This window comes from Micromys minutus (assembly GCF_963924665.1).
Source record: "Micromys minutus genome assembly, chromosome: 25".
Taxonomy (NCBI): domain Eukaryota; kingdom Metazoa; phylum Chordata; class Mammalia; order Rodentia; family Muridae; genus Micromys; species Micromys minutus.
Window position 1 is genome coordinate 14,106,274 of NC_137960.1, and position 127,202 is coordinate 14,233,475.

At 45.7% G+C, this 127,202-nt stretch overlaps 2 protein-coding genes and 1 pseudogene across 5 annotated transcripts; 1 reads left to right on the forward strand and 2 right to left on the reverse strand.

Annotated features, from left to right (window-relative positions):
- Positions 1–29,515: 29,515 nt before the first annotated feature.
- LOC308436782 (coiled-coil domain-containing protein 137-like) lies at positions 29,516–30,227 on the reverse strand (annotated as a pseudogene). The gene has a single exon. The product of its transcript is annotated as a coiled-coil domain-containing protein 137-like (transcript).
- Positions 30,228–40,563: 10,336 nt separating this feature from the next.
- Positions 40,564–75,966, reverse strand: IPMK (inositol polyphosphate multikinase). Of its 3 annotated transcripts, none has more exons than XM_080938282.1 (6): positions 75,728–75,966; positions 61,547–61,632; positions 58,969–59,065; positions 52,742–52,914; positions 48,976–49,057; positions 40,564–45,173 (listed from the first exon to the last, which is right to left on the reverse strand). In XM_080938282.1, exons 1-6 carry the CDS (start codon positions 75,864–75,866, stop codon positions 44,560–44,562), a joined length of 1,191 nt encoding a protein of 396 aa, XP_080794408.1. In that variant the 5' UTR covers positions 75,867–75,966; the 3' UTR covers positions 40,564–44,559. The 3 variants fall into 3 exon arrangements, with proteins under 3 accessions (XP_080794408.1, XP_080794409.1, XP_080794407.1); XM_080938283.1 differs by having other exon boundaries at positions 52,796–52,917; XM_080938281.1 differs by having other exon boundaries at positions 52,742–52,917.
- Positions 75,967–78,548: 2,582 nt separating this feature from the next.
- Positions 78,549–91,810, forward strand: CISD1 (CDGSH iron sulfur domain 1). Its single transcript, XM_080938411.1, has 3 exons — positions 78,549–78,708; positions 86,711–86,916; positions 91,144–91,810. The coding sequence occupies exons 1-3, from the start codon at positions 78,678–78,680 to the stop codon at positions 91,231–91,233; spliced, it is 327 nt and encodes a 108-aa protein (XP_080794537.1). The 5' UTR covers positions 78,549–78,677; the 3' UTR covers positions 91,234–91,810.
- Positions 91,811–127,202: the final 35,392 nt, after the last annotated feature.

A 127,202-nucleotide genomic window follows, 5' to 3' on the forward strand; every position in this document is an offset into this window, starting at 1 on the left:
TTGACATCTGGACTCTTTCTTGGGTCACTTTCCAACTTATACGTCAGGATCTCCCAGTTGAACCCAGAGTTTACCCCCTCCGTGAGTCTTTTAAATGAGTCAGATTGACCTACGGATACCCATCTCTCTGCTTCCCAGGCACTGAGATTACAGACAGGCCACCGCATCCTCCTGCCATTCATGTGAGATCTGGCGAACCAAACTTGGGTCTTCATGATTGCACAGAAAGTGACTTACCCACTCAGTCAACACCTCTACCTCCCCCATCCCCACAGCCCCCACCTCCACCCCAGAAAGGACTTTACTCTTTCTGCAGCAAAATGAAAAAAAAAAGAAAAACCATCTGATAGTCACATTCATTTGTTAGGTTAAATGAAAACTTACAGAATTCAGGCATACAAGTCTTGGTTTCTTGGAGCACTATGAGGTAGGCAAGCCTGACTAATGTCCTAGAGTCATCCTTGGCTGGTATGTCACTTGGACTAATTACTGCCCTTCGAACTATCTTACAAATGAGAAGTTTAGTTATATACAAACCACACTACTCCTTTATAAGCCAAGTTCGGCAATACCTTAAAAGTGCCTACCACATAATAGTTGTTCAATAAAAGCTGCATAATATTATTTTTCCTATTTTTATATACACTTTGTGGGAATAGTAACCTGGCTTGGAGTGGCAGAGGAGGAGGGACAGGGAACTTGTATTACTGAGTCACCATTAGTGCAGGTGGCAGCGCCATTTTGTGTATATTATTCTATTATTGATTTAGCATGAGTTTTTGTATTTACTACAACTCAGTGGAGTAGATACAATTATTCTACAGATAATAACATTATTTTGTTTAAGTCCAGAACAGTTGATCATCTTGCTAAAAGCAACAAAAACTGGGCTGGAGAGGTGGCTCAGTGGATAAGAACACTGGCTGTTCTTCCAGAGGTTCTGAGTTCAGTTCCCAGCAACCACATGGTAGCTCATAACTATCTGTAGTGAGATCTGGTGCCCTCTTCTGGCCTGTATACTCTTTTAAAAAGCAAAAACAAAAGCAGATACTAGTAACTTTGTCCATCAATGTTCAGGCGACTTAATTGCAGGATCTATAGTCTTCACGGAGATCTAATAAATCTATGATGATATCAATAAAGTTAGAAATAGAAAGATGTCCTCCCAGCTAACATACAGAGGGATCTTAAAAAGTGTTCCAGGCAACATAAAAACCCTGAGGAGCGAAGCACTCATCCCAGCATTACAGAATCAGAGGCAGGGATGTAGCCAGTAGATCCAGGATTCATGTGTCTCTGACCTTCAAAATTCATTCTCCTCCTAAACATAAGGAATCTGCCATTCTGGATCCGCTTGGTCCTGTGCTTGGTCCTGCATGCGTGCGTGCATGCGTGCGTGCGTGCGTGCGTGAGTATAAGGTGTGAGAAAAAGCCAGTGAGTATAAGGCCTGTGTGAGAAAACGCCAGGTTATTTTTATCCCTTTGACTCCTTGAAGCTGGACACGAACGACAGGTCTGCCCTCTGCTGGAGAGAATTCTTTCTGTTTCTCTTTCAGTTCAGTCATCTTTCTCTTTTGAGACCTATTTTACCCAACCAGAGAGAAAAGTGACTGGGGGGGGGGGGGTAATCATTTCTTGGGGTTTCCAGAACCTCGTTCCCTTTAACCCATCCGTGCGAAGGTCCTCCAGCCCTTGCCATTGGCACGTGGCACGGAAGGATGAGAGTCACGGCTGGTGGGAAGGAAACAGGAGAGCCCACAGAAATGCACAGCCTCGGGGTCTCGCAAGAATCTTCTTACTAGAGTTTTACTTTACCTGGGTCGACCACATCCTATCCTAATTTAGTAAGGAATATATGACAGTTTGAGTGTGAAATGCCTCCCATAAGCTCTTGTATTTGAAAACCCCAACCCACCTCATCCCAAGCTGGTGGCCGGTTTTGTTATGTTTTGTTTGAGGCAGAGCATCCCTAAAGGAAGTAAGTAGATCGCCAGGAGTAGGGGGATGGGCCTTGGAGTTAAACAGTCGAGGCTCCACTTCCGGTTCCATATGGAGAGACTGCCTCAGTCCCACGCCCACAGCCATAAGCTGTTCCGGTGTTCAATCCCTTCCTCCTGAACTGCTTCTTGCCAAGTATGTGGTCAGGTATGCAGGGGGAAAAGACTCAAACAACAGATCGGGCAGATTGTAAAGTAGGTGACTACTGTTTCTAAACCTCAGAACCTACGTGTCCTCAGGATGTGCCAACATTAATTCTCCGTGTGATCCAATGGAGACTATGCTTCCTACAGTCCATTCTAGGACCAGAGCCAAAGAATGCCAGAGCCTGGCTTCCAGGGCTTTTCAATTAACGTATTTATTCCCTTCAGCGGCTCCACATGGTTGCTTGGAATAATACTCCTCGGTTTGGGGTCAACATCATCTCACCCTATATTCCTCCTAAGCTTAAGAATGCAGCTATTTTTCTAACTATAATTACACTCTCCCTCTTTCCCACGAGTTTTCTACATTAACTGAGCTGGAAATTATATCCTTGATAATTGTGACTTATGAAGTATCAGAAATATATTCTAAGTATCATTAAAAAAAAAAAAACAGTTCTAACGAGGAAAAAAATATGTACCAGAGTTTAGCCAAAACCACTGTATTTGTCATAAAAAAAATGCCACCATGGCTATATTGACCATTTAACCAACAAATACTGTATATTACCTATATTAAAGAAGACATTTGTAACTTTTATATTTCACTTAGCAGTCATGTATGTAATCATGTGTGTTCACATTCCTGTGCACACATGCCAGAGCATGCATGTGGATGCTAGAGGACAGCTTACAGGTCTCAGTCTTCTGTTTCTACCATGTGGATCCCAGGGATTAAACTCAGGTGGTTAGGCTTGGGTGCAAGCACCGTAACTCACTGAGTCATCTTGCCAACTCAGGCCAAAAAAGCTTTTTACACAACACTATAGGGAGAAAGAGGTTCGGAGTTGTATTATGAAGAAATAACTGTGGCCACAGGCAATGACTCTTAATTTCCTTTACCTGTTACAATTTCCTAACGTTTTAAAATATCATCTGAAGGGGCTGGAGCGAAAGCTCAGAGACAGAGAACACCAGCTGATCCTGAGGGGCCAGAGTTAGGTCCCAAGCACCCACAAAGCATCTCAAACCTCCAGTCCTGGGATACGATGACCTCTTTTGGCCTCCGGAGGTACTGCACTCACGTGGTGCACAGTCTGCATTCAGGCCAAACACGAAATATAAAGTAAATGAATATAACATTTTAAATGAAAGTGAAGGACAATCTGAAACAGACTTTTTCGGGTGAGGCAGATGTTACTTTGGTTCCTTGCTAAATGAGCCCCACGGGTGGCTCCAACACTCAGCCTATACTGAGACCGGGGTCTGAAAGCCGCGGGGCTTCAGTACCTTGGACAGCTAGCTGAACGTTGCCTGGGTAGAAGCCAGGAGAGGTGACAAAGAGAGACTTTCTCACTACAAGACATGAAAGTTGATGTAAAGGTTTGGAGTGTAAACCATGTGGAAGAAACAAAACCGTTTAAATGATATCTCAAGCTAAAATGAGCTTCGGAATCCATGTGGAGAAGCAGAAAGTGTTCGTAATAGGGATTTAAGTTGATTATTTTAAATATTTTTTTTTAAGATTCACTTATTTACTTTACGTATGTGAGTACATTGTTGCTGTCTTCAGACACACCAGAAGAGGGCATCAGATCCTATTACTGATGGTTGTGAGCCACCACGTGGTTGCTGGGAATTGCACTCGGGAACTCTGGAAGAGCAGTCAGTGCTCTAACCACTGAGCCATCTCTCCAGCCCCAGTTGATTTTTTTTTTAACCCCAGCATGCTCTGTGTGAATGAAACCCCTCCAGATGCACACACACACATGAAGATCAGGAAAGCCAGAACCTCCTCAGTTAAGGTTTTCCTTTACGTGTTTGATAGAAACTCTGAATAAGGCATAATAAACTGTCCCTTTTTATTCAGCTATGAAAATCAGCCCCAGCCACCCACATGGCAGCTCACAACTGTCTGTAACTCCAGTTTCAGGGCACCTAAAACTCACACATACAGGCAAAACACTAGTGCACATACTATAAAAATAAATGAATCTCGGGGTTGGAGAGATGGCTCAGTGGTTAAGAGCACCAACTGCTCTTCCAGAGGTCCTGAGTTCAATTCCCAGCAACCACATGGTGGCTCACAACCATCTGTAATGGGATCTAATGCCCTCTTCTGGGGTGTCTCATATGCAGTGTGCTTATATAAATAAAATAAATAAGTCTCTAAACAAATGGGAAAGTTGGAGGACAACAACAGGGAATGTATGCAGAACAATTTCCGTCTTTGTAACAACTTGCGGTGAGACAAAAATCAACAAAAATACTTTAAAAGACAAGAAACTTTCTGGCTCACTTCGGAATCAGGTTCAGAGTGAATTCTCCACCGTGTGCTGTGATGTATGAATCCGTTAAGGCAATGGAGACCCCCACTACTCCGCCTCCCATCTTCATACTTCCCAAACCACATTAGGTGGCTCCCATCTGCTGACAGGATCAGAGTCACTCAAACAATGCACACAACTGTCACATTAAGTCCCGATGAGTGGGGCTATCACGTGGCACCCAGGACGTTCCCCTGCCACCCCCATTACAACACACGCAAGCCGTCTCTTGGAAAACCAAATAAAGCGGCTCACATTTATCAGGGACCTCAATGGTACAGCGCCGAAGTCTCAGCCCTCCTGTCAAATGAGATGTTTTGGCCCATTTATCACTAAAAACACCTCTCATTAAAAAAGGAGCCTAAGTGTGGAGGCTGAAAGCCAAGAAACTCATCTTATCCCATCAATCACCGGAAAACACGATGTGGCTATGTTATCTAATTTGTTTATAACTGATTAGTTACTGAAAATCAAAACTAAAGGGAACTGAGGATGTGACTCAGCTGTTAAGGTGCTTGGTTTTCGTGCACAGGGACCTGAGCTCAAGTCCCCAGCACCTATCTAAGAGTCCGGTACTGTAGAGAATTCTGTAATCCCAGCATCGGAGAAGAGAGAGACAGGCCAGCCAGTCCTAGCAGATTCAATGAGCACCGGGTTCAGTGGGAGACTCTGTCTCAAAACAAAATCCAGTACAACAGAGGAGAAACTCAGCATCAGTCTCTGAAGCGCACACTCAAACATGTGCAAGGCGCACGTGCCTGCACCCGCCCAGACACACAAGTAAACAAGGAAAGGGGGAAGACGTTTGTTTTGTTCCTCACTGGGTAAGCAACGTAAAGTATGATTTTTCAAAAGGCAGGGCCTTCCTTGAGTTCATCTTACGAGTGACCCGTGCTCCCTGATGACTTTTGTTAGGGTTCAATCGCCAACATCAGAGCCAAGCCTCGCTTCCTCGCTCGCGGGAGCCAAACAGCATTGGGTAAAGCTCCTGGCAGAGAAAAGTGTGAGCGCTGAACAGGGCTTCTAGTAGCTTGGAAAAGGAAAGTCACAGAGCCACAGTGTCACAAATACTGACAGCTGTCAACAACCGTGCCTCTGTGCCAGTTACAGACACACGGCTAAATTCTAGAGGAATATTTATAAGGTTTCTCCCTTGAGGGGGAAAAAAAATTAGACTTTAACAACGTCTGCGATTTCTTCTGCTCTGGATAGGTACCAAGGTTGCCCCGGCAACCCCGGCCCATTTCCTATCAGGTATCCATCCATGCCTGTGGTCACCTGTAGGTCATCCAGGAAGATAAGCAGCACGAGAGAGGTGGAGATGAGGACCACTAGGGGCACAACGAAGGCGAAATCATTGCCCAGACGGCCTTCAGCTGCAACGCGTTGACCATGAGTAGCACAGTGTCCAGGGTGCTCTCCGCAACGCTCTTCTTCTTGGCATGATGGTTTACATGGACGGGCCGGTTCCTCAGAGCCCAGCGGGGTGCTGAGGCATCAGGGAACCCAGGGAAGTCCCGGGCACAGGTCGCCGTTGAGCTCATACTCCTCAGTGCCCGACTCCATGGTGCGGCCGCCCAGGCTGCCCAGCACATGGCCCGAGCGCGCCCGCACCTCTGCCACGGGCTATATGACTGTGTGCCTCCCGCCCCCCGCAATTTCTTTATAAAATCTTTGGGGAAACGTGTGCTTGTTTCTGGCTTCATGGAGCTTCTGGGTGTGTAATGCAGACGGCCCCGGAGCTCATTTCATCAGCCTGACCCTCCCTGGATGCAAAACACGCAAAAACGCGTCCAAGACTCGCGACTCTCTGAGGTTTGGTTTAGCTGTCCTAGGCAGAGGCCTCCAACCTAGGTCCTGCCTTTTTTCATTGTGGACCAATACATTAACTAACAATTAACTCGTTGTAGACGTATTGGTTAACAGCTGGAAGAAGATTGCTGTAAATATTGGAGTCGTATATTTCTGAGCTCGATTAAGCACATGGGCAGGCAGAGAGCTCAGAATGTGACAGGTTCACTGTTCATCCTACATTCTACATTCTACGCAGAATTCTATGTGTGCTTACCTGGCCTGGCCACTGGTTTACACACACACACACACACACACACACACACACACACACACACACACAACCCTGGCTGATTCAAATGGATACTTAAGAATTAATAGGTAATGAGCAGAAAGGCATTTTTTTCCAGTAGAAAAATCTGCCTTTTTATGGGTTTTTTATTGAAGTAAGATTCGCCTAACACAAATTCATCATTTTAAAGTGAATAATATAATGCCATCTTTTAGGTATTTTAAAGCCTGTACCGACTAACACACAGTACTCAACGTGAAAGCTATAATCAATCAAACTGTTTTCGCACTTTACTTTTGTATTTTATTTTTACTCAGCGCAAGGCTCAACTGGAATTTCCCTCCACGGCACTGACTAGTCTGGGGGGTGATTGCCTCAGATTGGGTGATCATTCACACTATGTTTTTAATCTCTTCTTGCAGCATCCTAGAGATGCCATTCAGCCTGACCTTCATGAAGAAGAGCCTCTGCTTTGCCAGGGACCTGGACAGTATCAATCCTCCTGCACAGTGTGCCTCTAACAATGACGGAGGGTGACTGACATCCTAATGTCCCACCCAGGATGAGTGGCACTGGACACTTAGTTCTTCCTTACTAAGCAGCAAGTCTAGGGCACTCTGGCAGGTTTGTAAAACACACTAGATGTCCTTTATGGACGTCCGAATCCTCTAATCATGTTCCTCCCTCTGCCGTGTCAGCCCTCCGTAGCCAGTGGACTTCCACGCCCCCACATACTGCAGCTCTCCCCTTCACAAGATGGAAGACCCTAAACTTCTGTGCGCACCACCCAGCCCAGTGCTTCATGCCCTATACTTTGTCGATTGCTTCTGGGAGTGGATTGCTTCATAAGCAACACAGAAGGATGCTGCTGACCTCTGAAGGTGACACACACACTCTAACCCTAACGGTGGGAAGAGGAGCCTGAGAAGAGGCAGATATGTCTTGCCAGTCTAAACAGAACCATGCACTTGGGGTGCTGAGTCCTTTGTGTGATCCTAAAGCCACGGCTGTAGGCTGCTATGCTACCCAGTTAAACTGAGACAGAGATAGATAATAGATAGATAGATAGATAGACAGATTATAGATATATAGATAGATAAATAGATTATAGATAGATAAAATAGATAATAGATCGAGATGATATATGATAGATAGGTGGCTATGAGATAGATATAATTGATAGATACATAGATATTTATAATAAATGATTCATAGATAGATAGATGTAATTGATAGATAGATATAATAAATTATTCATAGATAAATATATGTAATTGGTAGATATGGAGAAAAATATAATTGATAGATGATTGGTAGATATACTAGATAGATATATAGATAGATAGATAGATAGATAGATAATAGATAGAAATAATAGAAATAGATAGGTTTATGTGTATGCGTGTGTGTGTGTGTGTGTGTGTGTGTGTGTGTGTGTGTGTAAGAGTAGGACAGAGGTCCATGCTGAGTGTTTTTCATCTTCCTAAACTGTTTTCCTTTATAATGTAATCTATGTGACTGTGATTTAAAAAAAAAAAAAAAAATCCTCTGACCAAAAGCAACTTAGGGGAGGAAGGAGTTGTTTGGCTTACACTCCAAGACACAGTGCATCACTGAGGGAGCTCAGGGCAGGCACTCAGGCAGAAACTGTTTGCTGGCTAGCTCCCCGCTCACCATCACATAGCTTTCTTATAAACCCAGGATCATCTGCCTAGGAATGGTGCTTCCCAGAGGGGGCTGGAAGCTCCTCATCAATTAACAATCATGAACCATCATGACAACCTGAGTTACTGCTGACTAGGACATTCCCTGCCTTCTGTTTGAAAACAAGGTCTCTCGGTCGGAAGCACATCAATTAGGCTAGGCTGTCTGACCATTGAACTCCAAGAATATGCCTGCCTCTGCCTCCCAGCACTTCTGTTACATCAGGGCCCTAAATTCACATTTAATCTATTTCCAGCTCTTCACCACTGAGGAGCGAGAGGCCAAGATCCGGTGACTTTATTCCATTACTGAAATGAATTGAAAAACTACACGAAATCATCCCCAGCCAAACCATCAATAACGTGAAAACATGCTCCCTGGGGATGGAAAATAGATGAGTGCTTCAGTGTGAACATCCTGTGTGCGGAATATCTCTAATTAAAAGAGCCATCTTCCCGATCAGGAGGTGGCTGCAAACTTGCTCCCCAAATCTTAACAAGAGCATGCCTGCCACCTAGTGTCCAAAGCCTGAATAACACCCTCCAGCATTCAGAGGGCCGTTTCAATTTTCCCATTGCTAAAGGCCATGCAGGCTATGGGGACAATGAAGAGCGATGTTTCTGCTTAAAATCTATAAACACACAGTCACGCCATTATAATAAGTTAGTCATTTACTGAAGTCTGTGAGGAATGAATCTATCCAGGCATGGTGGTGCACAATTGTGGTCCCCAAACTTAGGGAGCTGAAGCACGAGGTTACTAAATTTGAGAGCAATCTAAAACAGTAAGATTCCGTCAACTCTGCAATGAAGGGTTAGTTACAGACGGGAGCTGCAGGCTTCAATCTAAACTCAAGTGTGTTCTAGGTGTTCTCCAGGAAGCTGCTTAGTGTCTTAGAAAATTAGTTTCTCATCTCCAAAAAAAATGGTATAATAATAATAATAATAATAATAATAATAATAATAATAATAATAATAATTTTGTCTCTGGTACTATAAGCCACCTTGTTTATACACAGTACAAAAAAGTAAAGGTTTTGCTGAATCCAGGTCAGCATATTTTAAACATTAGATGCATTTGCATTCATATCACTTAGTTTTTTAAAAAAGCATTTTCCTGATATAGACGCATGTGAGCAAGAACCCGACAGAGATTCTGTCCCCTTGTGGCAGGAAGTGAACATCCGTAAGATGCCAGTGGGGAGGCAGTAGGGGTGGGGTGACCAAAGTCATCCAACACCTTTCTCCACTTCAGCTAGCCTTGCAAACTCAATCCCTTCTGATTCTTGTGTTCACAAGTCTTCCTTCCAGATCCATCTGTCTACCTACTAGGAAAATCCCCTGGCCTGGGGACCAGAGAGATGCTCGTCAGAGAAAGGTGCTTGCCTCCAAGCATGATAGCCTAAGTTCCAAGAAACGTGGTGGAATGAGGGAACCAAGTTCCCCAAGCTGTCTTCAGACCTTCCAGGCACGAGACAGCACACATGCGCACACATGCGCACACATATTTTTGTTTCCAGTTCCCTGGCTTACAGCCCTTCGCTCCTTTACTTACTGGAGTCTTAGCCCCACAGGGATCTTGCCAACCCTCTCCGCTTATGCAATGCCCCCACAGTTTTGTAGCTTTAGTTTTGCCCTATCTGCTTCAGGGGAATTCCGTCACCATGTCACCATTGCCGGGAGACTCTGACCACAGAACTCCGGCCTGGATTAATGCTCAGTTTCACTTGAATGTTTGTTTACAAGTGGATGTGTGTGTGTGAACGTGTGTTTCCACTGTACTGGCGCTCCTTTAGGACATAATTATGCTCAACTCAGTATTAAGACACAATCATTGAGAATGTGTGCTGTGTTGATACAGTACCCCATGTTGCATCCTTTTTAACATCCGTGTTGAGCTTGAAGTCCTTGTTCAAGCATGCTTGTGCACAAAACTACTGAGACAAACACTATTCAAAGGAACTCCATGAGTCAAGCACTCTAGACCTTTCTACATGCAGTATCTGAACCAAAAAACCCATGAAGAAAGGTAAAAGTTCCTTTCTCCTTTTGAGTGCAGAAAACTTCTATCCTAAGACCCTAAACAAGTTTCCAAAGATCACCTAAAACATGGTCAAGTTCAAATGTGCTGGGTTGCAACATGTGATGGTTCTGGCCTAGAGAATGGCACTATTAGAAGATGGGGCCATGTTGGAGTAGGCATGGCCTTGTTGGAGTAGGTGTGTCACTGTGGGCATGGGCTTAAGACCCTCATCCTGGCTGCCTAGAAGCCAGTGTTCTGCTAGCAGCCTTCAGATGATGTAGAACTCTCAGCTCTGCCTGCACCATGCCTGCCTAGATGTTGACATGTTCCCACCTTGATGATAATGGACTGAACCTCTGAACCTGTGAGCCAGCCCCAGTTAAAGCCAGCCCCAATTACAAGAGTTGTCTTGGTCATGGTGTCTCTTCACAGCAATAAAATACTAACTAGACACAGCATTAGCCTTGTCTTTATTCCCAATAATATTCCCTGCTTATTTCCATAACAGCACGAGCTCTTCAGTGATGAGCAAAAGATCCCATGGGAGAAAATCTTTCCTCAGAAAATGCCAATTCACTAAGATCGCTTCTCCTATGGCCACCAAACTGGCTCTTAAAATTCACTGTGATCTGAGCACAACGTAAGAGCAACATGCAAACTTGCTGTGGTAATTTGAATGTAAGTTTTTAAGGGCATGGTAGTATGGAGAATTCTCTTCTAAAAATTAACTTCTAGAACTAGCAGTTTATAGAAAAATCTAGGGATCTTGGGACAAGCTAAGAAATGTCATTGTCTTGGTTAGGGTTTTACTACTGTAAACAGACACCATGACCAAGACAAGTCTTATAAAGGACAACATCTATTTGAGGCTAGTTTACAGGTTCAGAGGTTCAGTCCATTATCACCAAGGCAGGAGCATGGCAGCATCCAGGCAGGCATGGTGCAGGAAGAGCTGAGAGTTCTACATCTTCATCTAAAGGCTGCTAGTGGAAGACTGACTTCCAGGTAGCTAGGGTGAGAGTCTTAAGCTCATGCCCACAGTGACACACCTACTTCAGCAAGGCTACACCTTCTAATCCTGGGACAAGCACATACAAACCATCCCAGTCGTAGAGAATGATCAAACCACACACAGAATACTGATCATGTGATCTGACAAAAGGACCTTGTTTAAGCAATGCACCACCAGCCCAGCCATCAGCATTTAAGATAGAATGTTCAGCTCCACACTCTAGCCTCGGGCTCCATCCCAGCCTGCTGAGTTGCCCTGACAGTGTGACATCAGGGCTCTCCCTTGAGAGTCAGATTAGCCCAGACCTAATAGTAATCAACAAAAACTTATTGTACTCCATTTAAACTTAAACCAGAAAGCTAGCTGCACTCAATCTTATAAACAACCCACTTCTTGACCTGAATTATGAATACTCCCAACCACTGGTTCCAGAAAGCCTGGCCCACTGCAGCAGCAAGAGCAAAACCATGAAACCATCTTAGGACCACCTGCATGGGTGGGGCTAGAGCAGCTGCCACATCTCTGCCAGCACAGGCTGTACTGATGATTTACAGCCATGGGTCCACCAATGACCAAAGACAGTGACCACAATGTAAGAGAGAGCACATCTGGATGCTGGCTCCCACAGCTGCACTGTGGTCAAGCAATTTAAGGTGAGCTCATTAAAAAGTCAATCTAAACTGGTGATGAGTTTTCTCTGGTTTTCATCCTTGTACTGTTTTGTTGTTGTTGCTGTTAAATCTCATGGGTTCAACTGTTTTCCCCCAATCGACAGCAGCACAATTGTGCCAGGTGTAGGCATTGCAAGACCTCTAGGGAGATGACTCCAGGAGTCAGGTGAGACTTTCTCAGATTAACTGTGCCAACTTCCAGTTTTAAATGCACGGGCTTCATTTTAACTTATCCCTATCTGACTCGAGTGAGGCCCAAGAATTATTGTTTTTTAAAATATATATATATTTATTTTACATATATGAGTAGGCTGTCACTGTCTTCAGACATGCCAGAAGAGGGCAATGGATCCCATTACAGATGGTTGTGAGCCACCATGTGGTTGCTGGGAATCGAACTCAGGACCTCTGGAAGAGCAGTCAGTGCTCTTAACCACTGAGCCATCTCTCCAGTACCCCAAGAATTGTTTGATTTTTAACTCGTAGTCATCTTGATGGTCAGTCAGACTTTCTGCTTCAGAGACAGGAGACCTCCTTTTCCTTCCTCTCCGTGGTCACATTAACCTGTCAGCAACCTGTATTTGCATCTTGTACCTTTTCAAGGGGACCAGTCTATCAGCCACCTGCTCCCCTCCACCTGGTTCTGTGTGAAAGAAGGATGGCTTGGCCTGAATGGTAAGATGGGGGACCCCTTCAGCATAATGGTCCATCCTCTGCACGCCACTGTGGCTGGATGCCAAGCAGGACTGCTCCTCCCTGAGAGATGCTCTCCAGCATATGTCTGCTTGCATAGCTTACACGCCCGCCCACCTCTATAGGGCTCTGACTTCTAACCTCGCTCTTGGCCCTCTGACTCTTGTCTGTATCTAAACTAGGATTTTGAGCAGGCTGCAGTCTTTCCTTTGCTCCCTAAGAAACCAGCTTTCTATCTGACACCTCCCACATGCAGATCCCAAGAGTGTAAATAAATGATAGATAGATAGATAGATAGATAGATAGATAGATAGATAGATCCTTGAAATGACCTCAACTCTGTCCCCCAGGTTAATACATTTAAACTGAGTATCTAATGTGGGGAGGCTGTGGGTGGTTAAGCTGTAAGGGCAGAGACTTCCAGAGGAAGCCTCAATCTTCCAACCAGGAACACAGCAAGAAGCTGCTGCCTGTGCACCAAAATGCGGGCTCACCAGATACTAAACCTGCCAGATGCCAGAGCTTCGATCATGACCTCCAGCCCCTCCGTTGTGAGAAGTGGGTTGCTACTATTTCTAAGGCACCGGCTTCCTAGTATTTGTTACAGCACATGGAGTGGAAGTTTATGAGATCAATTTCCTCCCGGTATGGATGAAGGTGTACTTCAGTGACAGAGTATAACACGAAGCACCCCAGCCATGGTCCCCGGCACTGAGTAAATGTCCACTTACCAGCACTTTAAGTGTAAAAACGTAATACATTGATCAGTTCATTTCCATCAGGATCTTAAGCAGCTTGTCCAGTAGTTCCTCAAGAGCTCTTCACTGAGACCATCTACCCAGCCCTAAACTGAAACACAAAGTAAGAAGGTTCCTACTCGGTCCATCCTTCATGAGAAAGCAGCAGCCAACACAGCCCCCAAAGTGAAAGGAAGCTGGACCCTAGAATCGGGCAAGAGTCTTATAAAACCTGATCGGTATGGATGCTCCCCAACAAAGCTCTCTTGTGGCATCCGCGTTTTCGGGGATGAAGTAGAGGAAGGTGCATTGGTTAGGGAGACTAAATTAAAAGGTGCTTCAGGGAGCTGGACGAGAGGGCTTGTGTATCTTCTCGAGATGGAGTCTGAGCCCCTGGTCTTTAGTTAAGAGTGCTGAACATCCCGACGCTCCTCACGTGTGCACAACACATATGTAGAACCCTCTGGCTGCCTTTCCTGTGGGGCTGGGGATTGAACCTAGGGTCTCTTGCATGTTAGATGCTGGGAGAGCACGCCTCTACCGAGGTACAGCCAGAGTCCTCTTCTGAAACTTTTATAAGACTCTGTGGGGGAGGGGGTTGTGTGTGCGTGTGTACGTGCCTGCGTGCGCACTGATGTACTAGTGAAGGAGTCAGTTCATTCCCTCCACCATCTTCTTGGTCTAAGGAACTGAACTCAGGTCATCATGTTTGGAGACAAGTAATTTACCCTCAGAGCCTTCTTTCTCTCCATTTTGAGACAGAAACTTAATTCCTCATTAAGCTTCCCACGCTTGAACTTATCTATAATACAACCCCGACAGGCCTTGAGTTTACCATCCCCCCTGCCTCACCCTTCAGAGTAACCGGATTGCAAGCCAGCCGCCAGACCAGGATAAACCATGGCTTTTGAAGCCAGGTCAGGGCGCTCACGGGGCATGCCATTTTTGCTGAGTGTCTTTTTAAGTTATTATGGCGCAAAAGAGAAATAACTCTTCCAAATAGATGGCTATTTTTTTAACGCACCAATTTTCAATCCCCAACCTGTGTTCCGTATGCAAAGCCCATTTCACTACAGGTAGAAATAGGCAGGTAATTTTGATGTCATTTACAGAAAACTGCCCAGCTCTTTCTATTTTAAGGGCGCAGGTTCCTTTTCCGCCTGTCTGGGCTATTCGCTGGGTCTTTCTCGCTTTGAAACGCCACCCAGTCGCATGTCCTAGTGTTTCCTCCTGTTGTGGGACGAGGCTCTTTAAAGAGATCCTGGCCCCTGGAACACAAAGCCCAAACGACCGTGATTTCTCAGCATTTGCTCCTTCATTAAGTTGTCCAGGGTAATCATTTCATGAAAAACGCGGTGAGCATTAACTGTGGGTGTGACGATACCATCCTATATGCTGGAAGAAAAGACCTCATCAGAAAGCCCTCATGTTTTCCTGCGTGGACCAGCTTAAGCAGTAGTTCATTGACTGCACTGCGCCTACCACGCATGACCAGTTTAACTGGTGAAAGCAGAAGTGGGCAGTCTCTTAAGACTGAAAAGAACCTTGGATTTGAAAGCCAGACCTGACGTCAGTCTCACACAACAGAGACCCTGATTAATTCTTGAAGAAAATGGAAATCCCTTTCCTGTCAGAGGTTTAAGAAAAAGAAAAGACACATGACCTTTAAGTAACCAGGTAGGATTCCCAGAGAGAGGGGAATGTGTTTTTTTGTTGTTGTTGTTTGTTTGTTTGTTTGTTTGTTTTTTTGACGCTTTCCCGCTGGGGCGGGGAATGTGGCTCATTTGAGCCAGTGCTTGGCTGACAGACCTGAAGCCTGCATCGCATCGCATCCCCGGCGGCACCGCTAAACCAGGTGTAGTGCCACACAACCTTAACCTCAGCATTCTGGAAGTGAAGACAGGAAGATCTCAAGTTCAAAATTATCTCTAGCTGTATAATGAGCTGGAGGACCAGCCTGAAACAGGAAACTGTTTCAAAGAGGGGCGTGGCTTCAACCTAAATCTTGGTATCTTTGTATTACCGCGAGAGGGGAAAGAATAAATAAAAACAACTGAAGTGGAAACTTCTCGATTCTTTGGAGACTCGTTGTGTCCTGCCATTTCCTGGAAGCTCTCTTACGGAAGAGAATGTGATGCTTTGCTGGAGCAGACACTTGAGAGGGTGTGTGATGTTTAGAAAGAATGTAAATATAACCCCAGGGACAATGAGGGGACACTCTTGACATTGGTTTGCCTTACAAACGCTCTGTGGGTCCTCCCTGATGGTGCTCTTGTATTGGTATGCCTCACGGTGCTTTGCTGGTCTTCGCTTGTTGTGGCTTCGTAGAGAGAAAAGCACCAGAGAGTTTTCCTGGTATTCCAGCTGCTTCTTGCTGCTTTCCGAAGACTCCTTCAGATTTGGCCGAGCCTTGAGGTTTCCTCTGGATCCAGCAGCTGCTATGAATTCATGTTGGCACTTAGGACTGGAAGGCTGATGTCCTGACAGTGAAGATTGAGATCTCCCCAAAGAACTACTTCTAAACAGGTCCACACCCCCCATTTCCTATTAATATTTCTTCTCTCTGACATCAGGTAGGTGGGTTAGAAGGGAGGTGGAAAAGTTTAAGAACCCTTATTAAAGGTTTTGAAAAAACTAAGCCTGCAACCAACTGTTATACCAACAAATGACTTGTGAGCTGAAAGGCAGAACTCACAGCCTCCTGGGTTGTAAATTCTTTCCCAGCATGCCTCACTCTGCCAACCCAACCAATTATAACCAATATTGTTAAATCTTTTTTTTTTAATTTCATCAAAGAAAAAAACAGATATGAAGACAACCAATGACTTAACATACATAGGAGGACAACCCTTTAAAAAAATGTTCAAATGCTTTCTAGGGTTGTTTTGTTAAGAAATAATACTCATTTATGAGCAAACCCAAGGCTGGGTATGTATAGACCAATCCCTGGCACCACATAAACCCTGCATGGTTGCACACACCTGTAATCCAGGCAGGAAGACCAGAGTTTTGAGGTCATCCTGACTACATAGTGAGTTTGAGATTATCCCAGGATCCATGCCACCATAAGTCAAAACAGATATAATGGGGCTGGAGAGATGGCTCAGCAGGTAAGAGCCCTTGTTGCTTTCCCAAGGGACCCAGATTTGATTCCCAGCACCAACATAGCAGTGAAAGGATAGAAAAATAGAGCCTAACCCCTCCAAAGACCCCAAGCTACCTCACTCTGAAGGAGCCCTAACCCCCGTGCCTAAGAAGCCCTAAATACCTCAAATTCCAGACCCTGCTCTCTGCCAGTAAGTAGATATAACACACTCCTTGCTGTTTTGGAGCCTGCTTTCTTTATAAAACGGGGTGAAAGGACGTAGGACAGGCCCTTGGATACTCAAGCCGGGCCTAGTAAGTTAACAGGAGATAAGCTGACTAACCACTCATCTGGCTTCTGAAAACTGCTTGCACCATAGGAAACCCCCCGCCTAGTGACTTCTGACTGCCATTGTCACCCCCACCCAGGGAACCCCGCAAATACAGACCTCCGAGACTACAGGGAACTGATTGGCCCATGGAGCACGCGCTTAGATAGTTTAACATGATTGGTCCCTGGAGCGCAGGCTTAGATGGTTTACAATGATTGGCCTAGAAAGCACGGGCTTAGATAATTATAAATGATTGGTTTATGATTTGTGGGCTTTGCCATGATTGTTTTGTGATTCTCGGGCTTTGTTGCGAACCCTATAAAAGCTGTCCCAGTCCTGCACTCAGGGTCCAAAGTCCTCTACCCCTGCCTGGTGTATGACTGTAGGCCCCAGCACGCTTGGAATAAAAATCCTCTTGCAGTTTGCATCAAGACTGCTTCTCATGAGTGATTTGGGGTGTCGCTTTTCCTGGGACAGAGCATGGGGGTTTGAGGATCTTACAGCAGCTCACAACCTCCATAACTCCAGTCTCCAGAATCCAACATCCTCTTCTGGCCTCCTCAGGCACTGCTTGCATGTGGTAAACAGACATACAGGTATGCAAAAACACCCATCCAGATGAGGCAAAAACACTCACCAAGATTTAATTGTCTTCTGTCAGATGCATTGATATCCGTCCCCCTCAGGTATTGATATTTGTAAGTGGCAAGTGGTATCTCAAGGAACAAGCAATTTAATCAGAGAGTTGGAAAACATTCAATTTCAAGTAAGAGTGGGGGAAAGAGAACACAGCGGCTGGCAATGAAAACATATTTCCACCTATAAAAGTATTGATTTGCCCACACAAAAAGAAGAGGCTGGTTCACAGTTAGAATGTTACATTCAGGCCACTCATCCACTTTGTGATGGAATTTCCGACATTTAAATGTTAAATCCCTCCACCAAATTGCAAGTGTATTCTTCTCACATACCAGAAACACCATCCTCTGTGTGATAATTTTCCACTTTAACATGAATCATTTATGGCTGGGCACCTTTCTAAGACAGCAGGGAGCCTGCTCACCCCTGTGACAGCTTTAATCCAAAATGGGCTTGAATCCACAGGGAGTCAATATCGCATCTACACAGAGCAAACGTTAGATGTCTTGCTATTTTCTTCAGAAGATGTTGAAGAATAAACTGTGGTGGTTTGAATGAGTGTTACTCCCAACCCCTGTAAGACTCAGGCATTTAAACACTTGGTTTCCAGTTGTCCCCTGTCTAGGGATGTTTATGAAGGATACTCTTGCTCAAGGAAGTACCTTACCAGGGGGCCAGCTTTGAAAGTGTAAAACTTTCTTTCCATCCCAGTATCACTCTCTCTGATTCATGCGTGCGGTCGAGAATGAGTCCTTTCAGCTTTCTTCTTGCATGGCTGCTGCTGTGCCTCCTACCGTAATCAACTGTGCAACTGTATGCCAAATAAACACTTGCATGGCTGCTGCCGTGACTCCTACCGTATTCGACTGTACAACCGTATGCCAAATAAACACTTCCTTCTCGATGTTGTCTTGCTCAAGTGATCTTATCACAGCAACAGAAAAGGAGCTGACACATAAAGCCTGCCAAGTAACTTGTGCCCTTCACTATTAGCTGACTCTCAAGAGGGAGAGCCAGAAATTGACCAATAGCTGAGAAAAATATGGCTTATGGCCAAGCTTTCTGCACAGCAGGTCCAGAAGGGGAATAAGAAAAATCCTATCCCTTCACCACAAAGAATACAACCACTGCTTAGGTACCAACATCAGGCAGAAGGAGTCTTTTGGAGGAAATGAGTCGACACCTATTCTGCATCCAAGAAGTCTTCAACTTCATCACTGAGACAGCACCTTAGCATAGCAATAGTTGTGTTGTTTGAACCGCAGTGTCCACAGAGTGTCTAACTCGCATTTGTCCAATGGTCATTATGAGCATAGAGAAGGAAACCTTGTGTGTCGAGTGTAGATTAAGTAAGCCACAACTTGCATCGTTTAACACCACTCAGCTCACATTCTGCACTAAGTGATTCGTTCCTCAGCTGGACTGTGCTGGACTGTGCACCTTTAGCCCCAGCACTTGGAAGGAAGAGGGAGGTGAGGTCAGCCTGATCTGCAAAACAAGTCTCAGGACTGCCAGAGCTTCACAGAGAAACCCTGTCTTGAGAAACAAAAAAAGAAAACAAACCAACAACAAGGGTCAATTTCTCTGTGTATTCCTCTTTTGCAGTGGACAAACATACTAGCAATAACCCAAAAGGAAGAGGTTCTCTTACTGCTTCCTGTGACTTCGTGTTTAGTCATAAACATCGAGCATTTGGCCCCAGCTGTGTATTCAGAAGGCCCAGCCCTCATCCTGGAAGCCCTGACCTTGTCTTGCATAGTCATTGCCTAGATATAACCTTCTGAACACAGATGCTAGCCATAGCATGCAGTTAACTGTGTACAGCTGGTCCTAAGGAGCTGCTTGCCCAGAAACTGCCGACCATCTCCTACCCATGCAAAACCTCAAAAATTTCTGCCATTCATTGGCTGTGACCAGTCCTTTTCCCAGAAGAGCTGCCCCAGCTGCTTCCCAGCAGGACAGTGGAGAGGTAGGCAGGGAAAAGATTAAGAAAACAGAAGAGGAGGAGAGGAGGGGTAAATTCCAGGAGAAACAAAGATGAAGGCAGATGTGCATGTTTCTCTCAGCGTATCTCTTCATAAATAAGGTTGTTATAAAAGTTTTATAAGGGATGGAATTGTACAAGATCCTTTGACTCATCTAGGTTGGCAAATTGTATTATACCTATTAGATCAAGATAGTTTGGTGCGTCCTTTGATGTGACTACTTAATGAGTTCAAAGGGTGTAGTGGCAGAGCTCATAAAGACCACCACAGAGTTGGGATATGTGAGTCTAAGGCTTGGCAACATGGCAAGGGGAAATGAGTAAAAACAACATATCTACCCAGGACAGAAGCAGTAGGGGCAGTGGAGTGAACCGTGCCTGAGTTCTTAGAGGTGGCATGGAGCACCAGGTAAGAGATCCCCGTAGTGCCAGATGGCCCCACAGGAGCCGGCAAAGTTCAAGATAAAAGATTAAACCACTTTTTAATATTTACTGCAATGTGTGTGCAAGCTTCTTCTCAGCTCTGTGGCATCTGTAAAGTTTGCTTATATAATTATGTAGGTTGATGTCCAGGTGATACATGATTGGACAGTAGAGAGTAGGGTGGGACAAAGTTTTGTAAGGTGGGAGAGAGGAGGAAGGAGAAGAATCAAGAAGGAGACTTTGGAGGACAATGGTTCAGATCGATGTGAACTAGATTGATTTTATCTTGTCTAGGTGGGCCGTTTATATCCTTATTAATTGGTAGTGAATTTATTGTGTGTATGGACTGTGGGTTGAGAATTTAACATATAAATCTGTTTGATAAATTGATTGCTGAGTCATGATTTTTACCAGGCTGTGGAGAATGTGAGCAAACTTCTCCACTGGCAGGGAGATAGCTGGGAAAGTCAGAGAGAGGTGGGGCAGCGTGGAGCAGTATGGCACAGGAACCAGTCACAGTCTTTTGAATTTACCACAATGTAGTTACTTTTGGGGGTAGCTTCATAATTTTTATGTCATACATCTCCTGACCAAATAACTGATTGTGTAGTTTCCGTTTCCTCATTGGACCCAAACACCAGAGATGAAACCATAACCCAACCAAACTAAGTAATATCTCCGAGGACAAATAGAAATAAAAAGCTTCATTCTTCCGACATAGGAAGATGAGCCAAGTCACCTGAGAAACGTGGCCCCCATTTTCCTAACCCACAGGGATCCCATTGTGCTGGACAGAGTACACACGTTGAATGCAAAATGAGTTGTAAGCTGAGGACTTGCACGTGAATTGGCGATCTGTGGTCTAATAAGAGAAGAAAGCAGAAGTGAGAAAAAGATTAAGCATGGGTGTCTTAGTCAGGATTGCTCCTGCTGTGGTGAAACACCATGACCGGAAGCAAGCTGGGGAGGAAAGGGTTTATTAGACTTCCACATCACAGTCTGTCACTGAAGGGAGTCAGAGCAGGAACTCAAGAAGAACTTGTACTTAGAGGCAGGAGCTGATGCAGAGTTACACAGGTTATTCCTGGCTTGTTCCTCATGGCTTGCCTAGCATGCTTTCTTATAGATCCCAGGTCCAACTGTCTAGGGGTAGTGAAGAAATAAAGTAAAAACAAAGCTGTAAAGTCGGGGTTCTGGTAATAGAGAAACAGGGTGCTGGTGGTCAGAATGACCAGGCTTAGTTGAGACCAGCCAAAACAGGCATGACAATTCTCAGAAAAAGACTCACTACCCCTCCCTGTGATGAATTCTGAGAAAAACCACCAAGAGTCAGCCTGACTCTGCCCAACCACCCAAGTCCTTTCCCCCTCTTAGGGACTTTCCAAACTGGCCCTTTCCCAAGGTCAGGTGCAGGACTAGATGAGATGATGACCAACTAAGCCAAGAACAGCCCCTTGAGTAGGCTAGCCGATGCCTGTAAAGATTCTTTGTCCTGAGATCCACCAATGAAAATAAGACAGCTGGAGAAGGAGCAGGAACAGGAGGCCTGGAGAAGTTATAAGGGATCTCATAGGAGGGGAATAGAGAGTGTAGTGGTAAATCTGCCCAATAAAAGTGTGCAGCTTGTGTTCCAAAAAAAAAATAAAAATAAAATAAAACAATAAGACAGCTAACTCAATTGCTGGTTTGCCCACTGTAAAATATAAAAAATATGTGCTTTCTAAGTTTGTGGTTAACTCTCCCTGCGAGATTGAGCAGCCCCATATGTATAAAATTATTAAACCTCTTGCCATTACAGCGGCCTGTTGTCTAATTGTGTTCTATGGGTCACGATCCTGAGCTAAGACCTCCTCGGGTCTTACAACAGTAGCACCACTAATAATGGGCTGGACCCTTTTCCATCAAACACTAATTAAGAAAATGCCCTGCAGGCTTGCCTACAACTCATACTTATGGAGTCGTTGTAGTGACTATTCCTGGTTGTCAACTTGAATCTGGAATGAACTACAATCCAGAACTGGAAGGCTCGCCCGTGAACCTGATCTTGAGGCTGGGAGATACATGTTTCTGACCTGGATCTTGACATAAAGATCTTGAGACATATTGGCTATGAATCCCAGAAGAGTAAGGCAAGGAGATCTCTGAGCTCAAGGTCATCTTGGACAAAGCAAGTCCCAGATTCAGGTGTGGTGGTACATACCTTTAATATGAGCCACACCTTCTGTGGGAGACCTACATAAGGACATTGGAAGAAGGAAGACTCCCCCCTCCCCCCCCTCTCTTTGCCTGCTTGCCTTGTGGGGCTGAACAACCATTAGATCCTTGGGCTTTCATTCATAGCTGCTACTGACTATTGTTGGGGAGTTGGACTACAGACATCCACAAATTTCCTTACTATATAGAGACTATCCATAAGTTCTGTTGACAGCAATGAAGCCCTAAGACAGTTATTTTCTCAGTTGAGGTTCCTTCCTCTCCAGTGCCTCTAGCTTGTGTCAAGTTGACCTAGAACTAGCCAGCACCATCAGGAAGCTGGAGAAGTCAAGAGTATAACTTCAAATGCAGAATACATCTTTCATAGATGTTAGAACATTTGGCCTTATTAGTACAGGAAAAATCTGGGCACATTCAAACATGGAGTTGAGCTGATTTTAGCCTCAAAGTAAGCTCAGAGTTCAAAAGACTCTGCAGGAACCCAGATTGAATAATGGGGAATTCCACTCCCTTTGCTTAGGCCAGGTTTAATGCTCCAAGAGTCAAAAGGAGGAGTTTTAGAACTTAGGAAGGAATGGCACTGGTCTAGTAAGGTGGGGGTAGAGAATCAGACATAAAACTGAACTCTAAGAACCATGACCTCACTAGTATTCAGCTAGGTTCTAGTGTCAGGTATGATTTTCCTCCTGCTGAGTATGCCTTTAGTCCAACTGGAGAGCTGTTGGTTACTAGCAACATATGAACACCATTATTGTGCTTTTAGATGGTCACTGTTGTGGTCCATAGACATCACAGCTGGATAGGACTGCTGACTGCTTCCTTCCCTTGACAGCTTGCATAGCACCTTCTGGTACTATGAAAGTTAGACTTCAGAAGGGAAAATTTAAGGTCACACCCAGGTCAAATCCTCCAAGGCCTGTGTTTGATTATGTCTTTAACAATAGGCTAAAGACCTTAAACCTTACCTTAGATCTCCAGGAGGTAACCAAGAGCAACAGAAAAAACAAAACAACAACCAAAAAAAAAAAAAACCCACAACTGTTATTTGTGGGGGGGGGTCTCTTGGGCTCCCCTAACCAATAATTAAAAAAGGGGTTTCTTATGCCTGATTGTTGGTTTTTATTAAATAGTTTGTAGCTTTTGGGGAATAGAAATCTTCACCACATAAGTTTTAAATAAATATGATGCAAGACAAGCCAGAAGGAAAATGTTGGGTTTCGCTTTATAATTCCAACTTCTGGTTTCTTTGGAAAGTCAGTTATGTAAAAAGATGTTTTGCTGGGACGCACAGGAGAAAGGATGTTTTGCTACAGCAGACCCATGAAAAAATATGTGATGTTTAGAAGAAATGTAAATATGACCTCACAGATGGTGGGAACTGGAACACTGCTTTACTTTTCTCTGCCTCGCTAGTTCTCACTGACAACACACACATATTGGTTCACCTTACATTGCATTGTTGAGCTCCACTTGTGGTGGTTTCATAGAGAAATACTTGACAAAGAACTTTTCGTGAGGCTCCTGGGACTTCTTGCCACTTCCACACTCAGGCTGGTTGGAGGAGCCTTGTGGTTTCTTCTGGATTGAACAACGCTTGCTGACTCGTGTGTGGTGTCTGCCAAGTTGACTGGACTGCAGCTGCTGAATCGTGTGTGGTGTCTTCTGACTGGACTGATCTGCAGCTAGTGATTTGTGTTTGATGGTTTGCTAGTAGACTGAACTGCTGATATCCTGAGAATGAAGATTGGAATCATCCCCAAATAACTATTTCTAAACAGGTCTACTTCCTCCACATCCGAATAACTTTTCTTTTTCACTAGCTCAGGTGGGTGATGGTCTAGAGGAGAGGTGAACCCTTATTAAAGTAGGTTGTAAAAAATCATATGTCTACACAGAACATTAAGCAACCTTAATTCAAATTAGTTTTTCTGATGGCAAAAACCAACAGGAAATCTGGAATCTAGACTAGTAAACAGTGGCCATAGTAAAAGTGGAGCAGCCAGATGCTTCCAACACATCACCTGAGCATCCTTAAGACAATGCTAGATAATGATCAAGGTGGGAGCCAGGCAGCCAGAGATGTCAAACCCATCACACACATGGCTTTAGACACTCACCAGAGACATGTCTTGGAGAGTAATAATGATGGTGAAAATTTATCATTTTAGATCAGATCATGTTGCTATGGCAACTAGCAGTTTACATGACAAGGCAGAGACATTATTAAGCAACATGATCCCTGTGGTGTTGTTAGGAATCAACATCAAAGCTAAAATGACAAGGTCCTTACAAACTCTACCCATTGGACAGACTAAAAAGGAAAAGCCTTGTAGCTAAGACCCACAAGTATTGATCCTTTCCCAGATCTCCTGAAAGAATTCACAACCCTGTGTGAATACAGTGTATATTCACCCTCTCTGCACAATCTCTAAGCTTTTTAATAAATCCTCAGGTTTACATAGTGGAAAAACAACGGGCTCCATCTTAAACAGGGTGAAGGTGAGAACAGACACAGAGACTGTGCTCTCTGACCTCCACAAACACCTGCACTCACACACATGAAGAAGAATACATTGAGAAGGACATAGAAAACTCTCCCTTTTAAAGGGGTGACCGGAATGATGACATCACCACTGCACAGACCCTACTGAATAGAACTCAACCTTCATGATCACCAAGCTGAGTAACTAGGAAATGAACACCATCTAATGTGCCTCATATCTTCATGATGAAGAGGGGCTTCAGAAGAGACAGAGAGTGGCCTGTGTCCTTTAGTGAAGGATATACTAAAGTGATATACCCCGTGCTCCATTCTCAGAATCTGTGGAGGATTCAGGCCCTGTGAAATCCTCCAACAGATCACCTGAGATAAAAAGTCTATGCTGCTTAGAAGTCTGGACCTGAAAAATAGGTCAAAAGTAGACTTAGAAGGTTAAATAAAAGCCAAAAAAAAGTAGGATGCAAATCTTTCTTTATGAAATTAATGTTAACTATCTTTTTTTTTTTGTTAACTATCTTTTTAAAGATTTATTTATTATATGTAAGTACACTGTAGCTGTCTTCAGACACACCAGAAGAGGGCATCAGATCTCATTACAGATGGTTGTGAGCCACCATGTGGTTGGTGGGATTTGAACTCAAGACCATTGGAAGAGCAGTCAGTGCTCTTAACCACTGAGCCATCTCTCCAGCCCTCATGTCAACTATGTTTAGTCTATGTGTAATTACTCTGGGAGAAATTAAGAGGCCTTGTGGTGGGGGTTAGGGTTCTTGTACAAGACCAGAGAGCTTACTCTATGAAAACCTTCCTAGTCCTGTACTGCCTCCATCATGGTAAGGACACAAGGAGAGGCCATTTGCAATCCAAGAAGTGGGTCCTCAATAGAACCTGATCATGCTAACACCCATAATCTCACACCTGCAAACTTCTGGACTTTGAGAAAATACCTACCTCTTGTTTCAGCCACCTCATCTACAGTTCTTCATAATGACAGCTTGAGCTGAGACATAGGTACTGTCCTCCATCCTCTCAGGAGTGCACGTGACTCTGTCCTCATCCTCAGCGGCCTTGTTGCTTGGTCATGAATACCAACTACCGAGTGATTAGGTACAAATGTGAGTGATAGACACCACTAAGAGCTTCAACAAATACAAACTTCCTTCCCCCAAAACACACATGTATGCACACGTGCACGCACACACACACATGTTCATGTGTACACCAACGCATACATGCACATGTTCACATATACAGCCACACTCTTAAGTACATACATATTCATACACTCACACATATGTGCACGTGTGGACACACACACACCACAGCTCTGCAACATGCAAAATGTGCTTCTGAATGCAGTGTAAATCACTGTCCTAACTCCATGATTTCCAGCTTGTCAGAAATAAACTCATTGGTTCTCCTGTCCATCCTTCCTTCTCTCCCTTCTCTCCTTGTGTGTGTATTTGTGAGGATACATATGTATGTATGTGTGTATGTATGTATGCCTTCAACTACTTTTTTATTTTAATTTTTTATTAGATAAGTTCTGTTTTTACATTTGAAATGTTATCCCCTTCACCCACCCTGCTTCCATCGCCCCTCCCCCTCTACTTGTCTTCACAAAGGTGTACTAGCTCCCAATCATCCTCTCCAACTCAGTGCCTTGGCATTCCCCTACAGTGGGAAAATATACCCTCACTGGACCAAAGGCTTCTCACAATGATTCCAGACACTGCTGTCTTCTGCTACATATGCAACTGGAGCCATGGCCTCTCCACGTGTGCTGAGTAGTTGGTGTATGTATGCCTTCAACTACTTCTTTTTTTTTTAACAACTTTATTTTAAAGAACAAAGATAAATGTACAGATTTTAAGCATTTTTTGCATAAAAGTATATAACACATTTTTGCCAGTACTTGTTTGGTTTTTTTTTTTTTTGGTTTTTTTTTTTTTTTTTTTTTTTTTTTTTAAGGTCTGATAGTGTGATCAAGATCCCACCAGTTACAATGAGCAAAAAGCACATGCAAAACAAGATGCAACCTGGAAATAGACAAAGTTTTCTTGGTGTGTAAAGATTTTTTTTTTAACAATGAGCAGACAGTACATGTGATACAGGGTACAACCCGGAATTTGTCAATGTGTTCTTGGTGGGTAAGGATTGAGCATGACTATTTTTTTTGTTTGTTTTGTTTTCTTTTTTTCTTGGACTTCATACAGTCTGTGAGTTGTTTCTGGGGCAGTGCGAGCCTCTGGGGTTAGCTTCCCAATATCAGTGACTGCATATTATGTCTGTTCTTTTGTGACTGGGTTATCTCACTCAGGATGACATTTTCTAGATGCAGCCATTTTCTTAAGAATTTGGTTAAGTCATTGTTTCTGGTGGCTGAGTAGTATTCCATTGTGTAAATGTACCACAATTTTTGTATCCATTCATCTTCTGAAGGACATCTGGGTTCTTTCCAGCTTCTGGCTATTATAAATAGAGCTGCTATGAACATTGTGGTGCATATATCTTTGTTGTGTTCAGCAAAGTAGCTGGATACAAAATTAACTCAAACAAATCAGTAGCCTTCCTATACTCAAAGGACAAACATGTAGAGAAAGAAATTAGGGAAAAGGTACCCTTCACAATTGTCACAAAAACTATGAAATACCTTGGTGTGACTCTAACTAAGCAAGTGAAGGACCTGTATGACAAGAACTTCAAACCTCTAAAGAAGGAAATTGAGGATGATCTCAGAAAATGGAAAGATCTCCCATGCTCATGGATTGGAAAGATCAACATCTTAAAAATGGCCATCCTACCAAAAGCAATCTACAGATTCAATGCAATCCCCATCAAAATCCCAACCCAGTACTTCATTGAATTGGAAAGATCAATGTGAAATTTCATATGGAATAACAAAAGACCTAGAATAGTGAAATCCATCCTCAACAACAAGAAAACATCTGCGGGAATCACTATCCCTGACCTCAAGCTATATTACAAGGCAATTGTGCTGAAAACTGCATGGTACTGGTACAGTAATAGGCATGTAGATCAATGGAATAGAATAGAAGATCCAGAAATGAGCCCTCATGTATATGGTCACCTGATTTTTGACAAAGGAGCCATAAACATTCAATGGAAAAAGGACAGCCTATTCAACAAATGGTGCTGGTCCAACTGGCACTCAGCATGCAGAAGAATGAAAATAGACCCTTTCTTATCTCCTTGTAAAAAGCTCAAGTGTAAGTGGATCAAAGATCTCCACATTAAACCAGATACACTGAAACTATTAGATGAGAAAGTAGGGAAAACCTTAGAACACATAGGCACAGGAGAAAATTTCCTGAACAAAACACCAATGGCTCAAGCTCTAAGGTCAAAGATTAACAAATGGGACTTAATGAGATTGCAAAGTTTCTGTAAGGCTAAGGACATTGTCAAGAAAACAAAACGGCAACCAACAGAATGGGAAAAGATCTTTACCAACTCCACATCAGATAGAGGCCTAATATCCAAGGTATACAAAGAACTCAAAAAGCTAGACACCAGAGAATCAAACAACCCCATTAAAAAATGGGGTACAGAGCTAAACAAAACATTTTCAACTGAGGAATATCGAATGGCTGAGAAACATCTGAGGAAGTGCTCAACATCCTTACCCATCAGAGAAATGCAAATCAAAACAACCCTGAGATTCCACCTCACACCAGTCAGATTGGCCAAGATCCAAAACTCAGATGACAGCAGATGCTGGCGAGGTTTTGGAGAAAGAGGAACACTTCTCCACTGTTGGTGGGGTTGCAAACTAATACAACCACTCTGGAAATCAGTCTGGCGATACCTCAGAAAATTGGACATAATACTACCTGAAGACCCAGCTATTCCACTTCTGGGCATATACCCCAGAGACACTTTAATACACAACAAAGATATATGCGCCTTCAACTACTTCTAATTTCAGGTTTCCAACTGTCACTCCCTGATGGCCTCTGTGGTTTCAGCACCTTGGACAGCGCTTTGGGCAGCTATCCAGTAGCGGGTCCTTTTGTTGTTGGTTGGTTGGTTTTGTGCTTCAGATTCAAATATAATGACATAATTTTCCTCCCTCCACCACTTCCCACGTTCGTTCTCACTCTCTCTCAGACTCTTGGCTTCTGTTTCTTTAATTATTGTTTTATACACACATACACACACTCCTTCATATACTGTGTGTATGTATGTAAATTCTTAAACATATAAACACAATATGTTCAGTTCATATAATGTCACTATATGATATATGATATGTATTGTTACTCATAATGTATTTGTATTTCAGGGCTGGCTACTTGGTATTGAATAACGAACTGTGAGGCTCTTCCCCACCCCTGCTCTCTACATTACTTAATTGCCTCTAGTTCTTTGTCTAAAAAGGCCCCATGAGATTCCTCCTACCATCTCAGCATATTTACTAGTGTTTTCCTTGTTAGGTTCATCTTTATGCAACCATGTTGATGAGTCTTCATTGGTGTAGCTTCTCTGGCATTTCCAGGAAATGCCACCTCACAGCAAACTTCCTATTAATCTGGCTCTTACAACCTTCTCACCCCCTCTTTAGTAATGACCAGTGGTTTTTAGTTGTGTTGTTTGCATGTGTGTATATGTGTGTGTGTGTAGGGGCATATGTGTAAGTGTGTGTGTGTGTGTGTGTGCACATGCATTGGATTGCATGGTCATTTGTTCTGTGCATTTTGAGGAGTTGTGTTTTCTGCAATGGTGGTCTCTGCTTATTATAAGAAGTTTATTTGATGAAGAGTGGGACCTAGAAGGATACATATTTAGATTTGATGGTTGAGTATGCTGGTTTAGTAAAATGATGGTTCTATGTTCCCCAAGGCCCATGACTTCGTTAGCCCTGAGTAGTTAGCTGAACTTCCATAACAGACGTGGTTTCCCTCGTGTTGAGCAGGTCTTTAGTCCAATTAGACAGCTGTTGGCCACCGCTGGAGGACCAGTGAGGTGGCAGGAGCTGCAGACACACCACCAGGGCCCAAAAGCACCTTCAGCATCAGCGATTTCTTCCCAGGCTCATCTTTGATTGTGCTCCTCTTAGGCTGAACTGTCAGCTCCGGGGCTGTAACATAACATCTCCAAACTTCAGGGTATCTTTGAACATCTCCTGCTCCAAATCTGTCCACTGCTCTTGCTTCCCTTTTCTTCTGGGCCTTTTCAAGTCATTGCTTCTGGAACGCCTTCTTCCGCTCAGATTTTTTGGGAGCTGTCTGTACCTCTGGCTGCCGAGTGGCCTGGTTCTTGCTAAGAAACAGCACACGCTGGGCCTCCTGCTCCGTGTGCTGGATGTAGGACATGTCAGACTCCCCGTTTTCTTGAACTTGGGAACCGTGATGTCTGGCTCCTCTCTACCTTCGCTTCTTTTTTCAATGTCTTCTTGAAAGCTGCCTGGGCCTCCTTTTTTCCTCTTCTTGTTAGTCAGCGTCTTCTTTGTCTCCTGTCTCTCAGAGCCGGAAAGGGGATTTCTTGCACATCCTGGCTCACAGGCCTGTAATTCACTTTCTTCCTTTCTTCGCTGCACTGTCCTGAATGTGAGGCTGACCTCTGCTGCTGCCACCGAGCCTGCGGCTGTCCCGAGCCTCCAAGACCCACCGACCGCGCTACATGCCCAGGCTTGGTCATTACTAGCCCAGAGGAGACTTTCATGACAAAACCAGCTTAGATCCTCAGGGTCCTGTGTCTGAAGCACACAGTCTGGGAGGAAAAACAAAAGACAGGGGCAAAAGCTTGTGTTTTGGGAGTCTCTTGGAAAACCCTAACAACAACTCAGAGGAGTCCCCCCATGCCTGATGCTGGGGTTGTTAGATGCTCTTTGCTCTTGGAGGGAGTATCCTCAGCCAGATGAGGAAATTCATTTAAACTATATATTCTATTTGTACACAAACATACAGATACTATTGGACTCTTTTGGGTGGATAGTACGATTTCCTATGGCTTTTTCAGACCTGTCTTATTACTCTATCCTTCTCTCTCCTTCTCTGTCTCCCTTCCCCTCCCTAATTAAAATCTTCCTGTTTTCCCTTCTGCTCCTTCGAACCACTTGTACCCCGCTGACCCCTATCTTCTTGATGATACTCCCTGATCTTATTTCTCTCTTTACTTTCCTGGTCTCTGTAGTTACGCCAGAATAGGTACTCCTATCAGAACATGTGGAGAAAATACCTTGTTTATTGTATGGCTGTATTAAAAAATAAAATATGTCATCAAAAATTAAATAAAATAAATCAATGCTCTATGGCAAAAGTTAGAATAGAAGGTGGGACATCTGGTAGGCAGATTGAATTCTGGGATAGAGCCAACCTGGGGAAGAGTGACCAGGGACATGTGAGGAGAACACATGCATGGAACCCGACTTAGATCAGAATAAACGGGGTATTGGACTTATGATCTAGTTGGAAACCATGCCTAGGTATATAGTAGCCTTGGTATCTGGAAATACAAAATGAGCCTCAGAGCCATTAATCTGGAAACTTGGGGCCAGGAGGAAAAGAGCTCGTTCCAGGAACATTTGAAGCTCGGAGCTTTTGACGAGAGGGAACATGATGTTGCTGTTTACGGGTTAACTCATTCCATGTGATCTTTCCAGATCTGGTCACTGATCATGTCAGGTTCATGAATTTCTTTTTTCTTTATAGCTGAAGATTATCATTACATAGTTCGTATGTAGCACATTCTCATTATCCGCTCGCCCACCGAAGGACACATAGGTCGTTTCCGCTGCTTAGCTATCGTAACTAGAAGGACAATTAACATGGCTGAGCAAGTATCCATGGAGTAGGATTTCAAGTCCTCTGGGCGTCTGCCAAGGAGTGGTGCAGCTGAGGCTTATGGTGGATTTACTTTGGGAGTCCTTCCCATTGGTTTACAGAGTGGCCAGACCAGTTTGCAATCCCATCAACAGCAGATGGGGGTCCCCTTCCCCCAACACCTCCTGCAGCATTTATTGTTGCTTCTGCTGACCTCTGCCATCCAGACTGGGGTCAGAGGAAATCTCAGAGTTTTCACTGGCACTTCGTTTACAATTTGTAGTGTTTCTTAGTCATTTTTGTTTTTGTTCTTTTGGGTTTCACCCCCTCCCATTTCTTCTTTTGAGAACTCCTTGCTTAGATTCCAAGCCCATTTTTAAATGTTTTTCAAAGATGTAATTGTTTATTTAATGTATATGCATACACTTATAGCTGTCTTCAGACACACCAGAAGAGGACACTGGATCCCATTACAGATGGTTGTGAGACACCATGTGATTGGTGAGAATTGAACTCAGGACCTCTGGAAGAGCAGTCAGTGCTCCTAGCCACTGAGCAATCTCATCAGACCCCAAAGCCCATTTTTAAGATAGTTTGTTTTGGGGTTTTTTGTTTGTTTATTTGTTTGACTTTTTGTTGTTGTTGTTCATATAGTGCGTGTCTTAGTCAGGGTTCTACTGCTGTGAACAGACGCCATGACCAAGGCAACTCATAAAAAGAACAATTAATTAGGGCTGGTTTACAGGTTCAGAGGTTCAGTCCATTATCATCAAGGCAGAAGCATGGCAGCATCCAGGCAGACATGGTGAAGGAGGAGCTGAGAGTTCTACATCTTGTTCTAAAGGCAGCTTGGAGAAGACTGTCTTTCAGGAAGCAAGGACATAGGTCTTAAAGTCCATGCCCTCAGTGACACACCTACTTCAACAAGACCACACCTCCTAATAGTACCACTCCCTGGGCCAAGCATATTCAAACCTCCACAGTCAGATATCAATCCTGTCAGATGTACAGCTGGCAGAGATTTTCTACCATCCTGTAGGCTTCCTAGTCACTAAGTTGACCTTTCTTTAGCTTTTTAGCCTTATGAGGTCTCAACAAACAAAAAGTCCACCTGACTGTTCTCATCCAAAACTGCAGGAGTAATGGCATCAGATTGTCCCCATCTCCAGAGTCACAGTCAAGACAGATCTCACACACAAACAACTCTAAGAAAGTACCGTTGATAGCAAAACAAGATCCACAAGGTCTGGCATTTGCTGATCACTTAATCAATACCATAAATGTTCAGTTCATCCAGGTCCCACAACAATCCCACAACAAATATTTTTATTATCACTGGCGACAGGAACTAGCTGGCCCCATTCAGGAGGAAGTTAAATGGTTTGTTCCCATGTCACGTGGGCAGTAAGAATCAGAGGCAGGGGGCTGGAGAGTTGGCTCAGTGGTTGAAAACACATATTGTTTCTGCAGAGGACCCAAGTTCAGTAACCAGATCCACAGAGGGCAACCGCATGCGACTCCAGTTCTCTGAACACCAGTGCCCCCTTCTGGCCACAGCAGGTACCCGCACTCCTGCACACATACTCCCACACAGACACAGAAACGCATAGAACAAAAGGTAAAATAAACAAGTTCTTCTTTAAAAAATTGAGTCAGGACTGGGCTCTAGATTGAGCTACTGTGTATCATACATTCTTATTTTCATGACCCTATGAAAATTATTGTTTCTCTTGATGGTTTTTCTGCAATAAAGCGCTGCTTTTCCGGAATGTTGCAAGTATAAAACTCACTTTATGGCGCACTGATGAATCTTTGGATTTTGAGCTCCATGAAGCCAGACAGCTTGTGGAGTCTCCTGCAGAGAATCACAAAAGGCTGAGGCCAGACATCCCGGAGCCCTAGACTGCAGGAGTTACTGCCTGCGCTTAGAGGAGAGCAAGAAAGAGAAATGGTAGTCGTGGGAAGTCAGGGTTTTGGTTTGGTTTTGTTTTGTTTTTTTCAAGCACTTTTTAAAAGTATTTTGAAACTTTATGTTGACTTTTTAAAATCCAATTCATTATACTTTATCTTTTTTTTTAATATTTATTTATTGTATATAAGTACACTGTTGCTATCTTCAGACACACCAGAAGAGGGCATCAGATCTCATTACAGATGGTTATGAGCCACCATGTGGTTGCTGGGATTTGAACTCAGGACCTCTGGAAGAGCAGCCAGTGCTCTTAACCGCTGAGCCATCTCTCCAGCCCCGGGGTACTTTATCTTACAGTAGATACACACCCCTAAAAGGAAACCCCTTGTTGATTCTTCCAATACCCAAAGATAACCGGTGCTCTGTTTTCATGTATTGTTCCATTTTTATAAAGTCTCATCTCTGAGTCACTCATCTGTTGTTTCCCCAGCTGCTTTAAATGTAAACTGGTGTCATGAGTTGGAGCAAAGCATTCTATTTCATGAAGGTAGGCTAGATACCAAATTCTGGCATCCACCAGGAGTACCTAAGCATCCCGGGCTCCACATGAACTCTCCTATACAGGAAAAGTGTCGTTCTCAGGGAGGCAGGAGCAGAAGGACCTCTGTGAGTTCCAAGCTGGCCTGGTCTACAAAGCGAGTTCTGGGACAGCCAGGGCTACACAGAGAAACCCTGTCTCGAAAAACCAAACCAAAATTAATTGATTAAAACCACGACATCTCATCTAGAAATATTTATGTAGTAAGAGCCCTATACGAGCGTGTGAATAATATTTTAAGAGTGACTTTTAATAATAGTCCACAAATATTAGAAGCTGGTTGGCATCATCCTTGTGGTAGACCTTTTCAATCAGAGTATCAGCAACTCAACTTTCAGCTTGCAGTACACGAATTGGCCACTAGGTGTCACTAGGGATTTTTCAAGAGGAGGGAGGGAGCGCTGCTTTTACATTAAACAGGGCTTTACAAGGTTACATTAAATCGGAAATTTTAGGGCGACGGAAAGCTAAAACAAGATTTTGGACCTTTCACATTTAAATTTTAAAATTAACTAAAAATATCTTGAACTAATGTTAGTAAAGCTCTGGGGCTCCCATGTGGGAGATCACACACACACTTTCTATCCCTGGCGAATCTTGAGAGCTAACGTATGTGCTTATGTACAGGTTGATATTTTATATTTATATAATCTGGCCACACTCCCAGAATTCTACTTTTTTTCCTCTCAGGGCTGCCTGGCAACATCAGAAAACCGACATCATGTTGCAAATTAGCCAGTATAATTCGGCACACATTTAAAACGTCTGTGCCTGGATATGCAGTTCTCCCGAAAGGGACCAAGTCACCCCTCATTTCTTCACCTTGGCCATGCAGGGTACCTCCATGAATTCCAGGAGCCCAGAAACCCACAATTTTTCATGTATGTGCTATTTTCTGCATTTAATTCTGTTACAGATTTTCCTGCCACAGCAGCACACTAGACAGCATTTGTTTAATTTAATTAATTAATTAATTAATTAATTAAGAACCCCCCCCCCAAATAGCTCAGAGAGCTGAGATGAGCAAATTTTAAATCTAGCTTAAACTCATTCGGAGAAATGACCTGTTTGGCAGTTATATAAACTGAAATGTGTTAATAATAGTAATACATAAAAACAAATGCCTAACTTACTTTCTCATTCTGGCTGATTATTACTATTAACAGGACCTTAAACCATGGCGACCTCCTCCTGAATTCCTTTCCACTGTTGGATGGGGATACTGGATTGGTGAAGCATGCCTGTAGTTCAGCACTCTACTAGAGGCAGAAGAGTTAGGAGTTCAGGGTCATCCTTCCTGTGCAGAGTGAGTTTGGGGCCAGCCTCCAAAAGGCAAACCTGCCTTAGGGAGCTGTGATGACAACTAGAAATAACATGTGCATTATGACTCCAACCTCTGTCCAGCTTTGTGGTGCCAATCTGAGGGCTGTGCAGCCTTAGGGGGTGAGGCTCAGACTAAATTCAGAGGCATCAGGGGAAGAGATGAACACAGTAGGGAAGGGGTTATTTAACTTGAAAACGACCAATCAAGACAGAGAGTCATCCAAACTATATCCCTAGTAACCTAATTCTTCCTTCTCTTGAACCCCTAAAACAAAGCTCCAGAGACAGCAAAGAATGGCTCGGTGGGTAGGGATGCTTGCCACCAAGCCTGTGAGTTTACTCTCTGAAACCCACAGTACAGTGATTGTCAACCTTCCTAAAGCTGTGACCCTTAATGCAGTTCCTCGTGTTGTGGTCTCACACACACACACACACACACACACACACACACACACACACACACGACAAAATCCTTCCATTCCTGCTTCATAAAAGTAATGTTGCTACCATTATGAATTGTAATGTGAATGTCTGATGGCAGGATATCTGTGAGAGGGTAATTCATACCCCACACCCACCCCACACCCACCCCACACCCACCCCTCGAGTTGCGGCCCACAGTAGCAGCAAACTGTCCTCTGAATTTCACAGCCAAGCCCTTACCTACGCAACCACACTCACACACACCCATCTTACACACACACACATACACACACACACACACACACACACACACACACACTTACACATTGAGACTCCAGTCATAGTTTAATGGTAGAGTATGTGCTTAGCATGCGTAAGGATTTGAGTTCAATCCCTAACAGTGCTCACCCCCAAAGAAGGAAAAGTAAGAGAAAGAAGAGGGGAGGGGAGGGGAGGGGAGTGGAGAAGAAGGGAAGAGAGAGGAGGGAAGGGGAGTGAAGGGGAGTGAAGGGGAGGGGTGACCAAGAGCTAAAGCAAAACAGTAAACTAACCCATCTGTGATCGGGCTTGTACTCCCTGAAGTTATGGAGTGTGAGTTTTCCTTTCCTGAATCTGGATGATGAAGACATCCCTGGTTGTACCAGTCAGGGTTCTCTAGAATATACACATGGGATTTATTTGGATGACTGTCCACAAGGCTGGATGTTATCAACCCAACTTCAGTAGACATTTGTACCATCTTGTTTTCTGTCAACGTAACAAGTAAAAGTCATCTGAGAGGAGGGAGTCTCAACACACAGAATTTCTCGATGGCTGGGGGACGGTCATGATACCACTTTTAGTTTTATGACCGCCTTTGGAGAAGTTCCTGTTGTTCCATAAAGGAAAAGGAAGCAGAGCCAGCGGGGCACAAGGGGACTTGCTCCTGGGCTCTGAGTCTTCAGAACTTAGCAGGATGGAGGTCCAAACTTTGAGATACCATTTTCTGAGCCCCAGTAGAGCCCCAAAAGCAACCATGAACAACAAAATGGTGGCGTACTGATTTACACCCAACAGAAAGCGGCTTGCAGGGAGAACTTTTTTTTTTTTTTTTTTTTTAGCTCTCAGCTCCAGTCCATCACTGCAGGGGAAACTGAGACAGCGGAAGTTCAAGGCTGTTTGTCACATCACATCCACAGCCAAGGGCAGAGAGAGCAGGAACACACGCATGGCTAACATTTAGCTAGCTCTCTCCTGCACAGTCCTGGGAGCCAAACTGAACGGAGGAGCAGTGCCACACAGTTTCAGGCTTAATTTCCCCACATCAGTTAAAGCAACAAAAACCATGCCCCACAAACATTGCCATGGGACAACCCATTCCAAACAATTCCCGCTGTGATTCTCCTCCCAGATGACTCTAGGTTAGATGACTAGATGTCATTGACCAATAAAGGGAACAATCGCATCAAGTTCCTGAGGCCATAAATCAGAAACAGACAGTAACCTCCCCCCCCCCAGGCACCTGCTGGTTTTTGCTGGGCGGGGGATGGGGGGGGAACCTTCCTGACCGTGTGACACACTTGGAGCTTACAAAGCTCAGAGGGTGTGTGACAGTCAGACGCCATCCATGTCCCCTCTTGTCCCCCACGCCCCATGGCTGCACTAACAGAATTGCAGGTGCTGTGTCAGAAAGGTATCATATCTGATAGGAGTGGCAGGAAATGAGATAAGAGAATTAGTCACAGATGTGGGAATGGAAGATTCTGGAAGAGATACTGAGCATTTCAGATCCCACCCAAGTGAGAGAAGAAATTACTGTCGGACACTGAGCTCGAGAGTGGAAACACTTGGTTTGCATTTTAGAGGCTCTTCTTGCTGCTCTAGGATGAAACAATGGAGAACTCTGAAGTTGTCAGGGTTCTGCTGAGCAGCCTAGGGTGTAGCTGAGGAGGCAAGCTAGGGTTGGAGCCCCCAGAAACACCGAGGGGAAGGCAGAGGCTGGATGTGTGTGGAAGGTCAAACTCACCCAGATCCGCTAATAGAATCGATTTGGGGTGGTGCCTGAAAAAAAAAAAAAAAACCAAAGTAGCCTTCAAATTATATGCAAAACCAGATGGGAAAGGATGATTGAGTTAGGGATTACCAAGGATGAATCTTGAGTATTTTTATCTGAGTATTTTTGAAGCACTTGGTTCTTGCATAGCTGAATTATACTGTGAGTATTGCTCAGTCTTTCCTATACTGCCCAGGGATAGCACCCTCCCATATCAATCATGAATGAAGAAAAATGTTCCCAGACTTGCCTGAGGACCAAGCTTATGGTGGCATTTTCTCAACATAGGCTCCCTCCTCTCAGATGACTCTAACCAGCAAGCACATCATTCTTTCAAGAATTTCAGCAAAAAAAAAAAACAAAAACAAAAAAAACAAACAAACTCAGAAAGCACACAAGGCACGTGGTTCCACTGTGGAGGTGGTTTGGGTGCTAGAAGCCCAGCCCCCATGCAACCACGATGAAGGATGAAAGAACCATTCACAAGTGGAACCTAGAGGGTAGTGCGTAGGTCATGGGACCCCACTCTTGGTTGGAACAGACTAATTCTGACCTCCTGAGAGTTGATTGGTTCAGAGCAGAGATTATTAGAAAGACTGAACAAGACACCCATTCTTTTGCTTCCCACGTTCAACAAGATCGCTCTTTAGGAAGTTCCAACTGTTTGGTTTGGGACCCCAGGACAATGGGCTGAGGTGCATATTTTACATATCAAAGCAGACCAGGCCTCCAGGTTCTCCCAGCATCCATCAGTCCTGGCATAGGCTGCCCCAAAGCATGAGCTTTCTAGCCCAGGGCCTGTCTGTCCTTCGCCCAGAGGCTCCTCCCTATATAATCCAGATATTTTGGTTTCTCTCTTCGGTCTCTGAGCATACACCCTTTCTCTCCCTCCCCCTCCTCACGACCACACCCCTCCCATGGTGACTCTTCTGGCCTCAATTCTTGAGGCCAGTGAACTCACCCAAGAGCAGCTTCCCCATAAACCTTTGGTATATTCTAATCTGGTTTGAATTGGCTTACTTCACCAGTGGAAAAATAACCTGTCACCAAACACAAGCCCAGGCCCCAATGCAGGCAGAACACTACTTCTCCCTAAAGGATAAGCAACCACCTAATCTGCCTCCAACCGAAAGCCCAGTGAAAAGTGTACAAATTCCTAGACAAGATATTAGTGCTTACAACACAAAACAGTAATGCTTGTTTAAAAACAAATTTCTCTGGGGGAAATGCACGAGAAACACACTGGGTGGAATAATCGTTAGCTATTGGACATCCTTCCCAATGCTTATAAATTTACCTTCTGTGGTGGTTTGACTATGCTTGGACCATGGGAGGGGGCACTATTAGGAGGAAGTGTAGGACTTGTTGGAATGGGTGTGGCCTTGTTGGAGGAAGTGCGTCACTGTGTGGGCGGGCATTGGGGAGGTCTCCTAGTGCTCAAGCTCCGCCCAGTGAGGAAGAGAGTCCTCCTGGCTGCTGCCTTTGGATCAAGGTGTAGAATTCTCAGCCCCCCCCCCCCAGCAGCATATCTTCCTGTACCACTGCCATGCTTCCTGCCTTGACGATAACGGGCTGAACCTATGAAACTTTAAGCCAGCGCCAATGAAATGTTTTCTTTATAACAGTTGCCTCGGTCGTGGTTTCTCTTCACAACAGTTTTCTTTTTCCAGCTCTGGCCAGGTAGCCCACCTCGCATTGCCAACTCCACACCCGGAGGCTTTTCTCCGCTCACGTTGGCGTTTTGTCTCCGTACTTAGCTGTGTCAACTGAAAGCAACGATGCTCTGCTGTCTTCGGGACCTAGGCAGCCAGTTTTAACCAGTCAAAACAAAATCCCACACAATATTTGACAGGGCAGGTGTGAGCGCTGAGTATTGACTTGGTTCTGACTAGGAGGGGCCGTGCCCTCTATAAGCGGTCAGCCCAGATCCCCTCATAGTCCTGTGGAGCGACTTGGTCCAACCCCTTGCTTTTCCTCAGTTCCAGAGAGAACCAGAGTCTTGAGAAAGACTTACTGAACTGTTTTTAAAATCTCAATCTAGGTGTAAACCCAGCCCCGTGGAAGTGAAGGCAGGGAGATCAGCCATTTAAGGCCATCCTCATCAACAACGAAAGTTCAAGGCTAGCCTCATTTAAAAGCCAAGTGTGGGTAGGCAAGATAGCTTGATGTGCAATAAGATGCCACAGAAGCCTCCCAGATCTCAACATGGAAAGAGTTGACTCTCCAAAGTTGTCCTCTGCTGTTCAAGTCTATCACAGCACGAGCAGTTCACATGCGCCGTTTGGTTTCAGACCCCCAAGACAAGGGACTGATGTGCCTATTATACATAGCAAAGCAGACCAAGCCCCCAGGTTCTCCCAGCATTCCTCAGTCCTAGCTGGCATACCCCGCCCCCAACCTTGAGTTTTCCAGCCCTGGGGCTGGGCTGCCCTTCCCCCGTGGCTCCTCCCTACATGATCCAAACATTTGCCAACACCCTTTCTCTGGCTCTCTCCCCGCAACTCCTCCCCATGGGGACAACCCTAGTGTTGGAGCCCCGGAGCAGCTTCCCAATAAGCCTGCCTTTAGAAAATCCTAATCTGGCCTGGACTGGCTTGTTTCGTCGCCATGTGTATGCCACAGTGCCCAAACAGTTGTCTTTTTGTTGTTAATGATTCATTTTTATTTTATGTGCCCTGGCATTCTGCCTGCATGTCTGTGTATGTAAGGGGTGGGATCTCTTGGAGCTGAAGTTACAAGGGAAGAGTAGGGGGAACTGTCCTCTAAGGCAAACCGTATGTGAGCGGCCATGAAGGTGCTGGGAATTGAACCTGGGTCATCTGGAAGAAGAGCTGGTGCTCTTAACTATTGAGCCATCTCTCTAGCCCGGATATCTTTCACACCAGCCTTCATTTGTTCAGACGCGGTAATCAAACGGAAAAAACTCCAATGCAAAACATTTTAATAAGTTGTTGAATGTACAGTTATTAGAATTATCTAAATATCGCTTATAAAAATTGGTATATCACATTAGATGGTTCTAGAAACACAGTGATGAGCCTTGCACTCCAAGAATATCCCATCAATAGTACAAATTACAAACACTGAGAAAAGAAAAAAAGCCAGAGACATTTACACCAAAGTACAACAATACATTCATTCATCAAGTGAGGGGGACTGGCACTGCTGCCTGGATGCCACTTCAAACACAACGTGGGCGCAATTTCCCATCTTTCACCACAGATCCACAGCCTAGTGTCCGAGTATGCCTTTTCCCTGTCTACAGGGCACCAGAAACCCCACCTTCAATAATTAAACTTTTAAGCAGACACCAGGCCAAAGTTTAACCACACTTTTTTGTTTGTTTGTTTGTTTGAACTTGTCTCTCCGATTCACTGGCACAAACCATGGTAGCTTTTAACGGAAGCTATCCAAACAAGCAGGAAGACACAACGTTGACAGCAAAGATGCTGAATCTTTCTCAAGATACCAGTACTGGATGTGATAATAGAATCGCTCTGAAGTCAAGAAATACCTCCGTGTCCGCTGACAAAGTTGAGATCCCAGTGATTTGAAAATGTGAGGTCTAAAAAGGTCTGCACTAGTGAGGAGCTACCACGGTCACACTGTGCTATTATTGTAAAGGTGAAGGCTGAACGTACCTTTACGAACATGTCTTAAGAGCATCTTTTTAAGGTTGTTTTATGCGTAACTGTCACACAGCTGGAGAGCCAACTTGGGGGCAATTGTTCTGGGCTTCTAACCTCAGCTCACCTTCCCTCAATCTCCGCCCCCAAATTATCTTGCCTCGGTTGTAGCTCACTACTTAGCACTCAATCTTCACAAAACACTATCTTTAACAGCTTTCAATACGGGTGTCTGTGTATCTCTGCTTTAAAGACGTCCCTATGAGGCTCTCCACCTAGGCAGGGTGCCTGAAATGGTCAGTCCTGGCTGGTTCACAGATGCACACGTCAGGGAGAGTGGTTGAGAATGCTTGAGGTGGTCCAGGCTTGAGTCTGAGTGACCTGAGGGGCCAGACCCCCAGACTCCACCCTGAGGGTAACCAAACAGACCTTTCTTAAAAGGGACTTGATGTTTCTGGGTAAATGGACCATTTTAGGGGGCAAGACAAAGGGCAATGGAAGGTACGAATACACAAAATAAACCAGTCAAAGGTCTGAAAGAGAAGGACAGCTGTGTAAATGGCTGTTTCAGCAAGCCAGTTTAGACATCAGACCTCAAGGGGAGTGGTACTAACAGTCAGAGCCAGTCAGTTCACAGTTCAGCCCTTCCTCCCACCTACATATTACAAATTCTAAAATCAACACAAAGATTGCAACGGAAGTAATTATGGAAATTCATTTCCCCCCCAAATGTTATCAATTCGATAGTTCATAGGCCTGACAGCAAGGGCATCACTGTGAGATGGTGAAGATCCGCATCACAGGACACCGGCGTGTGCGAATTGGTACTCACTCTGCTAAGCAGCCTGCAGGGCCACAGTAGCAATCTGTATGTAGTGTGGACAGGCAGAGTGCCCAGGCCCCCTCCAAACACGCAAAACAAAGCATCCCATACTAGTTTAACACCACGGCCATCAAAGCCACTTACATACACTTTTCAAAACTCTCTTGTAAGACTTTAAATATTCAACAATTATAATTTATGCAACTTCTATCCATATTAAAATAATTAATGTAAATACTTTATTATAAAACTATTTTACAATTTAAGCTTTTTATTTGAGAAATGTATTCACACCCACAATTTCTTTAAAAGTCCTTTCCGCGACTGCATCCCATAAGGAACACACTAATGTTGGGGGTGGGGTTCAAACCGCCTCCTCATTTGCTTATTCCTTAATTATCTGTGTGTTCACATATGTGTGGCTAATGATAGATGCCTCTTCCCCAAAGTGGCAAATCTCAGCATCATTTTTTAAAGACAGGACAGACAGGAAAACGCCCGCCACAGGCTGCTGACGTCACGCTCGTGTTGATGATGTCACACATATGTCCATCATGTCAAAGAGCACAAAGTAACACAAGGTGGGCAGCAGGTAAAATGTAAACGAGAAGAACCGAATGCTAATCCCTTCCCTGAGAAGCAGGGATAAGAATCACTTCCTGTTTTATTCAGACAAAACTTAGTTGTGGGAAAGGCAGGATGCTGGCTTCCAAAATGTTTGAAACAGCTGTAGATCAAAGACTTAACTGAGCGGAAGTGCTCCCAAAGCTTCGAATACGGGTTTCCTAATACTTTGTGTATAGGCCGATGCCATCTCAAACTGCCTCTTAAGATTCAAAATAGTGTTCACCAGATAGGCTTGAGAGTTCCTGAATCACACCCGGATAACGAGTCAATATTGTAAGAAAAACGGTAAAACTCAAGTTTCGTAATAATTATCACTTGAAACTCACTCCCACAAAATGGGAGAAACAAAATTAGCCATAGTCAGTCCACACCTGGGCAGAGAATGTGACGTTCTTGCCGAGCACCTGCAGCCTCCTGGAGAAAACCCCCAAAAGGCACGTTAACCAGACCTACTCCGGTTAATGACCCATTCCTTCCTTCCGGGCTCCCGTTTGAGTGCGGGCATTTCCAACTACGTTTGAACTGAAAAAGTCCCTCCACATTACAGAAAATGGTTCTTGGATTTAGCAGTTTGATTTGTAATTCTCCAGGGAAAACCGGTTAAAAGGAGGGAAAAAAAATATGTCAGGTCATAACTCAAAGCTACTGTCCAGAAGGGACAAGCTGTTCGGTTATTTTATCACATCAGAGGGTCAAAGTGCAAGCAAGCCCAGCTCCACAGCAAAAGGATTTGCAAATTGAATCTCGGGTTTGAAAATGCTTTCACGATAAACTGTTACTTTGAAAACGGTGGAACTGGTAAAAACAGGCATGACACTTACAAATCTTCCCACCCTCTCCCCCCAAGGAAAAGTCAGGTGCCTGTTGCTCCCAGTGACATTAACTAGGATCTTTCTGTTAGGCACCACGGGGGTGAGACCTAAGCAGGATTCCTCCAGTGCACCGGGCACGGCGTTCTGTTGATGTCTAACCAATTCTGAGAAATGTTTATGCTAAGTAAATGGGGATACATTTTTTAATGGATTTTTAAAACGGAAAAGACTCTCAAAACTTGAAAGAAAAAAAAAAAACAAATTTCCCATCATTCCCCACTCCTAAGACTCCCACTGGTAATAAAGAGCATTTTCTGCTTCATGACAGCTCTCACAACATAGTTTATGAAGACTTTTCCATAAATGAGGTTCTTTAGAACAAAAAGAAAGAAAAAGGGTAATGTGTTCTTTACACATAATCTCTCTTGAGACTAATGAGGAAAATTTGCGCCCTAGCTGCCGCTGGCCACGTGACCCACGCCCTCTTCCCATGATGCTCAGCGCTGAGCACGGAAGGGGCTGGAGGGAGCCCTGCTGGTGGAGCACAGCGCGGCCATTTGAGCACCGTTCTTTCAAACGCCACACGCTCTGCCGTTAATAGAGAACCCACAGAGTCTCCTTTCTGTGTAAAATGTTCTCCAGTTTTAGGGACACTTTCTAGATCTTAGGATGGTAAGGTCATAGTTCAGAGTCGGCTCACCGGCAAGGCTGGGTGGACAGATTGCATGGTGACTGGCTACAGAAAGCTATGTGGCCTGCGTAGTGATTTCTGCAAGTGTTACAGCTGTTTGCTCCGTGTCCCACACGTTCCCTGCTCGACATTCCTGTTTCTTTATTCTTCATAGTTTTCTAATGAACAAATTAGTATTCCTGAGTAAGAATATAAAAAAGTTAAACACCTACCAAAAGTATAAAGACAAATAAAACGCTGACTCACAATACAAATTATTTTACAGAGCAGAACAGGTGCACGGCTAACGCCTGCAGCTCTCCGTGGTGATTGGCCCGCTCCTTCACAGACTGCAGCAAGACTCAACCGTCTAGAATACTCCGAAGCACGGCAATTAGATGCTTCAGACCGTAAACATACCCCTCATCTACTGTGTTGCTAGGGAACACATGAGCGAAGTCTATCATGCGCACTTCCACTTCCGCGATCTCCTGCCGACCCGCGGGAAGGTGGTAGAACACCTTTTCCAGTTGGGAGAGCACGTTGCCGTTCAAGTGTTCCTGGGACATGCTTTTCCACCCGTTGTCCTGCTCCAGAGTTTCAACTTTCAGGGAAGTCTGGCTCTGGTGCTTTTTTGCATACAACTTTCTGTGCCTTGAGTACGCCTTGGATAAGCTTTTGCCTACTGACGTCCCGTTGGCCTGGGAGCTGAAGAGGTGGAAATTGTTATTACACTCCACTACATCCGCATCCGACAGGGGTCCTTTGGAGAGAAACCTCCCCGCCAAAGTTCTATCATTTGATTTTGTAGTAGCTGGCTGAGATGAACCTTCATAAACAAACAGTAAAGAACTTGCATAAAAGTTAAGCTGCTTCTGGTTTTCAAACCACTGGAGAATCTTCTCGACCTTCTGAATACTGGCTGCAACCGCATCTTTTCTTAAACAGAAGCCATTGTGGAAAAACTTGGAGACACCTGTAGCGAAATACATCAGAGTCAGGGTTAAACTGTGCCGCCCCTGCACCTGTAGAGTGAGCTCACAGCAGATAAAATTCTTCACCTTGGCCAGGTGACGCTAGTTCACACCGTAATCCCAGCATTCGGGAGGCGGAGGCAGAGGCAGAGGCAGGTACATCTGACTTCTGAGGCCAGCCTGGTCTACAGAATAAGCTCCAGGATAGTCAGAGCTATACAGAGAAACCCTGTCTCAAAAACCCAAACCACCACCACCACCAATAATAATAATAGAGTAAATTACACCTTACTATTTAATCACACTTGGGAATGTACAGCTTAGGCAACTTGCTTGTATATAACTTGTTCCCACTAAGAGACAAACTTTTAAATAAACTCAACAGAAAAATGCAAGTCAAAACCGCCTTGAGATTTCATGGTACACCGGTCAGATGGCCAAAATCAATAAAACGAGTGGCAGCTCTCCTGATGCATCTCATCAGGAGAGGATGTGGAGTAAGGGCAACCCTCATCCATTACTGGTGGGAGTGCAAACTTGTACAGCCACTATAGAAATCAGTGGGGTGGTTCCTCAGGAAGCTGGGAATAGATCAACCTTAAGATCCAGCTAGATCACTTTTGGGCATCTACCCAAAGGATGCTTCAGCCTATTACAGAGACACTTGCTCACCCTCGTTCACTGCTGCTCTGTTCATAATAGCCAGAAATTGGGAACAACCTAGAGATATGTCAGCAGATGAATGAATAAAGGAAATGTGGTACATTTACAAAATTGAATATTACTCAGCTGTTTTAAAAAAAAAAGAAATTATAAAATTCACAGGTAACTGGATGGAGTTGGGGAAAAGAAAATCATCTCAGTGAGGATACCCAGACCCCAAAATAAACAAATACAGGGTGCATTCATTTATATGTGAATGACAGTCTTCAATAAACAGGCCACAGTACAGGTAATCACAGAGGTTACCCTGAGTAAGGGACCAATGAGAAGAGTTGATCACTCTAGGGAGGACAACTAGGGTTATTACTGGGGGCGGGTGTGTGTGTGGGTGGGTGTGGCCTCCACAGGCTCACAGATTTCAATGCTTGGTCACCAGGGAGCGGCAGTAATTGAAAGGATTAAGAGGTGTGACCTTGTGGAGTAGGGGTGGCCTAAGTGTGTCACCGGGGATAGGCTTTAAGGTTTCGAGAGTCCAAGCCAGGTACAGTGGCTCTCTCTTCATGTTGCCGTCAGATCCGGTAGAACTACCATGTCTGCCTGTACACTTCCATATTCCCACCATGAGTTAGCCCCAACGAAATGCTCTCCTTTATAAAGGTTGCCATGGCCACAGCAATAGATCACTGACTAAGACAGGGAGAGGCCATTCGAGAGGTTGTATGGAAACCTAATACAGAAGCTTCCTAAAACATATTCCTATTATGAAGGTGATCTAAAGTAAATTGCCAAATAATTGGGAGACAGAGCTCCAACTGGATATCTCTCACCACCAAGTGAGGCCTCCAGCTGAAGGAATGGGTTACATTTAATTGAGTTGTTGGCCAAAGAAACCCTGTGGGAACTCCCAAGCAACTCAGGCTATTGCCAAGCCTGTTGACTGCTATGCAGAAGCTGATAAGTAAGGCCCTACTGCTGAAATACCTGCACAACTTGCTGGACATGAAGTCGGGCTGATCCTATCTAGAGCCTTTACCCCTAATGACTAAAGGTTATGGTACCGCACGTGTTCTGCACACAACCCAGTTATGAACCCTTTGATATACAACGGTGGGACTAACCAACCAATGTCTGATTTGAGGTGAGGCTCACTCTGTGAGATGGAACCCATCCCCAGTACTGCTCAGGTGGCCAAGAACCAGAGACCAGATAGGCCAGGACCTAGGGGGACCAACAACTACTGATGACCTGGAATGACGCTGTGCTGTGCTCAGCATGGGTGTCACTAGAGAAGCTTCCTCCTGCGGGGCATGGGAACAAATACAGAGACCACAGCAGGACAATGTGCAGAAAGTGAGAGACTTGAAGCACTCAGTTCTCAATGAGAATCACTATCAAGTTCCTCCCCTCGTGTATCAGGGAACTCTGTGGAGGAGGGGTTAGGGGATGAAGAAGAGGAAGCAGCGTAAGAGCTGGTAAGGAAGATTCCAAGGAAACACGGCCTTCTGAACATAGCAGGACCACACATATGAACACCCAGAAACTTCCACACACAGAGCTGGCTTGGGTCTGGGCCTGCTGGGGTTCCAGCCCCGAGAGGGGAAGGGGACACAGGGTCCCCATCCCTGACACAGGAGCGCTCGCCAGTTGATAACTGCTCTCAGAAAATCCGTTTCCTCCAGTGGAGTTTCACTGGGTATACAAAGAACTCAAGACCAGCAGTAGATGGCCGACAACAAAGTTTGGTTTTTTTGGTTTCTTTTTTGAGACAGAATTTCTCTGTGTTGCCCTGGATGTCCTGGAATTACCTCTGTAGACCAAGCTGGCCTTGAACTCACTGAGATGCACCTACTGGGATTAAAGATGTGTCCCACCACTATGTGTGTGTGTCCATAGATAGACAGACAGACAGACAGACAGATATTTGTATCCCAATGAGAGAAAGGAAAGGTATGGATTTGGATAGGTAAAAGTGAAAACATCAGGGTGGAAGTGAGGGGAAGACGAAAGTGTAATCAGAATATAGTATTTTTTAACCTATTTTCAATGTTAAAAAAAAAAAAAGAAGAAGAAGAAGAAATTAAATCAGCCCAGGAAACCACAGCTCAGGAAGTAAAATCTGTATTTTTTAATAGTCAAATTAAGTACCAGTTTGCTTTAATCTAGTATGTCAAGACAGGAACAGAGCTCAAAACTACAAGAAGACATATTTTCTGTATCCAACACCAGTGCCCTCCGGAGAACTCCACAGGAGTTCGTTTCATAGAGCTGAAAATAACCTAACATAAGATAATTCTTAAAAGGCAGAATGCCCTGTTGTAATGTCTGGGTCACCAGAATTCTACCAAAGCACACATGTCAATGGGCTTATTAAGCAAATTACCTCCTGCCTGTTCACCAGTAGCTTTAGAAGCTCGAATGTCACCCAGCCACACAAAAGCAGCTTTTAAAACGCAGCCCACACGAAAACAGCACCTTAAAGCCTCTTGTGTAATGAGCAATTTAAATACCAGTTACAATTACTACATTTTATTAATTTATAGTTTAATCCCACCTGTGCTGGGATTACAGGCGTGTGTCGTGCCGGGCCAGCTGAGTGTGAATTTAAAGCTTTGGCATCGAACTGGACAACAGTGTTCAGCTCTTTGTACCTGAATGAGTGCACGAGGCTCCAGAACAGCTCTGAAATAGCTCCTGCGACCCCATGTTGAGTACGGGGCTGGGGCAGTTGTAGGATTTTGAGAGGCAGGGGTCATAAAGGGCTTCCTGGTCACCTGGGAACAGATTTGCTCCCCATGTCTGCTGCCTTGCTGTGTCCAAAGCAAAGGAGCTACCAGATACACTCTGAAACTGAACCAAAATAAAGGCTCCTTCATGGGTGGGTTGTCTTAGGGATTTTATCACAGGAGTAGGAAGCAAGTGTGCCAGCAGCCGTATTATAAGGCACTAGTGAGGGTGTAAGCGGAGGGCACTCACAACCCACACTTGGGTATATTAGGGTCCAGGGATAATGGTAAACACGCTTCTGTCTCTCTGCACTTCTAATTTAAAAGGTTATGCGCTGCCTCGTTAGTCCAAAGGAGAATTAAACGTGGCGAGCGCCATCTTGCTGACTGCAGCAGCCAGACCGGCTCCGGTGCTCACCTTCCTTCAGAGTCTCTTTCGTCAGTCCTCTTCCATAGTGCTGGTTTTGTGTCTCATAGCTGTCAGAGTGAAGATGGTAAACCTGTCAAAATAAAAGAACAGTGGACATTCAAACAGCAATATGGGGCGCCCGGGCCATGGGGCGTGGTTTCGCAGCTAGGTGCAAGATCCCAAAGACAGAGAATCAGCCACAGGAACACAGGCTGAAAGAGCACCTAGCATTCAGATGTCCCACTTCTGAAAAGCTGCTAGCACTAACAAAGATGTTTAGAATGATAGAACTATCTATCTCAAGCCATCAAGATTAACCCCGAATTTACATAGCCAAGAGGAAAGCATTTCCTAATATTTAAGTTTAGCTGAATTTACAGACACCTGCCTCGCTCAACACTTGGGGGAGTAGAAGTGGGTGAGGGGTTCAAGGTCATCCTTGGCTACATGGCAAGTTTAAAACAAAAAGTTACACAAAACTCTGCTACAGAAAGGGACGTTAAAGTGGAGAGGAGTGGGGGTGGGAGAAAATAACACAGTGGTATTTCAACCCGACCTGGGCTCACTCTTAGCACCAATAAAAGCAGGCGTGGCTGACACACCTGTATTACCAGCACCTGGTCTGAGTCAGAGGCAAAGAGATCAGAAGTTCAAGGTGAGCTCACCTACACAGCAAAGATACCAGGATGAGCTATAGGAGATGCTGTCTTCAAAAAAATAAAATAAAATAAAACAAAAGCAAAAGCTTCCATAAAGAGTGTTTTGGATACAATGTCTTTTGTCTTTCTTTCCATCTAAAATTATTCTAGAGTCCCCTGGGAGGCAGAGGCAGGTGGATCTCTGAGTTCAAGGCCAGCCTGGTATAGAATGAGTTCTTGGATAGTCAGGGATACACAAAGAAATCCTATCTTGAAAAACTAAAATGATAGATAGATAGATAGATAGATAGATAGATAGATAGGTAGGTAGGTAGGTAGACAGACAGATAATTCTGATCCTGTTAGTCATTAACAAATGCAATCAGATAAGAAAAAGAAACTACGAGCTACAGACATGATTCAGCCCTTATGAGCTTGTCCTGAAGCCCAGGTGTGGTGATGGATACCTTTGACCCCAGCACTTAGGAGGCAGAGGCAGGAAGAACTCTGTGACTTCACGGCCAGCCTAACAATGAGTTCCAGAGGCGGGGGTGGGAGGAGCCACGCTATATATAAAGACACTGTCTGAGAAAAGGGGGTGGGGGGCTATACTGCTCTTGCAGAGGACCCGTGTTCAATTCCCACCTGTAACTTCAGCTCTGAGGCCAGGCTCCTGCACCCATGTGCATCTTGCCTCCCTGACACACACACGGTTTGATTGGCTAGCAAGTACAAGACAGCCACAGATGGCATCCAGATGGCAATTACAGTCACCATGGTCATAAAATATCCCAAGTCATATCTCCAAACTAGCTTGATACCAAAATGTCAGCACCTACAGTAAAGGCAATTTATTACTGAAACACATCTACAGTACAGCCCCGCCATCTTAAACCATATAAACAACTCTCAAGTTCCTGAAGTGCCAGGTGCTGGGGTTTGTGCCTACGGTCCCAACCATAAAGGAGGCTCAGCATCAGGTTCGTTTCTGCTCGGGAATGTTCATACAGGAAAATAAGGAAGAACTGGAAAACCAAAGCCTTAAAAACGACCAACAGAAAGCACACTGTCTGATACTAAAGCACACTTGAGTCAAGTATGCGTGAGACTTTAGTATATAACAAAAACTTAGTTCAGTGAGAAAATATCCACCGCTCATTAAGTGGTGTCAGTCTATGCTACAATAAACCCAAAATAAAATAATGATACGTTTTCAAAGGCCACATTAGAATCCTTGAGGAACTGACCAATGCAGAAATCACCATGCCATACAGCACAGTGGTTCTGCCCTGAGGAAATCCAGTCTGAACGGATTGAGCATGTGTAGAACTAATTATTATTAATTATCTTGTCACTGGGTCGCTACCGCCCTAATCATCTGTGTTCCCAAATAAAAGACACATACACAGTCTTTATATTTCACAATGCCGTATTCAGCACAGTAGCTAGGACACTGCCTAACTTCCATGTGGTTAATCCCAATTATTTCTTACTAAACTCTATATTCTCCCATGGCCGCCCTGGACCCAGTTGGACAGCCTCTGGGCCGTGCTCTCCCGGCCCTCCACAGGGCGGACTCGCCTCTCTGTCCTGCACTCTTTTCAGGCACCTCTCCTCTCCCCAACACTCCCAAACCTCCCCTTCTCTCCTCCTGGTCCCAAGCCCAGGAATCCTAACTAAAATCTCGCCCCTGTCTGTCCTCCCCAGCTATTGGCTGTTGGCATCTTTATTTACCAATCAGAACCAATTGGGGGAAGGTGCCTAGATGCAACGTGCAGTTTTTTGGGGGAACATAGTTAGCATTTGTAATACAATCAGCTAGATTTCCCCCTTTTTGTCCAATTTGTTGGGCTCTTTTCTCTCACATATACACTGAACAGAGCTCTACAAACAAGTCCATGTTCCCACAGAGCTGGTTCCCTTTTCCTGCCTTTAAGTGAGTCCCAGGGAACAATCAACTTGCTCAGCTTTCACAGTCAGCCCTTTACCCAGTGAGCCAGCCTGCTACCCCCTTTGCCTTTTCATAAGTGCTTGCTCATGTTTAGTTTCCTAAGACAAAGATCTGCTTGAACGATCCTCCTACAGTATTGATCAAGAAATCGGGTCCAACGTCATAACTGTTTTGCTGATTATCACCGGCACGTTAGCAATCTCCCACAATACTTCCTGTTTAAGACTCAAAAGGAAGACCATCTGTCACTTGCCCATGCTTGCTCACTGGGTAATCATCCGGCTCATCTGGAAACAGCGCTACTGGTTTAGAGGATCACATGCCACATCATTTCCCAGCTGCGGGACGTTGGCGAAATAGCTTCAATAATTCTTCCTTCCCATCGTATTTGTTCTGGAATTTGTGTTGTGACACCTAGGTGAGGAGCAACCCTGTGCTAGCCCTCCAAGACGACAGCAAGTCATCTCTGCCTCTGTAGCTCCTGCTCTGTCCCCTCAGAAGTGACCCCAGGGTATACACACTGAAGCAGACCCCACCACCAGATGACACCAGCCCCCGACTAGCCTGAGGTGAACAGTATGTGTGCATATCAAAGCAGAAATACAAACTTCTTATGTATCAGTTAAGATTTAAAAAAAAAAAGGTTTAAGTGCTAACTCATAGAACTCTGTGCAAATAAAACTGTTTTAAATAAAAATATAAAATAATGTCGTTTTTTTTTCTCTACTTATAAAACAACTCATTTCCCCAGCACTGGGGAGGCAGACAGGTGAACCTCTGAGTTCAAGGACAGCCTGGTCTACAAAGCAATTTCCAGAACAGTCAGGGCCACACAGTGAGATTCTGTCTCAAAATGCCAAAAGCTATAAATAGCCCTTTTCTTACAGAAAAACTACGAAGAATATGTTTACTTTTAATCTTTATTGTACACCGGAACTTCGACCTTCTCTAACACAAAATTTCACATTACCGTCTTAGGGTCTGGCCACCGCGCATTAACACTAGTCCGTGTCAGGACCAGTGCTGCTGACCACACACCAGAGAGCAACAGATAAAACGCCCGTCCTAGTAGCTCACGTACATCGTGGTGACGCAACTCTACAGCACACCAGCTCTGACCCATCAGCATCCAGCTCCATGGTGTTGTGTAAGAGAAACATGCACACCTCCCGGAAACCGCTCTTACCCTCATGCCGAGCACCAGGAACCCGATCTCCTCCATCAGAGGGTACTTGCTGACCTGCTGCTGAATCTTCTCTGATGAGGCAAAGGGGTCGTAGCTCTTCCGCCCAATCTTCACATCCATTATACAGGGCTTGTTAAACTTATGAGTCACATCTTCCAGTTTTAGGTACACATCTGCTGTTAGAGGAAAACCTTAATTAATGACAGGCAACCCTACCATTCAAACAACCCCCCAGAGAGAAACAAGAAGAGGAGGTGCTAGAGAACAGAAGACTTTGGTAGATCTAGAGCCAACATAGTAACAAACACCAACATCGGACAAGCTCCTGCTACGTGTGACCAGACATCACTGGAGCGAAGGGAGTGTCCAGCATTACAAAGCTGCAGGCACACTCGCAGGCAGGCACACTCCCATGAATACAATACTGTCTGGCTCACACCAAGTTTTCTTAGTATTTTAAGGATTTTGTAAGTTTGTTTGACGTCAGTAAACCGGGGGCTGAATCCAAATGACCCCACCAACTTCTCTCTTGCTACTCTCACACACACCGTTGCTCTGTCACGGGCACATCTCAGCACCCTGCACACCATAGGAAACTTGCCACAAAAAAAAAAAAAAAAAAAAAAAACAAAAACAAAAACCTCACACTTCACCTTAAAAACGTGGATTTAGGTTTGAAGAGAACAGTTCTCCCTGTTCCTAAGGAAAACAATCCTGTCCAAATTCTCAATGAAATTATGGTTCATGTTTTAGTTCCTAAGTCTGGGGGTGGGGGATGGGTGGGCACGGTGCGGACAAGCACCAGGAGGAGTTAGCATCCCAGAACCCATGCAATCTGAGCCTCCTACAGAGAGAAGGGAGGCAGAGGGAAGAGCCTTCGGAACACACAGGCTGGCCATGTGGCCTCTGCAGCAGCCAATAGGAGATCCTGTCCCAAACACGGCGGAGTGATAGCCAACACCCAAGGCTGTCCTCTATCTAACTGCTACATGTGTGTCATTGCTCACACATGTGCATGCATGTGAAGCGTGAAGTTAGGAAAAGTGTATATTTCCTCTAACCCAGCTGGGTAAAAGGTGCCAGAGTGACAGGAGCCCTATGCACTAATGTCCCTCTTTCCCATCCTACCCAGACTGGCGCCATTTTGGAATGCCAACAGAGGTTTGTGTTGAACTGAATGAGAACAACTCAGGCCTTGAAAATGTAAGGCTCTCAGACTTAGCAGCGATAAATTTCCTGCCGAGGATGAAGGGATAAAGAAGTAAATGGTATCTTTCCATCAAGGCAGGTAGCACTGTAGTCAAGGGGAGGACAGCAGCCCGGAAGAGCAATACAAGCAGCCTAGGGGCCTGAACCTGAAAGCAGGCTGCCCAGGCACCTTGACAACAGGCCTGGTCACAGCAACTCCACACACATCCATAGCAAAGGACACAGGTGGACACAGCCAAGCTTCTGTCTTTGAAACGGCAGCCACAGAATGGAGAACCTGGGAAAGGTCAGCTCCACCATCACGACAGTGTGAAAGAGCTTCGATGGCCAGCCAGGCTTACATTCCAAGTAAAAATGATAGATCCCGGAGGCTCCATCGTTCACTCGGAGATGAGGCGTAGGAGTCATAGTGACGTAAGGCTGGATGTGAGAGTGTGCTGTCAGCTGGAGGCTCAGCACACACCTCAAGGGAAATCTATTTGTGTGTGTGTGTGTGTGTGTGTGTGTGTGTGTGTGTGTGAAATATGTGTGTCTTGATAATTTAGACAGGGCCCTGCAGATTTATTATCCTCCCATACAGTGAGCCCCTGCTAAACAAGGGTACCCCCTTTCCCACCTTTCCACTGCCCTGGACACTGTGGACCCAGTCCACTGCACTATAACAGACTAAGTCATTTCTTCAACAAGTAGCACCCAAACACACAGCTGTGTTTCCTTTCCTGCACATGCACTCTGGTGCTTTGATACAGCATCTCACTAGGCTGGCCTTGAACAAGCAGCCCTCCCAACTTCAGCCTTCCAAGTGCAGAGATCACAGGGGCGAAACACCATGCAGCTAAGATTCTCGTTTGTATCTTCCTTTCTAAACATCAAAACCGGCTTTCGGGATGTAGAATTCCAGGCCTCTGAGGACAGTCTGCTATCTCAGCACCCAGGAGGCTGAGGCAGAAGGACTTCGGACTGAAGACCGATCTGGGTAACACAGCCATCCGGCCAGGCTGGGGTACACAGCAAGAGCTTATCTCAACACATACACACACACAAAAGGAATGCACATGTACTCAGGAGAGAACTGGGGCTTGGGTGTGGAGGTCTTAGCAGAAGCTTCTGGAAAAGAGAACTAAGAAAGCGGGACGCAGCCTGCACGGCAGACTGTTAGGCTGACAGCTGCCATGCCTATAAAGCTGACCACTGACTCACTCTGAAGACTGGCTAGCAACTCTTTCAGTGACTTCAGCAGACCAAAGCTCGAGTCAAAGTAGGTCAGTCTTGAGACTCGGTTATGTAAAGATCAAAGGCACTTCGCAGCAGCACAGTCTCCGGAGGTAACTCTAGGCCAGTAACAAAACATGTCTTCTCAGCCAGGCCCCTCTGGGTCCAGAGCAGAGCAGTGCTTTTCCATGCGTGGGATGTGAACATCGGTGAACTGTGGACTGACTAGAAAGAGGAAGAGGCTCCAGGTATACAGGAAGTACTGATGAGGGCTCGTCTCCAGCAGAGACAGCCGAAGGTGTGTCGTGGTGCAATCCGTCTCCAGTGCTACCCACAAACCTCAGAAGTGTTCCTGTCACACAGGAACCAACTCCCAATCACAGCCATTGAGATGGAAAAATGTCTGACAGACAAGCTGCTTGTGACCACCCTCTGTCTGGATCTTCAGGTCACGGCACAACATGTGAAAAGTGAGTGATCCTTTTGGCGGACTAGGGGCATGTGCAGAAACAGTCCTGAGCTCCATTCCGGTCCCAGCGCGACTCAGCTACACACCCCTATGTCCTTATAATAAAATGTCCTTCTTGTTTAATTAAATGTGTTTGTTCAACTTACACTCACAGAATCCTAAACAAAAATGATAGCACTTAAAGCAATTTTTACAAGTACAGGAAACTAAGTTAAAATGTCAGTTCCACCATATGTTCTTATGCCATCCCAGCACGCCCTGTACCTCAGTGGCATACACAAAACGGGGCAGTGGCTCTCGGCCTTCCTAAGGCTGCGACCCTTGAATGTAGTTCCTCATGGTGTGGTGACCCCCGACCACAAAATCATTTTCATTACTACTTCATAACTGTGATCTTGCTACTGTTATGAATCATAATATAAATATCTGTGTTTGCTGATGGTCTTAGTCGACCCCCTCAAAGGGAGGGTGACCCACAGGTTGAGAACTGCTGGATCAGAGGCCCACCATGAAGCAGAGGCATTGTGGCCCACAGTGACAGGGATGTGTCAGTGCAGCTTTAAGAGAGCCTCACATGACAAGGCACTGCTCTGAGGCACACAGTCAATGACATGAAAGCCTTTACCAGAGCTGCCCATGAGGAACAGAAGTGACACTTTATTCAGCATGGAGTCTGGTGTCATATGCGGCTCACTGAGCCCTGGGATTGGCCTGGATGGATACATCAACTGCCAAACATGACCATGATGGACAGGCGTAAAAACCCATGCTAGGTCAGCATCAAGCAAGCTGAACACCAATATCCAGAATAAAGACAAATGCAGGCCCAGTGCCTGGAGCAAGCTCTGCCCCTTCCCAGTAAGACAAATACATCGCAGCAACCACAAAATTAAAGGGCACTTGTTAATAGAGACTTTCCACCCTGTAGCTAATCTTAAGCCTTGGCCCACAGTTAAACATTAACAAGAACATCTATTTATTACACATTGATTTTTATCTCAAGCCAAAAAGAGCTAAGACAGCGAAACGCAATCTGATTACCGGGCTCAAGCGGGCCTTGCACACGCCCGACCGCGGCACTGTATTTTCCAAGTCTCTCCTCTTCCCACACAGACACTCCTGTTCCCACTGTTGCCAGCTACACTAGTGTCTTCCTACTTTGCTTCTGCTAAAGAAAGCCTTATGGATTAGTTTCTATCATAGACAGAAAAAAATATATAGCAAGAGATATTCGAACTGCTTTTCTGATGCTGGAGTTTTTGTTTTGTTTTTATCTGCTGCGTCCATAGCAAAGAGATAATGGCAAAAGAGAAAATGACCAGGCGTGGTGGCACACACCTTTGATCCTAGCACTCTGGAGGCAGAGAGGGGTGGATCTCTGTGAGTTCTGGGCCACCAAGTCTGCATAGGTTCCAAGGCAGCCTAAATTATAGAGACCCAAAGAAAAAGAAAAGTGCTGGAGATATATATCTTATGTTCATGAATATCTAAGTCATAACTATTATCCCAAGCTTTCCAAAGGATCTTCTCAAAAAAACATTTTCTTTTTAAATTTTTTTAGAATTTTATGTGCATGACTGTTTTGTCTGCATATATGTATCTGCACCATGTGCAGATGATGTATGCAAAGCCAGAAGAGGGTATCGGATCCCTGCAGTTACAGGTGGTTATGAGCCACCTTCTGGGTACTGGGAACTGAACCTAAGACCACTGTAAGAGTAGCCAATGCTGTTAACCTGGGCCATCTCTCCGGTCCCTTCTAAGAACCTTGCTCAGCCGAGTATTTCGTCACCCAGATCTCCACTCACACGCTGTCTTCAGGACTGACTGTCCTGCATTCAGCAACAGTGATCAGCATAGCTCACTGCGACCAAGAGAGAGCCAAGCTGCTTTCTCTGGTCTTCATGGCAGTCCTGACAGGGACCACTCACAGCAAACGGGGAAGGTTAGATGCTACAATACAGAGTTCATCTACAAGCACGAGTTGGACAAACTACAGACAAGAATATGCCTTTAATGACATGACAGCATATGCCTTTAATGCCACCAGCCAGGCAGCAGAGGCAGGCCAACCAGGGCTACATATTGAGATCTTAGTTTCTAAAAAAATAAAAAGGAGTGAAGTTACAATGGTCTGTGGGGTAATTACTAAGAATACTATCCTCAGTCATAAATAAATATCTGCATGTGTTTGGTGCTAAGACCTTTAAGTCAGGGAGCAAGACAGACAAACTGGAAAAGAGAGGGGTGGATGAATCTAACACTGCTAATCCAAAAATCTGCAATCGCCCTGGTGCTGTTTGTATTTCGATGCTAATTCTGCTTCCCCAAGAGGGGCTGCCTGGGACTGAGGAGTGAATCCGAACTCAGGTGACTTCAAGGGAACCTTCTCCCCACTTAACTTGTAAAATAAAGGCGTGAGATCTGGTGATTGGGCAATGGGAGAGAGGTGGAGCCGACAGTTTTGGGGAAAGAAGGAGGGAGAGCGAGGGGAAGAAGGGGAGAAAGGAAGACTGGAGAGGAGGAGGTGGAAGGAAGATGGAGCAGAAGCCCATGGCCTGGAGAAACCGCAAGGATCTCATAGCTGGGGAACAGAGCAGTGCACTGGTGGATCTGCCCAATCTAGGCGTGTAGCTTGTGTTCATATTAATTGAGTCATGTTTTCCTTGCATGGGCTCATTTGGGTTGGAGATTTACCACAACAGACTGGAAACACGCCTGCCGAGTCCTGAGCTCTTCAGGTATGTGGCACACCCCTGAAGTCCACAGAGCCTCAGTCACTTGCTTTTTCTGAACTAGAGAAGTACAGGTGGCTCTGCCCCTGAGCAGCCCTAGACTGGCCGCTGTTCATCTAGGAATTCCCATGGGGAAGAGCCAAGAAGCCACAGTGGTAGCAAAGGTCAGACAGTGCCACAGGGTGGTTCTAGACCCACATCGGCAACGCCTGCAGCCCTGATTAAGTGACCTGATCACCAGACTCCAAGACAGACCCACACGCTCACATTTCTCCCCAGGGTTTCCCAAAACACTAAAAACTAAAGTTTGTGGGTTGGGAATAAGGCAGGAGACAGAAGCTGTGCAGGGAGGTACTTCTGCTTGGGTTCTTAAGGGTTTATTCTTTGCCTAAGAAACAGTCATTTGTAAATGAACACAGTTCTAAGATGTAAAAAACTGTAACAGATTTATCAGTGAATGTTTGATACAACCTTTAAGGAAATGGCGACAGTGTGTGCAAGTGGGTTTCATTTAGCAAAGCCCAACAGTTTTATGTTTTTTTCCAGCCTTCACAGAGTCAAGCTTGTGAACTGAGCCACTAGACACATAGAAGATGTATTACCGTTTGGTGCGGTGGGAGGGGACCAGACGCCATAGTATTTGGGCAGGTGTTTTCGAAGCTCCAGGAGAACAGCGTCGGCACAGTCGGCAGCGTAAACCTGAACGGAACAGAGGGACAGGGCTGGTCAGCTTTCCATAAAGCCTCAAGAAGACCAAGTGTATGTAACAGACTCATCTGCCGTGAGGTGCATGGGCAGTGAACCCCAAGTAAAGACAAGCAGCTACTTACCGCAGCACACTGTGCTCCGTGGGGAGGACTCTCCTGCTCGTCCTCCCTGTCAACATTATTCAAGTTTTTTTTTTTTTTTTTTTCTGCTGTGTGAGTTGTGTGTAACTGACACCAAATTCAAAATAATTCTCTCAACACAGGCAAGAAATTCTGGCTGGAGGGCAAAGGTTGGGGGGGGGTGTACCTTGGCTAACTCTTTGGGCCACTTTTATTTGTATATTTTTTACATTCATTCATTTTGTGTGTGGGGGGGAGAGATAGATCTGTGTATGTGTGTCCACCATCCAGATCCCAACCAAACCGGTTAGCAGCAAGCTCCCCTTTTGGCTGAGCCATCTTGCTGGCCCCATTGAACCATTTTTAACACTTACCTGGATTTTTCACTAAATAAATCTTTTACATATTTATTTTATCTCTATGAGAACAGTTTCATTTATTGTAAAATCTGAGGGACGGCTTTAATATACACATCTACATGGCACATTATTTTATGAGTAAGAACGCTACAAGAGTTAAATACACATCTACATGGCACATTATTTTATGAGTAAGAACGCTACAGGACAGAATTTCATTTACCAGAAGCTGAAACTCACATCTAAGAGGAAGGGAAAGAAAAGAAGTTGTTGTTTTTCTACCAGAAGTCTCCAAAGAAATGCCAACTACTATGTGAGCAAACCATGTTTGGCAGTGCATGGGGTTGTCGCACAATGCAGGTCATGGCTGATAGTCACACACACGCACGCACGCACACGCAAAACTGCTCAATGGTCTAACTGCAGTCTTCAGGTCCAGGACTTTGTCATTTCCCTCAGGAAGAGAAAAAACAAATCTTTAGTTCTCAAAAATCAGTCATTGTTACAGGGTGAGCTATGTGTGAGCCACCAAAGAGCCACACGGCCCAAGTCTAGAATGTGAGCACCTTTGGAGACGCTTGCAAGGAGATCATCATGGTGACAGCAAAGGCTCATGCTAAGGGTTGTCTCAGAAAGTGCACTAGGCTGTAAACCCACAGAAGAAAATCTGAGGAGACAGCCCCTGAGCAGGAGAGGGGGGGCGCCTTCAGAAGAAACCCCTGGCTGCAGCCAGACTAGAAGGTTAAGTGTGAAAAGCTTGATTTCTGTATTTCAGGCCAAACCAATGGTGTTACTTTGTCATGGCAGCCCTAGCCAGTGAGCACACTGCTCCTCTGAGCACTTCTGTTAGGGGGTCAGAACATGGAAGGGCTCTATCAGAGGGTCAGAGACAGCCCAGGATAGAAACGTGGGTACCGACAGAGGAAACAGGATCTCCTGGTGGGGTAGAGGTACCTTCATCCTCTCTTAATCAGGACAAGGAAAATCAATACAGGCCCAAACAAAACCAACCAAAGGGCTGGGTGTGGATGACTGCCGCGGGCTCCAGGCCACCCTGGGCTTCATAGCAAGTTTTCCAGGCTGGAGAATAAGACCTTTTCTCAAGACAGCAATGGGAAAGAGCAGATATAAGCTGGGTCTCACCAAAATCTGTGCCTTTGTGTCTAAAAGGACACAACCAAGACGGTGAAAAGCCAACTGCAGAGGGGGCAGGCACCACCTACGAGCGGGTTTGGGGGGGGGCTCATATCCAGTGCACTACTGTCAGGATGGAACCACACTTCATAGGGGTGCGGGGGGAGGGGGGGAGAGGGAGATCTGAACAAGCATCATCCTGGAGAAGACACACAGAAGCCAGCACGCTCATGGAAAGAAAGCCGATCTGTGGCTGGTGGGCAGGGAAGGCGGAGCCTCGTGGTTAAAATGTTTTGCAGTTAAGAAATAATTGGTGGTCACGGAACACTGTGAACACACTAAAAAGTGTCCTGAGTCATAGGATGAATTAGGCATCAGGAATGAGCCCTTCTCCCACAGTGCCGGGAAACACTGAACAAGAGGCAGGGGCACTGTGACACACGGTACCGGGGAGGCTGAGGCAGGGGCACCGGAGTCCCCTGCCAGCCTGCACCGTACAGAGACCCTGATTAATGACGCAAACCAGATTCTCAAAAGCTGTTTGTAAAAGAAACAAAAACAAAACAAAACCAAACACTTAGCGTCTCTGAGAGTGACAAACTCTCTGTTAAGTGTTTTTCAAATTGCGGGTCACGACCAGTTGACTGAAATCAATTTAGTGACTCAGAATAAGACTCTCTATGATTCGAAGCCGATCGGAAAGCACTAGGTTGCAGAAGAAACACGGGAAGATGAGCCTTGTTTGTGTGAAGCTTGTTTGTCACGAGGGGACCCGGAACGTGCTACCAAACTCACTTCTCACTGAGTGAAAGCAGAAAACTGAGAAGCACGTAGAACAACGCAGCATCTTCGTCACTTACCGTGGTATAAAATTCCAGCTCTCTGGGGCCCCGTGGCGGCGGCTGCAGCTGTTTCAGAACTGTACCATCTGGGTGTTGGAGTATACCTGCACAACAGAAATCGGGGGCAGTCAATGCTTTGGGGAAGGGACCCTGTTTCCCAGGATGTGTCTGCTCCAGGCAGTCAAGCACTTCCACAGGCGGAAAACTTTACTGGGACTTGTTTCAGAAGCTGCAACATTCAGCCAATTTTCTGGATACTTGTTACCAGGAGAGAGCGTCACACCCACAGGTCACACAGCTTTCTCATCCTTCAGTTCTCCCTCGGGGAGATTCTCTTATGGCCCCTGGATTTTCTAGAAACTTTTTGGTAATAAACTTTCTATTATGGAAAAACAAAAACCACGACAACATAGTAATACAGACCCAGTTCGTTTTTATAGACAACGAAAACCGTGTTTCCAGTAGCCACCAATGAGTTTCAGTTGACCATGTGCTATATAGTTCATCTTCCCAACTTGGATACCCTGTGCACAGCTGTGCTGGGTCCCAAGATGGAACGTCAAGGATGCCTGCCTCTCTGTGACCCGCCCATGCAATACAAAACTCCTTTTCCAAGTCACCATCTGCACACCAACACCTGCCTGATCCATGGAACTGGGAACAACCACTCACTGCAAACTGAAATTTTAATCGTTACGGATTGGGATTTTTCACAGTATTATGACAACTGGGACAAAATGTAGTTTATGAAATTAGAATTCTATCAAGTGTTCCACTTGAATCTATACTTCTTTTGGCAAGGGATATGAACTTTTTAACAGTGGCGAGAATGAAGAATTTAAAGAGTCAAAGCAGATGTCTCAGGTAAGTGTGTCTAAGATCTAGACATCAGCAGGCCAGAAGGAAGGGAGACAGAAAGCTTGGCTGGCCAGATTTGGGGGATGCCAGGATTAGTCTAACAAAGGACTGCCGGGAAACCTGTTTCTGAAGGCATACTTGAGGACCAGAGTGCCCTCTCCTCCTGCAGCCAGGAAGAACGCCGGCACAAGGACGCCTGGGCTGAATCCCAGAGGGGGACATTGAGGCATCAACAGCCAGGAAAGAAGCTCACCCATCTCCTTTTCCCTCACGGCAGGCTCCAGGCCTTCTCAGTCAGCTTCTCAGACTGTTCACAGGCAGGGATCATGCACTGCAAGCGGCTGTGTGAAGAAGCTGCTGACTGAATCGGAGACTACAACCCCACACAGACAGACCCGAGTCCTACAAAACAACCAAGTCTGCTGAGAATGCCGAACGTAGTAATCCCAGACCCAAGTGAATGAAGCCAAGACCCAGCTGAACTTCAGCATCTAAGACCAAAGACAAATCCCAGCCAGCCCAGCCAGTGAGCTCCATGCTCAGCTATTAACTAAGACATGGGCACGAGCTCCTGAGGAGACAGGCCCTTCAGAGGGAGAAGCATCCACTTTGCTGCTTTCCAGTGTGCTGTAAGCAGGATGTCCTGTGCTCAGCAGCAAGACCCACCGAAGAACAGGAAGAGTGCATAATCAACAGAGGCTGACGCAAGACGGTCACATGACTGTAATTAGGAAGCAAGCATGTTCACCAAAAATCCCATGTATGCTACAGAAATCAGAGGAAAGTGCAGAGGCTGAAAGAACCCAAGGAGATCCCGAAGCTGAAAAAACAAAAACAAACAAACAAACCAAAAAAAATCTAAAACCAAAGCATGTAGGATGAAGACGACTTGGGAGATGAGTCAAAAAATTATCACGGAAGAAAAGAGCAAATGGACCTTAAGAGATACCGATACCAAGGGCTATGGTACCCAGGAAAGCTGAGGAAGGACCATCACAAGTTCAAGGCCAGCCAGAGCTTGAAGACCTTGTCTCAGAATAAAGGAAAGTTGGATATGGCAGCACATGCCTTTAATCCTATCGCTTTGGAGGAGGGAGCAGCTGGATCTCTGAGTTTGAGGCTAGCCTGGTCTACACAGCAGGTTCCTGGACAGCCTGGGCTACAAAGGGGTTTCTAAACACACATAATAATAATAATAGTAATAATAATAAATGGAAAGGGCCAGGCACGCTGGCAAACGCCTTTAACCCTAGCTCTGAGTTCCGGGCCAGCAACAGCCCAGTATACCTACAGAAGAGGCACGGCAGGAGCATTCAAGGCTAAGTCAAACAGCGGAGAACAATCCTCTGGCAGGTCAGCCCCACTGGAACTAACACCCAAGGCCTGTTTCGAAGCCATTAGGAACCTGAAGGTGCTGTACCAAAATGCCTCAGAAAACACTGGAAACAAGCCAGTACTTGTTGATTCAGCTTACATGGAGCATCTAAAGTGTCCCAGCTCTTAGAAAGCAGAATGGTGGCTGGCAAAGGCTAGAGACAAGGAAGTATTCGGTGGGTATGGCGTTCTCAAAGCTGAAGGCATCCCAAGGTCTCAGTCTTGGGCAGGAGAGCGGCTCAGCAGCAAAGAGAGCCTGCAGCTCGGTTCAGCTCTCAGCTGCCTGCAACTCCAGCTCCAGCTGACCTGACACCCTCTTCTGCCTTCACACGCATCTGCACACACACTGAAAGAAACTCATGCAGGTGCACATAAAAACTCAGACACACATAGAGACAGTACATTAACAAACAGTACATTTTAACAGTGTGCAGACTGATGCTCTTGTATGTTCAGATGGTTACATTTGATGCTGAGTCTTTGACCACAATAATGTTGGAAGAACTCAGCATTCCAGTAAGCATTCGGAAGGATACTACTACAACCGTAAAGTTTCTGTGAAAGGTAGCCAGGTGTGGTGGCACATGCCTTTGATCCTAGGACTGGGAGACAAAGACAGGCACACTTTCAAGTTCAAGGCCAGCCTGGCAGAGCAAGCTCCAGGCTACAGAGTAAGACCCTTCTAGTCTCAAAAACAAACAAACAAATAAACAAAAAAACCAACAACAAATTAATGTAAAGAGTATTCTACATAATTTAAAATTTTAATTTATATGTTTTTCCTTCTAGAAATTATTATGATGAACATAATATGTACAAGCTAACATGAACTCCTCTTATTATTAGAAATAAAGCTGTGTCACAAAAAAGCATATAATAAAAACTGCATATTCTATTTAATGTAATTATTATAAATGATACTTAAAAACTAACGGAAGTGTTAAACAATGAGATCGTAGAACTATGACAAAACTAAAATGTTCTAGAATAAAGTGAATATTTTTTTTAATCTACGGGCAAAGACAACAGAAATCTTAATACATGGGAAAATACATACCCCCAGACACTTCAGACGAAGACACAGGTTGGTTGTTAAGTAAGAAAGACAGTGGGGTTCGAGACACACTTCATGGGTGCATGCTTGCCCGCACTGTTGAGGCCCTGGATTCAGCCTCCCTGTAGGAAGGGAGGGCTGGGGAGACAGGACTGGCAGGCTCCATCCTAAGGAAGATGACTACAGAACATCACATGGCCAGCTCCAGAACCCAGGTTTGGTTGGTTGGTCTGTTTGTTTACTTATAGGCTTCTCTGTGTAGCCCTGGCTGGACGTCTGGAACTTGCTGCATAGACTATGTTGGGCTTGAATTCACAAAGATCTGCCTGCCTCTGCTTCCTGAGTGCTGGGATTAAAGGCATTTGCTACCTTGCCTGACTAAGAGAAATTTTGATTTCAATCTTTAAATGGGTGGGGTGGGGGTGGTGCCTTAAGAGACCAGAGAAGGGCATCAGATCCTTTGAGCAGGAGCTACATCGGCTGCAAGCTAACTGACGTGGGTGAGGAAGGCAAGCCTAACCACTGAGCAGTCTCTCCAGCCCTAAGGAAGGAGAGATTTTAGTATTTAATAAAGACATTTCTTAATGACAAGGTTAGGTGATTCGGATACAAAATTACAGACCAAAATTACAGACAAGTAACAAAGCTTATAATAACATAGCTTCGAGATACAAGGAGCAAAAATAGACTTAGAACTACAGACAAACTCACAAAGATTTCCTGGTATTTGGTGGAGGAGGCACTGTCATGTCACACCAAGCCCCGACAGTGACGAATCGGGCAGCTTACATACAGCAGAGACCCTGTGTCCAGCACCTTGTCACTTCTGTCCCAGCTGAGGGAGAAAACCCTGCACACTTCAGGATCGTCTGGAGAAGGGGACAGGCGGGAAAACCGTCCAGCAGATCACACAAGCCCTTCAAGCAGAGCGCTCTGTTGACAAAGTTCCAAATCCTGCAGAGACTGGAATCCTGCAGAGGATGCCCTCAAACCACAGGAGTAACAGCAAGACCCGTGAAGAAATGCCATAGGGAAGTAACCGACACCACTGCAATTACATGGGGATCAAAACCCACAAGAGAAACGAGAAAGCTCTCCACGTGCTAAGCCAAAACAAAGTTTGCACAGTGCAGCTCACCATGAAATGTGTATCTTTCAATATGTCTGACAGCGGCCGCTGATGGAGGGCTCGGTGACAAGGGTGACTACTGCTAAACCTAAGGACCTAAGTTCAATCCCTGTAAGCCATGTGGGGGAAGGGAGACCCTTCCACAAGTTTTCTGTTGCCCTCCACATGGGCCCCCTGCCTATCTATCCCCTCCTACACCAAAGAAATAAATGTAAGAAGACATTAAATATTTCTGTCATTCAGGAAAAGGAACCTCACTTGCATCTGAGGAGGATGTATTAACTTTCAATACGTGCACATGAACAAAAAGCCAGTTCAATAGAAACTGGATGCTGGGCACGGCGAGCCCCGGGATGCCAAGGCGAGGAAGCAGGGTCAAGAGCTAAAGGCCAGCCGGGGGGATGCAGTGAGAACACGTCTCCATAAATAATCCTGTCAAAGATGGACAAACAGAAATCAATCACATCCAACGTGACTGACCAGGAAAACAGGTGAGCTTCTTACTAAACAGATCAAGGAAAAAGAAGATAGAAGATCATTATTAAGAATAAATGAACATTCAGAGGAGGGGGAGAGACAGGTTTCCCTTAGCAAATGCCACAAAGGCTAAGAAACAAATTCTCTTAAACACACAGTACTAAGACTGACACAGGAAGAAACAAACCTAGGGGGCAGGGGGCTGCTGACAAAGAGTTCCCCCCTGGCACGCATGCAGCCCTGGATTTAATCTTCAGCCTTGAAAAGAGAGCCGGTGGGGGCAGGGAGGAGAAGGCAATACATGCACAGCCAAAATGGCCTCCTAGTGACTGTTCCCAACGCGACCATATCAAACAAACAAAAATAGCAACAGTCATCTCATCAAATTTCTCAGGAAACAAGATGGTATCTTTCTCAACTCCTTTTTGTTTGTTTTGAAGGCAGTCTCAGAGGGTGATGGTGAGAGGCTGTTTACCCTGGAATGACTTAGAACTGGGGCCTCCTGTATCACCCTCCCAAGAGCTAGTCTCTACATCAAGGTGCTATGTGCATGCTTCTCAACCTGTGGGTCGTGACCCCCGTGAAACATCGCCTGCATATCGGATACTTACATTACAAATCCATAACGGTAGCAAAATTAGTTCTGAAGTAGGAATGAAATAATTTTATGATTAGGGGGTCACTCCAACATGAGGAACTGTATTAAAGGGTCGCAGCGTTAGGAAGGGTGAGAACCATTGCTCTATATAAGATAGTGTAAATGTGATTTCTAAAAGCCCCATCAAAGATGGCTATAAATCTCAAATAAACACCACTGCACGAGCTGGTAATAGTGACTGTCCAGTTGCTAGAGCCCCCGAGGTCAATCCCTGCATTGCAAAAGTTAGTGGTGACGGCACATACCTTTAATCCCAGTTTAAGGGGTCGGGAGACAAGAGTATCAGAGTTCAAGGTCACCTGACTTCAAAATGAGTTCAAAGCTAGCCTGGGTTATAAGACAATTCCATCTTTAAAAAATAACAAACATAATTCCAACTATATAAACATACACACACACAAACACGATAAAGGGACTAGAGAGATGGATCAGTGGTGAAGAGCATTTGCTACTCCGAAGGACCCAGGTTCGATTCCTAGCACCTACAACCAACATGATTCACAATAGTCTAGTCCGCAACTCCAGTTCCAGGGATCTGAAGCCATCTTTTCCATGAGCACCAAATGGCATGCAAGTTATCCACAGAAAAAGAGAAAAAAAAGCCAGGAGCGATGTTCTGCGCCTACAGGAGCTCTAGGTGAGCCTGAACTACACAGGAATTCCAAGCCAACCTAAGCCACCGGGTGAGGCCCTGTCTCAAACAACAAATAAAAGAAGGTAAGGCTAATACAGTAACACATACATATTCAGTTTTCCAGGGAGGAGAGTTTCATTTAGAATTTCAAAATGAGTACACACAATAATTTCTTTGAGAAGACGGAGCCCTCATTGAGATGGGAGATGAAGCCTTCAGATGCTGAGCTCAAAATAACAGGCCCGGGGAGACGACGCTCAAGCCTGTGCATAAGTGGCACCCTGCCTGAAGTCTCCAGGGCGTGCATTCATGCTCACACATGCACACTGCAAACACACGTAACCCCGATGCACGAAGGGTGTCTGCCCAAAGGACAAGCAGAGCCACACTCCTGGAATGCAGATTCGAAATGCCACTCCTTGCTAAAGGCTACAAACAGTTCCTTCTAGTTCCGGGTCCGGAACGAAGAAGGCACGAAACAACCCCGCATCATTGTTTTATGCCAGAAATGGAAAAGACACTTCAAAAGAAAAAAAAAAAAGAAACAGGAAATGTCAAAAAGACACAGGAGCAAAAGCCTCCAGGAGCTGCCACTGTCCAAATTTAGGAGAATGGCATTTGGGGGTATGATTAAAAGTAGCAGCCACGATATGGGTAATATCCGCTGACGGAGGCACAGGCAACCTAGTCCAACCTAGAAAAGAAGACTTGAGAGGTGTGTGCACAGTGCCAACTTCGGGAGAAAGGCAGGAGCACTTCCTGGTGTAGCCTTCAGTGATGCATGAGCTTGGCAGTTCTCCACGGATGAGAGAAAAGGGGTAAACAACACTCAAATATTCCTCCCAAGCTACTTAATTACAACGGCAAAAAGAGCTGGTGACTCCGTGGCCGGCACACTTAGCTACATAAGCAAAGGTCTGTCGAGAGCAACGCCGCTGATAACCTGCGCCTCGTGATCTATCACAGCAACCCTGTACAATCTGACTCTGGACAAACTCTGCGAAGGTATGTGACAGCCTCATGTCTCAGCGTTACAAACAGGTCGTGTCTATCTGGTGCAGCAGTGTGCGCCTATAATCCTCAACTTGGGAAGCGAAGGCAGGAGAATCAATTCGTCTTCAGCTACACAGTGAGATCCGGGTCAGGCCGGCCTACATGAGACTCCACTTCATACGTTAATAAATAAATCATTTTTAAAACATAAAACAAAGAGGGGATGGCTCGGTAGCACTTATCATGCGTGTGAGGCCCCACACGTGGATGCCCTGGACCCACGTACAGCCAAGAAAGCGTGGTCCACCGTGAGACCCTCCACTGATAAATACAATGGGGGCGGGGGGACAATAGAGAAAGACAACTGATATCAACTCAGGTCTGCACATGCCTGCACCACAGATGCATGTACATGTACACACACACACACACACACACACACGAACATGCAAACACAGATGCACATACACACAAATCAGAGAAAGTAGGCCGAGAAGATGAGTCAGTTGGTAAAACGCTGACTGGGCAATCATGAGGTTCTGCGTTGCCCCGGGGCCCACATAAAACACCAGCGAGGTTACCTACAATTCCCATAGGGGGAGACTAAAACAAGAAGGATCCTCGGGGCTTGCTAGCCAACTAGTCTAGAACTCACATTTCTTGCTCAGCCTCCAAAGCTAAGGTGGAGAAAACTCGACTGTGTGCGATCTGGTGGCTGAGGGAAACATGTGCCTGAGTTGCAGGCCACAGAGGTAGAAAAGGGTTAGAAACGTCCTCTCTGCTGGCTAGCCCTCAGTGGTGCAGAAGGCTATGCAGGCAGCTGCAGAGAACTGTCACCAGCACCAGAACTCGGCGGCGGGCTCTACGTGTAGCAATACCGACTGGTCAGCAAGACGTGCCAAGACCGGTAGTGACCGACCACTTTTCTTGGTGGATTGAAGGCCATCTCCTAAAAGGGAATTAACTTCTGGTACTATCAGCTCAGACTGAGGAGGCCCTGGCCCTAGTAGGGAAGGTACTGATGTTGCTTTACTACACAGGCATAGCGTGCCCTCCAACAGACCCTTTAAATAACCATATTTATGCCCACGGAGAGGGAATGGAATGAAAGCATGCAATATGGACAAAGGCACTCAACAGAAACCTCCGACTCCCAGGTACATGAACATGTGCTCACCACGTCTCTCTCACACACATATGCACATCATAATAAGCAAATACAATAAATGCATGGCTAAAAACAGTCAAGAGATCCGGGCATGTAATGCCAACTATATGCTTAGTTCCAAAGATTCTACGTCCAATTCTAAGCACTACTGAGAAAACAAAAAACAAAAAAAAAAAAAAACCCCAAAACCTGCTCCAAAGGACAGAACACTGGCACCCGTGATAACTGAACGGTCTACTCGGTGCTCTAAGAAGGAACAGCAACACAAAGGTCTCCCAACACAGCTGCTACGTCAGTCCCACACGTAAACCAGGTCTCATTGCAGAGACGGTAACTGCCAAACACTGTATTCTGAATTCCACCGTTTTATTTATCCTACGTAGGCAAAAAAGGGGTCTAATTTTCAGGAGATACATAATTATTAGTACAGAAGGTCACGACAGAACCTATCCTGAAACAGTTCTGCAAACCACCATCTCCACACACAGGGGCGACACCAGCTTAGCGACAGGGCATAGCTGGTTCACTGCCATTCTGTCTGTTTTATATATTTGAAAGTCCCCCCCCCAAAAAAAATATTTGTTTAAGCGTCAGAACAGTTAGGAGTAGCATTAAATAGTTTGGGAAGCCTAGTGGATTGACTCTGTGTATGACTGCTCCCTTATGACCACTAGCACTCACTGGCAGAGACCAGGAAAGGAGGAAGGGCAACTGGGAAATGCAAAAGCTCTGCCCAGCTAGACTTCCTCGGGTCTCCTACACCTGGTCACAAAGGGTCAGAAAACAGCAAGACAAGCCTCAAAGAGAAAGGATGGTTATTCAAGCATCCTGATGCCAACTACTCAGCACCGAGCAATGAGGCAGAGCAGACCCAAGACACCTGCTGAATAAACTGTGGTCCATACAACACCCCTGGGCACAGAGCCAGGAAGAGAAGCCGTGTAGGCTGACAGACAAGATGCTGATTTGTTTTTAAGTGACGGCGTGAGCTTTAAAGCCACCGGTGAAAACTTACCACGCTTTGTGCCAGGCAGAGGAGGAAAAACGTATCTTATTGAAGAAGCTCAGAAAGAATGCATGAGAAAATACTGAAATGTGTCCCCTACAAAGACTGCTGAGAAATGGGCTAGAATGGTTAGGTCTGGAACTTGCCATGTAGACCAGGCTGGCCTCCAATTCACAGAGATCTGCCTGCTTCCGCCTCTGGGATTTAAAGGAACGTATCACTGCACCCGACCCTTTCTACGGTGTTGACCTTGGGAACAAAATGGGAAAGGGAAAAATAAGTTTAGGCAGAAACAAATCAAACCAAGTAGATTTAAATAAAGGCTACTATAAAAGGGAGGGGAAAGAAATAACAAAAATGTAATCAAAAGAAAAAACCTTCTAAGCAGTTTCTAATCTCATAATGTCCATATGGGAAGTCTGACCCTGGGCCTGGAGCGAAGATTTAAAGGTTATAGCATTTACTGCTTCACGAAGAACCCAGGTTCAGTTCCCAGCACCTACATCAGGTGGTTCACAATCACCAGTAACTCCAATTTCAGGGGACTGACGTCCTCTGGCTTCCACAGGCACCTCACCAACAAGGTGGATCTAAACTCACACGGGCACACATACGCATACATGGAAATACAATACATGACCTGACCCAAGCTTATTTCCTGGGTCAGGGAAGTGGCTCTGTGGCCCTAAGTTCAATCAACGAACTGAAGTAAAAGGTTAAACAGAAACAGCATTTGCCTCTAAAGAGAGCCAGGGTTCCTTGCACAAAAGGCCAGTTCTCCAGCTGGGGATGGGTAATGTCGTTATTCTACAATAACGTGGAACAGAAACGAAGTCCCACTGGACAAAGGAAAAACCATTTCTGTGGTCAGGTCCGACACGCGAGTCCCAAAATGTTCATAAATAAGGATGCACATGCGCAGGGGTAAAGAGGGGTGATTTCTTAGAAATCAGATTGTTAATGGCAGTGGCAGAATTAAGGAGAAAATCATAATTTCACAACTGTCTGCTTCAGACAAGAATCATCACAAAATCTAATGGTGAGGTCCGACGATGGTCTAGACACTCACGGGACCTTCAGTGTCTCCTACAGATAACTCACTCATTCTGGGGGGGGGGGGGGGGATAGAAATACTAACTGCACGGTAAAATGTCAGACCCTACTTGAACCACAAATATAGGTCAGACAGCTACTGTGGGTCTCCAGATGAGTGTAATGTTCCGGTCAGAAATGTACACCCTGAGTCGCATCCTCTGGAGCCTTCATGAACTCAGACTGGAAAGCATTTGACAAAGTGTGTGGCGTGTATTCTTCAGTGGCAACACCTGATTAGAGAGAGGAAAGGCTGAGGCTTTGTCACAAGCTAAAGCAGGGAACTGAACTCGGTCAGTAAAGGATGGAGGGCTGTCCTGAGGAAGGCGGGTGTGGAAAAAACACATTATTCAAATGAGGCTCAATGAGGCTGAGATGATCGCCGCTACAGAACTGCAGCCCTTAAATCCTCACAAGGCATAAATACACTCTGGCTACAGGAGAGAGTGTGGATTTTCTTAGGAAATCCACACAGAAGTGTCACTATATAAATGGCAGGACATATGCAACCTACTTACAGGAAGTTCGGGGGAAAAAAACGTCCTGTGTGAACAGCTGAGCATAGAGACTGGGTAACATGGCTCCAGTCTTCCCTCTGCCATTCCTGCATCTCCTCCCTGCTCCCTACTACAGAACAAGCAGACCGATGACTTGAAACAGCATGAGGCTTCCTACCACCGGTGCCAGCTCAAACCACCCCGCCACAGACCACCACATTTCTGCACACCAAACATGGCCGAGGTACAAATTCAGGCTTTGAGCCACTTGTTTAAAATTTTCAGGGCTTTCAAGTGAAGTGATAGAATTCTAGGACAGGAAAAGAGAGTGTACACGAACACTGGAGAACACTGGGGATTTAGATTGATGCAGCCATTGCGTTCTAGCAGTATGACGTGCAAGAGGAGCTATGGCGTCCAGGAATGTCCTAGCGCATCTTCTGCTATGGCCAACACAAGCACATCTAGCCAGAGAGAAACAGGTAAGCAAATTCTGATGTGCACATTCTGTCCAAGACAACTGTTCAAAAAAGACTGAATCAGGGCGGAAGAGAAGCTCCCAGAGAGCCGCCAGGCAGCAGTGTGTTTGATGAGGGTCACTGTCCCATCACAGGCTAAGGAACATCTTCTACACATAAATAGAACATGGTTTAACCAACCCCAAGATGTGGCACAGGTCCAAAAACCAGCATCTGCCACTGTAGTGTCTGAACAAAGGTCCAGAATGCTGTCAGGTCGTATAGAAAGGGCCCCAAAACAATGGCCCAAGGGCACCCAGAACGCAGCTGGCAGTCACTGACCATAGGGCAGTCACAGAGAGGGGTGCCTCGATTTTCTCTTCCTGTCCTTGAGACAAGATCAACCCTAAAAAGAAAACTCCTGTTACACAGTGAGTAGCTGCAGTTAAAGATGATAAGAAATACAACCTCCTCGATGTGTTCCACAGCTTAGTGAGAAATAGGGCAGTGGACCCTTGGCAGTGCTGAGTAAACTCTAAACAGTGGTTTTCAACTTGGAGGCTGTGACCCTTTGGGGGTAAACTTTCACAGAAGTCACCTAAGACCGGAGGAAAACGTGGGTATTTACATTGCGATTCATAACGGTAGCAAAATTACAGATAGTTATGAAAGTAGTTTGATTGTTGGGGGGGGCGGGGTTTGGGGGGGTTACCAGAACATTCGGAACTGTATGAAGGGTCGCAGCACTGGGAAGACTGAGAACCCTGCCCTAAGCAACTTGACCCATCTGTGACAGTGGAGGGACAATAATGAACTGCTGAACTTTGAACTGCTGGCTACCTTGCTATCTATGTATGTGGCAGGGAAGATGACTACATATCCATACTGTAAACATCTGAGTATCCAGAGGAACAAACATCAGGCTGTTGGCACAACCTGGAGAATTCGTTCTCTCAGTCAAAAGAATCTAGTGATAGGAGTGGGGGGGCATCTTAATAGTAAAATTGGGACTACTTTCTCTGAAACCTCCATTATTCTCCATTATTCTCCCAAAAGGCAGTCTGGGTGAGAAATTAGTTCTTCCGGTGCTGTTTGTTTGTGAGTTTAAAGGCACAATCAGGGCATTCTGTAACCAGTCGCCGGTGATTCTAAACAGGTCGCTAGCATCTTAGGCTAGTCCCAGGTGCCAATCACCGACGATATACTCGGATCTGTTCTTTGCATAGTCTCCAGGACCTCCAGGAAAAAGATCACTTTCTTAGGCTTTTAGATTATAAGAATCCCATCATTAGGGGCAAGCAGACGCCAGATATGATGCACGGGAGGAAATATCTTAGCCAAGAACCTCAAGTGTGCCATTTCCTAACTCTGACGTAGTCTTTCGACATTTCCTGATCGCAGCTGGGCTCCAGTCTGTGTGCTTCCCACAAGCACAATATACAGTGAGTGTTGGTTTGGTTCTGGGACACCTTATCAGTGTGACGCTTTACCAGGCTAGTCTTAAAATGTATCACCTTTAGCAGGCTCATGCCTATACCCTCAGCCAAGCCGGAGGATCCCAAGTTCAAGGCCTGCCTAGGCTATCGTGAGTTCCAAGAGGTACTTAGGGAATCCCATCTTAAAAGAAAAAGAAGCCCTGGGGAATGTAGGTCAGTGGTAATGCTCTTACCTAGTCTAAGGTCTTAGAATCAATCCTCTACACCACTCAAGAAAAGAAATAAATGTATTACCTTACCAACCTAAACCTGAATCACTTGATCTGCAAAACACAAACCATCCCTAACGGTTGTTCCGGGTCAGATATCCACTATCCACACGGGTCCCAAGTTCATCCTACACTTGGTAGGTCCACTGCGCCCATATGCTCTGAGTAGCAGGTTGAATTACAGTCTCTGCCCTGGAGTAAACCCTATGGTGTTCTACAGATCTTGAACTCACAAAGCACATGACAAATGCCAGGGAACAGTCTATAAAAATGAATAAGGAAAGAATGCATATTTTATATGTGTACTGGTCTATGTAACAGCTGGGCGTGTAGCCTACCCAGGAGGCAAGGTTCTGCACCGCCTGAACCACGCCTCCCAGCGCAATCAAAGACACTGGAGAATCCTCCTCAAGGGACTGGGAGTGATCCGGGATGAGCCAAGGCAAGTTTAAAAACATATAGCAGTTTGTTGTTTCTTCCCCTCCAGCGATGGGTTAGCATCTTAAAAACGCCTGGGTCCCTCTAGCAATTACTATTCCTAGTAATAAACAGATCTGGAGCTCCAGGGAGAATTTACTTCCCGGTCCAGAAAAGAAAACCAAGTTCCTTATTTTTACGAACAACGCCTTCTCCAATCAACACTCGCCTTTCCTGGGGCGAAGGGGCACGCCTCTCCGAACCACTAGGAGCCTGTGGCTGCTCCTGGGGGCGCCCGGCTTCCTATCCCCCGGGACAGGGGAGGCTCAGGACAGCGGTAGCTGGTGACTCCAGGCTGCGGGACACCTGGGGCAGGGGAATGCCCGGTAGAGAACAGAAGAGTCGTGGACAGCTGTGACCGGGATGGGAGGCCAGGGACCGCCAGGGTGGGGACAGAAGAGCTGGGGACAGCTGAGACAGTGATCCCGAGGCCTGAGACTGCCAGGGTGGGGAGAGTGAAGACCAGTGACTGTAGGGGTGGCGAAGGCTAAGCCCACAGCACCGCCAAGGCTGGGGACAGCGGAGGCCGGGGACTGCCAGAGCAGGGCACGGCGGAGGCCGGGGACTGCCGGGACAGAGCACAGCGAGGACTGGAGAAGGAACCCGAGGCCGCACTCACCCACTTTGTCCTTGCCGTACATGTGGCCAGCCACCTGATGCGACAGCGGCACGCAGCCTCCGAGCAAGCGCTGCACCGGCGGGCTGTCTCCGGTACTTCCCGGCGGCCGCAGGCGCAGCGCTGGGGGCTCGGCGGCCATCGGGGCGGCGACACTCGGCGTCAGGCGTCAGGGAGGACCAGGCGGCATCCCCCGCGCAGGCCCAGCGCGCGGACCCATGCCGAGACCGCGCTGCCCGCTCCGCGGCCCGCACTCTGAACCCCGGCCGCCCGCGCCCGGGATAAGGGCGCCGCGCGGCCCCGCCTCTGCCCGCCCACTGCGCGCTCTGGCCGGGCGAGCACCACTCTGAGCATGCGCAACAGCTACTCACCGGGATCCAGCCCCGCCGCGCTGAGCATGCCCAGAGGCTACCCCATTGGAACCCGGCCAGCTCCACACTGATCATGCGCAGAAGCCACCGGACCAGACCTGTTCACCCCTTCCACTGAGCACGTCCAGAAGGTAGACCAGCGCCAAACTGAGCAGGTCTAGAGTCCGAGCCCTCTGCCAACCCACACTGAGCATGCTCAGAGGCCTCAGGATGGTACTTTTTCCCAACACCCACTGCTTGCATCATCACCGGCACGCACCTCAGAGCTTCCAGGGGGCGAACTGGTCCCGACGTGAAAAGCACATTAGGTCTGGGAGACCCGCAGCAGGGCTATCCAGAGAGGTAACTGGTTATAGGCAGACCTCCCACAACGTCCTGCCCCCAGATCAAAGAGACAGGAGCATCCGGAGTGAAGATATCTTTTCCCACACCTTCCAGTTGGCACCCAGCCCAACCACTACCTCAAAGTACTCATGACAAATTTATGTGTTAGACATTGACAGTCATCTTAATTCATTTTTTTTTCTAAGATTGTTAATTGTGCTCAGGGCAGCCAGAAGAGTGGGGTTTCTTGGAACTGGAATAACGGGCGTTGTGCACACACCGACGTGGGCGCTGGGACTCAAACGTGGATCCTATGCAAAAGATGTATATGTCTCAATCTCCAGGTACCAGCTCTGGTGGGAACAGAGTAACATGGTTCCTGCCCCTGGGACAGGACCCTGTTGTGAGCCTCCTGGAGTTGCTGAGCCCAGCATGGCAAATGTCCAGTGTCTTCTGTGGCTTGTTTGTATAATATACATTTTTTCACATCCCTCCAGGGAATGTCCTCTCACTGTTAATTAAAGCCAGGATAATCTGAGACAGCACGAGTTCAGGAGGCGAAGGTGTGGCTAATGTCTCTGCAAGATGGTAAACTTGGGGCCTTCAGGACAGCCCTTAAGGCTAGGAAAATAACTCTAAATATATAATTTCTCAACTATGTAAAAATATAAGGATGCAATGTGAATTATGAGGGGCTTCAGGAATCTAAAGGAACAAAGGCAGCGGCACTAATGAACCAGGCTTGTCAGAAAGGTACAAAGGCAGGCAGATTCCGGAGCTCAAGGTCAGCCTGGGACACAGCAAATCCAGGCCCAGGTAGAACTGGTCTTTTCAGTACAGATGCCACCCAGCTAGCGTTGCATCTGTGTGAAACAGAGTCAGGAAGATCTCTGAATTCTTTTGCTGTTAAAAGAAAATGTGTGTTGCTGTCTCCTAAGAATCAAAGGGCTGAGGGCTGGGGATGCCGATTCATAGGATAATCAAAAGGGAACCGGGAATAAATAATTGAACTGAGATGTAAACTAAAAAACTGGACTTTTGGTCTGAATGAGATGAGCTAGGAGAAAGCAATAGCAGCTCCTTAGAATTTCCTCTAGCTACCTGGAGGTCTCTGGAGAGCGACAACAGCTCTTCAAGAATATTTTCTTAAGAGGATTTCTGACATGGTTGGAAGATCCAATAATTTTTTACAGCAGCTTTCCTGATAGCTTTTTAGAATTTTTACTAGCAGAGAGAGCTATCTCAATCAGCTTTTAAAATAGCAAGAAAATCTGTCTAGATCAGAGAGACAGAGAGACAAAGACAGATGGAGGGAGGGAGGGACGGAGGGAGGAAGGGAGGGTCTGTAGGCAATCTGAAAAGCCATCTCAACAGAACCAAGGCCCCAGCTCCGGCCCATGACTTGACTTCAAGTCCTGTTTTCGCCACTCCCAGACACTCCTTCCCTCAGAACCCCTCTCCATGCCGAGGCTGGTCCTAGGCATCTAAACCTCTGCAGCCTTCTAAATCGTTTTTTCTAAGTGGACAATCTACTTATGTTTATTTATTCATGGCAATGCTGGGAACTGAAGGCAGAGCGTTGTGCATCTTGGGCAAACACTGTACCGTTGTGCAAGCAGAGAACCGCTGAGCTGCCTCGCCAGCCGGAGCAAGTTGTTTTTGTTTTCGTCTTTCTGGGACTCTCTTGGGTAGATGAGTGGCAAGGTCAGAGGCAGAAGGGATGGAGGCCCAATGTGGCTAGCGGAGGCGCTAGACTCAGCTCCTTCGATGCCCGTGTGCCTGCACTGGCATCCTATAGCAAAGTCTGTCTTTGCGGAACCCACAGTGGAGTTGGCCAGATTTGCAGGACCCACAGCGGAGCTGGCCACGCCTTGCGTTACTTATTACCAAAAGTTAAAGGATCAGCAGGCCATCGGGCGACAGACAGTCCTGCAGGTACTTGTCCTGAGTCACCTGAGACGCTCTCAATTGGACCACCTGTAAAACCCGGCCTGGATAGGCTCGCCCGAGCGGCGCAGACGCAGTCACCGCCTTGGTGCCCAGGGTTATCCCGCGGTTGTCAAATCCTCACCGGTCTGCCTGGTTGGGCCCGCTGCGCATGCGCGGCTCTACCGGCGCGCCGGCACACGCGCTCCCAGCTTGCCGCGGCGCCTGCGCAGTGGAAGTGAGTGGGCCCCGAAGCCGCGTCTTCCCCAGGTCTCCGCGGTCCCCAGCGCTCACCCGCGCGGTCCTGTCACGGCCTTCCCGCTGCCCGCGCCATGGGCCTCAGCTCCGACTCCGCTGTGCGAGGTGAGCCGCCCACTGCCGGTCCCCGACACCCTTATCCGGACTGTCACCTTGACCATCACAAGGGCAGGCAGAGGCCTGCCGGGAGCCGGCAAGATGCTGGTGTGGGCCGGCATCCCGACCCTGGACCACTTCCCCCGCCAGCCACGTTGTGAGCAACCAGGATAGCGGGGCGCAGTCCACCCCAAAACACTCCTGCCCTTCTTGAGACCCTGATGTCGGGAACTGGTCACGTCGTAGACGTTTTGCTGGCTTTGTAATTAGTTCTAGGTAAAGAAACCCAATCCAAGCTCTTCAGTTTCCAAGTTTCTTACGTACTTTGCATCGGGCCGCTGGTGACAGTGGTCTGAGAAACAATTGAAAATAGCTTTTTTCCCTAGCTTTGGGAACAGAAGTTGGTAGAAATCTGACTGGAACTGAGAGAATTTGTGAAACTTGGCTAGTGTAAAGTCCCTGGTAATCAACTGTTAAAATTGTCCACAACCTGTATGATATACAAATATAAAACGCCACACCCCAGGGTTTGATTACCTTTAACCTTTAGTTGAGTAAAAGTAAAAAAGTAGTTACAGTGAGCCCCACTGATTCATCCAGCAACTAAGGGATCTATACTGCTCGGTTCTGTAACCATCCCTAACGTGACCAGTCCTCGATGTCAGGGTGTCAGGAAGGGCAGGGGTGTTTGAGGGTGAACTCTGCCCCTCTAGCCTGGTTACCCACAGAGTGACTGACTGGGGAAGTGGGACCTTAATTTTGTAGTAGGTAGGTTGGTTCTAGATACTGGAAAGTTCTACTTAATGTCGATGAAACTGATTGGGCAGGTAGGAGAGAGAACAGTTGCTTTTTTTTTTTTTGTTTTTTTTTTTTTTTAACATTTGTTTGAGTGTATCTGTACCTGGTGCCACGGCTCTTGTGGAAGTGAAGGGATAAATCATAGAAGCCGATTCTTTCCCACCGTGTGAGTCCCAGGTATCAAACTCGGGTCATCAGGCTTGGCTGAAGGTATCCTTCCCCACTGAGCCATCATGCTAAAGGCCCATGCATATAGTTTTAAAGTACTAAAGACAAAAGAAAAAAAAAAAGGTAATTCTCTGAAAACTTTATTTTAAAGGCTAGCCAGTTGGGGACTCCTTTAAATACATGTACTTTGGTGAGTTTAGATTTTCTTTGTGGTTTTTTAAGATCTGTTTGTCTTGTCTTGTCTTTTTGAGACATGATCTTTATAGCCCAAGTTAGCCTTCAAATCCTCTTGTATCAATCTCTGCAGTGCTGAACCTATAGGCCTGACACCACACCTGGAAAAACAATGTTCTTGGCAATAAGACTATTGCATAAAAAACAAATACGTGACTTGTGGTACAGTTGATTTAATTTTGTAGGAACACTATTGCCGTGGGTGAGGTTGAACAAAAGATTGCAAGATGTGTTTTTGTGAAATCTGGGATCATGTTTGGTAAGCAGACACTAGATTCTGATGTAGGTAAGAAGTTATTGAAGATGGAGGAGGTGAACCCCCAAGAACTTGTCACAATTTGCAGGCTAGTCTTTCCTACAGCCAAAAGGTAAGGGTTTAGTTTGCCTTGATTTATGGGCACAGGGAAGCTCAAATGTGACTGTCCATTAGTCTGTTACTATCTAAGGAATATGAAACTTCTTGGTGAAGCCCCCAATTGGATTCAACTTGAAGTACTCACCTTTGTTGTGTTGGGTATTTCTTTTTAGTATGAAAAACATAGAGATCATTATGAAGACCATAGGGAGAGTCCCAAAGACTTTACAAGTCTCTTCTATAGCCTTTTCCACCACAGAGTGGGGACATAGAATGTCTTGCAAATTACCACTCCCCCACCTTTTTTAAAAAATGTTTTACTTACCTTTTTATGTATGGGTGTTCTGCCTGCTTGTATGTTGATGTGTCCTATACATGAAGTTTCCACAAAGGCCAGAAGGGGGTGTCAGTAACCCTGGAACTGGTGGTAGACATATGGATGCAGGGGGAGGGAAGAACCCTGGTCTTCTGGATAAAGCACCCCATGCTCCTTTAAGTGCACCTGTAATATACTTTTTTTAAAAAATTTGTTGTATGTTTATATACCTTTCAATGTTTGCCTGGTGTGTCCTGTAAAACGGTTGTGGTTTGTTCATCTGTCTTTCTTACGTAGAACCTCATGCAGCCCTGGCTACTCCTCACTTGCTGTGTAGCAGATCACTTTGAACTCCTGATCCTCCTGCCCCTGCCTCTCAGGTGGTGGGATTATACGCATGCAGTATCACACCCATTTTATCTGGGGCTGAGGATTGAACTCTGTGCTTTGTATCAACAAAGCCAGCAGTATGCCAGTTGAGCCACAGCCAGGACCCCCAGAGTTGCATGCCTACTCGTATTTATTTGAAAAACAAAGTATTGACTTACAGCCAGGTGTGGTTGCAAACACCTCCTCTCCCAGCCCTCTGGAGGCTGAGTCTGGAGAATCAAGAGTTTGAGGCCAGCTTGGGTTATGTAACAGGACTGTTAAAAGGAAAACAAAAAAGTTAAGGGGAGAAAGAATGTCTGTGTTTGCAGGATTCAGTGTACTGGGGAAGGAGAGCCTGGGCTGCAGAGGGAAGATGGTTAATAAGTGAGTTTGAGAGGGGCAGTGCAGAAGAGACCTTCGCCACGGTCAGCGCGGGCTGGTTTGGGAACGTACCAGTGAGCTCGAGGTGGTTTCTGGGAAGTGGCCTTCGCTGCCCACGTATGCAGTCTTGTGACTCTTGCCCAATAGATGGCCTTTCTGAACTCACTCTTCATACCCCTGCACTTCCCAGAGTCCACTGTCATTTCTAACCCTTCCATTTCCACTAGGCTGACTAATGCCTTCCCCCCTTGACAGCATTGTCTTGTGCTTCCTGGAGCTTTTGCCAATGCTTGTCTTTGTTTGTTTGGTTTTTTTTAGTTTTTTTTTTTTTTTTTTTTTTTGTTCCTTTGTTTCTTTGAGACAACCCCTGGCTGGGCTGGAACTCTGAGTAGTGTAGGCTAACCTCAACCTCACAGAGATCTGCCTCCCAGTGCTAGGTTAAACATGTGAGCTGTCACACCTCACTACTTGTAAAACAAGCTCCACTCTTGCAGCCAATATTAATCCTAATTCACCTTTTTACCCCTAAAGCCAAGAAGCCAGCTAAAGCAAATATCTGCCCTCCCCCCTGCATGCATGTGTGCATGCGTGTGTGTTCATACCAACAGAGGTCAACCTGTCATTCCTCAGATATCATTCACCTTTTTCTGAGCCACCAGCTTAGGGTTCACTGTTGAGGTTAGACTGCCTGGCCTACCCAAACCCAGAAGATTGATCCATCTGTCATCACACACACACACCAGTACATATTACTACACTCAGCATTTTTCCATAGGTGCTGGCTACGTGGTTCCTCGTGTTTCCGTGGCAAGCACTTTACCAACAGATAGTTTTCCAACCCCCTAAAGCAGTTCCTTTGTGTGTTCGTGTTTATGTCTACATTCACACGTGTGTGCTGTGCACGCCTTCTTTTATAACTGTCCACTGTACTAAGGCAGGGTCTTACAGGCAGCCACCGTACCTACCCAGGCTTTGCCGGTTCTGGGAATCCAGACCCCAGGGCTAGTGTTACACATCAGGTGCTATATTTGTATTCATTCGATGCCTGTCTCCCTCCAGAATGTATGTATGTGCATGCATGCATATACCCATGAAGTGGAGGGCTTGCATGCTGCCGAGCAGAGGTCCGGGACAGCTTTGTAGAGTACTCTTCAGTCATGAAGAATTTGGGTCATCTGGCCTTCCCAGCAAGGGTCTTTACTCACTGAGCTATCTTACCAGCCTCTTAGATTTTCTTGTCTGAGTTTAGGGGATGTGGGTCACAGCACCTCGGTGGAGATCAGAAGACAACTTGTGGGCGTTAGTCTCTCCTCCCACAGTGGGGGTCAGGGATCAAACTCAGGTAAGCAAACTTGGCAGCAAGCACCAGGTATCTGCTGATCCATTTCTCTTGCCTTAAGCCTGTCTCAAAGGTCCTGCCTTCTCTTGTAGCTTCTTTTTTTTTGGGGGGGGGGGGCCTGGCCACAGGTTGTAAAGAGGATTTATGTGTTTGCCTGTACTATCTTGTCTGTCCCAAACCTGGTTGTCACAGACACATCACCAATGCTGGCCAGCGTGTTCATAATCTTTATTTTATTATATATATATATATATATATATATATATATATATATATATATATATATATATATATATATATATATATATATCCATCCTTGTTTTCTTCAGACTCCTTTATATTTTTCCAGTTCTTTGTATCACAGTGTATTAGTTCGGTAAGTTTTTGAGTCTTGGAAAGTTATTTCATGGATTTTTTTTCCTGATTTAAAAAGAAATGCACAGGTCCCACCAAGAAACTAGTAAGCAGGCAGTGAGGCCAAGGATCGGGAGCTGTAGCTAGAATAAGCTGTTATCTGTGTGGACCTTCTCCCAACCGGTGCATCTCTGTGGGTGCCTGGGGCGCCCCACTGAGAAAGCCAATCTTACATAAGTCTAGAAAAGGCTCTTTGGTATAGGAGCATCAGGGCCATGAAAGAAACAGGTGAAAATGAAGGCGAATTGGTCACCCAGCACTACTTACTGCTACCTCGGTACTGACTGCCACTTGTGCCAAACCTTGAGGAAGACAACATAGTGCCCCTCCCCCTCTCCTGACCCAAGCACATTCTGGTTCTGTGGCAGTTGGTGGTAATGGGTAGGTGAAGGTCCCTTGGGCAGAAACTAGTGAATGGTGAGAGCAAAGTAGCCCTCAAAATAAAGCAGACCGGAGGGATCAGTTATCCAGAGGGCTGTGGACTTAGGAAAGCACATCCAAGAGAAAGCGGAGGCTGTAAAGCAGGCCTGATGCAGCATGAGGAAGCAGAGTGTGGCTGCCCTGTTGCCAGGTTCTGACCTTCCTTTAATGGTTTTCTGTAGAAGAAATGAGCTTTTATGGATCTACATGAAAAACCCATCCTTGAGAACTGTGTATAGCAAAGGAAAGAAGAGAGCTTCGGAGGAGGCAGGAAAGTGCTCACTGTTGGGGAGTCCCCATTCTGACCCATAGGCTGAAAGGTACCACGAGAGAGAAGTTACTGTCTCAGCCTCGAAAGAGTGCTGTGTTGCCTCTGACAGTTGTGAATTTAAGACTAACCCTGCGCTCAAGACTAACACTTGAGTGTTCCCAACCTGAAGAGGCTGGACCACAGGGAGCTTCTGATGGTAGATAGATGCAGGACCCCAGGCTAACAGTGGGTGTCACTAATCCTAAGAGAGAGACCTCTGCCACACTGTGGATGTTCCCAGCCTGAAGAGACTAGATCCACCAAGCACTGGGTATTTATTCTTTGCTTCTCCTGGGCTGGCTTTTGAATCAATTTTTATCCATCTCTTTTTCCCTTTCCGTGTTTACCCTAGAGTAGCCAGGGGTGTTTGGCACTTTTTGCCTGAAAGAACCTGATTGAGGCCACGGCAATGGATGATAAAATAGAAACATTTTTCTTCCCTCTGGAAACTAGCAGTTTGTCCCTGATGAGATTAGAAAATTAGAATTTGGGAAGAAAGAAGAATAGAACACACACACACAAAACCTTGTGTAGTTCTGTGAGGCTAAAGCACTCACTTGGCGTTAACCCGGTTCTGTTTCTCTGGCACACTGACAGTGCTGGGACACTTGTCAGGGTGGCCAATGCCCTTGCCAGATGTTTGGTTATAGAGCCTGTGTGTTGATCCCCATGATGTCCCTTATGTATCTAGGGTGTGTGTCTGCTGTGTCTACCATGGAATGGCTACTTTTCTGTCACTTCCTTTGTCATTTCTTCTCCACTCAAAAAATCTGAAGAAGGTAAACATTGATCTGGGATTTGTTTTATAATGTCATCCTATATATTAAATTGGTAATCTGAGAAAAGAAAATGGATTTAATACCTTAAAGCAAATTAATGCCAACCACTTGTTCTCCGAATCTCGGAGCATTTGAGGTTTGTAGGGATCATTAAAATAAACAGACGGTTTTTTTTCAGGAGGCAGAGGCTGGGCTCTGTTCCAACAAATAGGCATCAGGGGTGGGGTAATTAATAATTTACCTACAAAATAAGTTCCTACAAAAAAAAAAAAAAACCCTAAGATCACAACATTGAAGAAACTGAAGAAACTGTGCTATCTTAATTGAGGAGAGGAGTTGTAGCTGCTTTGTGAGCTTGTATTTACAATGTCAGCAAACACTGTGAAATTGAGTTTTTCATCTTTTGAAGTTTGATGTCTAAGTTTGGTCTCAAACTCTTCCATCCTAAATTGCCAGTGACTTCCTATTGGATCTTGCTGCTTCCAGGATTATTCGTTGAAAAGGAAGGCTGGGAGTGAGGCAGATCACAGTAGATTACAGCTGAGCGTGAACATTGACTACAAGATTCATTTACACTCAAAGCCTTGGGTCGGTTCCAAGGACTATAAAAAGAGAAATATTCCTGTTGAGGTGAAAGGTTTGAAGCTGTCAAGTGACCTCCCCTGGTCATATGGTACCTGAGAACAACAAAATAATAGTTAATGTTTATTTTAGGTGTCAGAGCACGAAGACATGGTCTGTAGAGTGCCCATGAGCAGCACTGGACGGGGGCTGTGAGAAGGCGACAGGACTGAGATGGAAGGGCTTGGCATGAGCACAGGGCCCTGAGGATTGAGCTCCAGTTTGGTTTGTGTGGCACCATTAGATCCATCCCACCTGTGAGGAGTCTGACTCAGGAGCCTGTAGAATCATCCCGGGGTTCCCAGTACTCTTGGATTAGGTTTGGCAATAAAATGTGGTTTTGTACTTACTCCCCAGGGCTTATTTGATAGTCTGGGAACTTAAACACCAAAGAGGCGACTGAGGAAGTGCTAGGAAGCAGTCCAGTTGTTTATCCAGACCCTGTTAGACATCTTCCTGCAGCCCCTCATGCTGGGACCAGGAAACTCTCCACCATGGCTGATGCCAGTCAGATAACACAGACCTTGGCTTCTGCTTGGAGTCAGGGTGGTCGCTAAGCTCCTGGGTTTCTAAGGAGTCTTTGGATGCAGAAGGAGCAAATGCATGGTCTGTTAGTCCAACAACTTCTTATTAGACAATAGAATAAGGCTTTGCTTAAAATGAAGTGTTAGGAAACCTAGAAAGAAATTAGAAATATAGAACTTATTGAATTACCTTGTGAGATGATTGTTGTCAACTTTATGTTTTAGAGAAGGCAATTTGCAAATCCTCCGTGACCTTTGAATGACTTCAGAGCTAGGGCCGGCCCTGCCAGGCAGATCCTGGGGATGCTCGGTGATGGGGAGGTGATCTTTGTGGTTCTCTGTGTTGAGGTAGAGTTGCATTGGGTTTGGGTAAAAGCGTCTCAATGCCACTGAAGGCTTTTGTTCTTTAAAACTCATTTTGCCTACGGCATCAACTCTCAACCTTTCTGTTTTCTTTATAACCTCAACCTTATTTTTCAGATTTTTTTTTCTTTAAGCAGTTGGTCCTTGCAGGTGCACATACTGCTGAAAAGGTTGATGAACTCGAGGTTTATCAGAGATTATCAAGCCTTTCTTTCCCTTTTCTGTCTTAGAGAAGGGAAAATAATCTTTGGTTTCCCCCTCTTTTATATTAACTTAGCTGTCCACTCAGTACTAAAAACACATCAGTATGGGTAAGAGCTGTGGAAAGCCTTAGGAATAGCTACTCCACGGTGTTGGGTTTGTTTATTGACACTGAAAAAAATCCTTATCAGACTGGCAAGATGGCCTAGCAGGCAAAGGTGCTTGCTACCAAGGTTGAAAACCTGAGTTAGATTTCCAGGGCCCATGTGATGCGAGAGAGAACCAACTCCCAGAAGTTGCCTTCTCACCTCAACACTTGAGCTATGAGCACACACAACCTACACGTAAATAAGACGTGGGAGTTTTAAGCCTCATATGCTTGTCAGGTTTCACAACAGCCCTGTCCTTGCTTGTTGCAGTTGAGTGGATCGCGGCCGTTACCTTTGCTGCTGGCACAGCCGCTCTGGGTTACCTGGCTTACAAAAAGTTCTACACTAAAGAGAATCGCACCAAAGCTATGGTGAATCTTCAGATCCAGAAAGACAACCCGAAGGTGGTGCACGCTTTTGACATGGAGGATCTGGGAGATAAGGCCGTGTACTGCCGATGCTGGAGGTCTAAAAAGGTAAGAGCCACACCACGTGACACTGAGAGCAGGGCTGGTAGAAAACCCTCTTCCTTCTTGTGGAGTCTGTTCCTCCCTGGGTCTCCCGTCCAGCTGTCTGTTTGTTTGAGACAAGGCCTTGCCAGGTAACTCAGGCTGGCCTCAGACTCACCTTCCTGCTGCCTCTGCTGGGATTGCCGGCTCATACCAGCACACACAGCTTTTCACACTTTTGTGGATTCTATTTTCTTAAATGTACAGCTGCCATGACATGAAAGCACATCATGCCCTCGCTGAATTCAACTGAGTAACTGTCTTCTTACTCTTTGACTGACTCTTGGGATTTCGTCCCCAAGGAGATCTCAGGAGGAAAGTTCGCAGCCTGGGCACAGTGAGAAACAGCCTGAACAAAGTGTGTGTGACAGACAGGATCTCGCTGTGCAGCCCGGGAGCCTACAGAGGGTCACTTTAGCTAGGCTGGCCTTGCACTGATGCCAGCTGTCCTAGTCAGGGTTTCTGTTCCTGCGCAAACATCACGACCAAGAAGCAAGTTGGGGAGGAAAGGGTTTATTCAGCTTACACTTCCATATCTCTGTTCATCACCAGAGGAAGTCAGGACTGGAACTCAGGCAGGTCAGGAAGCAGGAGCTGATGCAGAGGCCATGGAGGGATGTCACTTACTGGCTTGCTCAGCCGCTTTCTTATAGAACCCAGGTCTACCAGCCCAGGGATGGCACCACCCACAATGGACTGGGCCCTCCCCCCTTGATCATTAGTTGAGAAAATGCCTTACAGCTGGATCTCATGGAGGCATTTCCTCAACTGAGGCTCCTTTCTCTGTGATAACTCCAGCCTGTGTCAAGTTGACACAAAACCAGCCAGTGCACCAACCTTCCTGCTTTGCCCCTGAGTGTGGGTTATGGGTGTGCAGCACCTCCCTTGGCTTAGACCGCCGACTGCTAAATGTCCTAGGCATTCTTTTAACTGCGGTTCCTGCAGCTAATACCTGGCAGTAGTGAGGAGTTGTCTGTGCCACCTGCGGGCTCTAGACATGGACACCAGGATCCTCTCTCTAAACATCCTTACAGGGTGATGCGCTGGGCTACTTCAGAATTGCAGGTGTCCAGAAAGACCCAGTGCTAAAACTGAATTGCTGCTGTTCACATTTGTGGGAAACATTTCCAAAGCTTACGGGCCAAGGCCTGCAAGCTGGGAGTACAGGCAGAGGTAGGGAGCTTTCCGGAAGCTATGAGTCTGGTCTCTTGGTCTAAAGAGAGAAAGAGAGATTTTTCACTAAATCCCATTTTCTGAAGTTACAGTATGAGAGACTTACAAGTCACAGTGGGACGCAGTCAGGGGTCATGAGCATGGAAGGGGCTATCTCATACCTAGTAGACAGTGTGTTTAGGAGAGTATTTAATTATTTTTTAATTTAAAATTTTTAGGTAATATTGTATATGTGTGTGTGTGTTGTTATGTTCACCCGAACACAGGTACCTGTAGAGGCCAGAGGCCTCACATTCCCTGAGCTTGAGTTTTATAAGGTGCCCAACATGAGTGCTGAGGGCTGGATTCCACCTCAGGTCTTCTACAGGAGCAGTGTATGCACAGTTGCCTCCTGAGCCCTCTCTGCAGCTCTGGGGGAGGGGGGTCTGTATTTTAGCTTTAGTTAGCTAAGAAATGGGCTTCTGGGCCATGTTACGAGTCTGTGTCATCACAGTCAGTCTGTTCCTTGCCATCCCACACTGTCCTCCGTCACCTCTTCCTGATTCAGTTTCCAAGCCCTAAGAGTTCCCCGTTCGGCTGTCATGTCGTGTGGATCCTAGCGCCCTCTCCTGCTCTGCTTCCCATCCCTTCACTCCCTACCCTAGTCCTAGGAAGTGTAGATTAGTGCCATGTGGTCCTGAAACAGCTTAGGAGATGTCACTGTCCCTCTGTGTTCTGAGGATGGTTTGGAGTGTGAACCATGGGTTCCCGGACTACGAGGACATAGTCTCCCGGAGTTCTGTGACTAGACTTGCTATAAGAGCTGTGCCTACAGTAGGCTCCATTCTCGATGCTCCCTAAAGCAGAGGAAGTAAAACTGCAGTGATGTTAAATGTAAATTTCATAACTGTTTACATGCAAACGTCAGTGACCCAGGGAGCCCAGACTGGGTAGGTCTGGTGCTTTGATGAATGGGAGTGCTTATGCCATCGGGAGACACATGCAGAAGTGTATGCAAGTACTAGGAACGCTTTCTCAAGATGTGCAAGGAAGCAGTCGTGAGGAAAGTGGGTGGGGGAGGACTCAGGCCTTCCAGGGATGAGTCCATGAAGAAGCAGTATAAGAACTTTGCCTTACGGTTTGGACTGTAGGGCTTTCAGACTTAGATACAGTGGGATGCTGGCTGTGGACGTGGAGAGAAATAAACAGGACCATTAGAAAGCAGTGACTTCTTTAAAGACTTATTTTTTTTAATTAGTTTTAATTGTATGTATGTGTGTGAGTTTAGGTGCCCCTGGGGCTAGAGTGATAGACAGCTGTGGCCACCTGACGTGGATACTGGGAACCAAACTCAGTCCTCCAAGAGAGCAGCACACACTTAACCAAAGGCTGGCATGTCCCCAGCCCTGGCCATGACTAATCAGGCAGACTAGGGCAGAAACTATTGGATCTAAGTGTGTAGTTTAAAGGGAGCCAAACCTTCAGCAGAAACAAGCAACTCTGGGTGGGTGGAAAGCGGATGTCTCCTCAGCAGTGGGGTTGAGGTGACGGCTGAGTGGAGATGTGCGGCAGCAGAGGCTCTCACATCGTAGGGACACGGTGGCAGCAGCAGGCAGCGGAACTGGTGAGTCAAGGCGGATCCGGGAAGAATCAAGGAATGTTTTGCACTTGGACAGTGCAGAGTCCTGAGATGGGATAGGCCTGGGGGGAAAGTAGAGACAGGGCCAGAGTGGGAAGGAGGGGGGGATTGGCTTTGGTGCTGAGCCAGCCTAGCCGTATAGCCAGGTGAGTGGGCACTGATGGAGACACTCTTGGATTAAGTCATTAGCAGCTGACCTTTGCTGCCATTTAACAGAATAATTAAAACTCTGCGTCCAAGTCGGTGAAAGCCTGTGTTACCAAAAAACAAATGCCACAAGTCTGAGCTGCAATCGCTGAGAGGAGCCAGGGAAATGGGTTGCAGAGCTGGGAGGGAAGAAATGGCCTTACATTGACCTGTCCCATAAAGTAAATATGGACTTTGTTAAGATGTCAGCGTCTCAGGCGTAATCAAGAATAGGCACAACCTAGTGCCCTGCCTGTTCCCAAAGCCCTGTGGCAGCTCATGACTGTAGCTCCAGTTCTAGGAACCTGATGCCCTTTTCTGGCCTTCGTGGACACTGAACACACATGGGGCGCTGACACACGTGGAGACAAAGTAGACACACATAAAATTAAACTAGTTTTTTAAAAAGCCTGCCATGACTCAGGGGGTTCCCTGACTCATTAGCACAGCAAAAGGAAGCCTGTGTCCTGTACAAGTTACTCTAGAAAACACTGGCATAAATTAGCTTGTTCCTCTCTTCCACCAAAGACACAAAAATGTCATGGTGTGGAATTAGTAAAAATGAATGAACATTGAAAACCATATTTCAGAAGAAAATGTCTCCATGAACAGAAAAGTACTGGGGACGGAAGTAAGGTAGCAAATTGACTTTCTTTTTCTTATTTTCTGAAACAGATTTCATGTAGCCTAGGCTGGCCTTTAACTTTTTTTTTTTTAAACTTATTTGCTTTACATCCTCATATGTAACAGATGTACAGCTTGACCTTCATGTGGTCCTGAACAGCTAGAACAGGGGATATTCTAAAAGCTGCGGCCTTTGACTCTTGATCCTCCTGCCTCTGCCTCTGGAGTGTTGGCATTCCAGGTGTGTACCACCACACCTGACTACAAATTGATTTTAATACAATAAACTGAACTCTTGCAAATAGAGCCATGGCACAAAACCCTCAGCATACCATTATCATCATCATCATCATCACAATTATTAGGCAGTGGGCATAGATCACTAGAACTGTAGCCAGTAAGTGGTTAGCCTGTATCACCAGACATCAGAGGGAAGTTGAAACAGTGGGTTTTTCTTCCTGCCTGTTTGTTTCTCCTGCTCAGTGAAGTGCACGTGCTGGCCAAGAGAAACACAGCGCTGACGTGTGGGAGTCAGGTGTCACTGCTGCCAAGCACAGAGTGATGTGGCATCTCACAGTCTTTCTCTCTTCCAGTTCCCGTTCTGCGATGGGGCTCACATAAAGCACAACGAAGAGACTGGAGACAACGTGGGACCTCTGATCATCAAGAAGAAGGAAACTTAATAGACAGTTTCGAGGCTGCACCCCAGCGTGTTGTGATGTCACCTGATCATTTAATTAGAATGGCACCCGACCCACTGTCTGATTGGCCTCCCCGGGTTCTAGATGTGGTTGGTACTTGCAAATCGCAGCTTTCATATTCATGGCATCGGCCTTGCTACTGAAATATCGTGGTGCACATTTGTTGAAAGAAGCAGAGAAAGGCTAAGCCAACCTCATGCTATATGGGTTATTTTGGTCTTGTAAGGATCCGTTCCTTTAAAATAATGGTCTTAGGATGTAGTTGTATCTTGAGGTTAAAGTATTAAATTATTCCAAAATCATGTACATGTACATTGTACTTGTAAGTTTAAGGTGAAAAATCTTTCTTTCTTGCTAGTTCTTAACTTGAAACATAATAGGGTGTGATGGAGTTGCGTTGATTTCATACACCATGAGAGAACCCCGCCGTGACCGTGACTCTCCCAGTTGAGGCGATGGCATGGGTTCAGCTCGTGTGCTTTAATGTTTTCAGTCAGAATTAACCAGATGTTGTTCTCCTCAAACTTGCCCGGGTCACCAATAAAGGGGCAACAACTTCCTTTGTGTTCATCTCTGTGGATATGTGACTGATCCACTGTAGACACCACTAGCAGAAATCTAGGTCACAGTGATGTGGGTTAAGTAGTCACAAAGAGTGTTGGTGAGATTGATCTGGATAGAGTACCTACATAAAAGCCAGGCAGGTATGGTGGCTCGCCTGTAATCCAAGCACTTGGGAGACCAGAACAAGCTGACTACACCAGCCATAATTAATAAAGTGTGTTCAGCAAAGAGCCCTGACTCGGTAAATAAAATGGAGAGCTATAGAGGAAGACTGTTAGCAACCTCAGGCCCCCACTTGAGCACACACAAGCACGTGCACCTGTGAATATGACGGCACGTGCACCAGTGTTGAAGAGCAGGACATCAGACTGATGCCACCGACGAGGGTTAGACAGCTACCGTCAAGTATGGGGATCTCAAAGGCTCACTACCTTGCTGAGAGTGACAACTTCCCATCAGTCATAGGGAACTTTTACTTCCCACTCAGGATAATTGAGTGCTTGGCTTCAGCTAGCAAAGAAACTGTCTTTGAAGATAAGACAGATCCATCTTCTTTTCTTACAAAGGCTTGAAGGCATGTGTTAATTAATATGCAATAGCTGCTCTTCTGCCTGAGCGCCCAAGGCTCCAAGTATCTTCCACATTTGACAACCCGAGCCACTGGTACACCATCTTCTGTTCCATTCACTGACCTCAAGCAGGAGTGGGAATGCCCTGTGTTTGTATAGAGCATGTCCTCATGTAGATGCTGGAGGTCTCTCATCGATTTTGCCCAGGAAGGGGAAACTGCTGACAATGTGGACGTAACTTTCTGCATCAAGATCTTGAGTAGTGTCTCCAGTGTGAGGAGCCATGTTTAGAGATGCAGTGACATCTGTCCGACAGATAGCTGTGTCTACACCCCATAACTGAATATCACAGTTTGTGACACAACTTATAAGATGGGCTTTCAATTGTGGCACTGTTCAATAAGGGTTATATCATAAGTGATAACACTACCAAATAGGTAGAAGTTACCCATGATGGTGGCACTTGGCTTTAAGGTAAACACGGACGAGGGTCCCCAGTTGGTTGCAGGAGTGGTGTAGGCTCTCTTTGTACTGTTAGTTGTCAAGATCTATTAGAGAGTCTTACTGTGTAGTTCAGTAAGAGCACAGACCCGGCCTCAGCCTCTCACACGCTAGAGATGCAGGCCTAAAGCTGCCACAACACACTTCTCCCTGACAGACAGAACTGCTTCATGTCACACAGCTTTTTAAATAGATATGACTACGCTAAGTGACATATTTGTCCCCGGATTATGACTAAGGACAATCAGCTATCCAGGAAGGAGAAATAAGTTACCAGCATGAATTTATTATGACTCTATACCAACATCTGTGGTGCTGAAGTACCCCACAATGAAGTGTTGAAAGTATCAACTCCTTTAAGTATTTTTCTTGACAAAATAAGGTGGCAGCCATACATTGTCCCTATGAAGTCACAAAGTCTAAGATGCACTTAGCCAAGATCCCGTCTAAAGTTCTAGAATGTATTTGTTATGTCTACACACATGGATGCGTGACTAAACTTTAAGTCTGATAGTGAGCTCAGCACTTCGGGTTCATGGAGAATGAGCGTTAGCTTTGACTGCTTTATACCTCTGCTCCAATTACCACCATGAGCCATGAGTCCAAACCAAGGGCAGTGCTGCATGAGTAGGTGACAACCATACTGGTTTTTTTTTTTTTTTTTTTTTTTGTTGTTGTTGTTGTTTTTGGTTTTTTTTTTGAAGAAAAATTCCAAAAGATAAATTTCCAATATGCATCGGCCTTTCCTGAGCAAAGGGGCTTAAGAAGTCTGGGCTGGGGCTGGAGAGATGGCTCAGTGGTTAAGAACACTGACTGCTCTTCCAGAGAGGTCCCGAGTTCAATTCCCAGCAACCACATAGTGGCTCACAACCATCTGTAATGGGGTCTGATGTCCTCTTCTGGTGTGTCTGAAGACAGTTACAGTGTACTCATATATAATAAATAAATATTTTTAAAAAAAAGTTCCGTAGAGGGGTTGCTCACGTGAATAGTTTAGCTGAAATCACCAGCGTAGCTGTAGAGCAAAGATAAGATTTTTCATTTGTCAATAAGACTGTCGACTAGACGTGCTGCTTGCAGTGTGACCTATGTATCTTGAGTTAGTTGCTTTTCTCCTGTTAAGACAAAACTACACAGAAGTAACGTAAGGAAGGGTTTGCTGCCTCACAGTTTGGGGTTCGAGTCCATCGTGAGAAAGAAATGACGAAGCAGCGGCTCACGTGTATCCCACAGACGGGAAGCAGCAAATGGCTGCGGATGCTCAGCTCACGTTTTTAAAAACTCATCGGGGACCCTGTGCCATGGGTTGGTGCCACCCTGTGGAAGGATCTTGCCATCTAGAACCTCGCTCACAACACAGTTCCAGAGGTTTCCCTTAGGCAGTCCTCAATCCTGTCAGGTTGACAGTCATTATTAACTACCATATCCCTGCACACCAAAAGCCATTCCACATCGCACGTGCTGGGAGAACACCAGGCCAGATGACAGTTCCTGTTGGTACCTCTGTGTCGGTGGTGACAGAATAGTCACGCTTCCGACCCATCCCAACAGCAGGACAACCAGAATGTCTTTACAAAAGCCTTAGGTTAGTCTGCATTGTTGTGTAGATTTCCCAGATTGTCATGCATTATTCCTCAGTGTGAATGGTGTGTGTGGCACGTGGAGGTTCGATCCTTCGCTTGGGTCTGGGGACCTTACACAGTCAGCGCTTGGCGTCAGACAGGCTCGGTACCTGCTGTGCCGTCTCACTGGCTCCTGGTTTTTTCATCGAGAAGGATTTTTATCATCACTTGCCTGCTTATGGCTTGGAGATAAACTGTTATCAACTTATCGCGACCATCACAAGCCCGGATTGTCTCTGTAAAATACAATCTCTTACGCCATCTGTCTCTTTGAACAATCTTTTTTTTTTTTTTTCTGGGTTTATTTAGGTTTGTTTTCTTTCTTTTTAAAGATTTGTTTATTTTATTTATATGAGCACACTGTAGCTGTCTTCAGACACACCAGAAGAGGGCATCAGACCCTATTACAGATGGTTGTGAGCCACCATGTGGTTGCTGGGATTTGAACTCAGGACCTCTGGAAGAGCAGTCAGTGCTCTTAACCACTGAGCCATCTCTCCGGCCCTTGTTTTCTTATTTTGTTTGTTTTCTTTTGTGTTTCCTATTTGAGCCAGGATCTCCCTATGTAGTAGCCCTGGCCTTGAACTCCCAATCCTTTTGCCTCAACTTTGCATACACACATATACACACACACACAACCAACCCTGCCCAGTATCCTTATTCTTCCGTCTTTATTGACACAATCTGGCTACATGACAGCTCATTATTGTGTCTTCATATTTCTCCGTTGTCATGTTTCCAACACACCATCCCTACTGTGAACTCTTCTGAGAATGTTCATTTTTATCCCTCAGAACCCTAAAATCAGATGATTTCATGATCCCTCTTGGCTCTGAGCGCCACCTAGTGTACACACTCTGCTACTGACAACACCAAACCCTAACTTAAAGACCACTCAGCTGGTTGGGTACTGATGTCACTGAGCTTGTGTTTTCCACCACCCCCAACCCCCACCATCACCCCTACCCATCACCACCACCCCCGCCCCCCACCGCCAACACCAGCACCACCACCACCACCCCCAACCCCCACCAGCACCCCTCACCATCACCCCCAAACCCCACCATCACCCCCATCCATCACCACCGCCCCCAACCACCACCACCACTACCACCCACCAAAGCGGGGTCACTTTGAGCAATGGACGTTTGTGACTTTCCTGTGGTTTGGACATCTGATTTGGGTAATCACCTGTAGTATCCTTAATCCCTGGGGGGAAAGTTTGAAACCTTTGGTCATTAATGTTTAGTTCCTAGAGCAGCAGCAGTCAGTAAATACTTTTCAGTAAATACTTTTCAAGTTAACACCTGAGAAGGAGTGCGGCTTTAGCGGCTGCAAAGATAATTGCCAGAAGCCAATGTCCCTGTCTCCTCTCCAAACCTGAAAATCCATGTTGCTTATTTTGTTTGTGTGTGTGTGTTGTTTGTTTTGTTTTCTTGCTTTTTACTTGTTTTCTGGATTCTGATTCACCTTGTCTGTTATGCTAAACTTGGGTTGTTTTTTTTTTTTTTTTTTTTTCTTCTCCAACCTTGAAAACAAGTCGAATAACCTGCCCTGACAGGTTTGGCTGTAATGTATCCAATCAGCACTAAAACTGTGGCTCAGCTGGCAGAAACACACACACACACAACAACAACAACAACAACAACAACATTTCTATGCATTTGTCTCTGTGCTCACCTAGTGTGCCTTACCCCAGGACTGCAAAGGTAAGAGCCATACACTTCTGTCCAGGCCGTTCTAAACCAGCTCAGGGTGCAGCAGGAGGAGGTGCTGTGCCCTGAGATGCAGCAGGTCCCTCATACAGCCCATCACCCCAACACAAAGTCACCTGTTTCATTTGTCCCCACCCCCCTCTTTTGAGGGCAGAAGACGTGGCTTAGAGATTAGGAGTGTATTGTAGCTTTTTCTCAAACCTTATTTTTAATGGCAGTTCTTAAACGCTTTAACCTCCCTCTTAGCCCACCATCTACCAGTAGTGAAAAAGAAAAGGTAGAGGTGTGGTACAGTGGACCTGTTTAGAAAGTTTCTTTGGAGCAATTCCCATCTGTGTTGTCTGGAAATTGGCGGTTCAGTTCACAGGTCAGCAGCGGAAGCTCAATCCGCTTGCAAACACTTCCCAGATACACCAGCTGTCCAATCCGGGAGAGTTGGGATAGCCAACATGAATCAGCAATGGTGGCCCTACCAGGCAGAGACATCCAGGCCTCACTCAGTCGTGGCTCAAAGCAGCAGAAAGGACCAACAGGACACCAGGAGAAGTTCTTGGCTGTGCCTCTCTCTCAGCAAAGCAGAGATCAGGGAAGACTGGAGACCCACACGAGTTACACAGTTAGCTGTGCCAACAAGCCAAGCTCTCTCTCTGTCACTCTGGAGTCCTATTTATACCCTCCAAACATCATGTGTTCTCCACGTGCCTTGACTCAGCACAGGCATCCAATCAGCCCGGGTCCTTGGAGTCCTGACAAATGCAGCTCAACTACGCAGTGTAAGACAGACCAATACGTGTGTGTTGTTAGTAGAGTTCATCACGTGTCCTTTCACGTGTTTCCTTTAGCAGATCATCTCTCCTGAGTCTGCTTCAGTGAAACATTCCTACATGAGCTGGCCTTAGTCTTTCCCATGTCCACTTCAGGAAAACACTCCGTGTTTGTCCCAACAAAACACCATCCAACACAACTGACTGGCCAAAGAACCCTCACAGTTTCCACTTCAGTATATAGTTAGTGCTCCCCCAGAGGACCCAGTTTGTGTTCGCAGCATCCACATTGGGCAGCTCACAACCACCTGTAACTCCAACTCCAGGAGATGGGACACCTACACACATGTTCATGGACCCACTACAGACACAAATGCATACGCATAATGATGTTTCTATTTTTAACATGTGTATGCGTTTGCCTTCTTGTCTGTATGTGTTACATGAGTGAGCACAGGTGCCCAGCCAGAGAAGTCAGAAGAAGGCATCAAATCCCCCTGAAGTTGGAGTTGGCAGTTGTGAGCCGTCTGGCATGGGTACTGGGACCTAAGTCCTCAGCAAGAGCGCCAAGTGCTCATAATGGCTGAGCCATTTCTCTAGGAAGTCCCCCACCCACTCTTTAGGGTCGCCTCTCAGTGGTGGAGCTCACTGACCACTGTTTACAGTGGTGCTCAGACAACCACTCCTACTAAAAAGTGATAGTCAGCCCCTTGACAGCCATGGTCTCCCATTCCAGTGACGACTCTTAACCCTCGTCACAGCTTCCAATGCTGTCTCCAGTCACACGACACCAGCGGCTGCTGCCATAATTGGGGTATAAGGCTCTGGAGCTGAGACAGGCTATATTTGGATCCTAGGAACCCTTTGAAGCAACATACCTTCTACCCCAGTCTGGGCTTTGTCCCTTTGGAAGCCAGAGATTCTTGTCTATTTGGCCTTTCTCATCCTCTTGGACATGTGAGAGAGTCTCTCCACCTCCCAATTGCTCTGTCTCCCTTTTGTCCTGTATGCATGGTTACCTCTGTGTCCCTGACAAGTCTGAGCAAAGTGGTTGGCCCAGAAGGAAGGACAAATATGTACCTTATTAACTGTAAGCAAAAACAAAACTCTTCCAAGCAAGCTTGAGGTTGCTGGCATTGGTCTGCTAAGCCTGCTAACCACCTCCCCGGGACAGCTTGGATCTGTGCAGAGATTCTTGAGATTACTCTCTTCCGTGGTTAGCTTTATGTGTCGGCAGGGTAGGACACGGGGCACCCAGTCGATAACTGCTGGAGGCGGTGTTTTCTGTGAGTGTTTTAGAGTGAGATGAAGCTACATCCGCAGATTAAATAAGAAGGATTGTGTCAGCAAAGCACCACAGAGGGTCAGGAAGGCTGGACTACGGACAGTCCAGTTCCGGACTGAGTTCAGTCCTCAGCCTGGGTGAACACGGGCCCCTCTCCTGGTTGCTGTGGGTGAACACTGGAACCAAAAAGATAAAGCAAGATGACAAGTTTGGGACCAGCCGAGGCTGTACTGTAAATGAGATGTGTATTTCCCTGCCTTGGGAAGTACAATCTGAGTTTCCGTCGTCATCCCTGATCCGAGAGCATAGAAGACCCACGGCTCATGCTTTGGTGTTATCATTACCCAGTGAGATGCTCAAGCCAGCTGTTTCCTGACCTCTCTACAGTGTTGGCTTTTATTTTTTTTAATTCATTAAATGAAAATTTTAACTGACGTAAGGCTATAACAACAGAAAAACCAGTTTGCGTTGGTGGGGGTAGCCCAGTGGGAGAGCGCTTGCTTGTCTTGCATATGGACAGCCCTGGGTTCAACAGACTACCACGTGGGATGGGGGTACATATGTTCGTCGTATAGTGGGATAGCGTTTAAATCAGTGCAGACATCAAAATCTTCAAACGCTTGTCATTTTGCCATGGTGAAAGCATTCAAAACCTTTTTTGTTCATCTGTCCATCTGTCCATTTGTTTGTTTAGATACACAAAGTGACTGCGCTCCTTGATACCCTCCTGTGAAACAGCACACACAGCTTCTTGCTCTTCAGCTATAGCTGAGCACCCATCCCTCCACTCCTTACTGTTCCCAGCCTCCAGTGGCCATGGGTTCAGCTTCTCTGAACAAAGAAAGCCTTTTCAGAACCCATCTATGAGTGAAACTACAAGACGCCTGCGTCCCTTCACCCGGTTTATTTTGCTTAACGCGTTGTCGAGTTCTATCTATGTTGTGGCAAATGGCAGGATCCACGGCGCAGCTACAGGTACCACATCAGCTTTGTTTGTCAGTAAAGTAATAGACACTGCAGTTGTCTGGCCCATGCTGCTGTAAACACAAATGTCTGTTGTAAATTAAGCTATGCCAAGTGTAATTTCAAAGGGGTGGGGGGTGTTAATTTATCATAAGAATGGAACTAGAGCACCCATTGACCCTCCTGAACCCTTACAACTCCGGGACTAAATAAGACCATCTCGGAGACAGTAAAACATTGGCCATCCACTTGTCAAAAGGAAGACTTCCTGCCGAATCGGTTACAGTTCTAATGGCCTTTGTTGGAGGTTCGAGAAACTGAAGCAGCCTCCGATTTTACAAAATAGGACAAGGGCTCTCACTGGGTGGGAATAAAAGTGTTATTGCAATAACAGTTCAAGACTATGGAAATTAAGATGAAGCAGATCCTGACAGCTCTGGGGACAAGACCTCAGACATGCTAGGTAACCACTAAACCACTAACTACACCACACCCTTGCACTTCTTGCACTTCCGTAACAATTGAAGCAAACGCCAGCTCGGCTCCTACTTCAGCTCACTTGTAGATTTATGTTAAGTCAATACATGATTGGACAGGGAGAGGAAGTGGGGGAAAAAAGGAGAGGAAACGGAAGAGGAGGAGTCAGGGAGAAAAAACCGGAAGAGGAGGGTCAGAGGGGGAGAAGGAGGAGGGGGAACAGGAGGCCTGGAGAAAACGACACGTTATAAGGGATCTCCTAGGAGAGGAATAGAGAGTGTAGTGGTAAATCTGCCCAATATAGATGCGTGCAGCTTGTGTTCCTAATTACTAGTTGTGTTTTCATTGAATGGGTTTATTTAGGTTGAAGAGGATATCGCAACAAAATAGCGATTTGGATTGAAGAGGCTATGCCACACTCACTCAGCCCGGACTCTGGGTTTTCAGAAGATCTGGCCCATCTGGTGCCATTTGGTTAGGAGTCATTTAGTATCTCCATTCTGACTTTGCACTTTTAGAGCCCGCAGCAGGAGCTTTCCCTGAACAATGGCATCCCATCATTTTTGCCGAGCATCTGCTAAGTGCTCTTCTAGTCACTGTCACTTGACATTGGATGCCACCAGGCCTTACGGACACCGACCGCTTCCTATCTGAGAGGCTGTTTTCTGGACTATAATCTGCAGCTTAATCCTAATCATAATGACCAACTTCTTCTTCCTACAGGACTAGGTTGCTTTGTACTGCCCTTGTGCCATCAAAACTCCCTAGGAGGAAACTGGAGATGGACAAGAAGAATGAACACCCACCCACCTGAGGAGAGGACACTGGAAATGAATGAGAAGCAATAGGAACAGCCCCGCTAGCCCATTGCCACCCATCCCCCACCCCGACCTTTCTTGGTGCACCCCTGCCTGGTGCCTCAGGAGAATGCCCACTCTCCGGACTTCTTGCTAGCAGGTGGCCATTAGACCAACCACATGGCGCTGTGAACCAGTCTTCCAAATTCCTCACTGATAACTTCATCAAAACCTGAAAGATTTCAGCACCCGTAGACTTCAAAGAGGCAGCTCCAACCAGCCAAGCATCTAAGGAAACCTTTGGGTGGGATCAAACAGCAGACAGTAACTGATCAAAGCAACTCTATCAGGAAAAAAAGAAGAAGAAGAAGAAGAAAGAAAACAAGGGGACTTCAGATGTCCTTCCAGGAAAAGACAGAGAAGAACATATGCTCAGGGTTAAAGTCGAGGCACACGCTCACAGCTAAGAGCTTTAAGAACACCGAATGCGTAATTCTTCTGTCCCCCACTGCTCTCAGCCTTTCCTTCAAGGTTCTTCTCCACTCTTTTGTGACACACGGTCAATTTCGACCAGGCACTCAGAGCCACCACACTAGGCTGGGGCCCAGATGAGAGCACCGCTCAACCCTCACCATCAAAGAAGCTTCTCATGGAGAATGGGAACTGACAAGAGGCCCCATGACTAGACACCGTGCAGACAATGAGAGACTTCAGAACAAGACAGGCTGACTCCATGACAGGCTTCAAATTGGCAGTTCAGGCCTAAGTCTGTCTGCGAGAACCGGGCAAGTCCAGGCCTCAGAAGCTGCCCTGCCATCTGGCTTGAGGCAAAGACAATGGGCTCAGCAACAGTTTCCAGCCCCCACACCTCCTCATGGAATGTCCCTAGAGATGGAGTTAGATAAAGGTTGCCTACCCCCCCCCCACATCTCCTAATGTGCTTTAAACCAGGCCTGTGAGCTCACTTGGTTGTCTATCTTGATAATGTGAGACCCCAGCATGCTGGACTTCCGCAGAATAAGACAATCTTAGCCTTTACACACTATTGTGAGTCCCGGGTATCATTCTTTGGGGAGTCATGGACCCTTACAGGAACACTCAGTCTTAGCCCGGATGTCTTTATCAAACCTCCCTCTCAGACTCAGGGGGCTCGCTCTGCGGAAGAGGAGCCAGAAAGGGGATGGAGGACTTCCAGACACAACATGGCTGATACACGTACAAACTCAGAAACAGTGGCGACACATGCACAACTTTCTCAGATGTAAAACCAGACAAACTCCCAGCACAGAGGAAGAAGCAGTGGGCGCAAAATCCCAATCCCTAACCACAAAGCACTTTCTGGGAAAGGTAAAATTAGTTGAGTGTCACTGAGGAGATCAACCACACTCCTGGGCAGACCATACCCAAGAGTAGTTGCCCAACGCAAAGCAGGCTGTGTCAGTGCTCTTAACGGCTGAGCCATCTCCAGCCCAGGGCCCTTCTTTACACAAATGGTACTTATCATTTCCTCTGCCATCCATGTCTCCTCACCTGCCTGGCATTTGACCCTCTTGTTAGTTTCCCCACTTGTCTCTGTATTCCAGCCTCCACGCTTGCTCAGATTCCATCTGTATGGTGTGTCCTACCTCTCTCTTGTCTCATGATGCTGGATAGTAAACTTGGAGCTGTGCACATGCTAGGCAAGCTCAGCTAGACCTCCAGTCCAGAATGACTTTCCTTTCATACGGATTTTCTCAGAGTCTTTCTGCTCTTACACTCGTTTTCTGAGTAGTTTTAATTGGCTGTGCTCTGTGTATGAAACACATGTGTATGTCCTATAAATACAACTTGTGGCAGGACTTGGTTAGAGTACCAGTACCCCAGAAGCAGAGGTAAGAAGATCACTCTGAGTTCAAAGCCAGCCTTCATAGCAAGTTCCAGGCTAGCCTCAGCTACGCAGTAAGACATGATCTCAGATATCAGATAGATAGATAGATAGATAGATAGATAGATAGATAGATAGATGGATGGATGGATAGATAGATGGATAGATAAATAGAAAGATAGAAATGTTATTACTTATAATCCAATTGGTCTTCCTTTTACTATATCTTACTGTGTTTGGACTGGCACCAGACAAGTCTATGTTCCATAAATTTAAATTAATTCTTATTTTTAGCTTCTTTTAAAAAGCGATGCTTTGTTCTATGTGTCATGCTCATTTCAGGTTGGTTGGTGAGTTTCTTTTGTTGAATTTAAAAGCTTGTAACTTCTGTTTTTTTTTTTTCCCTTTATGGCAAAGTATATCTAACCCTGTATGTGTTTGGTAGCATCTACCCTCTGTAGATTAACACACAGCAGGAGATGGCTGAATGTAGAAAGGGAGAAAAAGAGAACAGATTGTTGCAGCAAGGCTTTTGAAGGAAGTACAATACTGAGATGCTGCAGAAAAAGCAGAGCTATTATTAACCTCAAACCCGCAAAGCGGAGAGTTACACCTATGATTAAACTTCAGTGACAAATGAGATGTGAGAAACAGAGTGGAGAATTAAAAAACACAATGGGGGAACCTAGAAAGGACCTTAATTCAAAGAGAATTTAGCATAAAAGTCATTTCAAGCCTTCAAAGGAAAGAACGATTGAAGTGGAAATTTCTGGTTGTGTCATGTGATCCAGACTCAGGTGATGTTTTGCTGAGGCAAGACCTGAGGAGGACATGTGATGGGGATTTGGATCCAGGCCCTCGTGCATGCTGGGAAAATATCCTACCAGTGAGCTGCACCCCAAACTTCTGTTTTTCTGACACAGGTTTCAGAATGCCCTTGAACTCACTGAATAATCTACAGCACAGTTTTGTCTATACCCACTGAGCTCTGGGGTGACAGGCTTGGACCACCACACCAGCTACTTTTTAAAAAATGATTTATTTATCTATTTATTTTATGTGTATGAATGAGTACACTGTAGCTGTTGTCAGACGTACCAGAAGAGGGCATAAAAACAACAACAACGAAAAATGTTGACATACACAAAGGGCCCTAAAGTATACCCACCCATCACTTCAAACTGAGACCAAAGAGCCAAAGTCTGCAGACTTCTGAGGTAACCATCCAATATGGAAACAAGAAGCAAACAAACAACAGAGAGAAGCAATTTGAAGATTTTTAGCTTCAGTCCAAGTATTGTGACAGGGAGCCTGGGCAACGTAGCCCAGTGGGAGATCAGTACTCAGGTACCTCTAGAAGAGCAACCAGTGCTCTTAACCTCTGACCCATCTCTCCAGTCCTGAGGTTAATGATTTAATGACTTCGGTGAGGTAAGTGTTATCACCACAGGAGGCTACTCTTTGCTTATTTGTCTGGTGCTGGGTTCCTTGAGAGTATTTGAATTGTAGGTGTCCAAAGGGTGCAACCTCATACACGGAGGTGTGAGGCAGAGCACCGGAAACAGGAGAGTTGAATCTTTGCCTAGACCACAGTAGACCCCTCTCCTGAGTTCAATTCCCAGCAACCACATGGCGGCTCACAACCATCTGTATTCACGTACATAAAATAGCTAAATAAAATTATTAGCCTCGGTCTTTACAAAAAAAACTGGAGAGCTGAGAAAGGACAGCCATTTTTGTGCTTACAAACATGTAGTATTATCTGATGATTAAAACTGGACACAGACAAATTCTGGAGCTCTTAGTCTTGTGTGTGTGCACTCACAGAGGGGGATGAGGCTCACAAATGGGGTTTTAATCTATGGTGACCCAGCTCTGTTGCTTCAGGCCTATGACAGCATGGTGCATACATCTTGCTTGGAGCTCGTGGCAAAAGAAGTGTGCTCATATCGGGCTGGTTGGGGAGCAGAAAGAAAGAGGAGGGGACCTGGGTCTCAGCATCATCAATAACACACCTCCAATGACCTAGTTCTCTCCAGCTAAGTATTGTTCTGAAGGAGTCTGCCATCTCCCAATAGCTCCACTGGTTGGGCATCAAGCACATGAGTCTTAGGAGGTGGTAGCTGGGAACTGAACTCAGAACCTCTGGAAGAGCAGTCAGTGCTCTGAACAGCTGAGCCATCTCTCCAGCCCGTTTTTGTTCTTTTCAAGACAGTGTTTCTTTGTGCAGCCCTGGCTGTCCTGGAACTTGCTCCGTAGACCAGTCTGGCTTCGAACTCACAGAGATCGGCCCATCTCTTCCTCCCAAGCTCTGGGATTAAAGGTGTGTGCCACCTCTGCCTGCCCAGTTAAACTCTGGAACTGTGGATGTAGGCAGCAGCGGCAGCAATCTTAGATAATAATTGAATCCAAGAGACCAAACTAAAATTTCAGGGCATAAGTATTATAGAAGATACACAGAGTTAAAGAATCAGCTAAAAAATAAAAAACAAGCAAACAGGGGTCAGGGAGATGAGGTGAGCCAGCCATTACAAACATGAGGGAGGGCTCTGGAGCTCCAACACCCATGGGGAAAACCAGAACAGGTGATGTGCATCTAGAACACCCTCATTCTTGCTCAGTCAACACAGCCAAATAGGTGAGCTCCAGTTCAGAGAGAAACCCTCAAAAAATAAGGTGGCAAGAGACTGAGGGTGGCACCCAGCATCAACCTCTGGCAGCCATAAACACTCATACATATGTGCACATATACCAGCATGTGCATGTGCACATTCCCATGTGAACATATATATACCACATAGACACATACACACACAAGCAGGCAAACACATACAAGGACAGGTATAGATGGAGCAGCCAGCATATAAACCACTCAGGATTCCTGCATTAGCAAAGTCAGTGTTTCCCCAGAGCATTTAACACAATCACAACCAAATCCCCATGGTTTCTCTGCACTTTGACAGGCTGAGCTTCAAATTCATAGAAAACAATAAAAGAACACTTTCATTCTAGTAGTTCACAGTCGAAATCTCAACCCCAGACAGTTGAGACTGAAGATGGAGTTGGAGGCTAACCTGGGCTAAGTAGTGAGCTCCGAGCTAGCCTAAACTACACTGTGAGACCCTGTCTCGAAGAAATAGAGAATAAGCTGAGTACAACTCATTAAAAGCCAAAGCAATTGAAATGGTATGATTCAATGTGTTATAATAACACCAGAGACACAGTATAGCATGAAGTAACATGAAATAGCATGATTCAATGTGTTATAATAACACCAGAGACACAGTATAGCATGAAGTAACATGAAATAGCATGATTCAATGTGTTATAATAACACCAGAGACACAGTATAGCATGAAGTAACATGAAATAGCATGATTCAATGTGTTATAATAACACCAGAGACAGCTTAAACAGTGGCAGGACACACTGTCCACCACAGGGAAGATGACAGACTAGGTTCATGGAATAGTCCACATACATCCCCAGTTAAAATTCAAGAAGAAAACACAAACCGTAAAGTGCTTAGAAAAGCTAGGTAGGTTTGGTGACCTATGCCTATAACTACACTGTAACCCAGCATTCAATGGTTGAAGGCAGGGACAGCCAGATTTATAGGCCAACCTGGAACTCAACCAAAAACAAGGTTTTAAAGAAAACAAAAACAAAAATAAAAAGCAAAACAAGCTAGCAAACAACCAAACAAAACTCAGAACATTGGTTTTTTTTGTTTTGTTTTTTTTTTTTTTTGTTTTTTTTTTTTTTGTGTGTATATGAGTACACTGTAGCTGTCTTCAGACACATCAGAAGAAAGCATTGGATCCCATTACAGATGGTTGTGAGCCACCATGTGGTTGCTGGGAATTGAACTCAGGACCTCTGGAAGAGCAGCCAGTGCTCTTAACCACTGAGCCATCTCTCCAGCTCCCAGAATATCTTAGTAACCTTGAGATAAGAAGAGAATTCTTAAACAAGGCTCCGGAAAAAAACACAAACTCAGAAGAGAGGGAGCTGATTGTGTAGATCCCTTGGGAACCTGATTACATAAATATTTAACACTTGCATCTAATATGCAGAATGTATAAAGAAGAATAAAGGTTTTTTTTTTTTTTTTTTTTAAAGAAAGGCCAGCAAGATGGCTCAGCGGGTGAAGGGGCTTGCAACCAAGTCTGACAACCTGAGTGTAATCCCCCTGATCCACGTGGTGGAAGGAGAAAACCCGCTCTTTGGAGCTCCACGAACGTGGCATTTTAATCAGTGAAAGATGTGCAAATGTATTGTGCATGCAGGAACCTGAACAGTAGAAGATGCTTCACCCCCTAACTGACCAGGGAACAGCTGGTTTAAAAATAACAGTCAGATGCCACTGAATGTGCATCTGATTATCAGAACAATGTAATCACACTGAGTTTTGTTTTCTTTTTAATTTATTTATTTATTACATACAACTCTCTGTAACTCCAGCTCCAGAGTGTCTGACGTCCTCTTCTGGCCTTCCAGAGCAACCTGTACTTACACATACAACCAGTGCACATTTATACACACGATATATAAATTTATAATATATAAATAAAATTTATATATTTATTCACTTTACATCTCGGTCGCAGCCCCCCTTCTCTCCTCCAGTCCCACCCTCACAAATCACAAATCCCTCTTCCCATTATCCCCTCCCCTTGGAGAAGGGGAAACCTCCCTTGGGAACCAACTCCTCCTGGGACATCAAGTCGCAGCAGGACTAAATAATACGTTATAAGTAATAATTTTTTAAGGGGGTCACACAAAACCGCGGTGTTACACAGGGACCTACACGTCTTCCTGAAAGTCCCTGCTCCCGGTTGGCTTTGATTAGTGAGTAAAAGTTGCTGGCGGCTGGTGGCTAGGGAGACAGAGGCAGGACGTTAGATTCCCTGGGCCAGAAAGATCATGCCTGAGAAGCAGAAAGATCAGGTCTGAGACTTGGAGAAACAACGAAAGAGCCTGGGAGGAGTGGCCCCAGGCCCTCCCCCGACTGGGTCTGGGGCAGCAAAGATGGAATATAGACTTTAGTAATAGCTCATGAGTATCCGGGGGAGAGGTATTAGCAACGTGGAAGTTTAGGAGTGACCCAGCCACTGCGCTGCTTAGGGCTTATTAAAAATAAGGCAGCGTGTGTGTTTCTTTCTTTCGATAATCCAGAGCATTTTGGCGGGAGGCGAGGGATGCATGCTGCCGCAGGAGGGGTAAGAGTAATCTGAGTAGCATTCATAATTAATACGACACTCTGGCACAGGAACAATCTCTTTAGAAACAAGTATACTGAGTATAGCTTTATCTGCTCATTCAATACTGCATGCATATAAAACACATAATATGACATACATACATACACACACACACACACACACACACACACACAAACGTTAAATATAGGTGGTGTGCATACAATTGGGGTGCATAATGTCTACATTTTCCAAATGTCTAATATGTCATAATTTAAGGAGAGAGAGAGAAGTATGTAACCTTAATCTCATGCCCAGGCCTTAGGCATCACGGAAGGAATTTTAAATAACATACACTGTTTCCTTTTTTACTTTTTTTTTTTTTTTTTTTTTTTGCAGTTTCCCCGCCCCCGCTGCGCGCGCGCGCACGCACACACACATGCACACCAGTGTTTCCTTTTTTTAAATGAACTGTAACAGACAGGAAATAAAGCACACATTAACGGTGTGGCAAGTGTTGGATACATGTGCACATCTTGTGATTTTATGTAAATTTTTAATCAGGTTACACATCCTCTCCATCAGTTATTTTTCATGGTAAAAAAAAAATCATACTTCTCTGTTCAGGCTTTTTGAGGTCCTCAGACTATAGCTTCCATTCGTGGTCACTCTTCCTCAGACGGCACACCAGGACGTCTCCCTCCTGCCTTAACTCTGGGATTTTGTTTCTTGTTTGTAGTTTTGGCTAAAGTAGGGTTTCCTGGATGAGCTTAGTCCTGTTGCGACTCGCTGTCCCAGTGCCAGGGCAGGGTGGTACCCAAGGGGCGCTTCCCGTTCTCCAAGGCGGGGAGGGTCATGGGAAGACGGATCTGAGGGTGGGCCTGGGACAAGAGGAGGGGGAGGCTGCTATTGGGATGTGTGGGAGGTACATTGAGTAAGTAAATAAATAGACAGGCAGGCAGACAGGCAGACAGGCAGGCAGACAGACAGACAGGCAAACAGGTAGACAGACAGGCAGGCAGGTAGACAAGCAGACAGCCACTCAGACAAAAAGAAAGTGGCTCAGACTGGCTCTGGACTCGGGACTGTCCTGCCCTCTAGTGCTGAGTTATGGGAATGCATCGTTGTAAAGTGGAATCGGCTGACCTGCCCTTCTGCTTAGCTTGCCTTCCACTTCCGGTTCCTATGAGAACCGTTTTTGATTCTACATCCGAATGTCTTTCTGTACTTGGATGTGCTGAAGAGATTACTGATCCGTACAATATTTTGGTTTTTAATCTTTTGAGGAAAACATTTATGTTACGTATAATGTCTATACTAATTTACATTTTCACCTGCCAGTGATCAAGAATCTTCCCATCATCCTTCTTCTTCTTCTTCTTCTTCTTCTTCTTCTTCTTCTTCTTCTTCTTCTTCTTCTTCTTCTTCTCCTCCTCCTCCTCCAACTCACAGGTGCTTGCGCGCGCAAACACACACACACACACAGACACATACACACACACACACACACACAGACACATACACACACACACACAGAGAGAGACACATATACACACTCGCATATACGCGAGTGCTCACACACACACTGACACACACACACACACACACACACACACACACTGTGAGAGTAGAGGGGGCTTTATGAGGGGGAGGAAGAAGTCTAAAAGGAAAGTGTAGGGGTACAAGAAAGGCAATGGAAGTATAAAAAGAGAAAATCTAGCATTTTGTATGCAGAATCTAGATTTACCTCTACGATGAGACAGAAGAGGGGGCTATTTGTGGGGGTGGGTTATGGAGCCAGAGGAGAGAGGTAGAGAGGAAGACAGTGTGGCTTACCAGTAAAACCTTTTTACTGGGGAGAGATTCCCAAGGCCCACCCTCCTGGAGGCTCTGGAGGCAGTTAGTGGTGCTAGAGAGAGAGATGTTCCTGACACATGTCCTGGAAACAATGAAACTGAGTCATAAAAAGGTGAAGAAAAGATGTCATGAGAGTACAGGGAAGACTAGTTAGGGACAGGAAGAAAGTTAGAAGGAGGGAGAAAGAAACTAGAGTCAGTAATGGATATACATACATACATACATACATACATACATACACACACACATACATACATATATATGTATGTATATCACCATAATGAAATCTGTTATTGTGAATAATTAGTAAATGTTAACCAAACGTACTTACATAATGAAGTCATTGCTGTAAAAAGTACTTTAATGGCACAGGAAGGAGCGATGTGAACCGTCCTTTCTCAGAGGAAAACAGAAATCAGAACCATTTAAGCAGCGCAGTCAGGGAACTGAATTACAAATCCAGAGAACATAATGAATATTCATAAATCTAAATGAAGAAAGTTGTCCTTTCTGCAGCGTGAGTCCCTTAGCACCTTTACCAGAAATAAGTTGACACTCAGGTACAGTGACACACACAACCCTTGGGAAGTGGAGGCAGGAGGATCAGGCGTTCAAGGCCAGCCTCAGCTACAGAGTGAGTTCAAGATCACCCTGAGCCTCATGAGAGCCTGTCTAAAAAAAAAAAAAAAAAAAAAAAAGCCCTCAGTTGACACTACTATCTTATTAGGATTGCTATGACTTTGTTGTAACATGTTCTCAAGACAGGGACTGGCTTTTATCCCCATAACGATGACAACTATTATTCCCAGTTCTGTGGAGAATTTATCTCACCAAGTCTGTAGCTCGGTGAATGTTTTAATATCGTCAATGATCTCATTCTACAAAACATGTTTTTTGATGTGTGTGTATGCTTGTATGTGTCTATATCTATGTGTGTATGTACGCGTGCATGTATGTGTATATGTGTGTATACACAGAAATATATTTGCATATACATGTGTGTGTGTATATGGGTGAGTGTGTATGTCTCTGTGTGTATGTATACGTGTGTGTATGTATATGTGTCTGTAAGTGTGAATGATGTAGGTGTGTAAATCTGTGTATGCATGTGTGAAATCTCTCGCCTCTTTGGTTAAATATAGTTCCTAGGCACTTGGTTTCCTTGTGCCTACTGTAAGCAGTTTGCATTCTTGATTTTCAGATAGTTCACTATTAAACAGAAATGCTGGCAGAACCACTGCTGCGGCGGGTTTGATTTTATACTTGGCTACTACTCACTTGTCAGTGCTAATGGCTCTAAAGTGGCATCTTTGGCGTTTCTATGTATAAGATGATGACACGTGATGCTTCTACTCAGCTTTGCACTGAGCCAAGCCTCCACCCTCACCAAGAGCTAATGCCCACAGTTCGCTGTGGAGATCTGGCAGCTAAGAGAAGGAAATCCTACAACTGTGAACTGCGAATAAAGTCTCTGAGTTCTAGAAGGCAGAGCCATACAAGGCTTGGTAGGACACATCTTTCCTTGTAACTTTTTTTTTTGATCGATAAGACTGTGAAATCGAAGGAGCCCTGAACAAGGAGACAGGCAGGCACCTTCCAGTGGGTGGAGCTGTGCAGGCTGTAAGCTAAATCTACAGAGAAAGGTTGGTTTTCTTTGTGGTACTCCCAGCAGGAGTGTTCAGTGGCTGGCATTGCCTAAGAGGCTGTTAGCTCTCACCCAGCGCAATACAGCACATACTCCTTGTATACCCACCAAACAGTGACCTTCGGGGAAGCTAAGTAACGGATTCAGTCTCCCCAGCTGCTTCGGAGACAGATTGGGAGTCAAACTCAGTTCTCTCTGACTCCAAAATTTGAACTTCTTAGAGTTCCTTTTTTCACTCAGTGCTACACAAAGATGAATGCCGGAGGAAAGAAAGCATCTTCGGATGAGGCGGGCTTGTAAGAGACCCAAGAGCAAACAGGGAAGGAAGGAAGACTGAAGCAGTGGGGGGGAGGGGGGATGGAAAAGGAAGTGTTGGAAGGGGACTTCGTTTAAGGTCTTCTTTTTGCTTTTAAGTTCTGAGTTCAAATCCCAGCAACCACATGGTGGCTCACAACCATCTGTAATGGGGTCTGATAGCTTCTTCTGGTGTGTCTGAAGACAGCTACAGTGTGCTCATGTACATAAAATAAATAATTCCTTTCAAAAAGAATCGCTTAAGTTCTTGTGCACATATAGAGGTACCTATGTGTATGTGTGCAGGTGCGCAAGTATTCCTGTGAAATTGAAGGCTGACACCAGGTGTCTTCCTTTATTTCTTCCACTTAGTTATTTTTATTTATGTGTGGGATTTTTTTTTTTGTTTTTTGTTTTTTCAGTTAATTATATGTATATGGGTGTTTGCCTGCATGTATGCCTGTGAACCATGTGTGTGCCTGGTACCTGCGGAGGCCAGGGCAAAGTGTCCAATCCCCTGGGACTAACTGGAATTACAGATAGTTGTGAGCCACCATGTGGCTGCAGGGAGTTGGATCTGGGTTCTCTGGAAGAGCCAGGTCTTAACCACTGAGCCATCCCTCCAGCACCAGCCGACCTACCATAGTTTTAGAGGCTGCAAACCCAGAGCTCGCCAGCTGGCTAATCTGATTGGCCAGCAAGTTCCATGGATGCACCTGTCTCTGCCTCCTCAGTGTAAGGGGTTCGGCCACCCACTACCACACCCAGAGCTCAGGTTCTCTTGTTTGTGGTGCAGACACTTTGCCAGTGGAGGAGTTCCCTTCGCCTTGTTTGGTGGTGGGGATTTGAATCCAGGCCCTCGTGCATGCTGGGAAAATATCCTACCAGTGAGCTGCACCCCAAACTTCTGTTTTTCTGACACAGGTTTCGGGATGCCCTTGAACTCACTGAATAGTCTACAGCACCATTTTGTCTATACCCCCTGAGCTCTGGGGTGACAGGCTTGGGCCACCACACCAGCTACTTTTTAAAAAGTGATTTATTTATCTATTTATTTTATGTGTATGAATGAGTACACTGAAGCTGTCGTCAGGCGTACCAGAAGAGGGCATCGGATCCCATTACAGATGGTTATGAGTTGTGGTTGCTGGGAATTGAACTCAGGACCTCTGAAAGAGTAGTCAGTGTTTTTAACCACTGAGCCATCTCTCCAGTCCACACACCAGCTGCTTATTTATATATCAATATTGCCCGAAATATAGCAGCGTCAAATATCCTTAATCATTACCTCATAATTTTCATCAGCCAGGAATCCAGCATGGCATCATTCCAAGATACCTCTATAATCGAGATGTTGGTCCAGCCTGTGGTTTCCCGGCAAGACTATTTGTGGGAGGATCTACTTCACTCCTTGGGGGCCTGTGGTTTGTTGTTGTTCTCACTTCCCTGTTGGTTTTGTAGCTCAAGGTCTTCCTTGGCTCCTGACAACACAGACCTCACCAACCAGTCCCTTCAAGAGTGTAAATAAAGACTGGAGAGATGGCTCAGTGGTTAAGAGCAGTGGTTGCTCTTCCAGAGGTCCTGAGTTCAATTCCCAGCAACCACATGGTGGCTCACAACCGTCTGTAAAGCATAGCAAACAGGCTCATTCTGAGGAGGAGGGTAAGAATCTTGCTCCCCTCTCTTCAGATGATCTTCCCTGCGCATGCTAGTCGTCCGGGAAGTTTCATGTCAGTTAGAGTCTGAGACCATGTGATCTGTGACATACTTTCCTACTTTTGTTTTTACGGCTTCAGGAAGCTCCCTGGCTTCTGCCTCTGTTGGGCACCTCTCCTGACTGTTTCAGTTTTTTTTTTTCTAAGCTCAAAAGACACGATGTAACAGAAAAATCCCAGTGCTTTGTTTCAGCAAAGCAAATGTTCTCTTGCATCCAAGGGGCAACCCACCCTCTGTGAAAGAATGTGGAAACTGTCAGTCCAAGTATGACGAACCCGCAGAGAGATAATGACAGGAAAGAGGTCGTGGTGAACTCCTTCAACAGCGTCCTTACTCTAAGCCGCTTTCCTTGCCACAAGCTTCCTCCCCTTTCACCACGATGTCCAAACCCCATGCCCTTTCTGCTCTGCCAGAGCTCTGTCCTCTCTGACACACAGCACAGCCATCATCTCAAATGTTTACCAAAAGTTTGACCACTGTTCTTGGGTTCCCAGCACCGCTTAACAAAAGAATGGGCAAGACCGCACTCCCCAGGGGCTGGAGAGATGGCTCAGCGGTTAAGAGTACTGACTGCTCTTCCAGAGGTGCTGAGTTCAATTCCCAACAACCACATGGTGGCTCACAGCCATCTGTAATGAAATCTGATGCCCTCTCTTCTGGTGCATCTGAAGAGAGTTACAGTTTACTAACATATATAAAATAAATACATCTTTTTAAAAAAAGAATTAATATTAGAGGTTTTCAGATGTCTCAAATGTTTGCTTCTAATGCTATTTGTATTTCCCCAAATTACACCGGAACCCAAACTTCTGCCTGTAAAGTTCCTGCCCCCAGTTGGCTTTGATTGGTGAATGAAAGTTGCCAGCGGCCAATGGCTGGGCAGAGAGACAGAGGCGGGACTTTGGATTTTCCAGGCAAGGGAACCGTGAGGAGAACTTTTTAGAATCACCATGTTGGGGAAGCAGAAAGATGAGGCTTGAAAGCTGGAGAAACAAGAGCATACAGCCAGGTAAGAGACACAGCCCGGGAACGGCAGCCCCAAGGCCCCTCTCCCAAATGGGACTGGGGTAGCAACGATGAAATGTAGGTTTTAGTAAGTAATAATTCAGGAGTATTGGAGGGGAGGCGTTAGCAACATGGAAGCTTGGAAGTGGCCCAGCCTTTGAGCTGCTTAGGGCATATTAAAAATAAGGCCGTGTGTGTGTGTGTGTGTGTGTGTGTGTGTGTTGGCTGGTTTTGTGTGTAAACATGACACAAGCTGAAGTTATCGAAGAGAAAGGAGCCTCAGTTGAGGAAATGCCTCCATGAGATCCAGCTGTAAGGCATTTTCTCAACTAGTGATCAAGGAGGGAGGGCCCAACCCATTGTGAGTGGTGCCATCCCTGGGCTGGTAGTCCTGAGTTCTATAAGAAAGCAGGCTGAGCAAGCCAGTGGAAGCAAGCCAGTAAGTAACATCCCTCCATGGCCTCTGCATCAGCTCCTGCTTCCTGACCTGCTTGAGTTCCAGTCCTGACTTCCTTTGGTGATGAACAGCAATGTGGAAGTGTAAGCTGAATAAACCCTTTCCTCCTCAACTTGCTTCTTGGTTGTGATGTTTTGTGCAGGAATAGAAACCCTGACTAAGACTCTGTGTGTGTGTGTGTGTGTGTGTGTGTGTGTGTGCGTGCGTGTGCCTGACATTCACGAATCCAGAGCATGGGTACAGTAGTGAAGCTTTCACGCTCACACACACACACACACACACACACACATCCACTGGGGATTAACTCGATGCTATGACATTCAAAGAAGAGCTGGGGTGTGACTTACTGATGAGAGTGCTTGCTTAGGCCAGATGCGGCTGGAGTTTGATCCTAGCACTGAGAGAGAGGGAGAGATAGATAGATAGATAGATAGATAGATAGATAGATAGATAGATGAAATTGATAGATGATAGATTAATAGATAAATTACAGATAGATAATAGATAGATGGTAGATTCATAAATGATAGATAATACATAAATGATAAATAAATGATAGACTGATAAATGATTGATAGATTATAGATAGAGAGAAAATAGTTTTCTCACATCTTTTTGTTTGTTTATTTTGGATCTGTTCTTAAAGACATTATTAATACACGGCAGGAGGTAGAAGCAAAGCCTGCCCAGAGACTCAGCTCAAGGCTTCCTGGATCTCAACTGTTGTGTCTTACTATCCACAGAACTAAAAGCCTCCCAGGTAAGATCCAGCACAAAGCTGGTCAAAGATTATGGGGGGGGGTGCTAATTAGAAGCTTCCTATTCTCTGGCTTCCCTTCCTTTGTTCCTTATGTTTATTTTCCTTTTGCGAGATGAGGTCTGAGTGTTTCCCCAGCTGTACTTGAGGTTTTACCTTCCTTGTCCTAGCATTCTGAGTTCTGGATACAAATACACACCACCAGAATTGGTAAAATGTGGGCTCTTAACCTAACTGAGCTCCCACACACTATCAAAAACATGGAATATAAGTTGATAAAAAAAAACTTGGAAGGTTAAAAATCACCAAGTATAAACGTACATAGCTCTCTTACTTTTCATATTAACATACTGTTCCATTTTTCTACCATTAATAAACCATAGAACTCTATTCAAAAGGTGTTTGCCCTTAATAATCACAAATAAACTTCATGTAAACCTATTATGACCAAGGCTTTAAACATTTCTAAACCTAAAAAAAAAAAAGTGTTTAAAACAGAAGTTGTGAGAATGATTTATTTTTACAATTCTACTCTTCTATAACAGACACAATTTCTCTATGCAGTTTTATGCTTTTTGTGTCCTATCATGACAATTTTAATAACCTTTGCGAGGGTTAAAAATCAGTTGTCTGGGTTCCTCATTGCAGTTCCCTTAGGTGGTCCTTCTCTTTCTCCTTCTTGTTCTTGTTCTTCTTGTTCTTCTTGTTCTTCTTGTTCTTGTTCTTGTTCTTGTTCTTGTTCTTGTTCTTGTTCTTCTTCTTCTTCTTCTTCTTCTTCTTCTTCTTCTTCTTCTAGATTTATTTATTTAGTATGTATACAGCATTCTGCCTGCATATATGATTGCAGGCCAGAAGAAGGAACCAGATCTCATAATAGATGGTTATCAGCCACCATGTGGTTGCTGGGAATTAAACTCGGGATCTCTGGAAGAGCAGTCGGTGCTTTTAACCACTGAGCCACCTCTCCAGCCTCCCCACCCCTACTCTTTAGGTTCTAATACATTTTTTTTTAATTAAAAAAAAAAAAAGGCTTCGGCGAGTCTTTTTCTTTCACTTTTAATCCAGGCAGCACAGGAACCACAGGTTACTGTGCAGACATGGCCAAGTTCAAGAACCACATCACATACAACCAGTTCTGAAAACAGCACAGAAATGGCATCAAGAAATCCTGGTCACAAAGATACAAATCTCTTAACAGGGTGGACCTCCAGGTTCCTGGGGAACACATGCTTTGCCAAGAAGGACAACAAGAAAGGTCTGAAGAAGCAGGCCAACAGTGCAAAGGCAGTGAGCGCACGCGCAGAGGCCATCAAGCCCAAGATGCCAAAGGGCCCCAGCCGCAGACTCTCTGACACCTGGCTTTCATGGCTCACCCCAAGCTTGGGAAGCCAATTGGAAACTACATGGCCAAGGGTTGTAGGCTCTGCCAACCAAAGCCCAAGGTTCAAACCAAGGCAGAGGCCTCAGCTCCAGCTAAGGCCCAGGCTTCAGCTCCAGCTCAGGCTCCCAAAGGTGCCCAAGCCTCTGAGAAGGCCCCATAGAAAAGGCTCCTGCTATTGTGAAGACAGACAGACAGACTGCTGTGATACCCACCTACACACTATGACCAGTGTCCTGTGCTGTTTTTATTTACAAATGAACTTGGGACCAAAAAAAGTTTCTACTTGTATTACTAAAATTCAGTCGGCGAAACTGGGTTTACACCTCTATAAACATAAATGCTAGGGAAACAAAGCAACATTCATAGAGTTGTAAAATCCACAGAGTTGCAGTGGACACTGTGTACTTTATTATTATTATTTTTTTATTTCTGACATCTTTTGAAAGACTGGAGTGTCTGCCATTTTTTTTTAGTATTGCCTGGTATTCTTTGGCTCTCTGCAGTGAGCCCTCCCTAGTTGGCATCTGCTTGCCCACCTTGGCTCATCTACAGTCACATCCCACAGTGTGTGATCATGGTTGTGGCCGAGTTCTACTTAAGGCTCTAAACCCAGGACTCATGTGCCCCCCCCCACCCCGTGTTACAGCGGCCTAGATATGAAACCACAAGGTTCCAGGGGGCCCTGAGAGCTGCTGGGAGGTGATATGTCTGGTGTCCTGAGGGTGGAGGGAAGGTGACTAAAAGCTTGGTTGTAGAGGATGGTCAGGGAGAGAGAAGGGAAGAGTGTGCTCCTTGTATTGGGGAGTAAAGATACAGACAGAAGCACAGTAAGCTACTGGGGTGGGGTGGTAGCAAGATGGGGGGGAGCGTCTCCTGGGGCTGGAGGGATTGCTCAGTGGTTAGAGCACTGGCTGCTCTTCCAGAGGTCCTGAGTTCAATTCCCAGCAACCACATGGTGGCTCACAACCATCTATAATGGACATCCGATGCCCTCTTCTGGTGTGTCTGAGGACAGTGACATTGTACTCACATACAGAAAAAAAGAATAAAATCAAACAAAATAAAATAATAAATCCTTTTAAAAAAAAGTGTTGCCTGCCATGCCTGAAGACCTGGATTCAGTTCCCAGAAGCCACGTGATGGAGGGAGGAAACCTGATCCCAAAACTTGTCCTCTGAGATCCATCATGCATCATAGAACCTTGTTATGTGCACACACATGCACATACATTTGTGCTCACCAAATAAACAAGTAAGTTAAATACTTTAAAGGATGACACCAGGGTATATATTTTGAAGTATATTTTCCTGGCTAAGTCTAACAAACCTATATCCCTTTGCACAGAGAAGCACAGGCACTCCCCTGCCTTTTTGTGACCATCCTGGTAGGTAGGTGGTTCCTAGAGTCTTTGTCTCTCTTAATTGATGGCAAAATCAGTTCTGGGTCTATTGCCTATAATTAGATCCTGCTCAGCTTTGCAGTAAACACAGCCAGCTATGTCTCAGGGTTCTCGGAAGTGGGTTTGTTTGCTAATGGGCTGTGTGGCCTAGACTTGTTCAACAACTCTCACAAAATTAACACGTTTATTACGGCTTATACTGGGGCTGAGATTATGAATATCCCTCTCTCCCTCTGTAAATTGCAATATACGGTCCTACATAACGCTAAAGAATGAGCAATGCAGTGAAATAAATCTTGGCACCAAAGATGATGTGGATTTGGGTTAAGGTTTGTATTATGTTAATTGGGTTCCAAAGATTGCATGAGAATCCTGTGTGTAAGCCCCTGAGGGTTCCTATCCCCAGTTGGTTCTGATTGGTGAATAAAATTGCTGGCGGCCAATGGCTGGGCAGAAAGACAGAGGTGAGGCTTTAGGATTCCCGAGCAAGGGGACTAGGAGAAAGAAGATTTAGAACTGCCACGACAGGAAAGCAGAACTATCAGGCCTGAGACATGCAGGAAAGAGAGACAGCCAACATGTAAGAGTTGGGGATCGGGGCTGGAGAGACGGCTCAGTGGTTAGGAGCACTGGCTGCTCTTCCAGAGGTCCTGAGTTCAATTCCCAGTAACCACGTGGTGGCTCACAACCATCTGTGATGGGATTCAATGCCCTTTTCTGGTGTGTCTGAAGATAGTGGCAGTGTACCCACATACATGAAATAAATAAGTATTTGAAAACAAAAAAAGAGTTGGGGATCATGACCCAGGAGTTCTGCAGGCCTGGGCTAGGGGTGCCCAAGAGTTAGCAAGGAACTCACCTGCTGCCGTTGGCAATTAGAGCAGATTAATCACCTCCAGCAACAAAAGACTTATTTATTTGATAGCTGTGCGTGATTCTACGGAGGGAATGATCTCAGAGTCACCCTGTGTCAGGGTCAGGTTGAGAGTCTCTGATGGGAGGGTTTATACCATAACCCAACACAAAGATCCACACCAAAGAAGAAAGAGACTACAGTTCTGAAAATTCCTGTGGCAGTCACAAGACTTCTTAGGTACTGGAGAAATAATTTAATTACTAGAATTGGAAAAAAAAAAAAATTCCTTTCCACAAGGACTGTGGGCCAAGTCAGCAGTTTCCAAATTTGTTTAAGTATTAGAAGTGCCTCCCACCCCTACTCGATCGCTCTGTCTGTCTGTCTCTGTATGTGTGGGGTTACACGCGTGTAGAAGCCAAAAGCCAGATCTCAGGTCTCCTACACTCACAAGACACCTTATTTCTTGACAGATTCTCTTGCTGGCCTAGAACTCTTAAGTAGGTTAGGCTAACTGGTCAGCAAGCCCCGGGGATCTGCTGAGATAACAAGTGTGCACCACCACTCCCAGCCTTTTTAATGTGACTTTTGTGGGTTAAACTCAGGGCCCCGTCCTTGTGAGTGAGCCCAGAAGGCCGTTCTTTCTAACCAGCTCTCCTACAAGCTTCGTAACAATGTCTTTTGAAAAAGCGCCAGACTCTCCACACTGCGGGATGAACTCAGTTACCGCCTCTCACTGTCAGACACACTCAGGCTTTCTCCACCCTTACCACCCAGTCCGCAGTCCAGGTCTTCACATCCTGGCTCCGTCTCACGGTACTTCCTGCTTCAGCGTGGACTGCCAAGGAGCCTGTCTACTGGATGTTGCGCCTAAGATGGGTGAGACCCTGGCTCTGTTGGAGAAGGTCTACTTAAGACGGATCCCTCTTCCCCTCTCTCTCTCCTCCCCCTTCCTTCTTCTCTTTGTTCATTTTCGAGACCGGGACTCATCCAGCCGAGGCTTGCCCTTAACAATGCAGTGAAGGGTAGCCTAGAACTCCCGGCTCTCTTGCCTTTGTCTCTGCCCTGTCCAGCTCATAGGCGTGCACCACCACACCTGGCCAGTGACAACTTTCTTATAATGAATTACAGTTAAGGCCACTGATAGATTGTACCTCTTCAGAGTTCATCAGTTAAAATAAAAAAATCATAGATATATACAAACAAAAAAACAAAAACAAAAACAAAAGACAACAAAAATATTTAAGCATGCGTTTGCTGGCTATTCATTGCTCAATACTGTTTATTTGGGGGGGGGGTGTTTGCTTGTTTATTTAGTTGTCTTTTTTTTTTTAACATTAGAAAGGTAAGAAATGGCCACAAACGGGGACAGCCTTGAGAGACTGTAAGGAACACGGAACAGAAAGAAGCGTGTCAGGAGGAAGCTCATTGCTCCTGAGAAGGTTCCAGTTCGCTCCACCTCCATTACGCTTCTGTACCAATTTCAAACGGGGCCTCAGTCGACACGGGGCCCTATAAAGACAGCAGAGGGCCCCTACCGAAGGATGTAACCCCAAAGTCTTCTGGCCTGCCGCTGACAGTGTGGGATTCAGGAGCCAGCACCCCAGACAGCTGTTGGGAACATAGGAACGATGAGTGATGCTTGTACGTGTGCGAGCCAAACACCTGTTGCCAGCCATTCCCAGCTCTCCGGCTAAAGCCCCGCCTCCTGGGGATTCTGGTTTTACTGCTCTGGGACCTCTAAATCACAAGCAGGAAAAGGTTCTGCTGTGTATGAAGGCCCGGGTGGCCTAGAAGCCAAGAGCTGACGTAGGACCGACGGGAGCTCCCGACAGCCCTTGGGGGAAGACAATTTTTGGGTAGCCTGCTCCAGGTCAGTGTCTGGGTAGTACAGCCTCTGAGAGGACTCACAGAGCTGTTTAGGCATTTGCAAAGAAAGAGACAGAGATCAGACAGAGGAAGTGCAACATCCTCAGAGAGGAGCTGGTGGCAGTCCCGGCAGCCCCGCCTCCCTCAGCTGGCCTCCCCTAGCCCTGGATGTACAACCTGGATTCCCGGCTGACGTCCTCCCAATCACTACAGTCCCTTGGATATTTGACTCAGTCACCGTGCCATCTCCTTCAAGGTCCTTGAGAATTACCCACATGCCATGGGCTCCATTAAGTAGATGTATCATTGTGGGAACTCCCTGCTTGGTTTCAGGATCCTCTTTGGACATCTCTTCCACCCAATCAGCAGTCCTCTTTGAAGGTTTCTCTGTATGTTTTAATTTCCTCCATTCAATTTCTGAACCATGACATTTATCCATCAAGATCCTGCATCCAGGGATGGGGAGATGGTTCAGTCTAGCTAACATTAGAACCCGAGTGTGAGCTGGGGACCCCAGCGCTAGGGGGGCAAAGACAGACTGTTTCCTGGAGGAGTGCATTGGCCATCTAGTCTAGCCAAATGGACCAGTTCCAGCCAAAAGTGGGAAACCCTGTTTCAGACAAGTTACCGAAGGACTGGAGAAGAGACACAAGTTTGACCCATGTGTGCACACGTGCAAATATATACACACACACAGAGAGAGAGAGAGAGAGAGAGAGAGAAGCACACACATAAAGACCCAGTATTTACTCTGTTCTGGGGCTGATTAAAGGTCTTAGGCTGAGGGAACTGATGCCATTGGACCACACGTAGCTGAGTTGCTGTGAGCACCCTGTGACTGGGCTGTCCTCTAGCCCTGCAGGTGTGGGTACCCCTCTCCCATCCCTCAGACTCTGAACCTCAACTGGGGTTTCTCAAATATAACCACAGAGTTTCCAGTCGGGGATCTTCTTGCTTTTCAGATGCTGGTTGAGGTAGGGGGTTGTGGACTCTTAGTTCTTTTCTTGCTTAGATGAAAACACAAAACCACACTCTTTGAGGTAGGGTCGGCCCTGGGAAGAATCTAGGAGACAGAGGGACAGCAATGACAACTTTTCAAGTCTGATCATGGTGCCTAGAACATCCTTCCTTGTATCAGTTCTGTTGGGATGCAATTATGCATCCTGAAGATCAAGCTCGAAATAAAATGTCTTTAAGCATATTTAGAGTTCTGTGGTAATAGCCATAATCTAATTTTAGAATGATTTCATTATCTCCAGACAAGTCCCATCTCCAAGCGTGTCCAGCCTCCCCCCTCCCCAGAACCTTGACAACCTCTAATCTACTTTTCAACCCACTTGGACACTTCACATAAACAGGATCGCACAGCGTGTAATTTTTCTTCTGCTGGACTCCTCACTGGCACATTGGGACGTTTGTTCTGTGTTACTGCAGAATAATATTCACCCTACAGCAGGCCACATAGCTTGTTTTTATTTGGCAGTGGATGGATTTCTGTTGTTGTTTATTCATCTTCATTATGAAAAATGTCAGACTGAATACTCACGGGTGACTTTTTGTGTGGATGGCCATCTTCACTACTCTTTGGTAACCCCGTGTTTAGCATTTAGAGGGACTCAACCATTTCAAACTCCCATCATCAACGTGGGGGAGACAGTCTCTTCTACCTTGCCAATACTCAATACCTTTACAAAAGGATCATTTATTAAACACCCCCCCCGTGTGTGTGTGTGTGTGTGTGTGTGTGTATGTGTGTGTGTGTGTTGGGGGGGTGTGGGGTGTCAGACAGCTCTATGTGCTTAGCATGACTTGGAAGGTCAGATCTGGGTCTTAAGAGCCTACACTTCTGACAAGTTCTCAAATGATGACTCTTCAAAGGCCATGGCCCAAGTACTAAGAGGTCCTCAGATGCTGTCCTTAGGTTAAAGTCTTTGTTGCTGGGTTTTGTGGTTGTTGTTGTTGTTATTGTTTTGGAGACAGTCTCTTATAATTTTGAGCTTACTTTATATACAAGGATGAGGCGACCTTGAACTCCTGATATTTCTGTTTCCACTTCCCAGTGCTGGGACTCTAGCCAGTAAACTAAAACCCACTGAGACATCCCCGGAATCATGCAGGACCATGCCTGGCTTATTTGGAACTGTGAATTGCACCCCAGTGCTTCATGCTTGCACAGCAAAGACTTTACCCACTGAGCCATCCCCTCCCCCACCCCCAAATTGTCAACTACATATGGAATTATTACAGAAGCATACCACTGAGATATATCTATGAGGTTGCTTCTTGGAAGCTGTAGGCAAGGAGGGAGGATCCATTCTGAGTGTGGCAGTGCACTCTATGGGCTGGGGTCTTGGACTGAATACCGAGGAGGAAGCCAAGCTCTCTCTGCTTCTTAACTATGGATGCACTTAATCCAGTTGCCTTCTCCTGCCCCTATGACCTCCATCCAAAATAACTTGGCTCAAACTGTGATCGAAAAAGAACCGTCCCTCCCTTGTGTTGCCACTGCCCTATCAGTGAGAAAGGTAACTAGGGTCTTACTCAACTGCAAGGCCAGACGCACGTCCGAAGTAATGTTCAAGACACTTGTTCCTTCCGAACAAGTCCTCAAGTGATTCAGTGTGGTGGATTTGCTTTACTGCTTATATTATGCTAAACTATATGGGGAATTTGCACGGCTGCATGTAAGACACCATGGGACCCCACCCCCAGATGGCTCTAACTGATAAATAAACTTGCTGGCAACCAATGGCAAGGCAGGGAGACAAAGGTGGGACTTTCAATTTCTCTGGGCAGGGGAGCCCAGAGAAGAAGGATTTAGTATTTCCATGCCAGAGAAGCAGGAGGATCAGACTGGAGAGCTGCAGAAGACAGAGTGACAATCATGTAAGAGACAGGGAAGAGTGGCCCCAAGGGACTTCTCCCCAACTGGGTCTGCGGTAGCAGGATGGAATATGGATTTTACTAAGTAATAATTCAGGAGTACCAGAGGGGTGGTGTTGGCAACGTGGAAGTTTGTGAGTGGCCCAGTTGTTGAGATGCTTAGGCTATATTAAAAATAAGGCCGTGTGTGTGTGTGTGTGTGTGTGTTTTGTGTGTGTGTGTGTGTGTGTGTGTTTCTTTCACTTAAGAATCCACAGTGTTGGGACAGTAGCAAATCGGGGGCACACCCACCAGCGAGTTTAGGGTGGATTTATATACTACCATTACAATGCAGAGGTTTGGAAGATTCAGAGCAGTGAGTGTCAGCATGTGGTCCAGACCCAGCAGCATCAACATCACAAGTTCCCATCCCAGAGCAAGGATGTAAGAGACTGTGGTCCACATACCAAACATGCTAAAGCTCAAGGGTCACTGGTTTGAAGGAACTTCTGTTCAGAAACAGCCTGGCTCACCCTTCAGGGTAGTCTTCCTGGAGTCCTGGACATTGGCCCTTCCAAGGTTTTCTGGTTATTCTATTCCACATTCAGATCTACACACTACGGTTTAAATTTACCAGCTTAAGGTGATAGCACGAGTATTCTCAGCAGGACCTGGGACCAAGCATGGGGATGTGTCCTCTCTTCACTCATTCCTGGTTTGTTGAGCATTCTCGGTGTATGGCCTGTCCTGATTTCTGTGGAAGGATGTAACACATCCTGTCCCTGTATCCACATAGGAACAGAAGGTGTGTTGGGTGCCGATCACCTCCCTGTGAGTTCAGCTCTTCTCTCCCCTACCCTTCTCCTCTTTCCTCCCCTGCCCTCCTTCTATGCTGGCTAATCTTGATTGTCAAGTTGACTGGACAAGCAATTAAGTCCAAGCTGCTGGGCACTTGAGTGAGCCATTTTCTTAGCCAGATTATTCGAAACAGGAAGACCCACCCTAAATGCAGCACCACCTTCTGGTGGCAGCCCGGATAAAAGGCGACTAAAGGATGGTCCCCCACTCCTTTTGCTTTCATTCTTGCTGGCAACCACTCTATCCCTTTCCTTCACCAAGATTAGAACTGACTCCTTTTGGGCTTCCAAGACACTGAAGATTAGCAGCTCTCCAGGCCTCCAGCACCACATTGGTACTGCAGAGACATCCAGCCTCATGGACTGAGCAACCACCAGATTCTTAGATTCTCCAGGGTAGGACAGCCATCAATGGACTTCAGGGACCAAATCCTATATACTAATCTAACAAATTCACCCCCACCCTCAAACACATGCACGATTTTTTTTTTTCAAGACAGAGTTTCTTTGTGTAATCCTGACTGTTCTAGAACTCACTCTGTGGACCAGGCTGGTCTCGAACTCAGAAATCCACCTGCCTCGGCCTCCCAAGTGCTGGGATTAAAGGTGTGTGCCATCATGCACAAAGAATCTCCTTTTAATGTATGTACGTGCTACCAGATATATCCTGACTAATACCTTCTCTCTCCTGTCTTGTCTTCCTTTTCTCTCTCTTTACTTCTCCCCACCTTGGTGAGCAGACAGGAAACTCTCCTGGGGTGTGCTTTGTTGAGTTATGTCTATAAGGATATGTAGAGTTTGTTGGGTAAATGACAAGAAGTCCTTCTATGCCATGAATGATAAACAAAACCAAAGCCTTCATCAATGGCAGCAGGCGAGCTAGAGTTGAAAAGGAGTCGGTGATGAATTCTGATGGGCATTTTGCACAAAGCTGAGGCTTTAGGCATGCACATCATTTGGAAAAGAAGATGATCTAATCAGTGACTCTTTGAGCAATCTGTAAGAAGGGAGAACACTTGGTGTCCATGTCCTGAACCCTCAGTGACTTTCAAAGTAAAGTTTCCCAGCCACAGGGACACTGGAGGGTGTGCTTTTGGTGGGTATATTATTACCAACCACCAAATCATCTTGCAGGAAGGAGAATTGTCTGAATCGTCTGGCAGTGAGTTACAGAGAAGTGATGCTTTTCCGTGATTGTAGCAGATGATCATGGCCTCACTTCAGACATGACATTCAAAAGCCATCAGCATGGGAGCGCAGCACCAAAAGCAGCAGGAGTCAGAGACCAGACTGCATGTCTCCGACTCCACTTATACAGGCAGAAAGGTGGTAGTATTCCAGTCCTAGAGTTGCAGAGCACCAGGATGGTGCTCACGCGTCCAGCTAGTCTCGGTACAGCTTTTGTAGAAGGCAGGACTTAGCTAGTGTTTTCCAGAAGTCTCTCTGATCAGGAGTGTTTCCTAACACTCCTGAGCTGGGTTTGGGTGTATGATCAATGAAAAATGGTTCACTGTGTACTTACTTATTCTAGTGTGTATGAGACCCCAAGTTCCATGATTGACAAGAAGGGTCGATCTATGGTTTGGTCCCTAGCTAAAAAAAATGAATTGCATTAATGCCACTTTTATTAAAATAAAACAACAACAACAACAATAATAATAATAATGGGTGGAGAAAGACACAACCTATAAAGAGTTGATCAGCAAGCATAAGGGCCGTAGTTCCATCCCCAGTGCCCATGTACAAATGTAGTCATGGTGAGGCTTGTGTGTAAAATCAGTGCTAAGCAGGTAAAGACAGCAGACACCTGGCCAGGCTAGCCCAATAGGTGAGTGAGCCCCAGGTCCCTGTGAGTGACACTGCCTCAAAAAATAAGGTGTACAGCTCCTGGGAAATAATTTCACAAGCGCGCGCGCACACACACACACACACACACTCACTCACTCATTCACTCACTCACACAGGGTGGGAGCATGGCTTGAGTAAGGTAAACAATGCTTGGAAGAACACTGCCAAGTAGAGGAAAATGCTGCAAAAGGCCCATGCCACGAGAAAGAGAAGCTGATGGGGACGTGGAAACGGGAAAGTGGACCAATGTGCAGACGGAGAGGGACTGCTTGAGTGGACCTCTGCAAAACACAGCCCCTCGGACCTTTCTGGGCTGCAGCCCATCTCCAGTTTGTGCAGAAGGCATGGGGTTGTTCTTCCGTGGACCCCTGCAAAGCCTGAAAAGAGAACTTCCCAGATGTGGCCGACCCAGCTGCAGTGACACTGTAGAAGCCCGGGGCACTGAGTGTTTTGAGAAGCAAAACGTGATTCAAAAGCATTTCAGATAAGGAATGGGTTGACTTTAGTCATCAGAAACCTAAGACTGACCAAGGCCGTCAGAAATCTGAGACTGACCAAAGCGAAAACTCATCCTGCAGGTGCCCAGCCAAGAAGTCATGGTTGAAAGGACAAGATCTGAGATCACAAGGATTGAGAAGGGACTGGAGGACATCTCAGAGGGTAAACTGCTTACTGCACAAACCTGGGGACCTGAGTTCGGATGCGGAGGCCATGTAAGGGTCGGGTGTGTGGGAAGCTGTCTGCAATCCCATTTCTAGGGGGGTGGAAACAAAAAGACATAAAAGGAAACCATGTCTCAAAAAAAAAAAAAAAAAGGTGGAATGCAATT

Coding starts and splice junctions, on each gene's coding strand:
- CISD1 (XM_080938411.1), top strand. CDS start 78,678: ATGGGCCTCAGCTCCGACTCCGCTGTGCGAG. Junction 78,709..86,710: donor CTCCGACTCCGCTGTGCGAG/GTGAGCCGCCCA, acceptor TGCTTGTTGCAG/TTGAGTGGATCGCGGCCGTT. Junction 86,917..91,143: donor GATGCTGGAGGTCTAAAAAG/GTAAGAGCCACA, acceptor TCTCTCTTCCAG/TTCCCGTTCTGCGATGGGGC.
- IPMK (XM_080938281.1), bottom strand. CDS start 75,866: ATGGCCGCCGAGCCCCCAGCGCTGCGCCTGCGGCCGCCGGGAAGTACC. Junction 61,633..75,727: donor GTACGGCAAGGACAAAGTGG/GTGAGTGCGGCC, acceptor TCTGTTGTGCAG/GTATACTCCAACACCCAGAT. Junction 52,918..58,968: donor CCCTCCCACCGCACCAAACG/GTAATACATCTT, acceptor TTCCTCTAACAG/CAGATGTGTACCTAAAACTG.